This window comes from Amaranthus tricolor, chromosome 13, assembly GCF_026212465.1.
Source record: "Amaranthus tricolor cultivar Red isolate AtriRed21 chromosome 13, ASM2621246v1, whole genome shotgun sequence".
Taxonomy (NCBI): Eukaryota; Viridiplantae; Streptophyta; class Magnoliopsida; order Caryophyllales; family Amaranthaceae; genus Amaranthus; species Amaranthus tricolor.
Window position 1 is genome coordinate 3,393,762 of NC_080059.1, and position 144,179 is coordinate 3,537,940.

The 144,179-nt window shown below is 31.3% G+C and overlaps 17 protein-coding genes and 1 non-coding gene across 24 annotated transcripts in view; 7 read left to right on the plus strand and 11 right to left on the minus strand.

Moving 5' to 3' along the window:
* The first annotated feature begins 2,622 nt into the window (after positions 1-2,622).
* LOC130798460 (bZIP transcription factor 53-like) lies at positions 2,623-3,827 on the plus strand. The gene has a single exon (XM_057661452.1). The coding sequence runs from the start codon at positions 3,066-3,068 to the stop codon at positions 3,489-3,491; it is 426 nt and encodes a 141-aa protein (XP_057517435.1). The 5' UTR covers positions 2,623-3,065; the 3' UTR covers positions 3,492-3,827.
* Positions 3,828-6,109: 2,282 nt separating this feature from the next.
* LOC130797614 (sm-like protein LSM2) lies at positions 6,110-16,747 on the plus strand. The gene is made up of 4 exons (XM_057660271.1): positions 6,110-6,341; positions 8,546-8,587; positions 8,690-8,848; positions 16,428-16,747. The coding sequence occupies exons 2-4, from the start codon at positions 8,585-8,587 to the stop codon at positions 16,545-16,547; spliced, it is 282 nt and encodes a 93-aa protein (XP_057516254.1). The 5' UTR covers positions 6,110-6,341; positions 8,546-8,584; the 3' UTR covers positions 16,548-16,747.
* A 342-nt stretch (positions 16,748-17,089) lies between these two features.
* Positions 17,090-17,731, minus strand: LOC130797613 (calvin cycle protein CP12-2, chloroplastic-like). Its single transcript, XM_057660270.1, has one exon. It carries the CDS (start codon positions 17,654-17,656, stop codon positions 17,291-17,293), a length of 366 nt encoding a protein of 121 aa, XP_057516253.1. The 5' UTR covers positions 17,657-17,731; the 3' UTR covers positions 17,090-17,290.
* A 3,810-nt stretch (positions 17,732-21,541) lies between these two features.
* On the minus strand, positions 21,542-23,365 carry LOC130798728 (exopolygalacturonase). The gene is made up of 6 exons (XM_057661831.1): positions 23,216-23,365; positions 22,988-23,128; positions 22,702-22,878; positions 22,323-22,612; positions 22,012-22,240; positions 21,542-21,902 (listed from the first exon to the last, which is right to left on the minus strand). Exons 1-6 carry the CDS (start codon positions 23,363-23,365, stop codon positions 21,675-21,677), a joined length of 1,215 nt encoding a protein of 404 aa, XP_057517814.1. The 3' UTR covers positions 21,542-21,674.
* Positions 23,366-28,314: 4,949 nt separating this feature from the next.
* Positions 28,315-31,826, plus strand: LOC130797596 (uncharacterized). Its single transcript, XM_057660237.1, has 2 exons — positions 28,315-28,900; positions 31,151-31,826. The coding sequence occupies exons 1-2, from the start codon at positions 28,453-28,455 to the stop codon at positions 31,696-31,698; spliced, it is 996 nt and encodes a 331-aa protein (XP_057516220.1). The 5' UTR covers positions 28,315-28,452; the 3' UTR covers positions 31,699-31,826.
* A 179-nt stretch (positions 31,827-32,005) lies between these two features.
* On the minus strand, positions 32,006-42,440 carry LOC130797594 (histone-lysine N-methyltransferase EZ3). 2 transcript variants are annotated; one of them, XM_057660236.1, is made up of 18 exons: positions 42,238-42,440; positions 39,587-40,130; positions 38,452-38,553; positions 38,013-38,284; positions 37,701-37,862; positions 37,198-37,282; positions 36,932-37,060; positions 36,783-36,830; positions 36,627-36,695; positions 35,153-35,652; positions 34,829-34,976; positions 34,344-34,567; positions 34,141-34,272; positions 33,605-33,692; positions 33,472-33,519; positions 33,270-33,398; positions 32,709-32,786; positions 32,006-32,624 (listed from the first exon to the last, which is right to left on the minus strand). In XM_057660236.1, the coding sequence occupies exons 2-18, from the start codon at positions 39,623-39,625 to the stop codon at positions 32,451-32,453; spliced, it is 2,427 nt and encodes an 808-aa protein (XP_057516219.1). In that variant the 5' UTR covers positions 39,626-40,130; positions 42,238-42,440; the 3' UTR covers positions 32,006-32,450. The 2 variants fall into 2 exon arrangements, with proteins under 2 accessions (XP_057516219.1, XP_057516218.1); XM_057660235.1 differs by having other exon boundaries at positions 33,195-33,398.
* A 1,573-nt stretch (positions 42,441-44,013) lies between these two features.
* Positions 44,014-45,024, minus strand: LOC130798213 (uncharacterized). The gene has a single exon (XM_057661103.1). It carries the CDS (start codon positions 45,011-45,013, stop codon positions 44,171-44,173), a length of 843 nt encoding a protein of 280 aa, XP_057517086.1. The 5' UTR covers positions 45,014-45,024; the 3' UTR covers positions 44,014-44,170.
* Positions 45,025-47,545: 2,521 nt separating this feature from the next.
* LOC130798281 (uncharacterized) lies at positions 47,546-52,472 on the minus strand. 2 transcript variants are annotated; one of them, XM_057661204.1, is made up of 7 exons: positions 52,020-52,472; positions 50,365-51,088; positions 49,248-49,881; positions 49,043-49,143; positions 48,873-48,962; positions 48,659-48,780; positions 47,547-48,162 (listed from the first exon to the last, which is right to left on the minus strand). In XM_057661204.1, exons 2-7 carry the CDS (start codon positions 50,998-51,000, stop codon positions 48,015-48,017), a joined length of 1,731 nt encoding a protein of 576 aa, XP_057517187.1. In that variant the 5' UTR covers positions 51,001-51,088; positions 52,020-52,472; the 3' UTR covers positions 47,547-48,014. The 2 variants fall into 2 exon arrangements, with proteins under 2 accessions (XP_057517188.1, XP_057517187.1); XM_057661205.1 differs by lacking the exon at positions 52,020-52,472 and having other exon boundaries at positions 47,546-48,162.
* A 1,526-nt stretch (positions 52,473-53,998) lies between these two features.
* Positions 53,999-55,997, minus strand: LOC130797902 (membrane protein PM19L). The gene is made up of 4 exons (XM_057660691.1): positions 55,771-55,997; positions 55,076-55,295; positions 54,619-54,664; positions 53,999-54,298 (listed from the first exon to the last, which is right to left on the minus strand). Exons 1-4 carry the CDS (start codon positions 55,895-55,897, stop codon positions 54,176-54,178), a joined length of 516 nt encoding a protein of 171 aa, XP_057516674.1. The 5' UTR covers positions 55,898-55,997; the 3' UTR covers positions 53,999-54,175.
* Positions 55,998-56,756: 759 nt separating this feature from the next.
* LOC130797901 (serine/threonine-protein kinase CDG1) lies at positions 56,757-64,086 on the minus strand. The gene is made up of 8 exons (XM_057660690.1): positions 63,642-64,086; positions 61,386-61,781; positions 60,307-60,681; positions 59,839-60,051; positions 58,457-58,840; positions 58,118-58,361; positions 57,879-58,026; positions 56,757-57,773 (listed from the first exon to the last, which is right to left on the minus strand). Exons 1-8 carry the CDS (start codon positions 63,664-63,666, stop codon positions 57,399-57,401), a joined length of 2,160 nt encoding a protein of 719 aa, XP_057516673.1. The 5' UTR covers positions 63,667-64,086; the 3' UTR covers positions 56,757-57,398.
* A 4,916-nt stretch (positions 64,087-69,002) lies between these two features.
* Positions 69,003-71,183, minus strand: LOC130798629 (uncharacterized). The gene is made up of 2 exons (XM_057661691.1): positions 70,362-71,183; positions 69,003-69,289 (listed from the first exon to the last, which is right to left on the minus strand). Exons 1-2 carry the CDS (start codon positions 70,917-70,919, stop codon positions 69,251-69,253), a joined length of 597 nt encoding a protein of 198 aa, XP_057517674.1. The 5' UTR covers positions 70,920-71,183; the 3' UTR covers positions 69,003-69,250.
* A 3,470-nt stretch (positions 71,184-74,653) lies between these two features.
* On the minus strand, positions 74,654-79,609 carry LOC130798328 (beta-carotene isomerase D27, chloroplastic). Of its 3 annotated transcripts, XR_009039041.1 has the most exons (9): positions 79,332-79,573; positions 79,159-79,254; positions 78,165-78,266; positions 77,818-77,917; positions 76,870-76,961; positions 75,828-75,908; positions 75,653-75,721; positions 75,049-75,199; positions 74,814-74,950 (listed from the first exon to the last, which is right to left on the minus strand). XR_009039041.1 is itself a non-coding variant. In XM_057661265.1 (8 exons), exons 1-8 carry the CDS (start codon positions 79,476-79,478, stop codon positions 74,807-74,809), a joined length of 828 nt encoding a protein of 275 aa, XP_057517248.1. In that variant the 5' UTR covers positions 79,479-79,609; the 3' UTR covers positions 74,654-74,806. The 3 variants fall into 3 exon arrangements, 2 of the variants coding, with proteins under 2 accessions (XP_057517248.1, XP_057517247.1); XM_057661265.1 differs by lacking the exon at positions 75,049-75,199 and having other exon boundaries at positions 74,654-74,950; positions 79,159-79,251; positions 79,332-79,609; XM_057661264.1 differs by lacking the exon at positions 75,049-75,199 and having other exon boundaries at positions 74,654-74,950; positions 79,332-79,567.
* TRNAK-UUU (transfer RNA lysine (anticodon UUU)) lies at positions 77,964-78,035 on the plus strand. Its single transcript has one exon. It is a non-coding gene; the product is annotated as a tRNA-Lys (tRNA).
* A 2,124-nt stretch (positions 79,610-81,733) lies between the features above and the next one.
* On the minus strand, positions 81,734-86,585 carry LOC130798272 (zinc transporter 6, chloroplastic). Its single transcript, XM_057661196.1, has 2 exons — positions 85,684-86,585; positions 81,734-82,244 (listed from the first exon to the last, which is right to left on the minus strand). Exons 1-2 carry the CDS (start codon positions 86,416-86,418, stop codon positions 81,930-81,932), a joined length of 1,050 nt encoding a protein of 349 aa, XP_057517179.1. The 5' UTR covers positions 86,419-86,585; the 3' UTR covers positions 81,734-81,929.
* A 3,595-nt stretch (positions 86,586-90,180) lies between these two features.
* LOC130798361 (G-type lectin S-receptor-like serine/threonine-protein kinase SD1-13) lies at positions 90,181-93,707 on the plus strand. 3 transcript variants are annotated; one of them, XM_057661302.1, is made up of 6 exons: positions 90,181-91,536; positions 91,696-91,943; positions 92,030-92,240; positions 92,335-92,572; positions 92,672-92,822; positions 92,919-93,707. In XM_057661302.1, exons 1-6 carry the CDS (start codon positions 90,201-90,203, stop codon positions 93,225-93,227), a joined length of 2,493 nt encoding a protein of 830 aa, XP_057517285.1. In that variant the 5' UTR covers positions 90,181-90,200; the 3' UTR covers positions 93,228-93,707. The 3 variants fall into 3 exon arrangements, with proteins under 3 accessions (XP_057517285.1, XP_057517284.1, XP_057517286.1); XM_057661301.1 differs by having other exon boundaries at positions 91,648-91,943; positions 92,919-93,706; XM_057661303.1 differs by lacking the exon at positions 92,919-93,707 and having other exon boundaries at positions 91,648-91,943; positions 92,689-92,815.
* A 1,315-nt stretch (positions 93,708-95,022) lies between these two features.
* Positions 95,023-99,515, minus strand: LOC130798161 (peptidyl-prolyl cis-trans isomerase CYP21-4-like). Its single transcript, XM_057661044.1, has 9 exons — positions 99,134-99,515; positions 98,804-98,990; positions 97,679-97,721; positions 97,467-97,508; positions 96,499-96,584; positions 96,148-96,285; positions 95,921-96,071; positions 95,564-95,686; positions 95,023-95,448 (listed from the first exon to the last, which is right to left on the minus strand). Exons 2-8 carry the CDS (start codon positions 98,953-98,955, stop codon positions 95,600-95,602), a joined length of 699 nt encoding a protein of 232 aa, XP_057517027.1. The 5' UTR covers positions 98,956-98,990; positions 99,134-99,515; the 3' UTR covers positions 95,023-95,448; positions 95,564-95,599.
* Positions 99,516-116,460: 16,945 nt separating this feature from the next.
* On the plus strand, positions 116,461-118,753 carry LOC130798729 (transcription factor MYB108-like). The gene is made up of 3 exons (XM_057661832.1): positions 116,461-116,671; positions 117,085-117,214; positions 118,225-118,753. The coding sequence occupies exons 1-3, from the start codon at positions 116,461-116,463 to the stop codon at positions 118,751-118,753; spliced, it is 870 nt and encodes a 289-aa protein (XP_057517815.1).
* A 23,562-nt stretch (positions 118,754-142,315) lies between these two features.
* LOC130798335 (gibberellin 2-beta-dioxygenase 2-like) overlaps positions 142,316-144,179 on the plus strand; it is a 6,497-nt gene continuing 4,633 nt past the window's right edge. Inside the window, exon 1 of the mRNA XM_057661273.1 lies at positions 142,316-142,794. Within this exon, the coding sequence (XP_057517256.1) occupies positions 142,421-142,794 (374 nt within the window). The 5' untranslated portion in view covers positions 142,316-142,420. The remainder of the gene's footprint in view (positions 142,795-144,179) is intronic.

A 144,179-nucleotide genomic window follows, 5' to 3' on the forward strand; every position in this document is an offset into this window, starting at 1 on the left:
GTTGGAGCACTTCAAAACAATTTTCCAACGCAATATTAAGCTTTAATCCCAATTCCCAAGCTTTGACACTTCAAGCCTCACCCATCTCCTTCAGAGTTGCTTGTCTTCGATATTTTAAGGCTCCGAACGGATACATAAAGTATTCACTCTTAAGAAAAATATGTCAATTTGACCCATTTTTTCACTGATGATTGACTACATATTAATTTTCTTTAACAAAAATAATTTTTCACTCAATAATCCAAAATAACTAATAAAAAAATACAAATACTTAACAATATCTATTATCTAGAAATATATAAAATTATCAAATGATAACAAAAATTGAAATTGAATTAAATAAGTTAAGTAAAACTATCTTGTGTTATTGAAATCTAAAAAAAAACATTATTTTTTTAATATCATAAACAAAGAAAACTAATGACTTCGCTAAAATTAAAACTCTAAGTAATTGCTCGTGTGCACAACCGATTCTGATCTCCCAATTCCTATAACACTCTTTTTTCATGCTGAACAGTGAACATACGTCTATTATTTCGAGCAAAACCTTAACTACAATTAGATACGTTAATGACTCAACTCACAATTCCCTACATTTTTATGTAATAGACAAATATTTTTTTCTCCATGGTGACTTTAAGCTTATAATTATTTCTCTTGGTAAACAAAAAGTTAAGTTTTTATTAAATTTATGTTATTATTATTTATCATAACGGCTTTTTTTATTAAATCAAACGTTGCAATCACTTTTATGGGGCACACACATTTTTCAAAATCTATTTGAAATGAGTATTTAAGTTGAAAGTTTGGGGTCACCTCACGGATTAAAAAATATTTGTTTGTTACGTGATAAAGTTGAAAATTCAAGATTTCCACATAAAATTTCTCTAATTTTTATATAATAACCATTTAACTTATTTTGTTATGTTTTTTTTTAAAAAATTTATATTTATGATCAAAATGTTGAAAAATAAATTACATTGGGGAGTACTATTAAATCTCCAACACTACACTTGTCCCTATAATTTAACAATATTTATATTTTGTGTCGTTCATATATCTTTTTAAAAAAAAATTTTTTTTTTACTTTTTAATTATATCTATATAATTTTAATATTCTCAATCATTTATTTTTAATTTTTATGTCATTTTTTATCGCGTGGCATCAATTTGTTAAGGACATAAGAGTACATCCCAAGTTGTCATTTAGTTTCTAAGCATTTCCCAAATCCATTAGCGTGCTGAAATGTCTTCCAATACCAACCCTAAAATATGAGAAAAGTAAACAAAAATAAAAAAAAAAAGTTAAATAAATAACATTTACGGTTGAGGTGGCACGAAATCTTATTAGCGGTGAGATTTGAGAGCGACTACAATTTCAATCCATAGACCATAGTACTCCTTTGTCCTTTAAAAGCTGGGACAACTATAATTTTTAAAAGATTGAGATTGAAAAATATATTATTTTTTAAAATGAAAATAATGTGTAAATTAGAAGTAAATACAAGTTCAAATGCAAATAAGATGAAAATAAATTAATTATATTAATAAAATTTATAATAAAAAGTGAAAATAATAAATACGGATAAAAATATAACTATTTTAAAAACATATTAAAATAGAAAATATACAAATTCAAATAAGACAAAAATTGTATTAAGAAATAAGCTGGCGTTAGACGACATGCCAACCAAAAGTTGCAAGGGTTGTAGGATTTCTTATCCACCTACCACCTCCACCCAATGTGCTGTATCTTTTCCCAACAAATAGTTTTTTACATTAATAAAAAAATTATTCCACTAATCCAATCAAACATTCATTTTATTTGACCAAGCAACAGATATTTTTTTCCTCTATATGTAATATAATAATGCTACAAAAATCAAATTTTCTAAAAAGATAAATTGTTAAATTACTACTATTAGAAACTAACTAGAATGTTTTTTTAAACAACTACTAATATATTACTTATAAATATTAACATTTTATCATTTTATCTTCAAATAATACCTACTACTTATTTGGTTTTGTTTGATTGAAAAAAACTGGATTTGAGGGGTTGAATCAAAAGATACATTCATTTTTGGTGTTTTCTTGTGCAAATCAAAAGCTTGAATTTATCATTTTATTTTATTACTCACTCATATTCACCTTAAATTCTTACTAGTCTCATTTGACTGAACGCATTTGTCAATTTAATAAATTTATCATTATTATCTCTAATTATGCATAATTAAAAATCATTAAAAATTAATATTAATAATCTTTACATTAAAACAAACCAAATAAAAATTTATTTTATTATATTATATTTATAAATTATTAAGAATAATTGCTATTAAAAAATACGCACGCCTTATCAAGCCCTTAAAAATAAAGAATTACAGTCAAAACTCAGTCAAATACATGAAGTAAAAAGGAACAAAGCGACAACCGAAACTCCAGAAGTAATAAAAAATTTACTTCTTTCGTTTCATAATACTTGATACTTGTTATTGAATGTGACATGTTATGTATATCACTTATAGTATTATGGAATAATAAGCAACTTCCAAGAAACAATGACCAACCAGCCATCCCAGCCCCTTATTTTTTCTATAAAACCCCTGATTTTCAATAGGCAAAACCTTCTTTTCTTCATTCTTTCAAAGGCCAGTGCATTATCGTGTTCTTATTTTCCTCTCTTTTCAGTTAAGTCTTAAATCTTTATCCTCTGTTTTTCTGTTTTCTCTCTTTAATTTCTCTTTGATTCCCCAAATTTCTTGTTTGATTTTTAAGATCTAGGGTTTCATTTCATCTTGTATGTTTTGACATTCATTTCAATGTTCATAGAGCCTATATGAGCTATCAAATCCAGATGCGGAGAATCCGAATTCTCCACTCTTTTTCTGTTGTTTTCCTCTACTGGTTTTACGTTTTCTCATGAACTATTCGTCTCAGATTTCATAGATTTAGTTAATTTCAGTTTTAGATTCAATCAAATCCTAATCCTAATCCCCAAAATTTCCCCCAAACCCTAATTTTAGCGAGAAAACAACGAAATTCCGGCTCTAGAATCAATTATCATGCAGCAACCGCAACAGGTTAGTTCCGATTCGGATTCCGACCCGAGGTATGCAAACATGGATGAAAGGAAACGGAAGCGGATGATATCGAATCGCGAATCGGCTCGTCGATCGAGGATGAAAAAGCAACAGCACTTGGATGAACTGATTAAAGAAGCTAGTGAACTGAAATCTCAGAATGTGGAGATCTCGAAGAAGATTGATGCTGTTTCTCAACTTTATATTGGATTTCAATCCGAAAACAATGTATTGAAAGCTCAAATTATGGAGTTGACTGATAGATTGAGGTCTTTAAACTCAGTGCTTCAGTTTATGCAGGATACCAGTGGACTTGCTATGGATATTCCTGAAATTCCTGGTACTTTGCTTGAGCCATGGCAGCTTCCTTGCGCCTTGCACGCGATTCCCAATGTGTTTCAATGCTGAACATCATTTGTGGCTATTCTAATGCGTAATGGTGGTTAACAATGACCTTAAAGATGAGAAAAATTATGTCCGTCATTCAATTTCGATTGAGAAATCAACGGTGATGAAGATTGTTGCTGTTGTAGCCTGTATGTGTATTGATTGTTGTATCATTGAAGTACTATCATATCATTTGTGCTTTTGGTTTGTTTGGTTTTTTCATATACCTAATGCCATGCCTAGATCCTAATTACTGTCAAATTTGTATTATTGTTGGCATTATGATTGATTGTATTTTGCATTGGAATAATTATTATTTTGATTTTGTAATATGAATTTTTGTTTGGTTTTGTTAAATTTGGTACCCTATTTGGTATAATTGCAAGATTTATATTCGCATTGCAAACAGAATTGTCTTTTTGAATCATAAGGATTGAACATCAAATGTGTATAATAATCAATTAAAAATTAATCATGATCAATATTACTTTGAATTGATCGATAAATATCTGATGCAACCATCAAAGTAACAACAGCCTTTTCATTGACTAATTGACTCAAACATGTTCTTGTCAACTTATTTTAGTTTTAGTAACATACAAATCTGTTCATTTCAATTTTGCTATCCATTGTCATGTTTGCACTTTCATTTTGAATCACTCGAATGATTTTGGCTTGTATTTGATGATACAAGGTTACCTGTTAGCTGTTATTATCTCAAAAATCTATATTTGCAATATTAGGCAGTGATATTGTGAAGCTGATTGCATATGAGAAGCTTGCATGACATTACTATGGTTGATGCTTGCCCTAAATTATGATTCCTATATACAATAGAGTTCCACAAGTTTCTTAGTAAAGGGTTTTTTTTTTTTTTTTTTTTTTTTTGTAAAAGTAAATTCTTCTTTAGCTTTGTATTTGATTGGTGGACTGGTGTGGTGACTGGTGACTACTCCCATGGTGTGTTAAAAGGAAAAAGGAAGAGATTTGTAAAGTAAGATTACCAGATGGAGTAGCTTTCTTAATGTATAAGACTTTGTGGATTGGCCTTTAAAGCAAATCAATGGGGTAGGAAAGAATATTCCTTATGATGCTATATAGTAAGAGTATGTAGTATATTAAATAATCAAGGGAAGGAAGAAAATACTTATTCATCTTGTAAATTGCTACAGCTCGAATAGCCCGAATAGCCTTGTAATTTGAGTTAAAGTAGTGAGATATTTAAAAGTAAAAGAAACATATAGAAAGTTGTTTGGCGTTTGGCATTTTGTATCTAATTTTGATTTATACTTTAAATCTAGTTGTTTGCGATTAGACATGATAATTAAGTTTGCTTCATAATGCCTTTCAGTTTTCCTTATCCTATTATCTATGTTTTGTTACTCATTTTGATCTTTCAAGTGAGTTGAACACCTTGCTATTTTGTTTTGTAGAAAATTACTTTTCTAATTACTAACTTGTTTAGTTTCTTCTTGCTTGTATTTAGTTGTGTTCAACTCAGTCGACTAATTTGAGTTGGAGACACTCAATTCAATTAACATTGTATATTTATAGTGTTGTTTATATGTCACTCTCAAGAGTAAATTAAAAATATGATTTAGAACAACAAAAAGTAACTAGAGTTTTATAATTATCGGACAATAAAAAAATTATTAATTAATAATACGTTAAAATCGGATATGATGATGGTGTCGCTAACATCATTGTTAAACTAGGAGGAAATAGACAATTTTTTGCAAGGTTTATGTTAGAAGTAGGTTTTATGATTTTATTTTGTGAAATAGAAAAATAAAAAATGATGGTATTAAACTAAGCTTATAATGATTAAATGTATAGTTTAGTCCAAAAAATTTGACTTTTTTCCACATGAGGCCGATGTGACACGTATTGCTTAAGTAGATTTGTCAGTAACTGAATGTTTTATTTTTCACATTTGTAAGACATGTTTAATTTTCATCACCTATGGTAAGATGAGAATCGTAATGAAAAATTAGTGTAAATGTATAAGTTTAGCATGAAAATCTCTTAACAAATTTAATGGTTATGTTTGTTTAACTTTAATTAATTAATTTTTTTTTGCAAAAACAATCTCAATGCATTACTATTTGCAGAAATTATATTAGGTCATAATGAAAAATAATGAATAAAAAAAACTCATGTATGATCATAGTTTCATGATAATGGAACTACTCCATTTCATAGAAATTTACACACAAATTATTGTAAAAATCTTGTATAAACTTACTCAAAATTTAAATAACGTGTATTGTCGTTCAAAATATATAATCAAGTAATTTAAAAATTAAATGAAAGAACAATAAAATTTGTTCACATTATTTAACGTGGATTAAGTCTATTGGGAGCCCCTTAGCTAAGAACACCACAGTTAAACATGTTTGGTGAGAAGCAATCTTAGGATGAGTGACTTTCTGGAAGTTTTTCCTAGGTGCACATCAGCAAGGCCAAAATACACTAGAAAGACTTATATTAATCTGTAAGATCAGGCTACAGTCTTCATAAGTAATCACCTATGATGTATGACATACAAAATTTACCCAAATCATTTTCATTACCATAGCAAGACCAACAATCAGACGGACAATCAGCTACTTCTAGACTAGTAATCTCCACTCCAGTATTTATTCGGAAAATGTAAATTATGAATAAGAATTAAATTATTTCCAGAAAACGAAAAGGCTCTTTATTTTCGACCTGGCGGTAAGAGGGCGGATTTTTGAAGTTTTAGGTTAAATAAATATAAACCCTTGTGCTTTTTCTAGATTGAGCAAATTTCACTCAAATTGCAGTACATCCTCATATCTTCTGTGTAATCCCAATCTCGTATTCGCGGCGCACTCTGCTCTCCTCAATGTTAGTATCTTTCATTTGTTAATTTTGTTGCTAATTAGGTTTACAATTTATTCTGATGTTTCGAATTCATTTACAATCTGTTAATTTGGTCGATTTCCGCATTTGTTTGATCATTCCCATCATATGATTATTGTTATGGTATAGCCAAGTTAGTTTCGAAAATTTTTCCGTAAATTGGGATTAAATTGTGTGTTGATCGAAAACAATAAAGATTCAATGCAATGCAGACAATAAAGAAAATCACACTGAGAAATATACGTTGTCCACTATCAATGAGATAGCTACGTCTACGTGGCACCTAAAATCAAACTTTCACTGCAATCTGGAAGATTACAAGATAAATTTTAGAAACCCTAATAATGGCTCACTTTTGCTTTTCACTCTATTTAGTTTTTCACTCTGTAACCCTTATAAAACCTAATAGTGGCTCACTTTTGCTTTTTTCACACTTTGCAACCCTTATTCTAAGTAATGTGTCTTTTATATAGTACACCACATAAAACAAGGAAATTAGGGCAAAAAGAAATAGAAAACCATGAATATTAGAAATCCTAATAATGGCATATAGTACACCACACAAAACAAGGAAATTAGGGCAAAAAGAAATAGAAAACCATGAATATTAGAATCCCTAATAATGGCTCACTTTTGCTTTTCTCTCTATTTAGTTTTTCACACTTTCCAACCTTGATTCTTAGTAATGTGGCTTTTATATAGTACACCACATAAAACAAGGAAATTAGGGCAAAAAAATAGAAAACGACCAACAAACCCACGAGAAAAGCTCCCTGCACGCTAACAAAGTCGAGTTAGTTTTGGCTCACCAACCATGGCCGCCGACTCGGTGTTAACTTCTGCCTCTAATCCCAGATGCCAGCAACAAAGGCCGACTTGGCGTTGCATCCAACCACCTCTCCGCCGGCTCGTCTTCATCTTCTGGAAAAAGCCATGATTTGCAACGAGTGCAACCGACTTGTTTGTTATCAAACCCTAAGCGAAGTCGACTCGGCTTTGGCTCTTGGAACCCATTCACCTTTATCCATGTTTGAGTCACATATCAACATTGTGGGTTTTTAATCTCAGTTGTTGATGCAGTGAAGCAATCTCTAATTTAGCAATCCCTAATTTAGTTCATATAGGTAACCGTAACATATTGATTTGCCTATATTTTATTTGTTGTTTTAGTATGAAATTTCTTGTCCGAGTCTTAGAAAGTTGATAAAGAGTGTGGGAGCTCACTTGCTTGGTTGAGTTAAGATCATAAATTCATAATTCATATCTATTACTCTTCTAATGTTATTTATGCTAAGATTTTGGTACCTATTCTAATAAACAAAAAAAAAAAAGCCAAAATATCCTCGAATTTTCTCCATCAAGTAATTTCAACCATTTAATTTTATTATTGATTACTCAAGGTTTACTCAGCATGTGAAGGGTTGCATTTGTTTTGAGGTTGCCATTCAGTTCAATAATGTTGTTTATATGTTGTAGTAGTAGCCGAGTTGAGCAAAAATTGTTCAATGTTTAGTGGCCATCTTCGATTACGGAAACTATCAAGGCTATAATATCAAAATCTTAACTAACAAGTGTTAGGTGTAGTGGTGGAGGTTGGGTGCTTCTGTGCCGATGAAGGTGGGCTAATGGTGGTGGTGCGGAACTTGAGGAGAGCGCCAAGTGAGGCTGTGAGACTATTTAGAAGAATTAGCGGGCTAGTTAGGTGTTTATAGGATTGGGGGAAGCAAGATTCGATTGTTTGTGCGAAGAGCTAGCTTTGGCATATCATAGAGCCATAAGGGATTTTAAGTTAGTTTGTTTAACCCTCTCTTACTTTATGTCGTGAGTAGTACCTTTACTTAGTGGCGGTTTTGGGTTTTTTTGTAAATGATTCCCACTAGACAATAAAGGAAAACAAAGCTTATTGTTTTTTGTGCATTGATCGTGGTTTTTAGTTTTTTTTCTAAGTTGAATATTTCAGGCTTATCAATATTTTTTGTTGTTTTTGAATATCTTTATTATTTTAACCTTTTTTGTCTAGGAATAATATGGGAAATTGTTTCTTTGAGTTTGATGTGTTACAATTCAATAGAAAAGGTTTTTTGTGCACATTAATTTTACCGATGACGTACAACTTGCCCCTTGCTTAATAATTTAGATTCAACACTTGTTGTTTCTGAATGTTTGACCTTGTTTATAATTTACTACAGATATATCATATAACTAGTGCTCCAAGGAAGCTTTAGAAAATGGTAACTCTTTTCCTAAGGGCATATTACTGGTCCTAGCATATAATTTTGTAATTTGTATACAGTTTCAATCAAGTTTTGCTTTATTTTTTTTTGTCTTGGTAGCTATTCTTTTCATATTTCAAGGAAATCGTGGGGCGTGAAGTGGTTGTGGAACTAAAGAACGATCTTGCTATAAGAGGGACCCTTCGTTCAGTTGATCAATACCTAAATATTAAGCTGGAGAACACTCGGGTTGTTGATCAAGACAGATATCCTCACATGGTATTTCTCACGTTGCTGTTTTTGAATTTGCTTTCCAGTTTCCTCATCTTTTAATTTGTTGATTGATGGAATGTGTTGAGAGTTGATACCTCATTTGCCAATGACTAATAGGATGACTTTGAACATTTTGCTTATTGCTTATGCTCTTCTTATTGCTGTAAGCATGTAACTACTAACTATAAACTATTTGTGTGGGAAATGGGTTTTGATCAGGGATGAATTAGTGGTTTTGTTTTCATGTGTGCTTTGGTGTTTCATGTTTGTATCATAAGGGTATAAATGCTGCATGCTACAACTTCCAGGGAACTTTTTTTCTGTCATACATTGTTTGTGGAGGCTACTCATTTGATGTTTTGGGGTGTTTGGACAAAATTTATGCGTCTATTGCAGCAGATTTTGTCTTTGATGTTGCTTTAGGAACACAATTAAATCAATTTTGTTTGGATGGGAGATATCTTAGTCGCATGAAGCTCGCGTGCACTATGTCAAGGTTCTTTTACCTAGATGGGTGTTGTTTTATGGGAGATTGAGTTATGTGGATAACCCACTTAAATTCGTTTTGTTTTGTTTTGATGTAAGCCTATGTCTGCATACTGATTTCTTTTGGATAAAAATTGAATTTTGTAGATTGTTTGTCTGCTTGTTGTGCTTGATGGTTTTGATAGACTGTTGTATGTAGGTTTAGAGTTCACACTTGATTGCTCATCCTTCTAAGGACACTATTATTCTTCTCAAGTTTTAGGGTTTAACTTTGCATGCCTGATGATTAATGAATTTCTATTTTTTTATTTGCTCTATTCTATTCTAAATTCCATTTGTCTAGGCAATATAGATTACCTATTCCTCTTCCTCTTTCTTTACCTTTTAAACTATCTCGAGCACCCTCTTATATGTTTTATATACTTACAAATCTGCACTTTTCTCTAAATATAGGACAACAGACCTACGTACTTTTACTATCTTAACTCGTAATAATTATATGATGATTGAACTTGTTAATCTCCCTTGCCGTACTTGTTTTGTGTTAGCACATGGGTAAACGTGATTGATCTTGAGATATTCAAAAACTAAAAATGTATGACTTATGATCATATTTAATAGTATTGACTACCTATTATGTTTTGGGGAAAAGTGACCCATTTCTTGCTGATGGAATTGAACCATGCGTTTTCAATGATTTATATTAAGACTTTAACTCATTGGAGGGACGTAACCCTTTTGTGATGCTGACATTCTGTTATGTTTGCACAGCAATAAAGAGAGAATTAGAGTAGACAGAGAGTAGAATAGAAGAAGGGAAGAATAAAGAATTACAGACTAAAGAAGAGAGCAAATGGAATGCTTGTATTCAGTAGCTAGGGCAGAATACCCCTGAGCTCTTTGAGTGGCTCAGTAACTCCAATGCATACAGCACTATTGATTAGACTACCAGCATACATCATCATTATTCTATAGCTCTATATATAGCCTATAGGCCTTCTAGAATATTTCCTCATAACAAACTATCCAGCTCATCATTTCCCCATAACAACCTTTTGACAAAATAGAAAGGAAAATAACAATACTGAAATGAAAATCTAACTTGGATTCCCTTCTTTCCCTTCTTTGCCCTTCTTGGCCCTTCTAGAATAGACGTGCTTGATTTGTGGTAATTCCCCCTTCATGACAATACCTGCCCCAATGAGACACACCTTGTCCTCAAGGTGGAATTGCGAAAAGTGAAGAGCAATGTTGTGAAATTGTTCCCAAGTAGCCTCAGAAGCATGTAACCCAGAGCGACGAATCAAGACTTCAGTGAGGATATCCTGAGTGGACGGGTTATTGCGAACACCCAGTAACTCGGCCGGTTCAGTGTCAAGCTCAAGTGTATCGGTTAGCTGATGTGGAATATCCATAGGGATAGAAGTACTGCCATGAGCTCGTTTTAATTGAGACACATGAAACACTAGGTGAATTTTGCTAGTGGAAGGGAGTTGCAAACGGTAAGCCATGTTCCCCACCTTAGCTTCTACCAAATAAGGACCATAAAAACGTGCTGCTAGTTTATCCACGGGTCGCCTTGCCATAGGCATCTGTCGATAAGGCTGTAATTTTAAGAAAACCCAATCACCAACCTCAAAGGATACCTCCTTACGTTTCATATCCGCCCATTTCTTCATGCGTTGCTGTGATTTTAGAAATTGAAAGCGTAATTCATCCAGAATGAAATTGAAAGCGTAATTCATCCAGAATGGCATCCTTCTCCTTAAGGATATACTCCAAATAATCAACCGGAGTAATATTATTTCCAAAACGTGGAATCGTAGGTGGTAAACGACCATACAAAGCCATAAAAGGAGGCATATTAATGGACATGTGTAGAGAGGTGTTATAGTAATATTCAGCCCAAGGAAGCCATTTTACCCATTGTTTCGGCTGCCCATTGATGAAGCAACTGAGATATGTCTTTAAGGTTTGATTGGCAATTTCTGTTTGACCATCCGTCTGGGGGTGATAGGCGGTGCTATGTAAAAGGGAGGTGTTATGCATACGAAACAATTGGGACCAAAAAGTGCTAAGGAAGATTTTGTCCCGATCAGAGACTATGGAAGAAGGAAAGCCATGTAAACGAACGATTTCCTTAACAAATACTGCTGCAACAGACTGAGCCGTGAAGGGGTGACGTAAAGCTATGAAATGGGCATATTTCGTCAATTGATCAACCACGACCAACACAGTGTCAAAGCCATTAGACTTGGGCAAAACCTCAACAAAGTCCATAGTGACCTTATTCCACACATGATTGGGAATGGGAAGGGGTTGTAGCATGTCCGAAGGTTGTTGATGAGAGGCCTTTTGACGTTGACATGTGAGACATTCACGAACATATTGTGACACCTGCTTCCTCGTACCCTCCCAAAACTACTCCTCGGCCAAACGCAAATACGTTTTATACTCACCATTATGACCACCCAATGGAGAATCATGATACATATGTAAGAGCTTGGAAATATGAGACGAAAGACGAGGAAGTACCGTACGTCCTTTGTAGAGGATAAGATCATTAGCAAGTGTGTAATGGGACAACGTTCCACCAGCCTTTAAAATACTGTTGTAACTGGCACAAGGTAGGATCAGTACGAATTTCCTCATATAACTGTGTCCAATTACTCCCCTGCTGCAGAGCACTCACTAAGATGCTAGCAAAATCTGGATGACGTGATAAGGAATCATCGACGTTATTAGTTTTGCCAGTCCGAAATCTTATCTCAAAGTCATACCCCATCTGCTTACTAGCCCATTTCTGATACTCCAAGCCCACCTCACGTTGCTCCAAAATGAACTTCAAGCTGCGTTGATCTGTCCAAACGAGGAAACGTCACCAATCAAATAGTGTCTTTATTTTTGCACGGCCATCACAATCGCCATTAATTCTTTTTCATGAATCGACTTGGTCTGCCCTCTAACTCCCAAAGGTTTACTAAAGAATGCTAGAGGGTGTTGTTGGGATAAGACAACTCTTACTCCTTTTCCTGATGCATCGGTTTCGATCTCAAAGAGAAGAGCGAAATTGGGCATTTGTAACACAGGAACCGTCAACATGGCGGATTTGAGAGCAGTGAAAGCAGATTCAACTGCTACATCCCACATAAACCCCTCTTTCTTCAATTGTTTTGTAAGTGGCATAGCGATGGAAGTATACCCCCGAACAAACTTGGATAATATCCAGTCAACCCCAGAAAAACCCCTAAGCTCCTTCAGATTACGAGGTGATGGCCAATCCTGCATAACCTTCACCTTGTCTGGATCCACCGCCACACCTCTCTGGGAAACAATGTGCCCTAAATATGCCATCTACGAACGATCAAACTCACATTTTAAGTTGGCATAGAGCTGATGAGTTTGCAACAAATGTAAAACTGCCTCCAAATGTTGTATGTGACCCTCTAATGAAGAGCTATACACCAGGATATCGTCAAAAAATACAAGCACAAATCATCTCAAAAACGATTTAAAAAACCTCATTCATGACGGACTGAAACGTGGCCGGAGCATTTGTTAAAGCAAACGGCATAACAAGGAATTCATAATGCCCTTCGTGCGTATGAATGCTGTTTTGTGGACATCGGCCTCTTGAACACGAATTTGGTGGTAGCCGGATTTCAAATCCAACTTGGAAAAGAATCGAGCTCCTTTTAATTCATCAAGCAACTCATCTATCACGGAATAGGATACTTATTGGCCACCGTAGCTTTGTTAAGGGCACGATAATCAACACAAAAACGCCATAATCCGTCCTTTTTGACCAACAAAACGGGATTGGAGAAGGGACTCTGGGATGGCTGGATTATTCCTGCTTGTAGCATCTCATCAACCAACTTTTCGATTTCCTCCTTTTGTATTTGAGGATAACGATATGGCCTTACGCTCACTGGTTCAGAATTTTCCTTAAGAACAATCTGACGTTGTTTGTTTCGCAGTGGAGGTAGACTATTGGGCATTTCAAAAACACCAGAGTATTGTGTAAGGACCACCTTTACTGCCAGATCTGGTTCTACCACATTCTTCTGCTCATCAACTACTATTTTCGGCCTACGGACCCCAAGCAGTACTCCCCCTCCTTCCCTACGAATTTCCTTCATCATTGCCTTTAAGGTGATTCGACTCCCCTCGAAGGTCGGATCGCCTCTAAGCATCACCTTGCCCCCTTGCCATTGAAACTGCATCATTGGTGAACGCCAATTAGTAGTGATTGTACCCTATTTCGCTAACCAGTCAATACCCAAAATAATTTCCGAGTGGCCAAGATCTAGAGAAAGAAAATTTTTAGTAATACAAATCGGACCTAAGTCCAAGTCAACCTCTTTATAAACGCCACATCCTTTGGTAGCCTCCCCATTCCCCAAGGTCACCTCGAACGTCTCTGTGGAAGTCACTGGCAGACTCAAAAGTTGTACGGTGCCTGGAGAGATGAAGTTATGGGTGGCCCCGGGATCAATCATCACAATCACCTTCTTCCCGTTAATCTTGCCCGTCAACTTCATCGTTTTAGGGTTTTCACTTCCAACCACAGAACTCAACGAAATACTAACCGGATATTCGATTTTCTCCACTTCCACGTCCGATTCAACCTCCGAAGCCTCCTCCTCTTCATCATTCTCGCCTACTATCAAGACATTGAGTTCGCGCCTCTTACAAACATGCCCTATCCGCCATTTTTCGTCACATCGAAAACAAAGACCCTTTCCTTTCGGTCTTGGAATCCACAATTAAAGAGTCGCCTGGTTTTTTGGTGGTCATATTTTGGGAAAGAAGAAGGTGAGATATGGGAAGTAGTGGGTTGGTTTTTCTGATTTGGGTAGGGAAGGTTATTTTTGGGGACATGTGGGTAATTTTGGTGGCCATGTGTCATAGTAAATGTACGGGTGGGGTGAGGGTTGTTTTGTGGGTTAGGTTTGTATTTAGGCTCATTAAAGTCTCTTCTAGCCGTCTCCATTTCTCCTCTGTCCATATGGCCCACTCAAAGGCTTCATCAACTGAATCAGGCTTAAGAAGCCTTAACTCAGTACGTATCCTTTTCCTCAGTCCTTTCATAAAATTCGCCAACAAAAAATCTTCCGACACGTTCTCTAATGGTGAAACATACTGTATGAAGTGATATAGTATTCCACATCACTAACTTGTCTGATCGACATCTATTGTTCGATTAACGAACCTTCCTTCAGCTCCTTAAATTGGCGCAACAACTTCTCCTTCAATTTCTTCCAACGAGTGATAGGATTCCTCTTGTTTTCCCACTGAAACCACAACAATGCTTTCCCTTCCAACCCAACGACGGCAGCTCCTACCTTCTCCGATTCAGTCAACTGATAAAACTCAAAGCATCTTTCCGTTTTCACAATCGAAGCATCAGGATCCACCCCAGTGAACACTGGAAACTCGAGTCGCCTGAATTTCCAATTTGGGCCTTCAGTCACCTCCCCAGTTTCTCCGGTCTTCTAACCTACATCCGTTCCATTTTGGTTGCGGAATCCGAACCCACCGCCTTCGAGAAACAACCCATCATTAGGGCGTCTATCCGGACTACGATTCCCTTCCAATTGATCTTGCCCCGTGGACCCGGTAGATGTTCTCATCGCCTTAATTTCTGCCGTCAAGACCGCCAGAGAAACCCTAATTTCCTCTTGATTCCTGGTAAGTACCTCATTAGTTTTGCCTTGCCAGAGACTATTTGAGCCTGTGAGCTATCATAATTGGCTGCCATATCCTGTAAACGCAATTCCATGGAATTTTTGAGTTCCAAAATTGATTCCTGGAGGGCTCTAACATTTTCCTCCTAGGCATCAAGTCGATTAGTTTGAGATGGAGCCATTTATCGAATGCTTTGATACCACTGTTATGTTTGCACAGCAATACGGAGAGAATTAGAGTAGATAGAGAGTAGAATAGAAGAAGGGAAGAATAAAGAATTACAGACGGAAGAGAAGAGAGCAAATGGAATGCTTGTATTCAATAGCTAGGGCAGAATACCCCTGAGCTCTTTGAGTGGCTCAGTAACTCCAATGCATACAGCACTATTGATTTTACTACCAGCATACATCATCATTATTCTATAGCTCTATATATAGCCTATAGGCCTTCTAGAATAGTTCCTCATAACAAACTATCCAGCTAATCATTTCCCCATAACAACCTTCTGACAAAAACAGAAAGGAAAATAGCAATACTGAAATGAAAATCTAACTTGGATTCCCTTCTTTCCCTTCTTGGTCCTTCTAGAATAGACGTGCTTGATTTATGGTAATTCCCCCTCATGACTCATTCCCTCTGGGTGGATAATTGGGCAATGTTTCTCGAGAGCTTGTAATGTTTTTCTAAAAGATGTACCAATGAAGAGGGTTACGTTTCCCTGGGAGTCTGGGAGGGCTGATTACCTGTTTACCATAGGCTTATCCTAGAATTTGAATCCTTTCCTTTTGTTCCATTTCTTTTCTTCTAGTATATGTGCTTTTACACTTTTTCTCTAATAAGATAAGATAAGAAGCAACCAATAATCATTATCTGTTGAAGCATTGGAGCTGTATCCATTTAGGCCTTTAGGGTAAGCCTGATGAGTGAGAGAGCATGGGCCTTGCTGTGTTTTTACAAGTTAATTTTGTGTGCAAATTATTCAAGTGTCTATTTTGATGCTTCTGCAATTTCATGCATCTTGGCTCCAATGGACTAGGTTCTGACCTACTAGTAGCTAATTGTTTTGACAATTGCTGTTTCATATGAAATGCTGGATTTACTTTTGCTCTTGAATTTTCTTCCTTTTTTCTTTTTGTTTCTTTTTTAGAGCTTGGACTATCAGTGATTCTGGAAATACTTATTTGTTAGTGCGTCTTGCATTAGTCAAGTACAAAACTAATAAGTTTATCTAACATAGATACATAGTAGTTCTATAACTATTACCTTGAACATAAATTAGGTTATTGAAACTCACGAGGAAGTTTTTTGTTCTACAAATTTTTCAGCTGGCTACCTGATATAGTCTTCTATCAATTTTTACGCCATCTGGCAACAGACGATTCACAATTCTAGTTATTTACTATTTCAGTTATCTGTGAGGAACTGCTTCATAAGAGGATCAGTTGTGAGATATGTCCAATTACCACCAGATGGAGTTGATGTTGAGTTGCTGCATGATGCTACAAGAAGAGAAGCTCGAGGCGGTTAAACATGGCGCGTAAAATGTGTTACAAGCATTGTCTTGAATGTAGTGTGCACCAACTTACCTGTAAGAGCTTTATTTTTGGGCTGGTGGGTTAATAGCAAGTGCCTTGATTTGTTTTGGTGGCTTACCAATTGTAATGATACAACAATGCGACATTTTACATTTGTGATGAACATCAAGAAACACTGGGATTTGCTGGCATAGAGCCAATACGTCTAGTTTTACGCACAATTTTCTAGCCGAAATGGCATGCTTTTGCTTGTCTTTGTGTTCACACATAGGAGTGCTCCAAATAATTATCTTAAGCAGCAGAGGTTTGTGATAATATGGCATATTTGAACTTTGTGCTCATACCAAAAGCTTATCTTGAGAGTTTGAGTTGCACCGACAAGACGTGGACTATCCGAGCTTAATCTTACCCAGTAGTTTCAGTTTTTTGCTGTGGTTGGATGATCTTATCTGCTGATCATTCATAGATTGATGAAATCTAGGTTTTCAGTGCTATGATGCTCTAGCAATTTATATGTTTTAGATTCAAGAACAAAGAAAGAAAAAGAAAATAGCATTGATTTGTTACAAAAAAGCATCTACATAACCAATACTTATTATAAATTTATGATTGATTTTTTTTTATCTTCAAAAGGTCATATATAACATAAAATAAAGTTCCATAATAGTTTCTGAAGCCAACAAACTTCCTATAATCATCAAAACAACTAAACAAATTATAACACCAGTACAAAACTTCAATTATCATAAGTTCTGCATTCTTCATCCTCAGGATTATCCTTGCAGAATTCCTCAAGAGGATTGGTTGCCTTGGCTTTGTCCCTAGCATGGCTAGCTGCGGCACTAACTTCCTCAACCACATCCCAAGCTGCGGCACACTCGCTGCTAACCGGGTCATCCGAGCATGCCTCTTGAGCCTCCTTGATACTCTTCTCCACGTTATCCGATAGCTTATCCGGTGCAGCGCGAACCGCCACCAACCGGCTACACCTACCTCTCCTCATGAACATGACCATGTTACCCAACATTGGGGTTTCCATATTGGTAGTTGGGTTGTTTGCTACCAATATTTTTGGGGTCATTGAAAGACTCATGCTAGCCATTTTTCTTTGGTTTTGATGATTGAGTTTGTTTAGATGATTTTGAGATGGGTTTTGTAGAGTAACAATAAATGCAGTTGTAAGATGTCATGTTTGATATTTATTTAGTTTAAGGAATGAATGTGGTGCACATATTTCTTATCATGATTTGGCCACTAGTATTCCTCCACGTAAGGATTATGTTGATATTTATTTTTGTTGATCTTGTTGTTTTTTCTTTTTGCCTTTTAATTTGGATGTATTATTCACTTTTTTCTTTGGCTTTAATTTGAGATATAAGATGGGGCTAACTTCGATTACGTATTATAATGGATTTCTTTAGATTTTTTCGAATCTTCTTGATTTTTCTAGATATTTCAAATAATTGTGGCCTGTGGGGTGAGAAGTTGCTTGAAGAAATTAAACAAAAATACTCTTACATCTAAAACATAAGTGGTTTTTTACTAAAAAAACATAGTTGGTTTTTGACCAATTATATAATCATTTAAAATTACAACACCTACAAAGACGTTTGTAATTTTATAGTACTCTTAAAGGAACAAAGAAAATATACCATAAATTATATATATATATATATATATATATATATATATATATATATATATATATATATATATATATATATATATATATATATATATATATATATATATACACCTTATTATCATTTTTTACATCTTTTTAATTCGTCTCATTTATTTTATTAAACTTTTTACATTTCACAATATTAATTTTGTTTACAACTTTATTCTTTTCTTTATTTTATCTAAACATTTCTTCTCTTAATTTTGTTTCTTTTAAATGGTTTTCTCTTCATATAGTACATGATTGCATGTTATGTCATCTTTTATTTTTATTCACATCACTAGTAGCATGTTAAGTCTTGTAACTTAGCTTTTCATCTCTGATAGTTACTCCAATGACTATTAACTTGTTCTAAAAACTATGACCGTACAATTAGATTTGTTTAAACACAACAAACCATTTGCCTAATGATTAGTCATAAGAAAATGACTAATTTTACGACTAAAAATTCCTAATTAATTATCGTGATTTGTAAATCACTACAAAAAAATAAAATAAATACCAATAATATAAACAAAACAAAAAAATTAAATTAAAATCTTAAAAACTTCATCATATTAATTTTTTCCAAATAAAAGTGAACTGTTAATATCACAAATTTTCATTATTTACCTCATTTTACAACTATTGTTGCTAAACACACTAGTAAATCAATTTTGGACAATTACTCTTATCATATGCCCAATCAATTAACAAAATTATAATTTCACATCCGACAATATTATTAAGTTTACATTTGAGACAATTTCATGAAATAAATATAATTTGTAACGTACTCCGTTAAGTTGAATCTAGGATTGAAAAGTCAAACTCAAACCACGAAATTAATGATTAAAATCAACCCCAAACTTTTTATATCCATCTCATTGAATTCTTTCAATAACTTATTAAGCTTCTAGCCACTAAACCGGTAGTGCAAATTCTTAAGCCGTTCTTGTGGCATAATGTAGATAGTTTGACATCATTCCATACATTTCAGCACCTAAGAATCAGTCCAACAACTATGGTGTCAGTCTCAGAATATCACTCTATCACTCTAGTAGTGAAAACATGAGTATGAGTCATGATTACAACATCATACACAAAAGTATAGGGTAATTGTACAACTTGAGCAATTTTCCAATCTCTAACCATCGTCTTTCTTCTTTTCCTTCTTCTCCTCATCGTTTTGCTCTTTCTTCACCTTCATTACTCTCCTTTTCTCCCTTCGAATTTCCAGGACTTAGAACTTCCCAACATTTAAGGACTGTTTCTGGGAAGAATTTGAGCTCTACATTGAGTAGAATTCAAGCAGTTGCTGGAGAAAATGTTTCCGCTGGTGGGTTTAATGGGTCTGCTTCTATATCACAATATGATGGTATTTTCTACAATTTTTTAAAAATCTTTTGTTTGGGTTTTGTTTCTTGTGTCTTGCATTGAATTGTGTTTGTTTTGTGAATTGTGTTGAGTTGGTAAAGATGTTTTTTTTTTTTGAATTGAGGGTGTTTTTGGTTTAGGTTGCTGGTGGGTGTAATGGGTCTGCTTCAATATCCCAATATTATGGTATTTCTTCAATTTTATGTAATTCTTTTATTGTATGGGTTTTATTTCTTTTGTATTGTATTGAATTTGACATGTTTTGTGAATTGGATTGAGTTAGGAAAGATGGGTTTTTGAAATGGGGATTTTTTGGTTTAGTAGATGAATTGGGAAGCTTTAGGTGTGGGATAGTGATGGCTTAAAGACGGAAACTTTAATTGAATTGAAGAGAATGGTATGAATTATTGAGTTGGAAAAACCTGATTGAACTTTGGTTGCTAATTTACTAATTGCCCATGTACAGTTGGTGTTTGAATTGGATATAATATTTACATATTGAAATTTTGAAAGTTTTTTTTTTTTAATCTTTGTATCATTTATTCATTTACATGGTAATCGGATGATAAGTATCTATATGCACGAGTAGGCACGTGCCCCATAGGCAATGGATAGAAAAAAGATATTTGAGTCTTCTTAGACTTCCCCAAACCCGTTCCCATTTCCTCTTCAATTCTCATTTGACAAAACGTGACAAACCCTGAACGCCACAAACCCGTTTCCCTTTCCTTTTCATTTCTTATTTTGAAGCGTAATAAGTTTCCAAGTCTAGGCCCTGTTTACATAGTTATATACGGAGCTCCTGATATAACATCAATTAGGGGGTCAAGAAATGATATACTCATTATTTTTCTATGTTAGGAGATGATTAGGATATGAGATGAGAAGCATGTGCGCTATGGTTTATTGTCAAGTTTCTAGGCAATTTCTTTAAATTCGATACACCTTCATCACAAGAAAATTGGGAAGCTATAACATAATGGCATATAGCCAGGTGTATAATGAAACTTTGCTGAAATATCCGCAAAATCTTTTTCCGTATGTTGGTGCCACCAGGGAGTTTGAACTTTGAACCTTGGATCCGTCCTTGTCTATATGTAATATGCTTGCTTTGAGACTCCCTTTCTTTTTTTTTTTTTTTTTTTTTTTTTTTGATTTACTGAACAATCAAAGCTTGGGATTAAGTATTGGCTATTTCAGTTATTGAAGAAGTACGTCAAATAGGCATTATGCTTACTGTGACAAATAAAGGCTAATTAAGTTTTCTGTATAATCTAACAAGACCTAATACTCCAAATGCCGAAAGTTCACCGGAGAATGTTCAGCCATGCTTTTGGTTGGCATCAATAACTAATACATAATGTTCCTTGCATAACATTGAGCCTTTTTGGGATCACATTGCACCATGCACCGTGCACCAAGACATATTTAAACTGAGGGGACATTAAAATGCCTTCGTAGCTCATTCTCAAGACCCAATGCAAAACTTGCTTAAAAATGTGGCATACAGGCAGTTGTCATGTAGTAATTGTGAAGATCATTTCTTTCACTATTTCCCAGAATGCATTCGGAGCTTTTGCTCAATTTAGCTATGTGGGATCGATTTCCTTGAAGTGAAAGACAATGATCCATAATTTCAAACAAACGACGACCATTGAAGATGCCAAGAAAGACTATGTCGACAGAATTTCACTTTGCTACATTGCTTCAATGGGTAAAAGCTACCATGGTACGTTACGATCTTGATACTGACTCAGCCTTCTTGTCGAAAAATCTACGTTACATTGCTTCATTAGCATTGTTTTACTCATTTTAAAAATATTGCAAAAATACCACTTAACTTGCTCCATTTTTAGATTTCATAGTCTATGAATATTAGAAATTTCATTGCAAAATAAACAAATGAAATTAACCCAAATGAAAGGTTCCGAAATTAAAGATGTCATTGTCCAAAATTACAAAAATCAACTCAACCAAAGGAGAGCACATCAAAGTGCTCACCCATTTCACATAACATACTTCTACTATCCTACAAATATCAGCACAAAACTGATACAATCAAATTCCCTCTGTTAAATTATCATGAACATGGAGGAGGCATCTGAATACCAATGTATCTAGCTTTTACATTTTCGCACGTTGAAATTGGTAGCCTTTCACCGGATGTCAAATTCAAATGAACATTTTGTAGAAAAATGTTCTTGCATGGAATCTTCTTACTGCAAGAAAGTGTAACTGCAACTTCAGATGGTGTAGTCCCCCTGATATCCTTGAAATAGATGTTGCTAAGTTTCACCCTTGATGCCACCTGAAGAATACATGTTAAACATGTGCACAGTGTTATCTGATTGTCCGATAAAACGACAATAACAATGTCAAAGCCTTAATTTTAACGATACGGGGTTGTTAGTTGTCACCTCGGATGAACAAGAGTCGAAAGGACAATAAGCTTGATCGATAATTATTGGGTTTCGAACGTGTTTCATCACAATGTTCTCGAAATTCATGTTAGTAGCCATACTTGCACCAGGTGAATCAGCCCATGTTTTGATCCTAATCCCATTTGTAGTTCCATTCATAGTGCAGTTTTTAACAAAAAGTCCATTTATATCTTGCTCATTTGGGTATTTTCCCAAGCTTCCAACACTAAACAAGTACACAACCAGCAACAATATTTAATCTTGAATCTGAAAGAAAAACAAACAAGAAATCAGATTGTAGGTTATACCTTATACCATGACCTGGTCCACAAGTGATGTTTGTGACAGTTATTTGGGAATTTCCTTGGCCTATAGAGATACAATCATCCCCAGAGCCGATGTTTGAACTAGATAAACGAACGATAGAGCTTCGTTCGATGTGGATTCCATCCGTGTTAGGACTGTTTTCCGGTGCTGAAATATAAAGTCTACTGCCATTGAAATCTCTGCACTCTACAAGAGCTATATGAAAAAACTTGCTGTTTAATGAAGTAATTTGATCAATAACTGTTCTGTTCATCCCCACAAACTTCAAATTCTGACAGAAAAAGAACACAAACAATTGAAAAACATACAAGATCAAGACTTCTCCTTTCTATAAAGCAAAAATTGAGGGATTTGACATACAGTAGGTAGGAGATCACAATTAGAATTTGTAGGGCAGTTATTGTAAGGCCAAGATTTGGCACCTTGCCCATCAAAAACCCCACCACCTTTCAAGATCAGCCCATTAATCCATGCAAACTCAACCCACCCGGATCCAAATTCGTATTCGGATAGCTCCGGTTTCGCCTTCATATAACCCTGTAAAATGAATCAATAGATCAAGTTTGCATACATCTTATCTTTCAAATCCAGGTGGTTGGACGTCACTTAATGGCATTGGAGTAACGAGAAGTTTCTGTAACTTTACCTTGATAAGAATTGTAAGAGATGATACTTTTTGACAAGGACCTCTAAACCTAAGAGGGCCCACAAGGTAAATTCCTTTAGGTATCAGAAAAGTAACATTGCCTTGAGAGTTACAAGCTCTTTCCCAAGCTGCATTGAAAGCCTAATTCCACAAAATTAGTTGGTAAACAATACTAAGAGGAAAGTAGTTCAAAATGATCAGTTATTGAGAAAATCATAGAATTGTTACTTGGGTATCATCTGTTCTACCATCAGCCCGAACCCGAAAACTCCTTACATTAATGGTGATACCATTAATGGCTGTTGGTAAATTTCTTGAGTATCCTTGACAGAATGTGTTAGCAAAGATTACAAAGAGTAGAGAATAGAAGTTTGGCATGTTGATTCTGCTCAATGTTTTGGCGGGTCTTTGTTTGTAAGTTTGAAGGAGTAATAACTTCTAAATAAACAACCGTTTTGCTTAAAACTTGTCTGCGTGGTTCGTTCCTGCTAGGTGGTTATTTTTTGCCTTTGTTAGTGGGGTTTTACCACTTTGAACCCAACTTCCCTTGCTCAACTTTTTTTTTTTTTTTTTTCCTTTTTTAATTAATTTTTTTTATTATAGGGTAGGCCGAGAATTAGGTGGGAATCGAACATTTAACGTTTTTTGTAAAGTGGTATTTGCTATTCAATTGAGACAATATCCGATTCTCATGTAATATATATTTCGAAGTTACAAAAAATATACTTATACTTTCATACTTGATACATAACATTTCATAGTTCATATCAGAAAAATTGAATAAAGTAATTTTTTTTTCAAAAAATTCTCTAAACAAGCTTCAGAAAATTTTAATTCTCAAAATAAACGTCTTCAAGTTCAAGTTTGGTACGTTCGTTGTTATTAACACCGAACAAGAAAAAAAAAATTACCACCACTTTGTTCGCTGTTAGTAATAGTGAACAAAGAATTTTGACTTATTTTGACCATTTATTTTGTTCGCTATTAATAACAATGAACAAATACATGACATTAGCTTTGGTATGAAAACACTTATTTTTTGTATCAAAATTCCCGCAACTTATTTTGGAAATTATTTTTTAAATTAAGTTTATTATTTTTAAATTTTCACTCATATAAAGTACTATAAAAGTATATTACTTTTGGGGAAATTTTGAAATGGATAAGTCAAATTATTAAAAAAAAAATCATAGAATAAGATTTAAATCAACTTATTTCCAAATGTAAATGCCTCCAGCCCCAGACCTCAGGTTCGGTGAACAGAGGCAAACTGGTCAAAAAAAATCAACAGCTCTGCTCGCAGTTAGTAAGTGCGAACAACTTCTTTGGCTTTTTTTTTGAATCAAACCCTTTGTTCGCAGTTAGTAAGTGCGAGTAGACCCATACCTCAGGTTTGGGAATTAGACGCTTACTTTTAAAAATAAGTTGATTTTAATCTTATTTTATGATTTTTTTTTAATAATTTGGCTTATCTATTTCAAAATTTCACTTTTGAGTTTGGGTTTTAAACCATCAAACGCGGACCTAGACTCTAAATACGAGCCTCAAGTGAATTTATTCTCTATATTTTCTAAACAACTATTAATTACAAATTCTTATGAGAGAAGATCTATTTGAGAGACCATCTCTAACTGGGCAAATCTATTTTATATTTTTTAAAATATTATTAGTAGGTATTAAGAATGATCTAAGTAGATATTTAAGATATTGAAAGTAGGCATTAAGGATACGAAAAATAAGCATTAAATATAATGTAAATAGGCATTAAAAATACGATATGTAGGCATTAATCTTTAATGAGTTGTGTTTGATATATGTCTCTTAAAAAGACGATCTGTCAAGAAACTAGGTGACTATTTATTCAATGATAGTATTATCTTTTGTGCTTAATTTACAATCTAGCTCAAAATTCCGGTATGTCATTATACATTTTTTAATTTGAAATGTATCAGTGTTATCTTTTTAATTTTTAATCAATTTCTAATTTATTTTTATAATTTGCTAAATAAAAAATAGACATTTATTTATTCATAATGCATTGTTACCACGGTATCACAATCTCCAATGGGCTACCGAAGAGAAATGTCTAAGGAGAGAGAATAAGGTGTTCAAATTCAAAGATGTTACTTACGTGCCTAAGATTTTGAAAATAACGATAGATGTCCAATATATCCATAAAAGCATCGATGCCCAAGCAAATAAAGAAGAAATAAATTAATTATTAATTTTTTTAATTCCACTCACATGATCGATGACACATGATCATTAAAATATTAAAAAATTAATTGGGTATCCAATAAATATAGATGGTATCATTAGACTATAGGACGTCTGCCTAGTGTAATGCTCAAATATCATTTATAATGAAATAAGGGTATATTGAAAATTTAAACAATTTTTGAAAATTCTATGTAATTTTAAAAATTATAATATTTTTCTAATAATTTTGTATTTTTAAACGCTAAATGTATATTACGTAATTTAATATTGAGATTTCTAATTTATTAGAGTTCTGTATAGTGAAACATATTGAATATGCTTAAAATCTCTCATAATTAAATCTTAATAAAAAAAAATGGCACAATTGTAGTTGCCCTAAGAGTGTAGTAAACAAGGCCCAAGATTATTGTTAATTAATTCCACTAAATTGATTTTGTAGGTGCACGAGTTACTCGAGACCTTGATCATTTGTCCTTTCACTAGCATTTTTTGCATTTTTATTATTTAAATCAAGTGAGTACAATTGTACAAGTTTTTGTATACTTTAAATTGTATGATGATTGATAATGACAGTTTTTATTCAATTGTATAAGCTTTAAAAAAAGCAACTAATTAAAATTGTGTTTTACATTATTTTATAGTATTTATTTTTCTTTAATTTAATCAACTTTTATGTAATTAATAAGCAAGCCTTAAAAGAATATTTGTGCATTTTACCCCAATTCTATTGCAGAACTAAAAGTTGATGATGAAAATATAAAATATTAACTACAACTATTAATATTAATATATAATTTAGTTATCAATTTCTAATTTAATACTACTATAGTCTAAGATAATATAATTATGTTATAGTATTAAATAATTTTTAAAAATCTAAATCTAAATCTAAATATTTATATATAATAAAAGTGATTAAAATCTACTTGACATTTCCAAAAATGTCACACGAGTTTGCTTAGTTCAGACTTCAGAGTTCAGCAAACTAAATTCCTAAAATACATATATAGTGTAATAATACTTTCTCCTATTCACCGTCCCATTTGACTTTTTACGGATTTTAAGGAGAGTCAAAAATGGGACCGTAAGGGTAGGAAAGAGAGTGATATTATGGGTTTTTAATGTAAGGGAAGAAAATTAGTATGGGTAATGGAGGGTATAATTGAAAATAAAGTAAAGCTATTAAGGGCATAAAAGTCAAAAACCTATACCAAAAATAGAAATGGAACAATTAAAGTGACTTGACCATAAAGAAAAATGGGACACATAAGCTGAATAGAAGGGAATATCATTATTCATAGTCCATGGAGGAAGCTAAGATTGCTGGAATCTGGCTATAACTTTGGAATGTCCCTTTTTTGTATTAATTGCTGTATTCCTTTTGTACAAATACAAATACGACATATTATTTTTTAAAATATGCTTTCTATTTACCTCTCATAATGCAAAGAAAAATTAAGCTGAAGAATAAATATATAATTAAAATGATTTTTTAAGATATACGACAATAAATTATTAATAAGATTAAAAATAAACACCGAAAACATTACTAAACATTAAAAATATTAAAATCGATAAGACAAATTAAAATAGAAAATTATGCAAATTTAACAGAAACAAAGTGAATAATATGTAACAAAAACAAGTAAAGCATTTTGTTGACTAATTAATCCCTCAGTGGAAATACATGTACAAATTAATCTAATTTTTTTCCTACTTTAACAAATCCCACCAAATCACACTTACTAATAAGTAATTTGTAACATGATTAATAGTATAATTTCCTTTAAATAAATTAAATACCTATCAACATTAGAGATCCAATCTTGACCTTCAAATTGAAAATTGACAAAGTTATGGCACGTCACTTTTCAATTTTTTTAATTTTTTTTTAATTTTTTTTTAAGTATACTTAGTTGTCCCTCTAATATAGTACTTCCTCCACTCTGTTTACTCTGTACACAATACTTTGTATTAGAATTAAGAAATAAGTATATTTGCGTTTAAAAGATATTATAATTCCTAATAAAAGAAAGTGTACATTTTGACCAGGAAAAAAGCAGAGATAAAATAAATTTTTACATAGTTATTTTTTGACAAAAATAACAATATAATAAGTAATTGAAAATAATTAAATAAGAAAAGCAAAAATTAAATATTTAATTTAACAATAAATAAAGGGAGAAAATGGATTGGATAGATAAATTCAAAAATATTTAAATATATGGATTAGATTAAAAAAATAATGAGCTTATTGTTTAAAAAATAATAATAAGGGAAATTCCACGTGATAATCCTAAGTTTTTGAATTTTTCACGTAGTAACCAAAACTTTTAAAAAATTCACACTGCAACACTGAGGTTTGCCAAATTGTTCCACCATGACCTTTTTTGGTAAAACGTTAGCAAATGTTAATTTCGAAGCTTAAAGGCTGTTGTACTCGTATTTATGTGACTCACCATTTTAAATTCCATCAATTTCAACTTTTTCCGCCAAAATATAAACCCTTGAAATAGTGACTTAGATGAAAGATGGTAGAGTTAGGGTTTATATTTTGGGGGAAAAAATTTAAATTGATGGAATTTGAAATGGTAAGTCGCATAAATAAGCGTACAACAACCTTTCAGATTCGAAATTAACGTTTGCTAACGTTTTATGTGCAAAAAGATCACGGTGGAACAATTTGGTAAACCTCAGAGTTATCGCATGGATTTTGTAAAAAATTTTGGATACCACCTTAAATACACAAGACCTTATAATTACCACGTGGAATTTTCTTAAAAACAATTAAAAAATAGAAATACTAGAGATAAAAAAAGTGAATCAACCCAATAGTAAGAAGTTTGTCAAAATATCAATTTCACTCTGTCTTTTCTGGTACGGTAGTACCCAAATGAAACTAGTGCAAAATATGTCTTCAATCTATTTCAATTTGTATTATTTTTTATTTTAGATTGTCCAATTTATTTGCATTTCAATATTTCTCAATTTAAAAATAAATTTATTACTTTTTTTTTTCAATTTTATTCTACATTTAAAGAGACAATATCGTAAAAAGAAACTAAAATAAAATATTGAAAAACTTCTTATTTACAAAGAATTTGGTGTGAATTTCGATTTTACCCCACAAATCTTAAGTTGGTGAATTAATCCCAAATCCCACCTACAAATACAAAAATCTCACATACTACCGAAAACTACCATCCTTTTATTTTCTCCACCTTTCCTCTTCTCCAAACACAACAATGGCTTGTAGATGTATCTCCTTCATCTTCTCCACCAAATTCCTTCTCATTCTTCTCCTTCTCTCAGCCATTCCAATAGGTATTCTCATCGCTCTTGAGAGGACCCCACCTTCAACACACGTGTACCAATACCATAGCAACAGCTGGTTCAGAGAATCTGCCACATGGGACGATGCTAACCGTCGATTTATCGTCTCTGGCTTAGAAGGTAGTGTAGGAGTAATCAATGTCCCTGATGATCATCGTGATGATCAAGTGCTGGATGAAATCAGAGTCGTTAAAGATGTTGATTTGGCTGGAAATGCTTCTGTGGGTATTTCTATCGACCGGTCCAGAAATCGTCTCCTTGTTGTTGTTACTGACTTGATTGGAAATCGTTACAGTGGACTCGCTGCATACGATCTTTCCTCTTGGCAGCGTTTGTTTCTCACTCACCTCACCAGACCCGGTAACTGTTTTTCCTCTATTTTTTTCTTTGAAATATGCTGTTTTAAATTATACGTCTAATACTATTGAAGTATTTATGTGATACAATGTAAACTCGATTAAAGTCCAAATGGATATGTATGTTCCGTCTTTTTTCCTTCGGTGATATTTGTCTTGATATAGACCGATTTGTTTTTCGACTTAAAAGTTTCACTCAGTTAATTAATTGAGCAACTATTTTGAGTATTTAGATTTCTACATTCCCAGTTTCATATTGTTGATTATTTTAAGAATATCAATTCAAAGAGAAAGAAACTAAACATAGTTTTTGTGAATATATAAAAGTTTGAAAACTTATAAATTTTTGTTAAATTTATTTATATAGATATTAAAATTCGAATTATGATTAAAAATTGTGAAAAAACAAATATAATAAATAATATAAAATGGTCCGGGTATGATGCTGTAAAAAATCAACATCATGAACGTATATATGCAACGGGCTGGAGCTCATATAAAAACGGACCGCGTGGGCTGGACTCATTAACCCATCTTAACTAGTTTATACCATTGGAATTAGAATGTCAAGAGTAAAATGTCTTAGAATTAGTTAATTGCTTTTGTTAATTATAATTAGATTATTCATTATAATTAGATTATTGACTATTATAAATCTATACAAATTTATCATAATTCACCCTTCAAAACACTATTATCATAAGACAAGCATAAAAATACTATAATGAAGGCCCATACGAGGCTTGTATAGAGCCTGTTTTTAGTCTGTGTCATTTTTTTTAAATAAAAGGCGCATTTAAACCCCAACCTATTTAAGTCTCGGTCTATTTAAAACTGCATATTTAAGCGTCAAATCCGATCCCCAATAGCTTCCGGCCCATTGTACAACTTTAGTCATGAGAGATCATTCCAAAAGCAAAAAGCCAAAAGCAATAGTCTAAAAATGGAGGTCATTACGGTCAAATCTATGCCTATGGCCCCCAATGGGTTATGTTGTTGGTGCTCAGTCAGCTGCAGTCAAATCTCTGCCTTTGAACTGTTCTAGGAGTAGCAGTGTTCTTGGTGCTCAACCATCATCGAAGACAACAACATTGATTACTCTTCAATTAATTAATGTGTTTAGTTACTTGTTTTGTATTTGGATTATTGTGATTGTGCTTAAATGCTTTCACTGTTTCATAGATTTGGAAGATAGAAAATAATTGGTAGTCATTATTTGGAGTTTAGTCTTTATACTTTATATTAAGATTAAATCATTTAGTCCACTTGCTTAATTGACTCTTCTCTTCTCAAGTTGTTCAAACTGCAACTACCAAACTTTATTAGACTTTATAATTCATGACAAAGATTCAAATCACTCAATTTAGTTGATTAATATCATTTTCTAAGTAGATATGTGTGTTTTTAAAATTTAATAGCCTAAAACAAGTCTAATATAACAGCTGGTCTCCTGAGAGACGTCTCTTAAAGAGACGGTATCCTTAATGTACACTTACTGTATCCTTGATACCTATTTACATTATCTTAATGCCTACTTACAATATACTTGATGCTCATCAAAAAAGTACTTAAAATGTCTACTTACAATATTTTTAATGCCTACCGAGAAAATTAGCCTAGTAGCCAGTCTGCTTACCATATTCATAATGTCTACTTACAATATTTTTAATGCCTACCTACAATATAATTAATGCCCACCGAGTAAGTACTTAAGTACTTGCTATATTCTAAATGCCTTTTTACAATATTTTTAATGCCTACCGAGAAACTTACTCTATATTTTCTTTTTCGGACCAACCCAATTAGTGATGGTCTATCAAAAAGACCGTTTCTCACAAGAATTTGTGATTTACAAATGCACCCTATATATAGTTTGAATAGCTTAATCGTCTCACCGAGACATCATCTCTCGCAAAATTAGCTTATAGTAATTTTCTTTAATATTACATTAAGAAAGGGGTTTAAATTGACTCATTGACATGGTATTAGAAGCTAACTCGACAAAAAAGTTACAGGTTTAAACATCATACACTCATTTTATATGAGAAATCATGTATTGAATTCACAATTTTATTCCGAAAACTCTTATGATATAGGGCGTGATAGAGTTTATATAACATTCTATGAGACTTCAACTATTAGTTAGTTAATGTTTAATTTTGTGACAAATTAAAATTCTAATGAAAATATAAAATACATAATATATCAATATGATCGTCCCCCTCGTCTTACCCTATTATTACTTTGTGTTTAGGTGATGAAAAATCCATGGCGGATGATGTAGCAATTGATGAAGAAGGCAACGCATACGTAACCGACGCGAAAGGCAGCAAGCTTTGGAAGGTGGATGAAAATGGAAAGTTATCATCAATCATAAAACGTCCACTTTTCACCTCAAAAGAATGGTACAAAAATTTGGTTGCACTCAATGGAATTGTGTACCACCCAGATGGTTACTTATTAGTAGTTCACACATTTTCCGGAAATTTATACAAGATTGACTTAAAAAATGGGGAAGAAGTCAAGTTAGTTAAGATAGTGAAGGGATCACTTAGATTTGCTGATGGGTTAGAGCTTGTATCTCCCTCTAAACTCGTGGCTGCCGGAAACCCGGCAGGACGGTTGGTGGAGAGCACGGATGGATGGGAGACTGCTTCGGTTGTCGGAAGTTTTTCCGGTATAATGCATAGATTGGCCACCTCTGCAATGGTGAAGGATGGGAAGGTGTATTTGAGTCATTTGATTGGGTTGGGTTATCCTAAGAGAAAACACGTTATTGTAGAAGCTCAGTTTAGCTCTTAGAGTAAAAAATAGTGGATTTTGAACTCATTTTGAGTTATGAATTGTAATTGGCTTTTGGCATAGATTATTTTGGCAATGGAGTTTGATTTGTTTGTTATTAATAGCAAGTTTCTATTATTCCGCTTCTATCAAGCAACTTCCATCGAGACATTCTCTCTAGGCAGGATTTAGGAGATCTACTATCAAAAATAACTAGTATTTCTAGAGTATACAAAACAAACTCATCGAGACAAGGTAGTAATTGTAGCAACATATAACGAAAGAATAAGACATTTTGAATCATGACAACCATATAACGACAAATTTAGAAAAGAGAATGCACCCGAAGTATAACTTTATAATGTCGATCATTCTCTTTTCATATCTCATAAGGGTTGCGTTTTACATGTTCCAATTTCCAAACCCAATTATTATTCCATGAACTTTATAATCACAAATTTTTTCTTGTGTAGTTGTGTATTAAACTATCTAGGACTTTCCCAGAAATGGTATACATAAAGTCGTTCCTGTAGTATAGGGAAATATACAAGACATCCTTCCATTATTGTGCTATTATCTGCCTTACTATATATAGTTAAGGCTGTATACATCACAGACAAGAGCTGTCTGATAGAGCAAAGCCCATCACTGGATCTGACCAGGATCACTAATCGCTGGATCTGACCCGGATTGCTGTGTGTCTGTAACGGGGTTACCTATAGTAAATAATCATAAATCATAGCATAAAATCTTGAAAGCAGTACGACATAAGCTCAGCGAGATTGATGCTTCCTCGGACGACCTTGGGATGGAAGATTATCATCCTTCTTGGCCCACGCGGGCTTTTGACCATCAGTGTAACAATAGTCATAAAAGAGTTCCTCTTCGGCTTCAATGCGTTCCTTGGCAAAAATGCCAACGCGATGGTCTCCAGCAACCAACATTACCTGAGAAAAGTAGCACCGTTAGTAAAACACCATGGAACTCCAAGAAATGGAAGGCAAAGAAATCACAAGTATTAGATCACACACCTTGCAAAAGCAGTTCGGGTTTTCTGAATGATTGGCGAACTTCAGTTTGTCTCCTTGACGGAAGGCATCAAGAACATACTGTTATAAGCGAAGTCAACACATTACTATACAGATCTTCCCTTACAATATACCAACTAATAGGCTACAATACTATTTATCATTCCGATAAATTTAGGTCATTTGGATAAAAAAGGAAATGAAGGGAATGGCTGGGGTGAGAAATGGATGGGAACCGGAATGGAACGAGAGGGAAATCAAGCGATTAACATTAATTTTCCTCTATTTTATTAAAAAATGAGGGAATAGAGATAGTGGAGAGGAATTTGAAGGGACGAGTTCTTTCGTGATTATTTGAAAAATCATCTCCCAAGAAAATTCTACACTCGATTATGCACTTTGTGTAACAGCATGATAAAAAAATCAAGCAAAAAGCTAGTGATGATTAACAAGGTAACAAATTTTCGCGCATTTATCATCTTCTCTTACCTGATCATTCAAGTTGAAAAGGTATGCTGAGTTAGCGAGGTCAAAAATTTTCCCGCGTTTATCAGCTCCTCTTACCTGATCATTCAAGTCGAAAAGGTATGATGAATTAGCAAGGTCATAAATTTTCCCGCGTTTATCAGCTTCTCGGTGTGATACCAATTCACCTGTATATTCTCCAAGATAATCATTTTTATTCACAGCGTTCTGCAACCACGAGACATTTAGTAAGGTCCAAACAGCCAAATCTAAAGATTACACTGTACCGTTGATTCCTAACCTTGATAAAAGCTCCCCAACCAGCAACATCCGACCTTCCTAATAGAACCTGACCAAACATCGTACGAAACAATTCAAAAAAAAATCGAATCTTAATGACAACATTTGCTACTCAAGCAGTCCAAGTAGTCTACCCTCTGTCGTTGCCTCAAGAGTAGATTCATGTTTCCACATTGTCCTTCGCCTCTTTTTGGTGGTTCACCCAAGGACCCTCCACCACAACTGAAATAGACGAAAAAGAAGTATTTAAATGAAATATATATATTTTTTTTTGCCTTTTTCAGGGAACAAAGGCACAATGGGGCCTATGTTTCTATATGATACGGCAGTCAATGCGGCCTATATTTTGGTTGTGGTAAACTCAATAACTATACAATACAGTCGCGACGCGGTGATGCGGCCTTGTATTTGCTCTATGATGAGGAGTTAACCTAATCTGAAACCAGATTGCATACGAATGGATAATACCAAGGAAGATCATAATTGATAGTTCTTCAAGCACTTGGAACTAGAGCATTGACATTTTCTATGTCCTATGATGCACTTCTGAGACTCAGCATAGCACAAACACTTCTGAGACTCGACACAACACAGGTACAACCTTCACCAGGCTTTAGTGTTGTTGAAACACCGACACAAAGATGACCTGAAAGTCGACACATATAATTACCTAACCCAGCAATTGCGGCAAACATCTGGATCACATTCACGATCAGCAGCAAAGCATGGGCACTGCCTAGTTCGACACTGACTTTTTGCGCAGTGACACCCTCGAAATCTGTTTTTGCAGCTCTTTGAACATCTGCAATTTAATCACCATTATCATTAATTCTGACCTTATCCAGTTGCAAGGAGTGTATACAGTGTACTTACCCACAGTACTTTTCACAGCATGTTCCGATTTTCAGGCAGAAGCAGTCCTTCCCACACATGAATTGACATGTACATGGTATGTACTGTTTGCACAGCTTTTTTTCATCGTCGACTCTTTTCCAGCTAGAGGGATGACCATTGGACTTTGAAGAATATTTAAGTCTTCGTGTTCTTCCCCTTTTGCGAAATAATTTTGATCTTAATCTCGTTTTTGTATCCAGCTCCTGGACAAATGCATTTATTAGAATACAGTAGCTTTAATCAAGTTAAAACAGATAGCTTAAAAGCCACATACATAAACATATGCACCTTCCATAGTCATTTTTACAAATCTAGGATGTTTGGAAGTTCACAATTGAACCGACACCCTCAAGGCCCAAAAAATAACTTTGTGGGAAAATGTCTAATACAAGTAAAACGTTCATGGACAGTTTGAAGGAAACTGGAGTTTGAAGAGAAAGGAGGGAATATAAACAAAAGCATACCACATCAGCTGACTCAGCTCCCGCCTTGTCTTTTGAAGAACATACGATATCCGTTCCGTGACCCATCAAAGCTCTATTATTATGCATATAAATGGAAACTTCACTGCATGTCTTCAAACCCGACAACAAGTTTCTGGCTATCAGGCAACTGCAAAAACGTATGGATATTTAGAAAATATAAAAACATACAACCTCAATGTCAGTTGAGAAAACTATGATCAGGGTCTGGAGACAGTCTCATTTGATGGGAACCAAGATAATAATTTTCTGAAAAGGAAATATTTCAAGCTATTTATTATAAAGCCAATGTAAACAAAAACATACCTGTTTCTGCCAAAAATCTCTATTCCTTTCAAATATAGGTCTTTCTCCAGGGTCTTCCACTCGCAGCTGCTAGACAATAATTTCGTACAATTGTCAACAACTCTACCTTGAACGCTATCATTAGCCTGAGATTTCGAAGAACTAAAAGCATTTAAAAGGCTTCTAGTGGGCCTCTCCACCGGAAATTCTAGAGCTTGAACTTTCTTCAGCTTCTTGTCACCAATTTTTTCGAAACCATCAAAACCTTCTAATACTCTATCATTCTCATCGGTGATCCTGCGCTTCGCCACATTTGCATGCTGAGCTACAGGAAGAATACTTGCTCTACTAGGACCTTCCCCGGCAGCAGATTCCAAATTATGGCCTTTACCAACATTGTCATTGCTTAATTTATCTTTAAAACTGGAAACTTTTGAACCCTTGTTTTCCCCTTTCTGGTTCATCTGATGTAGTGCGCGATTATCTGCGCTTTCCATCATTCCATCAGTGGTTTGTCTAACCTAACAGATTTAACAACCTATAATTACATTGTAGTAGTTTTTGTACGAACAGATACATCATAAAATAAAGGCATATCCAAGTCTGACAAATACATAATTTGTAAATGCCGACCAGTTAATACACAAAAAATCTTACTTGAAAAATAGGTCATCATTTTGTTGTTTAGAGTTCCAAATATTTTGAACTGTTGATTATATGATCGTCACTCAAAAGCCTCTCACAAGACCTTCACAAGGTGTCAAAATAGGCGGCTCAAGCTCATCTCAGAAAATTCAGATGCCAAAAAGAAATCCCATCATCCCTAGGGGAGTTATTCCATCTAAAGGGTGTCAGGGTGAGTGATTGAAGGCCCTGTTCCTCCTATCAAATATCCCTCAAACGACGCAAAAGTGTTACTAGAGGGCTCAAAACCCAGGACAACTCTCTTATGGCTTCACCTAGGCTTCAACATTGGTGTATAAAATATCATTTGGGTATGACTTATAGGCTTTGTTGAGTTTGATGAATCTATGTATACTAACATGTTGTTATAGAAAGCCTCAATGTGTCTCTTCCCAATTTCAACTGATTTGCTATAACTTATTGGCTTTCTTGACTTATAGGCTTATCACCAGCCTGCCAAAACCAACTCGCTATAACTTCAAACAAATAGCTAGTATGATCAACATACAAGCTACTACTTCATTCTAGAATAGAACATTCCTTAATCATATTCAAAGGAAAACCCATGATTCTAATCACGGAGGGGACATAGTAGTCATCCTACATACAGAGAGAGTGACTGTTGAGTACTTTCGGCTCCTATATAGTACTGTAAATATAGTTGAGAGTTTTTTGGTGGGGCCTCTTCATATTTGATTTTTTCCTTTTTACCGCAAGATATTACAAAAGCAACTTTCAAAGAGTAGGAGGCACAACTCGCCACACATGATAAGAACTTGAAAAAGCATGTCAGTTCAAGCATTTGACATACCAGGAGATAACACTGGTCGCTGCAAGGTGACCTGACCTCGGATTCAGACAAACCTAATGGTTTGTCACTCTGTAAAACTCAATTGTCAACAAAAATTAAACAATTTATGATTTCAGAAAGAGCAATATGGAGTGAGGTGAAGAAAAATAAGCTCACAGGGTATATAAGATTTTGAGAGCAGCCATGCAAACGACAGTCAAAAACCTGTTTGTAAAAAACAAAAAAGGGAACCAAAACAAAAAGAAACTTATCCAAGGATGCAAGGAGACAAATCATAATGGATATATACAAAGGTTGATACATACCAAACATCGGCGACAAAAGAGGTTGTCAAAAGAATCTAAAGCAGCACTAAGACTCTTCTCTAGAAACATATTCCTTCCAGAATGTTCCTGTGATGTATTGGCCTTCTGTTTTAGCTCATTGTACCTCTCCTGGAAAAATCAAAATGGAATAACTTTACACTTATTAGATATATTGGCGTCAAGTACAAAGTACTCGGCCAGCAGTACTGTTACCATGCAGGATCAAAATACAATACAAAGCAGGACCTTGCACAGCATCGAGTTACCTGGATTTCAGCAGAATTTCCTCCGATAAAATGACTTATCACATTAGTAACATCATCATTTAATCCATGCTCCTGAAAAGCCATCCTAAGGAAAGGAGAAAGAAGAGGTACCTTAGGTATAAAGGCATATAGATATAGCAATCAATCTAGCTCAATTCTTGGTGAAGAATCTCATGATGATCACCAGAATCATCTCTTCAATTGAGGTATAAATGGGTGGAAATAAGTTGTTTGTGAATGCCTATAAAAGGATCATTCTAGCTCAATTTTCCGTAGACCATTTTACACAAAATTTGTACTCACTGTACACACACTATAAGTGTAGGGGTGAGTGTGTTAACCTTAGAGAAGATTTCGGTTGTATGTGGTGCTTTTGATGCTCAGGAAATCTCTTTCTTAAGGAAGAGATATTTTTCCCGGTGCACGAATCCATAACTACAAAGTATTATGTTTCGAAAAAACTAAAAGCATTTCACTGAAGCTAATAAACCAACTGTGCTTACCAAAGAATTCGGTCTTCACCTTCAGAAAAATCATGTTTCTCCTCCTCAACTTCAACAATATCATCGTCACTTTCACTACAAACCAGAGCTTCATTATCAGATTGATCATAGTAAATGCGTCTTCTTCCAATAATAGACTGATCTTCTGCCATTCTCTGATTTCTACATCACATAGCAAACGACAATCAACATGGAAATGAGAATTCGGCAAGTTTACAAAAACTGAAGCCAGAAAAAAGTAGTAAATGAAGTTGAAAGTATTTATTTCCTTCGTTTGCAAAAGTAGAAGATAAGTTGTCATGGAATTCTTACTTTGCCAGAAAAATCCAAGTTGTGTATGGGGGTATGCTTTGAATTCTAGGTAGCTTGGTGCTTTTCAGAAAAGGGACTTCAAGGATATAAGTAATGTCCTTGTCGGCTGAACCAGAACAAAATCCGTTCATTAAGCAGAGCGAGTTTTTAGATTCTAACCGAGGAACGTCACACGACATGTTTTCCATTGAAGAAGGATCCAATGCAAATGTTTTTTGCAGCATCTCTTGAGTATGACTCCACAATTTTCTCTGATTTGTACCTAGTTTTTCCTTCAGAAAGACAAGTACTTTTAGAATCAAAATTCAAAAACCCTGCCTTTAGTTATACAGTATAATGAAGCTACATCAAGAAGAAAATTGTTGCATCGGTCTGTATGGAACAACCAAAAGGTTTAGATATATCTGCAGAACATATTTTTGAACAACTGAAAGCTCACCTTAATTTTCAATAGTTGGTCTGCTTCGATTTCCTCCTTCAGCTGATTGATCTTGGAAATTAACTTTTCATGGCCCCTCTCCATCAGATCTTTCAAAGATCTCTGAAATTTAGTAAAAGCAAGTTAGCCTGACATAAGAAAGTACTGCCTTTGCACATATTAGTTTTCCCCTGTCCACAATATAATGTGAGGGGATATGCCGCTTTTCAGGGGCAAACTCACATGAATAAAAGAGTATTATTAATACAATCCAGGGTATGTTACCATGAGAGGCCTTTACACTTTCCAAGATGCAAATAAGTTTAGTATATCTACTAATCCTAATGCATGTTCATCTCCATCTCATGCCAATCATGACAATAAATTCAAATTACAAATTAAAATGGACTAATTGGGCGTAAACATTCTTAATTTAAGGATCATATCAGATACTATGCCATCTGCCTTTCTAGTAGAAAACATCTTTGTTTTCCATTTTGCAAGTGAAATCAGTGTCACTGTATTGAAGAAATTGATTCAGCATAGAAGGAATGCTACAATATCTCTGGACAGTATATATTCACGTTAAATGGCTATAAAGATTAGATACCATGTAAGTATTTAAGGCTGTATACAGGGAAGTGATCAAATCCAAGTCGGCAAATCTTTGGCCAAAAGTAACTGGTCTGCAGATGAATGACACAATAACAATCAAATTCCATTACCCCAATGCCAATTAAGTGACTCCAACCTAGGCAAGTAGGCAGTGTTTGGGGGTCAGATGTACACAACCTTGCCTTTGTTATCGATGTTGTCTCAAGTCAACTCTTGGTAGCGAACACCATCTCCAAATTCACATAAGTAGAAGGGCACGTGATTTAATGGATCATTTTGGGATTTTCTATTGCTATGAATGAAAGCACAAACATACGAAATGCTATGATTTTCTATTGATATTGATTTAATAAGAAATTCTAGATTCGGTAATTTTCATGACATCCATGATCCCACAAAACCAGAAATGCTATGATTCTCCATTGCTTTTGATATTTAAAGCAATTCTAGATTCGTATTTTTGCAACCAACGGGTCATGTGTCATCAAAATCTAAACTAAAAACTGGGGAAAGGGGCAAAAGAAGGCAAGGAAACACTTACTTTGGGAACGAACAAAGAATTGGCCGCCGTTGACACCATCGCTGTCTTCCCACTCCTCAATTCATGTCCATCAAGAAATGAGTATTTCAAAGAGTGAACTAGGGTTCCAACTCTGAAAAGGGGGGAGTCTCTGATTCGTTCAGTGACAGAAAAAATCAGAGCAATGATTGGTTAAGAGCCATGGATCAAAATTTGATGACTGGTTCATTTCATGACATGGATCAAAATCAGAAGTTTCATTGGTTCAATGACGTAGCTCAGAATCAGAGGATTGATCGGTATCTTGACGTGGCTCAAAATAAGAAAACTGATTGGTTCAGTACACAGCTCAAAATCAGAGGACTGATTGGTTTCTTGACATGGCACGTAACAGATTAATTTCTTGAGGCAGCTCAAAATAAGAGAAATGATTGGTTTAGTGACGTGGATTAAAATTAAACGATAACTAAAGTCTTAACATAGAAAGATTTGATGGAACATTCAGATACTAAACACTACAGAATGTCAGGTTCGAGATTCAGCAGTTTTACTATCAAGTCGCAACCTGCAATAAAACGAGCAAATAAACTCCTCAATCCAGTCTGTTATCCACAAAGCATTGTTATACTCAATCATTAGTCAATATATGATCATTTGCAATTCTTGCAGATCTAGTATGCACTATGCAATACATATTGAACAAAGTATACGAGTTCTTTGTGAGGATCAATTGAAATTGGCACGACTGCACGAGCATTTAATGATGGGGAAAATTATTTGACTCTGGCGTGACAATCTGCTTTCAAGTTGTTTGTACCAAAAATAATTTACAACTTCACATAAACATCAACTACATATAATTTAATAACTCATTTATAGCCCATCATAATCCAAAAATAGTGTCACATAATTTGTTAATTTCCTCGTGAATCTTAAATCTAAAAAAGCGAATTATGGTCGGTTATGGGCTATTTTTGAGTCATTTAAGTAAATCGCGAATTCAAAAGGTGAATTAGCTAGTAAATGATGTTACACCGTCCAGAACCAAAAAACTACAAATTAAATATACGAGCAGAATCAAATGAATGATCCATAAAATTGGAATTCATAAGAGTTCTACTCTTCTACTATTTGAAGCACCATAAATCCCACAAAAGTGTAAAGGTGATTACATGATTTGTTATGTGGTGCACTTGACTCCAATGATGAACTGGCTACAATATATAGTTTTCTATTACATTATTTCATATGCGATCTTTTATAATTGGAAAAAATATCCTTCGAGGGAGAAATAACTTTCACCGGCCAACCCCTAACCAATCACTCTATTTGTTGCTAAATGCCTAAATTTTTGTTAAAATTAATGGAATCTCTAGCAGATAAGGAATATCATTGATGTTAAAGGAAGGAATTTTCCCTTGAACTAATAAACTCATGATTTCAGAAAGAACTTACACACACTATAAGTATTGAAAGGAAAGGCATTTGGACCCAATAATAGCAACAAAAGATGTAGAGGAAAGTAGAAAAACTGAGTATGAACATGCAACAAAAAAAAGATTAAACTTTGAAAGAAAAAGCACAAACAAGTTCAATAGTGTGTTGGACAACTCCTTTCAAAAGTGAATATATTTCATAAAAGATTCAACAATACATTAATGAGATCACTCAGCATTGTATAGTTGAGTTCAAACATGCACCTACAATATAATTTTAAGTCCCTTATTGAGCAAGAACTCCCTCACGTGTTTGCACTCGCCCAACGACTCCATACTTAAACCCTAATACAATTTTAAGGCCCTTATATAGCCCACAAAATCTGTGATAGGAATCTCATGAAAGGACATTATGTGTCTCCAATACATAGCAAATGAAAAAACAAATCAGAATGTCATTGATGGTGATCGTTCAAGTACTATGGTGCCTAGTTCGAGCACCTTGTATCACATTTGGCTTCTTTCGATGCTTCATCACAATGCTTACCTAATTCCCTTTGCATTCCATCTTGTTCATCAACAATACATGCTATGAATGAGCTATAAGTTTGTCAAAATCACCTCCAAGCACGAGTGATAGACTCTTACTCTAACAAGTATAATTGTTTCTTAATAAACCAAATTTTTGACATCAAGCTTGTGATTATGGACACCCAAATATGAAACAAAGGCTACAATTCCATCATAAATTTGAAATATTTGATACCCTTTTAAAGCTCAATCAAGATGTCACTAAAAACTTCCCAAGTCACAAATTTTCCCCTCCAAACATCAAATAAAATTCCTTGATATAAATAAATACCCACAAAAATATTGATATAATTCCATAAGAACAAGCTCACAAAGCGATCATATACAATCAAAACACACCAAATTAGAAATATTTATTATTCTTGCTAAAAAGGTTCTCAAGTTACAAACTTCTCCCCTCCAAACATAAAAAAAAAAAAAAAAAAGAAAACCCTTTATACAAAAACCCACACAAAATTTCCATAAGAACAAGCTCAGCAAGTGATCATATGCAATCAAAACATACCAAAATAATAAGTCAATCATATTAGTAAGTTACAATTCATGAAAAAGGTAGGTTCTTTAACAAGAGAACTGAATAATCGTATAAAGCAAATTAAGAAAAAGCAGAGAGAAAGAATGAAAAGGAAAGGGAAAGAGACTAACTTTGGGTTTGGAGATGTTGTAGTCACCTCAAATGAAGGTATTGAAAGAAGAGAAAAGAAAGAAAGAAAGTGGGGGAAAAGAAAGTGTGATTTGAGAAAGTGGGTTGAAGAAATTTTGGAAAAATGTGATCATGGTAGTGGCAATTGCAATTTGCAGGGGTTTTGATGATATTACTCTTTAAGAGAGAACTGTAGAAGTGCCTGAAGAGAGTGATGGCTTGCCTATGTGGCCCTTTTTCAAAGGAGGAAATATTGGTTGACTATCATCATCTTTTTGTGCTAAATGCCATGTAGGCTGTTGTTTTCTTTTAGATGGGATTCATTAGGAGTTAATTGCCTTGCATTGCCTTTAATTTGATCAATGTAGGATGGGATAGACATGTTTAAGTCAGGTTATCGGATCGATTATAATTTAGGCTTGTTGTGTTAGTTTGAAATTGAGTTTTATGACAATAGTTTTTACATGATTATGAACTCATATTGAAATCGGGTTAAAGTCAAATTCGATAATAAAATCTGTTAAATATCGAATCATTTGGTCTAGTTTAAAGATGAATCATAGTATTATTGGATGGAATTGACTCACTTGAAAAACTTGTTAATAGAGCAAAAAGAGTTGTATTTGAATACCGATGGAGGAATCATAGTATTAAAATATTTCTCTTTTATTTTAGATTAAATGTTTCCTTTATTTTTCACAAATTCGATGATGTAAGTTAGCGGATAAAATTATATGTTGAAGAATCTTGTGGGGCTCAAACAAATATGAATCATAATAATTTTATAAAAAAAAGAATATTTATAGTGAAAATTACCGAAAAAATGAGAAAAGAATTTATATATTTACTTATTTGAAATGTTTGTTATCCGGAGCGAAGCAAAAACTACCTCTTTGCTTTTACAAAGAGGTATACCTAATTAACCCAAACCTTAATATCCATATATGATACCTCAAATTCTATTTATATTTATATATGTTGTACTAATTTAACTCCTCAAATTCTATTTATATATAAAAGATTAGGTGGGAATTGGGAAGATTATAGTAATATTTGACACATAGAGTATACGAAATATAATGAAAACTACATAAACAAATAATAATAGAAGTTTATGAATAGGCAATGAAGAATCTTAAATAATTTTTTTAGGGTCATTTATCATAAAACTAAATGATTAAATTATTTTAAAATAGCTAAGTACAAATTTTTTATCTGTAAAAATGATTTTAGAGGGTTGAGCCCTGGCCGGCCAAAATCAAAGCCTGCCACGTGAATAAAAATATTCATATATCAACTATAAATTAATATTTACACTTTTTAATAGAAGTGAAAATTAAATATAAGGGGCAAATATGATAGCAAAACTTTATAAAGACAAATAGCATAAAGGGCAGTACTATACAATTACCATATCATCCTTTATATTGAAGTGTTGATAATCCATTCTCCAATAGAATAGAAGTGCACTAATGATGGTTTACCAACTTAATTCATTGCTTACCAATAACACTATCTATAATTGCCAAACAATTACCCTGTGAGCATTGTCAATTTTCAGGTCACAGATTACATTTGATACAACAATTCCACGCATGTGGTCACATATTCAACTATCAGCAATCAATTAACTATTCGCCAAATATCATATTATCAGTCGAATTATAATTGCATCTACATTATTTCATAAACCATCTACATAGTGAAATTCTTCCAAACCCAAATGCATGAAATAATTTGTTTAATTAGAAAATTCCCATTTGCGTCAATTAATAAGTACATTTACAATTTCTCAAAAAGTGTAATAATAGAGATATAAAGTAAAAATTTTCTCATAATTGCTATGAACACAGAAAATTAATTTCCCATTTTCTTACCTTAGAAAATTATCCTTATATTAAAATTAAAAAAAAAATGAAATACAATTGAATTACATCATACTTTACTATCCTCATCTTTAATAAGCTCAACATTATAATCATGATTTTCAATTACCCTCCTACTAAAAACATTCATACATACCCACATAATGACTTTGATAATCCTAGCCATCCCAATTGCAACCGTCAAATAATACAACCATAATCCAAGATAATCACCCAAGCCAACATTCATCATCATTTGCCTCTTAACCTCCACCACCACCACCAATGACTCCACCTCATCTCTCAACCTCCACAACGACAACGCCCCGAAACAACCGGCGAGGGCCCACCTCTCGGTCAACCGCTCTTCTCGGGCCCCACCAAAGATAGTGTCATCCACTACGGGCCTTACTATGGTCCTAGCCCAATGGATCATAGTCTCATGTAGGCCCAAAAAGAAAACCAACTTACTCAACATGGACCTACCATCACCAAAACCGGCTCCATCAACCCCTGCCTTAATAGTAACCTCAATACCTAAACCTACGCACACTTGTAATGTGCATAGGAAGATCCATGCTGCGTGCACCCGGGGCCTAAAAATTGGTCCCGGGTGCTCAATTATCAGGCTAATTCGACCAATTAAGGCTTGAATTAAAGCCGCGAAACTAACCATAAACACAAGGGCGTGTAGCAGATTCGGATTTGTATTCAAAAAAACAGTGAAAAGAAAAGATTTAGGAGGAGAAATTGAGGCTAATGACAACAAATAATGAGCACTTGATAATCTAGCCAGAAGTAGAAATGATAAAGGTAAAAGAAGACTAAGAAGAGTAATGGAAATAACATAGAATGGTTGTACCAATGTTGGGTAATCAACAAATTTGTTCATTTTCCATTGCTTCCAACTCATTTTCTTTATAGTTTTTGATCAAAAAAAAAATGAATGAATATGACAAACAAAACTTGCCAAGAATTTTATTGAAATTTTGGATCAAAATGAAGAAAATTTGAAAGTTTATATACGAAATGAAGTTTGGTACGGTTGTTGGTGAAGGTGGTTGTCACGATTAGATGTTAGTTGACTTGAAATCATTAATCATATAATGTGAATGTAATTAGTTAACTGAGCAGGTTCTTAACATGTGTAAGGTATTTGATTGTATATGACCCTCTAACTTAAGATGCTTTAATATTAATTTATATTATATTTACTTTAATTTAAGACGTTAAATTTTTTATAAAAAAATATAAAATAAAATAGTGTATTTTTATTCGGCACCTATTAGTTAACTATATAATACTATTAGTTAAATATATAATACTCTGATGTATGTTAAAAGTTGTAAGTTGTAGTTTGGATACATGAATCATAATGTCTATCTGTAAGGATATCCATAATAGTCAATATCATAATTAATGTTTTGATTAATTTGGATCATGTGACGGGTTACCAACATTGTTGTCAACAATTTCCTACAAGGAAGAGTTAATTAATTATTATTATGTAAGAAAAAAATGATATATGGTTTGATTATGAGTTATGATTTGGTGTATAATGTCAATTATTTCTTGTATTAAGATATCTAACTGGAGCAATTATAGTAGGTTTAATGACATTGTACAATATAAAAGTGATTAGATATTTAGATTATATTGATAAATTTAAATTTTGTGGTCCAATCGGGTTGATCTCAGTTTAGGGTCGGATAAGTAGACATTGTCATGAAACGGGTTTAGTTAAGATTCGGGCTGGTTGATATTGGATTGAATCGGGTATATGACCGCGTTGATATTATTTGGGTCGGTTGATGTTCGGTAGCGATTTCGAATCGGATAAAATTTGATTACGGGTTGTCTTCAATTTTGATGAAAATCAATTATGATTGATAAAAATATTAAATCGGGTAATTTCAATACAAATAAATCTTAGGTTTATTACTTCAATAAAATTTGATTACGGATTATATTCAATTTGAATGTTTATCGTATTAGATAGTAGGGCCGAAAAAATATATCTTATTGATGATTCATATATGTTCATGTACTCGAATGTTAAAATTCTATATAATTAAGATTAACATTTTGATATTGGTATTGTTATATTAGTGATGATGAACTAATAAAGTTGGATTATATTTTAAGATAGATTAGATAAGGCATTCATAACTTGAGCAATACTTTAAAGTGAAAATCTAACCTTTACTTGTTTATTTAACCAAGTCAAAATCTTAAAATATTGGTTAATTATTTTTATCCTTTTATGTTATGACAAGAAATGATAATTATAATGGATTGAAAATTACATCAAACTTATGATTGGAGTATAATTATAATTTGTTGTTTATGTAATAATATGTTGGTAGCTGGACTATTTTAATAATTATTTAAATTATGAGTGCATGAAAGGTTGTATTTAATGATAATTGTTTTATAGTTTGATGTCCTAATTGTAGTTGTAGTAGTAATGCAAGATTCCTTTCAATTATTATTCGTTCTCTGCAACCTTGCATGTTTGTTTTGGGCATGCATGAAACAGGGAGTTCCAAACATAACCGAATTGTACTATTTACAACTGATAGTAGTAGTATCTAACAACCCTACAACTACAGGTCTACAGGTATTGTTAGAACATAACAATACACTTTTTTTTCATAAATTTTGTTTTGCCCAATTTACTTTTGGCAAGAAGATTAAATAATTGAATATAATGGATTAAATTAGTAAATCATTTAGAAATAAGAAACAACATATAAAAGGTAAAAATGCGAAAATCATATTAAAAAATTTAAAAATAGGGCAAATTTATTGAGACTGACTAAAATGAAAAGTTAAGGCAAATTATCAACATTTGATTATTCCCGTTATTACAAGTATTGTTGTATTAACCCATTCTACTACTTTTGTTCTGTCTTTTGGGGGTTATTAGTCGTTATACTTGTATTGCATTTTGTTTATGATGAAATTTAAAATTTTATTTTCATTTGTAAGTTTTCTTGAGTTGATGACCTTTTTTATTATAGCCCTATTAGCTCCTCCTCCTATTAATGTAGGGTTTGTCGTCTTCTTTTCTCCTATTATCTTGATTATAGTTTTTATGATCAAAATATATTGAGTATGATGATAATGATGATGAGAAGGTGAGTATTTGGTTAATGTTCAGATTTGTTTGGTTTAATTCAATTTAATCAAAAGAATCTAACAATTACTTACAAGTTAGAAAAAAAAAATTGGTGATGAATCCAAAAAAAATCTCACTACAACGTACGAAATATGAGATGATTTAAACCAAAATACTCTAATTTATTACTAAGAAAGCAGTTAAAAGTAAGAGGAAGTACGTATCTTCAATCTTCATAGTTAGTTACTCTTAACAAGTAACAAATACTACTATGTTTCCTTGAAGTATCATTAAAAGAAAAAATAAGTTGTTTTAATAAAAAAGAAGGCAGATATTTAATAATATATATAAAAAAAAGTAAATTATTTAGATAAAAATAAAAAAGAGAATAATTTATAAATGAGATTGAAAAATAAGTAAGACAACCCAAAATAACAAGTAACGTTAATTGAGTGAAAGGAGCAACAAATTGGTAAAAGATAGTTAATAGAAATAAAAGAGAGAATAATGTATAGATTAGAATAATCCATGTTGCATACAAAGCAACATCAAAAACTAATAGCAATTTGGGTATACTAAGCAAGCAGCACCTAAGTCAGTGCTGTATGGACCCATTAAAGAATGACTGTCCAATTGGCTAACAAGTTAAGGTGGAACAATCTATGGGCAGGGCGACTAGTGAGACTCAAACTCAATATTACCCACAATACAAGGTTAAACCCCAGGTAGGGGACGTACTAAGAAATGAATTGAAAGATGTATGTACTTCTACTCGTATATCTTCTACTTCATATCAATAGCTTGCCGGTTTACTTTGCTCATTAGCCTGAACTGCCTTGTAGCACTCGAGGCTGCAAATTGGCAACTTTGTCTTTGAATCTCTGTACTTGTATGGATTATTACACGATGCCACTACACATTTTTCCCGTGGTGGCGGATAACTGAAATCCATTCCAAATAAATGAAATCATTATCATTATTATCACATATAACAACAAACATTATCAATATCATTATCACAAAGCTAATCTATGCTATCAAATAAATAGGTAACCTCATCATCATCATCATCATCTCAACATCGTACCTAGTATAACCCGCCCATAAGAATTAAGATCCGAGTCTGGAAGGGAAGGAAAAAAAGTGGCAACTCATACCCATATAGAAGGATGCGGCCAAAAAGTCCCTCAGATAGAGAAAGATCCACATAAAGAAAGATTACTATCAATTTGACATTCAAGAGTCACATGTAACTTGGTTGTTTTACATCCATTAAAAAACAGAGAAAAATATGAATGAATCAATTCAAGCAAGACAATGCATGGCAAAAAATATAGCAGAAAACCAGTTCAAAAGGGCAAAAAGCAATGAACCTTCACTACTTAGAAAGAGTATTAAAAATATTGAAGAAAATGAAGATGGCAGTGAAATATTTACCTGTGAGGTTTAGAGTCAAAAATACTGGGCAAGCCTTCAGGAAAGGTAACAGTTGTGACATCAGGACCCATGGAAACTCGGATGCAATGTGTTGCACGCCAAATTTCATCAGCGGCCTTTTCCTGCATCATACAATATTATCAATAATCTCTCACAAGTTAGAGTACTCTTCAATACAGAAGTAACAAGAGCACATACTGTCTAGTACTAGTACCTTGGCAAGCTCTTCTACTCTTTTCTTCTTGTTATCTTCCCGCTTTTTCCTAGTGGAGTCTTGACCGAGAATTTTTCGAATTGCCTCAGCCTATTACAAAATACCCATACTAAGCCCACTTTTTAATGTACACAGAATATTAAAAAGAGCAAGAGAGGTGGTAAAAGAACCTCTAATTCCCTAGCCGCCTTCTCATTTTGCACTTTACGTCTCTGAGCAGCCTCAGCTTTCTGCATCTGTTGATCCACTTCGGACAGCTGTTTTTTTTTCTCTGTGAAGGGGAATATATCAAAAGATTTGATATAAAAGTCAAAAACTTGCAGAAAAAAAATCACCAGACAACGGTGATGACCAGAATAAAGTCAAAATCCATACTTTTAGATAGCACCGGAGGCAGTCCATTTGGAAATTCGATTACACTACCACCAGTTGCAGACGCATTTCTTCCGGCTTGAAGTGCCCTTTGACGAGTTGTCAGAGTAATTTCCTGTGGGGGCTCAACAAGTGCATCAACAGGTTCCTTTCTTGATTTCTTCTTAATTTTGCCCACAGGCTCACCATTAGATGCAGGTTCTTCCTCTTCCTCATAGTCAGTACCCTCAGATGGAGATCTCGTTTTTCCACCTTTACCCAACGGTAATGGAGCATCAGCTCCTGTGTTTAGCGGAATATTTCCTGACGACCTTGGATGCTTCCGGCTAGGATCTCCATCATCCTTTCCAAATCCAGCATAACATTTAGCAATTTTTAGCTTTTTCATGTATCTAACCTCATCGTCATCTTCATAATCATCAAAACCATCAGATACACGCTTCTTGGATATTTGTTTGCTCTTTTGCACTGAATCAAACTTGTCGCTTTTCTTTACAAAGCCATTCTTTCTAACCCCCTTCATTGTGGATTCGTCCCTTCCAAAAGTAAGCCCTGATTTCGAGAAATCCTTCCAAGGAATTCCTTGTAATCCACCCTTTTTGTCTCGAGACGGTGAGCTGTTTGATTCTGAATTATCCTGAAAACCAAAAGTTATAGTTCCAATCAACCCTAGACTATAGGTACTATTCACTGCCAAAATTGAATGACAATTACAATAGATATATAATGGCAATTAGCACAGGAACAGGACTGAAAGGAAAACATAGTACTTCAAAATGACAACACATAAAGTGTAGTTTTCAGGTTATTCAATCACCAAATGAAATGTAAGCCTCCCAAATCGAGCAAATGACATGTCATAATTACAGAAAAGCCAATTCAAACATGGAATGCTTCACATAAGTACAAGAAAAATCGTATATCAAATGATTCATCTCCGAACCCATGGATTAAAGCTGCAAAACACGAGATACTCATTATCAAGCACAAAGTTAGAAAATCAAATATATGGAGTGGGGACATGACTTGGCTAATACTACAATGAACCACATATAAATACAAGGAACGATAAACATATCAATTCGAATATCGATAAAACAGCTACATAAGAATCATTTACCTTATGAGCAGACTTTTCTCGTGTTACAGTAGCAACTTCAACATAAGAACTTTTTGAATTGCCATCAATAGTGCGCATGGCACCTCCAACTTTCAACTTAAGTCTTTTTAACTTGGTATTGTTTCCCAACACATCAGGGGATGGTCCTGTAATTTCACCTTTCTTTCTATTCAATTTCATGGTCTTTTGTGGTTCCAAACTTTCTTTTGCCCTATTTGTAATTTTCCAATCTTCGAGGGCAAGAACACACTCACGGCTTCTTATATGATTCGAGCCACTATGTCCCTGCTCTGAACTATATCTAGGTCCACTATTACTGTATAATTCATTAAGTCTTATATCTTCTTTATAGTTTTTTCGATGTTTTTCACCATCCAACACACTGGCTGCTGGAAAACTTGATACACATGGACTAAGACTAAGCTCTTTCCCCCTTAAAATGTGATCACCACCACTAATCTCATCACTGGAGCCAGCCTTTACGTAATTAGATGAAGGTGAGGAAGACAAAGGCGAGATGTCACGCTCATTGGATAATGGTTGAGATTCAGGTCGAGGCGGCCTGGGGATATGACTCCGCTTCTTTTTGAAAATGGTCCCAATTCTATCAGACCGAGAAGAACTACAGCCTTCCATTTGAAGTATAAAGCATTCAAAACAACTTCGAGTACTGCTACTACTACTAAATGTAGAATGTACGGATTCCCAAAAAATCAATGGAGCACTGCAAATGCAAACACAAATATAATACATCAGTTTCAACCAAACATACGGTTAAACCGTACTGAAACCATCATTTTGACAGAAGAAAAAAAAAAAGAAAAAAATTCTAGTAACCAACACATTTCAGATTTCATAATGCAAACTTAAACCCTAATAATCCAGATATAAAAAACAGCCTAACCTCAAAATTTCACGAAAAATAACAATGCAAGAGCCTTAATTCTAATTGACAACAAATTATTTTTTCAAAAACGACAAAAAAAAAAAAAGCATCACCATATAACAACAAACAAACCCCCAATTTACATAAAATCAAAACAAAACCCAAAATAACACAAAAACAAAACAAAGCCCATTAGAACTAACACAACCCAGATTCTATAATGCAAACTTAAACTCAAAATCCAGATATTCAGATTCAAAAACAACCTAACCCCAAATGATAACAGCAACAATGACAGAGCTTAATCTCAATTGACAACAAATTTGTTTAAAAAGAACAGCAAAAAAACATCACCACATAATTAACAACAAATAAAACCCTAATTAACACAATCAAAACAAAAACCCTGATTGACACAAAATCAAAACATAAACCTAATTGACACCAAATGAAAACAAAACCCTAATCAAAACAAAATCAAAATACAAAACCCTAATTAACGCTGAATCAAAACGAAACCCTAATTAACGCAATATCAAACAAAACTTTAATTAATCAACACAAAATCAAAACAATACCCATTAAAAACTCTACCAATCAACACAATCCAGGACATATAACGCAAACTTAAAATCAAATGCCAAATACAAAAGAAGCCAAACCCCAATAGGAAAACCCACAAAAAAATTTCATCACATAACATCAACAAAAATACAAGAAAAACCAAAAAAATAAATACGCAAATGAGAGAAGTAACAAGAAACATTACCCAAAGAACGAAATTTCGAAGGAGACGAAGAACGAGAGAAAAGGGTTAAAGAAAAGACGAGAGAAAAGGGGAGTGACAAGGAAAGATAGAGAATTGAACAAGGGGGTAATGGGTAAATGGGAGAAACAAGGTCAAGGGTTTTTCAGGGCAAAGAGAAAAGAACAATAATAAGAAGAGTAGTAATATGAAAGTTGTAGTACTAATTTTGTTATTTGTGGAAGAAGAGGAAGGATGAGGTATAATAATCTTCACCATTTTTTGCTGCTTAAAAGTTGAATTTCGAAAAAAATACCCTTTCCGCAAGGAATGGATTGACAGATCCCTAATTTTTCTCGAATGCTGCTCAACAAACCAGAAAGTTTTAGGTTTTTCCTTGCAATTCTCTCTGTTATTTTGCCCAACAAAAGGTGTACTATTTCATTTGTTTGTGACTAAAAGGCTGACCATGAAGTGTGAAAGACTGCAACTCCAAGTATTTGCGCGGGCTAACTTCATTAGTCATTGCATACGCCTAAGTCGGTTCATTCTGGTTATTAGATCGATTTTAAATCTAAATTTAAATGTTTTAAGTCAGGTCAAAATTAAATTTTGTATCTATGTTTATTTTTGCATCATTGTAAATCTAAGTTTATATTCAGATTTAGTTACACAAGGTCGATAATTGTTAGAATTACATTTTGAATATTGATTTAACCAAAATTAAATTGAAACATGACCAAAATCTAGTGGGTCATAACTTTAAAGTTCGACGAATCACCCGATAATACCGGAAAAAACTTGTTCATATCTAACTGTAACTCAAGCTTACAATTTTACATTATTCCAAATCAGGACTCACTATAGTTCTAGTGAATTTTTATATTTTGAGTCAACATTTCTTTATTTCAACTTTAAAATCAGTTTTTTAGTTCTATTTCATAAGAAATTATTTTGTTAAAAAATAGAAAATGTTTTATATATTTTCTTCGAAAAGAATTAATGATAATTAATATCCTTGACCCTTGGGCGACCTTAACAAGACTCAAATCTTGCAAAACTCGACCCGACTTAAAACTGACTCAACATGAAAATGACCCAATCTTAAATTGATTTGGTCAAAATTGATCCAACTCAAAACCTAAACGACCAACCGTTCATTATTTACATCCTTGGCTTGCTAAGTTACTATTGCCTAACATAATTTTTTTTTTTACTTCGACCATTATTATTCTTAATAACTCAATTTTGGTTGACTCGTTAATTAACTTTCGGCTTTCAATTTACCCGGTTAGATAAATAGTCCAAACTTATGTTTAATAAATAAATTTTTTCTATTTAGGGTAAAGAAGAATATTCGCATGACGAAAAGAGGAATAAATCTTCTCATAGCTGGTGAGACAAACTCATATTATAAGGATGGAAGAAAAGGATACAACGTGTATGACCCATAATTCTTGTATAGTTGATGGTTTTGGATTTTATAAAAGGAAATACTATTAACTGAAAACTATAAATAGTTTTTTATTAGCTTTTAATCTGTTGGTCCATAATTTCTTTAATATATTAGTTATTATTCCCTCGGGTTCAATATGTTTTTAACACTTGACCTAATAGTTCTCACAATTTCACAATTTTTGTCAAAGTCTAAGTGATTAACCGATACGGAGGAAATAGCCGACAACTAACTAATTTTATCAAATAATTATCCCGACATCCCGTTGTTTTGTAATATATCCCCATTTTTGAATTATAATGCACTAAAATAAGAGAAAATGATTCAATAAATTATATGCATTTTTTAGTTATGTGAAGTTGTACATAATGTTTACTAATTTTATTAGTTTTATAATTAACAAAGGTAAGGTTGTATAGATTCGTCCCTTTCAAACTACATTCTAAATAGGAGCCACTTTATGATATTAAAGTAATGAAATATTGTTGTTTTGTATTTTAATTTTACATGTAAAAAATATTGATAAAAGAAGTCAACACCAATAATAATACATTAATAATTGATATAGATTTCTTGTGGCAAATACTCTTGTATAAAACCCATTTTCATTACAATAATCCTCATAAGTTTAAGAAGCAATTTATGCTTACTTTAAAGTAAGCTTATTTTTTAAAATTATACAATCCAAAAAGAAAAAATACACATTCAAACTTGAAGTATTATTTTATACTCTGCCTGTAAACATCCTCCTTGCATTTGAAGCAATATTCTGAGCACTAGCATGGATTGCACCAGTACACACCAATTGTGTCCCACTCACAATTATCATAATCACTTCCAAAGTTCTCTGTTTTCACACCAAATCAATCATATATGGTAAAGTAATTGATTAATTAAAAAAATAAAATACACTTTTCATTAATTGATTAAATAGTAAGTATTTTTTTTAAGTAGTTACGGACCTATATTAGACTTAGAGATGATCAGATTCCATCATAAAGTGTAAATTATATTATTTTTATTAGGAAGATTCGAAAAATAAAAAAAATATCATGACCTCAATATTTTTTTGTTTATGTTAAATTTTGAGGACCATATAATTTAAATTAAGGGTTTTGTTCAAGACTAAGATCAATTTGAAAAGCATACGAATATAAAAGTACTCACCAAGTTAGAATCAACGTGTCCCAAATGAATTTCCTTACAAGCCAAACTGAAAAGAAAATCATAATTCAATTTTCGAAAAAGACTATACACTTTGTAGACCGTGGCAGAATATGTTACGGTTTACGAAGTAAACATGTTTTAGCGAATAGAGAGTAATATTTGTTGAAAATATTTTATATGTGAGATAAGATTTGGCATTGATAAAATAAAGGGTTGTAGACTTGCATACATATTGGATGAGCTGATCCTCCTACAACCATATGGTTTTAGAAAACAATAAAACTCACCAAGTGTATGTGCAAGTCAACGCTCTTAACCCGTGGATTTGTGGGTCCAAGCAGACGAATATCCCTCACATGTGAGGGCCACGGTGAAATTATGTGACAAATTGTCACAGCCTAAAAATATTAATTAGAAATACATGGTTAAAAAATATATATAAATATAAAAGATGTACCCCATGGCAAGAAGTGTGAGAGCCCAAGTGGCAAAAGAAGAGGAAGCAGCAGCATACAAACTAGCAACAGACCATTCCATAACATTAAACATTCCAAGAAGAGAAGTTGTCATCCCAACAACTCCAATAAGTAGAGATAATATTATGAAGAATCCTGTTGCCATGTTTCCAAATGGGAAGTAGATTGGAAATATTTTTGCAGGCAGTCTTAGTACTGAAGCTGTCATTAATTGTAAACACCATTTAATCATTAGTCTCAAAACAAATATTTCATTATTTCAATTTCATTAATTGATTATCACTGTGTCATATATGTGAATTTAAAGTAAAATCATTATTTAATTCAAAATGAGGAGTAATTGAGATTCGAATTCATGACGTCTTGTCATGCTGGCTCTGATACCATGTTAAGAAATTAACTCAACTTAAAATTTAAAATTTAAACTGATAGTTAAGATGTAAGAATATATTATATACTCTAACAGATAATAAAGCTTGAACCTAAAACAATTTGACACACAGTATTTTAACTAACTTAACCAATACATTTACTAATATGTTTAAATGGTGTTAGTTGATAACATTGAATAATGTTACAATTTGCAGTTATTTTACTCTAATTCACTATGGTCATTCGAGATTGTAAAAGATAAAGAAAAGACGAGAAATTCAAGATGGAGGGAAGTAATTGAAACCTTGTTCATGTGATTTTTCAATTCCATGATTAACAGCCCAAGAAGACATAAGCACAATAATGAAATACAGGATTAGATTAACTATTAAGAGCAGTGCAGCTGCTGATCTTGAGGCTTCTGAAGCCATTAGTGTTAATTACTACTACACTAATCAACAACCTAACAAGAATAAATTAAATACAGGATTTCTTTTTTTAAATGGAGATTTACACACTATGAAAGGAGATACAGAAGAAAATATTCATATATATATATGGGTGAATTTGAAGCAGTGGTTCCTTGCTTGAGGGATTAGCCATGCAAAGAAGGAAACAAAAACTGGAATCAGAATATAATAAATTGAATTAAATGAGAATGTTTGATGTTTGGGGGTTCCACTTCGAATAAGATGATTAAATTGTTGGGTTAAAGCTTTTCTTCTGGTTAAAGAAAAGGTTCAAGACTTCCAACCTGTTGGTTTTCAGCTTTTCCTGATCATTTGGCAAAGAATTTTAGTCTTTAATTACTTCTATGATTGATGATAGATGATTACCTATTTTATACAACTTTCTTTCTTTAATAATTTGTTAATTTTATGATACGCGCCTGTTAGACTCTTATAAGGAGAGAAGCTAGCGAGAATCGAATTAGACTCTAACTGAGACATCATCGGATTTTCAATATTTTGTGAGTTAACCTAGTTATAGACTTGCCACAATTTTTTCCCTCAATCTTTAGTTGTGATTTGTGAAATCACTGAAATGTACATTGAAAATAATGTATTATATATGAGTAAGAATTATAAAATGTTAGAAATTAACAATCAATAAAATTTGACTTGATCATATTTTAACTCGTAAAAAGAGCAAAATACAAATTAAAAATAATTGATGAATATTGTTAAAAAGGAGAGAAAAATAGACCGAGACGGAAGGAATATTATATAATATTCATTCACTTCAATTTAGTCATAGTATTCAATCATTCTAGTCAATAGATCAAGAGGTCAAATCCAGCAATAATATAGCTAAAAGAAAAAAATAAAATAAAAATTCCCAAGTCAATTGCTTTCTTAAAGTTCACAGATTCACACCAAATCTCAAACGAATATATGTAAACAAAATTTGAGATGATAAAGCAGTAGCATATTCTAAAACTAAGAACTTTCTGGTAATTCAGCAAGAAATTTCAACCTGCACATTTGACTTTAATAGATGAACTCCGACAATACAAAGATAAATGTACAAGGATTTTATATTTTAAACAAACAGGCTAAAATAGTAATCCCAGAAAACATAATGAGGATGATTTAGGTGAGGGAAAAAAAAAGAAAGGAATTCCCATTTAACCCAGATTTTTTGGTAGGTCCTTAACCTGTATAAGATGAAAGAACCGAGTCCACCGATACACATATCTACATCATTTTGCGCTTCAAAGTGATGCAGTAACACCAAGGAGCTTCATCGCCTCATAGAAATTTGTCGACGGCTCTCCGTAGTATACAAGGAAATTCATTTCTTACTACACAAACCTCACCAATGATAGATCATCTTCAGAAAGCAATCAAACCTGTCCGGCCGACTAACATGAGCTGTTTCTTTCTTCTCTCTGAGTGAGCAAGCGAATGGAATGTACAATTCAAATCTACTTCATCTGCCTTCATGAAGATCCTCAGAGAAAATTGCTGTTCGAGATATATTTTCATCAAAGGTACTCAAACCGGAGTAAGGGCCTGATGAGAAGATAGAAGAAGTCCCATCAGATTCGAAGGTAGTCGAGGACTGTCTAAGGTTCGCTCTCATATTAGCAGATCCTGTGCCAGTGTCTTGATACTCGGTAACCCGTTGCACCATTTTAAGAGACTGCACCACCTCACCCATTGTGGGCCGTTGATTCGCCTCGGGAGCAACACAAGCAGCTGCAATGGTGCAAACCCGTATAAAATCTTCCTTTGGGTAATTTCCCTGAAGCTTCTGATCCACAAGCTCTTCCAGACGATCCTTATCTCTCAGAATTGGCCTTGCCTGCAGAACAGTAAAATCTAGTCATCCCATCTTTTCAACAGAAAAAAGGTTTTAAATTAGAACACAGTGCGAGAGAGAGCATGTATGTACAAGTATAAAACTAACCCAGGTAACAAGGTTCTCCTGCCCAGCTGCCTGCGACATATCCACAGGCTTTTTTCCAGTCAGTAACTCCAGCAAGACAACCCCATAGCTATAGACATCACTTTTTACGAGTAAATGACCGGTCATGGCATATTCTGGAGCTACATACCTGTTTGCATCAATTAAAAAAATTTTAGAAACAAAAATCATACAAAATAGGAAATGATGTGGTGAGTGGACGAAAAAAGATGGGGGCTGACCCAAATGTTCCCATAACTCGAGTTGACAGATAATTTTGCCTGCCTTCAGGCGCCTGTTTAGCAAGACCAAAATCTGCAACCTTCGCATTAAAATTGTTCTCAAGCAATATATTTGACGCCTTAAAGTCTCTGTGGATGACACACGGTTGCGAGTCTTCATGCAAGTATGCAAGTCCTCTAGCAGCATCCAGCGCAATCTTCATTCTTGTGTCCCAATCTAATGGACAATTCACCCCCAGAGGACCTGACAGTGTTTTTATTCAACATTTAATGTCAGATGACACATAACATAAAATTAGGCAGGAACTTCAATTGGTATTTTAAATAATTTTCAAATACCATGAAGCCAGGCCTCCAGACTTCCATTAGGAACAAGTTCATAACAAAGCAGATTTTGAGAGAATTCGCGGCTGCTATAGTAGCCCACAAGTTTCACGAGGTTACGATGATGTAGCCTGCTAAGCATTTCAACCTCAACCAAGAACTCCTTGTCACCTTGAGGCCCACCGTTTGTTAGTCTCTTGATTGCAACAGCTGTTCCATCACTTAAGACACCTTTGAAAACTTTGCCAAAGCCACCCTCACCAAGTATGCTGGCTTTTTCAAAATTATTTGTAGCCTTCTTCAATTCTTCAAATGGCAAAAACCTCGTACTACTAGGGTGTGGAAGAGATCCTCCAGTTGGCGCAGCCTCAGAAGTACGTGACTTTGATACAGAATTTTCTGGAAAATCGAAAAGAAACCAAATATCAATTAAAAAGCAAAATTTGCAATAGAAGGGGAAAAAACAGTGTGTTGGCACAAGCAAATTGTGATCCAATAATTTCATAAAAAGAAAAGTTCAAGTATTTCTAACACAATTCTTAGAAAGAAATAAATCAATGGACTGCAAACTGCAATAAACAGCGAAACTATCTATTCTCTCTAGAAAACTAAGATGCTCTTCATCAATCAATCAATATAAAAATGTTGGAAATCTTGTAACGAGCAAGAAAAAGGAAAGAAAATGACGAGCAGCAGCCAAGATTCTACTATTTTTCAAACTCCAAATTTTACAGCTATTATTGACTCTTACAGCCAGATGATTGTTGGTCTTAATCATTGAGAATGGTAATGAAAATTTAATGTAAATTAGCTAGAAAAATACTTATAAGTCTTTATGATCATGCTTGTCCCACTTCTAGTTATTCTTTTTCTTCATAGAATTTATTTTCATTCACATCAATTGGGAAGATGGTATTAGGGGTAATCAAAAATTGGGAGAAAAACACATGTTTGAAGATGAGGGCTTCGTCATCATGAGAATCACAGCCCAACCATGAAAATTAACACAATACTCATTCATAGAACCACCATTTGATACTAAATGGATCGTTAAAGAAAAACACTTTAATTAGTACTTGATCCAGTGGTATCCAAAGAGACAATAATGGTTCAGATTTAATGATAAATATGAATACTCTGCAATGAAATAACATGAAGAATACCAAAGCCATGAACCCAAAAGATGGATCAAGTACATGAACCAAATCAACTTAATATATTGTCTACGGTGAAAGAAGTAACGAAAAATACAAGTTTGCAGCAAAAAAGATTATTTGGTCCATAGCCCTACCATTTGCTTTAATTTTTTTATAATTTAATAAAAGTTTGATATGCATCATAAAGATAATAACGGGATTTGTTGCATATGTTCATATATTTATTGCTGAAACTCATACCTGGATCTTTCATAGATGGTTTAGGTTTCTGATAGGATGAACAAGAACATATGACTAGCAAAAATATAATGCCAATGATCACGACTCCAGCCCCAATGCTGAGAGCAATTACAGCGATTGAGTTGCTCCCTTTGCTAGGGGTGCCTGATTTTGAAGCTGAAGCTGAAGCCTGATGATAAGGTGCTTTTGTTGGTCCAGCAGCAGATAGAGGAGCTGTGTACACAAGAAAAGGACCACTGTCATAAGAAATTCATACAGAATCTTGTGATAAATACACACAAAATTCTAATTTTAACCAGGTAACAAAATTTGGACAGCTGCTCAATTATATATTATGTTTACGAGCAAGCATCTATAGCTTGCAAGAACAAGTGTAACACAGCACAATAGGGAAGAAAATACAGGCCTCAAGGAAGAAAGCTATCTCAACAATTACAGAACCAGTACAAGTACTTGCAGTAGAATTACCTGGTGATGGAGCAGGGGGCTGATACCATGTCACGTTTAGAAGCTTGTAATCTCCCACACCTACTAATCTCGGTATGGAGACTTTATGCAACAAAAGTGAGGAATTTATAGCAGATGCAGCACCAGGTGAGAAACTGATCCCAGTATGTGGAGTAATATCCAATGAAATATTTAAACTTGTCAGGGTAAGCCAATAAAAATTATTCATTTGCATCTGAGGAGCACGAAGACCCAGTCCTGAAGAAAACTCATCAAGGAAAAGACTCCAATTTGGATTTTGAGACACATTCAGAAGCAGAAGATCAACCTTGATTGGATAAACACAATGGCAGCTTGGGGTCTGTCGTTTCTGTACCATATCAGGTCCACAACAATCTGAAAAAAAAAACACCAAGGTCACAACTGATGAAGGTATTAATATGAAACCGATAAAGACTCCTAGGTTAATTTGCACATTAACAGAGTTCCAGACTACAAATGATCTTGAACAGATGCACATATTCATTAATAAATGATTACAAATAGTCATAATCATCTAAAGGCTATCTATAAAAAGAAAAAGAAAGGAAAACCAGGTAAGAAAGAGGGAGGTGAGTACATGACCACTGAAAAAATGTTAATAAAAATCATCAAGTGAAGTTCCACAAAAAACATGAACCATAAAAATTGAAATGAAAATTTTTTTTTACTTATAAGCCGATAACTGGCTCAACCTTCCATAAAAACACCCCAAATTGTAGTTCAACTGAAAGCAATCTCAAGAAAAAGAACCAATATCAGAAACTATCCCCAAACTTGGAGGCATTCCTAATTCATTGATAAGTGAAATTGTTCATAGAACAGAAAAAGGTATGATTATTGGAATAAGTTCTTCCCAAAAGGGGAGCAAATTATGGTCAACATGAAAGACCACAAATATACAATGGAACAGAAAAGGGAAATACAAAAAAGTATTTAAGAGCCCTGTTTTGCACCTCAGAAAGGCAAAGCATCTATTTTTGCAACAGGAAATGTCTCAAAGATGCCACAATATACAAGATGCTATAGTGTAATGACGTTATAATGAAAAGTACTCTTACTTGAGACTTTAGGAGGAAAGGGTGGCTCAGGTAATCTAGACTCTGCTGGAGCTGCTCCAGCCAAGAGAGGTGGCATAAGGCCTTCAACTGGTGAAGCTAATGTGTCATTTTTATTCACGTTTTGAGACAATATAGAACCAACAGGTGGATGGCTGAACGTTAGTGGTCCATCTGGAGCTTGAACTGGTGCTGATGCAAGATACCGCCTCGAGTGTCGCAATATGTGATGTTCCTTTGATTCGACTAGTAATGGATTGCCATTCGCAACACGGTTGGGAACAGTCGATGGTGTTTTAGCAGATGATTCCAATAATTGTGCACTATAAGATTCCCCGCAAGCGGGAAATGCCATGTAACATGATACAAGCAGCCATATCAAAATTTTACTTGGTAATTCTGCAATAAACAACAAAACGTAAAGATGATAAATGAAGGAATTAAGTCAAGAAGACCAGAAAATGAACTAGAACCACTGGAACATAATAGAAGTGGTCAGAAGGGGAAATGCTACTCATAAAAATGCAAGAGCAACGTATAACCACAGAAAAAAATTTTGATGTCTTCACGATCGAGGTAACGGTCTTGATGTCGTGGACGCAGCGCAATGTGAATTGTTGACTTTAAAGAATTCATTTTATCACACTAATTCAAGGTTTCTAGAGCATATATAGACCTTTAAAAACCTAATACACTTTGAAAAAAGATAATAGTGGGCAGTGGCTAATATGGTAGAATAATAGTTATAGTAGTTATTACTCTATGATTTTATATCATGGGTTACATAAGGGATTATGTGTTTCGGTAAGCTCAAAATTCATTATAAAGCGGTCATTATGTAACAAAATATCCTCATTTTCATTCCATTAAATACCCAATTGAAATTGCATCTTCAAGCAATATGAATTTATCAATAGAAAAAATAATTCAGTGTATATTGCAAGACAAGTGCTGTAAAACTAAGGTCATATTTTTTGGAAACCCATGAAGGTATTACATACATGAACTGTTGCACAAAATTCTAGGGTCTTGGCTAGTGAGAACTCAAAAATATGTGAGACCAAATGACACATATATCAACTAAACGATAAAATGAAAAGAAGTCTAATGATGGCAAAACAAATGCCGTATCATACAAGCTCTAGATGATACAGGCGAGTGGCATCTGAAATTCTTTTAACTATAAATCACAAACAAATTTTGCAACTATTTTCAATCTTCAAGAAATATTCATTAATCTTTTTATAATACAGAATAAACACTTGGCTAATAATCATTCCCTTTAAATGTAATCATCAATCAAATGCAGCCTGAGTTTTGAACTCGAAAAACTAGCACATTGTTTTCATTTAAAAACTTTAGAAGATAGAATTTAGCAGTTAAACTAAGCTTCCTTTAATAATATCAATTTTTTTTTTACTTATTTCCTCTCTTCTCCTAACCAACCGAAAAACTGCCATCCCAAAAGGGGAGCAAGCACAAAAATACTCAAACTCCAGATGTTCTAACACATCACAAACAAAACACCAAAAAGCCTTGCACTCAGAAAACTAATACTAGATGGATCAATCCACATTATTAGACCTTAAGTGACTACATCAGAAACAAAATCAGCAGTAGCATCAGCCATCAACCTCAAAACTAAAAGTTCTTACACATAGTGCAAACACAAGGCCGCATCAGCATATCCCAACTATTACCTAACTCAGATCATTCACCTAACAAGCCACAACAGCATCGGACCGTGCTGCACCCATATCAAACAGAAGCTTCATCTCTCAAAAATTGAATGATTGAAAAACTTAACTTACCCATATCCAACACTGTATCGCCTTGACACATTTGAAGAATCCAAGTAACACAATTATATGTTCTTCCTCCGAACTTCAATACGAAATATAAAAGTTTTTCAGAAATTCAACATTCCTAAGCTCATTCGTACCATGTTCCAAAATTAACTGAATAAGGTTTTAATTCTGGCATTAATGCCTTAAAAAAAACACACCAACCACAAGACAAATAAACACAAACTACTAATTGAGGGAAAATAATTCAAATAAACCCTTAATCGCAAACCCTTAGTTAAGCTAAGTAAAGCAGGAAATTGAACACCAATAAAGCTAATTTCAGCTGAATCACAATCAACATTTCATAAACCACCGACATATAATTTTCAACTAAAATTACAACATGAATCAATCTAAGAAAAAAAATAGAATGAAAATTAAAACTCAAATAAACAAACAGATAAAAAATTACCGGGAGTCAGCGAAAGTGGTTTCATGACCGACACAAAGAAGAAAAAGCTAAGAGTGTGTTTGGATCTGAGAAGATGGGGTAATAGAGGAAGAGCAAAGCATCAAAGGAAGCTTGGTAGTAAAGTAAAGCAAAACAAACAAGGTGGTAAGTCAGAAGTAGTCGTAGCAGTAATACAAAGAGGAAGAACACCAACCACCATTGGTTAGAAACAGTGCACCAAATGAATAGAAAGATGAAATTGGTGCAACGCCATGATTAATTGATTAGAGAATGGAGTTAATTTTCGAAACTCAAACGCCATTTTTATGGGTTTTTGAAATCAAAGAAAGGTACAAATGAAATCTGAGAAATTAAGGAGAGAGAAAAAGATGGTGAGGTCTCCTCGTGGAGAGAGAAAGGCCGGTGGGTACACTGTTTTAGTTGCAAGTACTCTCAAGTCTCACCTTAGTTGGATTACTACCTTTTATACGGGGAATTTTATTGGATTTTTTTTTTTGAAAAAACAAATACTTGTATAGTTGTATTTTACTCTTTTATTTTCTGTGATTATCACATTTGATTTTTTTTTTTGTTATTTTTAAAGTATTTTTTTTATTTTAAGTTAGTATATAGTTGAGTGAGATTTTTTTTTATTTCAATATAAATTTTAATAATATCATTTTTTTATACTCTAATAATTAATTATGCATTTTCTTTATTTTCGTAAACTTTTATATTTTAGAGTTGAAAACCCTAAATATCATCTTAATTTTTCTATTTTTCCTCTATAAAATTAGACTAATTTTGAAATATTTGGTCCTATTAATTAAACTTTTGAGTCCTTTGTATTATCAACCATGGAGTAGATGATTTTAGATTGTCCTCTATTCTTTGTTCTTTGTACTTGTTTTTTATTTTTTGTTCTTGATTAGTTGATTTTATTTTTCATGGTGTAAAAATCTTAGATTTCATTTGGTCAGTTGCTTCGGTTTGTTGGAGTATTAAACCCTAGATATCATTTTCTTTGATTTTGTGACTCACTTAATCTAAGTTCTTTATTCTTCCATTTACGGATCTTATTTGGTCTGTTGCATAGCTTTGTCGAAGTATAAAACCCTAAATTTCATCTCTTTTGATTTTTTTTGGCATACTATGGTGATTCCAAACACACCACAAGACCCATTGGAATCAAATTTTTCAATCAAGGTTTTGAAATAAATAAAACTTTATTTTTCAGACATAAATGAAAAAAATTTAAAAGAGTTCTATTATATCCGAAATAACCCTAATTAGGTTATTAAGTATACTAGTATTGATCTAAATTAAATAGGAAGGTTAAAGATAAATGAGTCAGCTATGAACTATTGTTAACCCCTAAGAAGAGACAGGCAATTTGTCACTTTCCTCCATAGATTTCAAATTATAAGTACCAAACTAAAATAGACTACTTGGTTGGGAGTAAATTCTAAATTCTATAGGATGACCTTTCATTTGATTCCTAGTCTACCACGTAGCTCATTTGACCGTTGAAATAGACTTGCCTTTATTTCTTTCATTTTATTGGTAGATTCTCATACAATTTGCTAAATAATTAATACTCCCTCCTATTCAGCTGAACTGTCCCATTTGACTTTTCACACTTGCCGAGGCAACATTTTAACTCTTAATATCTCAAATTATGCTTAATTAAAAATTATAAAAAGTTGATATTAATAATCCTTGTATTGAGACGAATCAAACAAGATCCCATATGACTATGTTTTAACTTATAGATTAAGAGTAAAATACAAATTAAGAGTGATAAGTGAATAGTGCCAAAAAAAAATGGGACAATTCAGCTGAATAGGAGGTAGTATTAAATAATTCATTTTTATATTAAGAATACTTATTTTTAGTTGTTTACTTAATACTCCACCTCATTATAGTGTTGTGAATAATAAAATTGACACTTTTGAAAACACATACACTTTCATTGTTTAAAAAGTTAATTTAAAAATATCTCAGAAGTACTTATCTAACGTGAGACATTCTCATACTTCTTCCGATATGAAATATTTGCTACTTTATTGATATTGATATTATTATTTTCAAAATAATTTTATATATTGCGATTAATACGTATGAAAAAATATAATTAAATGAAAATGTTTAATCGTCTTATAGCATATTTTAATGATATTAATTTTTTTATTATATTTAATTATTATTAATTAAAAATATAAATTATTAAAATACCGTCTTAATTTGCGTAAAAAATAAAATGTAGCAAGTATAATAAAAGACTAAATTTTGTTGTTATTTGGTTTGGCAACATGGGTGAAATTTCATTCTTTTTGCAACGATTTTCTTAAAAATAGAACTCGATTATCTTATGCTCTTTCATTCTCAATATTTACTTTTTCTTTAATATTGTGTTTGAAATTCATGATTTAATTTAAATTTTGAAACCGATTCAAATTTAGTGTTTGATAAAATTCAAATTTAGATATGAATTTGTACTGCCATTACATTTAAGAAGTAGTTTAGTTAAAGTTGAAAATTTGAGAATAATTATCCAAATCCTATTATTTTTGAATTCTTTATTTACGGTTTCATAATTGAAATGATCTATAATTTAAAACGAATTACTTGTTCTCAAGAATAACCCAAGAGTATTTCGTCAAACCAAAGACTACAAAACTAATTGTCATTTGTATTTTTCATGAAAAACTAGTATTTCATGAAAAATTATTTTTGGAAGTTATACCAAATAATGAGTTTTTCGTTTTTAATTTGACTTGACGTATCGAGACGACCTTAAAAGTGAATTTGATGATAATAATAATAATAATAATAATAAAATTATTTAGAATAATCGAACATATTATTAAATTTTTTAAGATAATTCTACTTATTAATTAATCATAAATTATCTGAACTTATGGGAGTATATTTGCCAAACATATACCTATCAAATTATGACCTCTTATAACAATCTAATTACATAAATAAAAGAGAAAGTTTAAAATATAAACTAAAAAAAAATTTAAAAAAAATCCTACCCAGCGCTTATACCTTCCCACCATTTCTTAATTATATGTAAATATAATTAAATATTTACCTTGCATTTGAGAATTTAAACCCAAAACTATAAACGCAGAAACTATAAACTATAAGCAAAGAATCAAAAAAAGAACCCTATTAAATTCCCAAATAAAAAAAATAAATTAATAAGGTTACCTTGCGTTTGAGATTGTAATGGTGCCATTAAAATCTATAGTGCAGTTTTTGGTCAGAATTATTGGAAAATTCTTTGAGTTTTTCTTAGTTCATTCAAAAATTCATTTCAATTTAATTTATGATTAAAAACTCATAAAGAAGGAAGAAAATTAAAGGATGAAAATGTTCTTATTTTCACCTGGGCTGGTTTGTTTCTCATTCCTTTTTTTTTTAAACAGAATGCAACAAAGTTAAAGTATTTATTTTTCTCACTCAAGAATGACCAAAATCATAAAAAATGACAAAAGTTAAACACAGAGGAGAGAGAAAATGGAAGACAAGGTGGTTTAGTTGAAGAAGAAAGCTGATTTAGCTGGTTAAAAGTAATTTGAACTTTTAAAAGCGGATGCATTCTAAAGTTCGAGCCTTTAATAAATAAACGCAAGTTCAAACCTGTAAAAGTAAATGAGCTAAAATTCATACCTTTAAAATCAAACAAAACCACAAAAAATTCGGTACAATTCTAAATAATAAAAAGTTAAAAAATATTGTTAATGCAAATCTAGTGTGATATGTTGTGAAGATTGGAGTTAGAAGCTAAAGATATGAATACCCTTAAAGTGCAACCTAATTTGTGCAGAGCCGTTAAAATTTAGAGTTCTTTGCAAAATTTATATTTTACGTCTTATTTATAGTAAATATATTTTTTTTATTAATAAACTTAATATATTTTTTTAATAAACTTTTTTATATACGGGAGAAAAAAAAAGTATGCATAGTCAATCAACTCCACGTTCTTAAAGATCCCCTTGGATTTGTGTATTAAAAGAGATCAAAGGTACCATTAAGCATAGTATTATATGGCCAACAATTTTACAAGTAGTTTGATATGGTACGGTCGGTGGGACTTTCTTCTTTCTCTCATAGGACTCAAGTTAATATGGTTACCCACTTATAGGCCCATACCTCCTCAATATCTTAGCTAAATATGGGGTACCCTCATAATCAAATTTTGGGTAGGTGCCATAAAATTAGGGACACTAATTTATTATTCCAAAGGAATTTAATTCTTTTTCAGCTTAGAGTGAGTAGAGTCTAAAGGCCATTGTATACAACGTGAGTAGAGATGATAAAATTTCACAAAGAATGCCATCGTGTCTTAGAGACTCATACATTTAATCATGTCCCTATGAATTAATATTAAATATATAAATAGAAGATTAAATTGAGCGGTTAATATAAAGAGAAAATTAGTTTTTGGATAAAATTAGAAAAAGAGTTAAACCATTGCTAAAATAATGGTGAAAATTAAGGGATAAACTAAAATAGAAAATAGGGCTAATTTATAGAGAAAGATGAAGGATTCATCTAAAAATAGTATATCAACAAGTTACCCAATATTCGTGAATAACATTACACAAATTCTCATATGAGACTGTCTCATGGTGAGACGGTCTCATATAAGACGTGCTGATAACATATGGTTATATTTCAAGGTCGTCTCTTTCATTTTTGGGATTCAGAGTGAAAGATGGACCCCTAAAACTTAAGGCGCAATAAATAATATCACAATTTTTTTGTTATATATTGATATTTAAACTAATTTACGAAAAACACTAATAACTCATTACTTGACAACAATTAAGTTATATTTAAATTTGATTGAAGTTAAAATATCAACCTTGTATTTGACAATAAATTTTTTTAGACCCTAAAAAATTAGTCCATTTTACCCTTACTAATCAAAGTTCATATTATTTTCCTTATGTATACCTAAAAAATTAAAAATCAATTGCTAAACAATGCCTAAAAAACAACTATTGTAAAATGTTAGGAACTAATGGACTATACATTTTGTAGAATTTTTTTTAGTCAATGTGTTAAAAATAATGAGTATTGTATTGTATCCAATTCAATCGTGTAATGGGCCAATGGGAATTTTGACTTATTATGGACCATGAATTAAGTGGGAATCTTTTCATGGACTGCGCATACTGCCCCTTTATTTCAATTCTCTAGGCACAACAAAGTCACGCACATTAGTACTAACTTAACTTGCATCAAAATATATGCATTAATTAGAATTAATGTTTAACCTACATCAAAATATATGCATTCACAATTTGCTATTACTAGCTTTCTTCTCTCTTATTAATCTCAAATAAAATTTTAAATTTTAAAGTAATTTTGGCTACAAATCCTCTAACAATTCATATAAATAAACATATTAATTTGAAATTTTATAATTGTGTTATTTTAAATTTACATTGAAACTCACAAAAAAATAAATGAGAAAACAAAAGTAATACTCCTATTCAGAATTCATTACTAATCTACATCAAATATAGGAGTATGTATTATTGATCATGGTTATGATCATCAACCCAACATTCTGCACAAAGTTAGATTTAAGGGAAAAGATAGTGGACAAATCATATCCGTATCCACTCGAGGGAGAAGGCTAATAAAACCTGCGAGTGAAAGAGTCCTACGACATCAGATAAAAGCACCAAAATAAATAGGCAAGACTGCAAATGCAAAAGCTGGAATAAGAGAATGCATTACTATTACTTAATATACAATATATAGTACGATGAGAAAGTGATCCAACATTCAAAAAACATCACTACTCATTGTTCATTGGGCTTAACTATTCATTATTGATCAAATACTTTTAAGCATCCCATCTATTGAAAAAACAACTATTTTTTGTATAATTTTCTCCTGAATTATGGCTTTTGGGCAAATAATAACTTTCTACATTTTGTTTTTTATACATATTTTTAAAAACCAATATTTTTTTACGGATTTATCAAGCCAACAGAAAATAAGAACTTTATAAAATAGGCAAATGAGAGATTTTCATCACTCGAATAGCCTAATACTTTTTTCAAGAATGAAGATGATAGTAAGGCTGGTCGTAGCTCAGTCAAAGGCGAGTGTAAACGAGGGCCGACGTCCGTTTAGTTTCGTTACGTGGAAATACTTCTCATTACGTCAATAAAATAACAGGGTGTGAACTTACATATATATTTGATGGGCTAATTCACCTACAATCATATGATTTGGGAAACAATAAACATCACCAAAAGTGTGTATGCAAGTTAAGGCTCTTAACCCGTGGGTTTGTAGACCCGAGCCCACGGATGTGCCGTGTCCACACAAATGGACCATAGATTATGTTATGAATAGTCACGGCTAGAGGGCATCCACTTCGAAAGAAGAAGACTGCTATGCGTTAATGATCAAAGCTGATGTCTACATCTTATCCCTTTCCTAAAGGCTAATTACCAAAACAGCCGAAAAACTAATTCATGAACTATTTAACTAAAATTTGTCCTTCACAAAACAATGCAAGAATGTGGTACAATTTATTCCCAAAAAAGGTTAATTATTCAACTAAATCATGAATAACCAAAAAGACATCGGATCAAAGAATCAACAAGGTAGCTTGAATCGGCAAACAGGGCAAAAAGGGGTCCTTTCAAGCCACTCTTTAATACAATGAATATGATATACATGGAAACAGGGTAGCTTAATCACCTCTATTCCTTTTAGAAACTTCTCCAAACAAATCGAACATTCTGAATCATCGTCATCATCAATCACCATTGCTTCTCGCTCCAATTTCTCAACCACTTCCCTTTTGGTTGCTAAAGGCGGCACCACCTCCACCTCCCTATCCATCGACATCAATAAATTGATCTCTCTATCCCTCTCTATCCTCCTCAATTCCATCCTTCTTGAAATCGCCGCAACTCTTTGCGACGAATTTTCCGTCACTTCCAGCCGCACCAACACATTAATCAATCCATTAACCCGATTTCTGCGAGATAATCTGTTCATTCGATCGATTTGGAAGGTGAAATGCGCAGCCATATCGTTGCGAACAGGTTCTGGAACATTGAACTCTTGCAATAAATCTGACATTAAAGAGCTTTGATTTTGGCCAATGAAAGGGATATTGAGCGATGTCCGTTGCTCCGATTGCGATTTCTTATGAACAAATTCAACTTTAAACCCTTCACCGTCGGACGATGCGGCTCCAATATTCTGCGAAACCGTGAAATCGTACGAAGTGTTTCCGTGAAAGATCTTCATGGTTTTGAAGACGGCGGCGGACAGAAGGTGATTTAGATGGTAAGAAAGATTGATTGCTGCTAAATCATTGTGATTAGGGTTTATATTTCGAGAGAAGGAAAGAACATAAACTGATGGGGAAAGCCTAAGAGTAGTTATTTTGTGATGAAAACTAGAGGAAGAAAGAATTTATACTCAGGTTGTATTAAGGTTATTTAATAATTAATACATTTTAATTTATTTTATAAAAGAAATATGAGGCCACCACTGTTATCGAGTAAACCCTACTTTTTGTTCACAAAAATTCTTTTGGTAAAAGAAATTATAGGAATCTTTTCTTTTAACTAATTTGATTGATAGAGTTTTTGGTTAAGATTATTTTTTTAATAATAAGATTTGATTTTCAATTTGATTGAGTCATAAAGAAAATCTCTATAGTTTAATTCAATTTAATATTTACATTAATTAGATTAATATATTTTATTAATTAAGCATGGTGACCTCACGAATTAATATATTGTATTGATTTTATAAATTATTCGTCATAAAATCTATTTTTATATTAGGATTTGCTAAGGGACGTCTTAAGATATTTGTTAACAAGGATAAAATTTATATAAAGTAGAATAATTTTTTAAATATTCAATCATATGAGTATTAATTAAATTACCTAATATAATGTAGAATTTAGAAATTATAACTAAATTATATGTTAATATGTATTATATTATTTTTATCTTTTGTTTAATTTCCTAATTTAATCTTTCAAATATATTATTATTATTATTCTAATACGTTATAACGTTTGTTAGCATTTTCATTTATATTAAGATTGGTTTTAATAATAGTTCTAAAAATAATCTTCAAAGTTTTTTTATTCAAAGTTTTGTTGACTTTGTCAAAGGCATTAAAATTGAGGAAACAACTAAGTGCTATGATAACCTAGAACTTGGTGTGCAAGTAAACATGAAGTTTCTTATGATTCCAGTGTTTTGAATGCAAAATATTTGGAATATTAGCCGATTCATGCTTTTGAAATGGCAAAAGTGCTAAAGAATACTTTTTTTTTTTTTTTTGAAATACTAAAGAATACTTTATTTTGTAAGTGGTAAAGATTACTAAAACCTTAATTTTCAAGTATTCATTTTTTTTAATGAATTTCCCAATTGCTAGTTGACTTTCACTATAAATATAGAATTGATCGTTAATAACTTATTGAATAATTTTAGCTTATTAAACGAGTCATTTACCAGGTATCTGGTTTACTTTAAAATCGACCCATGATTCGATTCGATTAAGACGAGTCGGGTAACCGAACCGTCTCGAATGTTTCAATTTTTTTTGAAAATTGACCCGCCATTTATGTTGCAGGTCAGCGGGTCGAGTTTTTTGGAACACCCCTAGTAACAGCGGGTCATATACAAACAATATAGAAAAATAATCGTCCGCTGTACTAACAATGAATCATTAACATCCAAAGTCAATAACAGTCAAAAAAATCAACCCAATTGCCCCCTATTAGTAAGAGCAGGTGATTACTTGATGAAACAATTACTAGGATTGATATGATACGAAGTACTTTGATGAACAATAACGTTTACATTAGACTAACAAACGTTTGACGAAAAAAAAATTTCAAAGTGACACAATGATTTAAGGAGGTTCATCCAATGATGGCTACGTCCTCCGTGGTGAGTAGTTGCTTGTTTGTATTATTTCAAAAGAGTAAAACACTCTTACAAATGAAGTATTACAATTGAGTAAGAGAATAACAAAGGCTATGTGTTTAAGTTTATAGGTTTGTGTTTGATATATGTTTAGATGAACAAATGAGCTCTCTGTTTATAGGGGAGATCACACTAAGCAACATTCAATACATTAAATCCATGAATTAGTAACATTGAAACAGCTCCAAGGACTTCAAGAGTCAAAAACAGCATCCTAGGAACGTCAGAGAAACCGCTCAACAAAAATAGAGGCTCGCTCGATCGAGCAGCCTAGTCGAACGGGCTACAGCAAGCTAATGGAAGTATTTTGTTTGTTCACTCGACCCACCAAGGAGTTCGCTCGGTCGAGCGGCCCGATCAAGCGACCTTTAGGAGACATTCTGACAGCCTTGCTCGACTAAGCATAGTAGAGAATCTTTTCCACTTCTTTATTAAGACTCATCATGAGCCATAACCCCCATGATTACTTTAGTATTAATTCACACTTTAAACACCAACATCAATTACAAACATTAAGTTACCAACTTAATTCACCCACATTAACACACTCATAGGATTCCTTCCCAAAAAGTCACTCATGAATGCACATATCAAATGTGCACTCAAGTCGCACCATTCATAACACTTGACTTTTTTAACTTAGTTTTTCCAAAGCTTATTTTGAGAAACTTTTTTCCAAATAAGCTTATTTCTTCAAATTTTCAAGTTTTGATGCCTTGAATTAAGGCCTCTTGGGAATATGGGTGTGCAAAGAGTATTTGAACTAAATAAGCTAAATAATGTAAAAAAGTCGAACAATAAGCAATGTTTTAAAATATTTTCCAAGGTAAATATTTTTTTCTCAAATATGAGATTTGGGAGTAACAGCGAATAAATAAGGCGAGTCAAAAAAAAGTCAAGTTCTTTGTTCGCTGTTAATGACAACGAACAAAGGTTTTACCAAGTTAAACGGGGTCAAACCTTTGTTCGCTGTTACTAATAGCGAACAAAGAACTTGACTTTTTTTTACCTGCTCTCTTTGTTCGCTGTTAATAACAACGAACAACCCAAACGTTAACTCTGGGAGAAATGCTTACTTTGAGAAATATTTTAAAACATTGTTTATTTTTTATTTTTTTATAATTTTTTTTTTAATTCATTTAAATTTTCTAAGAATGATACCCCCTCTGTCCAAATGGATTTGGAGCAAAGAAAAAATGTGGTATTTTTAAGAATAAAGTGGATATTAATAATAAATGAAGAGAGAAAATAAATTGTGTGAATAAAATTGAAAGAGAATTAGAGTTTATAAATGAGATTAAAAGAAAGTTGAGCATTATCCAAAAATAAAAATGATGCAAAATAAATTGGATGAATCAAAATGACAATTAATACAAACTAAGAGCGATAAAGGAATTATTGTTTGGAAATCAATTAAGTGACGTTTGATAAAAAGAGAAAACGTTAAGATTTTGTCACAAAGGGTAAAGTTAAGTCAAAATTAATCTTCAAACCGACCAAATTCGAATTAGAGTGCATTTGTTCCTTACTCTGTTTTGGTTCTTTACTCATATAGCTTGCAACTTGCAACTTGCAACTTGCAACTTGCAAGTATTAGTGAGTATGCAATATAAATACCTGCATTACACCAAATTAGAAAGCTTAATCTCTTAATTTTTGTCCCTCAATATGTAATCCTCTCTTATCTTGTATGATGTGGACATTATTGCAAATAACTTTTTATTTTTCTTAACATTTAATTATTGTCCTTTAAATCATGAATAATTTGCAAATTATAGTTTTATAGATGTTTATTTTTTGTGAATTACAGCCACTAAAGTATCAAAGTTTACAAATTTAGGCCAAAACACAAAATTCCAATTATTTTTGTGGTCGAAATTTTAGATTAAGTGGTCGGAATTCTGTATTTTTGGTTCGAATGTGTAAACTTTAACACTTTAGTAGCTGTAATTCGCAAAAAAGAAACATTAAAGTTATAATTCACAAAAGTACTAACTTTAATGTTGTAATTCGTAAATTAATCTTAAATAACAAATCAAAAAATTGAAAGTATGATATAACTTAGTTGTACAAACTACAATCTCTATGTCAAAGGTTAAAAACATATAACATACAATGATATAAAAAGAAAGAAGAGTGCTTAGGATCACAAGATGACTAGTATATCACATGATTACAGTCTCATGACCTTGGGCATTGTTTGGCATTTAACATTCTTGTAAGACTTTCCGACCTTCCGCGAGAAGCGTATGGACAACAATCCAAACATGGCTCTTTTAAGGCACTGTCATTCTCAGGTAGAGGAGGAGCGATCCCAAATTTAAACTACCACATTTAGAAAATCATCAGATATAAAATCATAAATTAAATCATTTTGCTTTGTTCATAAAATTAAAACCTTTTAACTAAGAAAGATTACTCACATCCACTATTTTTTAAATTTTACTATGCCACAAAAATATTGTGAAATGCTTTTCTCAGGCTCTCAACCTTTCCATTTACTTCAACCATAATGATGGGCAAAATAAATTCCACATCAAATTAAAAGTTATATTGATAAATTTGTTTTTAAACCTGTACACAACAAAACCTGTATAAGCGCGATGAAGTTTTATTCAAAAACCAATTGATGATAGAAGTAGCTCACCAAGCTTATATGTTAATCAATCTATCTCAAATTTTTCGACATGGAATTACATGTGGGTTATTTCCAACAGTCCCTGTTATGAGAGTTGTATACAAGACCCACACAAGATAAGAGTTGACTGCATACAAATCCAATGAAGTTCCATCCCAAAACCAATTAATGATAGATTGAGTAACCCATATACGTTAGTTAGTCTATCTCTAATTTTTCAATGTTTTCCGAGAATATTGCTTTCAATAGGAACAATAAGCATTACTATAGTCACAATATAAATTTAGATTCAAACCAATAAACTTCTAATTATATTTAGGGGCAACAAAAAATGTTAATTAACTCCATAATTAATTTTCAGGAATTAAGGAGATATTTAATGGAATTACCTGACAACTATAATCAGTAAAGTTAGGTTCCATAAGAAGGGGAATTCCCATATGATTCTTAAAGAAAGTCTAGGCCAAGCACCAATCACCACCATGCATAGCACAAGAACGAATTATTAGTTAGATGAGAGGTTTTGTATATCCAATTTGCTTAGCTAACTTTCTTGTTTCTTACCTGAGTTGGAATTTTACAAGTATTAACACAAATTCCTACACATTTGCTTTCTTCCAAGTACTTGCATCTCTCTACCAAAACCTACAGATATGTAAAATCACACAACATATCAACAACAATTCAACAACTATACAAGTGTAATATTACTCGCTATCGAAAAATAATCCGTCTCTTTGAAAATTTCCCCCAAGTTAGTATCGTTTCTAATATTTTATGGGCCCTAGGCAAAATAAAATAAATGAGCTCTCTCTATCTTGGCAAAATAACTAAAGTCGAACCCCTATATATTACAATTATCATTATAAATATATCAGTTACTTTTTTAATTGACAAATAAATAATCTAATTAAAAAATGCATGCTAAAGTTGAGGTATTAGGTAGAAGTGAAGTTATAATTTTATAAATGGTGTTCTACGTCCTGCGTGATAATATTGTTGACTTGAGATATTAGTCTCTTTCTAGCTCTGGGCCCTGGCAAATGCCTATCTTACCTCAAGTCAGAAACAGCTTTGCTATTCGCTTTGAAGGGAATTGATGGATAGTCACTAAGAAACAAATACTTCATCCGTTCCGTAATACCCGCTACATTTTCTATTTTTGGCAATTTCATATTACTTGCTACATTTCCGTTTTTAGTAATAAAACAATCATTTAAAGTTCTACCTACCCCTATTTTTATCCTACTCTATATTCTATACTTTATAATAAAATATTATACTATACTCTATAAAGTAACCTAACAACCTATTTTTCCTTTTTCTTTTTCAATTAACAATAATAAAATACTACACTCTATAAAGTAAACAATCAGCTACAGTGTAGGTCAATCACTTTTCTTAATCCCCGTGCCCATGCAAATGTAGCGACTAAAACGGAACGGAGGAAGTATAATAGATGGCATGTAGCAATGTAGCAATTTTTTAAAAATATTTTTAGTAGAGGTGACCATTGAGACGATCTAAACATTATAACAAGAACTAAACTGGTCTTTTTAATTGTGATGTAAATGTAAGTAATACATGATGCTTCTAACAAACGTACCCCACTTTGGCATGAAGATCCGTCAGGAAGATCAATAGAGTTGATTGAGCATGATCCCATGAGCCATTGACATGTGAATACTGTTACCCTAGCTTTAAAGTCAAGATTAGAACATCATATTTAGTTTTTATGCTGATGGTTGCACAAAATTAAAAAATTTACCTTTTTAAAGAAGAAAAGAGCACATTTAACTAGTGTAAATTACATACATTGGTTACAAACTATGTAATTGAAAGGGAATGAAATCTGAAAAGATGGAGTAAGGGAAACAATAAAGATTACGTTTCTAACTTGTTTGGTTTAGATAAGTAAGGAAATTGGTTACAAAGTACGTACAACTGCTTCTTTAAACTTTCACCCATACAAATAAAAGAAAAAAACTGCTGCTAATTCTGGTGTTACAGAACAACTGCATTATTCATCAGTTGTGCAGTGCTTTCATTTGTTGATAGAATTAGTTGGTCTTCCATAAAAAATAGTTGCAGATGATGATGGCAAAGAAAAAATAGGAAAAATAATTATAGGAGTCACATAAGATCAAACAGATCAGTGAAGTAAATTTTAGTTTTGGTTAAAAGTATTATAACTGATTATGTTACGAGTGAGTTATAAGTGGAAATAAAATAGGGGTAAGGGTTAACTCTTGGTAACACTAATGGTTACCAAAATCGCAAAATAAATATTAGGTAATGGAATAGGTTAATCGTTATCGTTTCCAACTCCTAAATTTTACAAACCAAGCACCCTATTAGGGTGTTTTGGTTCGGAGAAAAATCTTTTTTCAATTTTTATTGAAGTTTTATTGATTAATTTGATACAATTTTAAAATATATAAGTAATAACTAGTGTATGGAAGTGTTTTTTTTACATTCAAACATTTTCCTATAAAGTTATGTATAACAAAATATTTTTCGTCAAAACAAACAGTTGATAACAATGTTTACATACCGACCATCATAGCAGCGACTCTACCGCCTCCAATTGGGGTTATAAGCATGCGATAAAGTTCCAACAGAAAAGGAGGAAATAGAGACCTCAGTATCCGAACCTATAATTACGAACATTAATGCAATGAGATAACTGTATGTCATATTGCCGTCTTAGCTCAGTGGTAGAGCGCGTGGCTTTTAACCACGTGGTCGTGGGTTCGATCCCCACAGACGGCGCTTTCAAAATTTTTTTATTTTATATTTTTAATCAAAAAGATCGAGTTTCGACTCAATTAGTACGCATGGATTCTCCCAGTAAAATTTTAAGTTTGATTTTCATATCTTATAATTCAACAAAAATCATACCGCGGCTTGATTAGTCTGGCGAGTAGTTCTACCAATCATGAGTCCATTTACAAGTTCCATCATGCCATCATAACCTTCTTTCTTTGATTCCCATCCAACCTCCTATTTTATCCATCACAAACCACATTAATATGTCTTAAGTTTGTAAAATTTTTTAGCCTTATCTCAAATTATTACAAATAATAAATTGCTTAATATATATATATATTAAGAAAAAAAGAATTTCTAACCCATTCTATACACGTATACAAGTATGGTTGATTAGCTCACAACTAATTAAAAAAATTGAGTCTAGACAATGAGAAGAGTAAACCACAAATAAATTTGTCGTGAAACTTCACATGAGAAGCAAGATATAAGATTTCATGTCAATAAAATAGTGGGTTATATACTTGTATATATATCGTGTGAGCTAATAATCCTCTTACCACCATATGATTTTGAGAAACAATGAACCTCATCAAATGTATGTGCAAGTCAATGCTCTTGGCTCGTGGGGTTATGAGCTCGAGCCCACAGGTATCCCGTGTCCACACGAATGGGACACGGTAAGATATGTAACGAATTATCACGACCTAATATGTGTCTCACGTGTGTGGGTGAGTGTTGGAAATACGTGAAACAAGATCCCACGTAGTGAGTTGTGGACTTTGATGTATGTTGAGTGAGCTAATCTTCCTACTACCATATGATTTTAAAGTGTATGAGGAAATACTCTTGACCCGTGATTCCGTGTCCACACGAGTGAGCCACGTTAAAATCATTTGACAAATTGTCGCATCTAATAAAATTCAACAAAAATTCACTAGTAGAGTCAATTGGTTGTAATAACTCCGGTACTTTATAGGGTGATTTACACTCTTCTCCTCCTTCGACGTGGAAAGATTCACCATTAAAATTGATTGTTAGTAATACGAGTTACTGCAATCTTTATTTGGAGGTGGGATAACTCAAATATGAATAATAATTGTGAACTTTAAACCTAATAATTTACCTCAACTAATTTCTTCCTAAATGAATTGAGAAAAAAATCATCTAGCCAAGTGGGTTTGTATTGAGATCTAGCCACCAATTCTCCATCTTTTACCTGCTACAGAGAAATCAATGAGATGAATTAAAAAACACTAGCACTTATTTTTTCTGAGAGTTTGGAAATTCAGAACTTACCGATGTAGATGATGATGACGACGATGAAGAACACGAAACCCTAAAATGCGGGGTTTTACAGAAATATTTTATATTTTGAAATTGGTTTGTGGTGGGAGAAGATAATAGAGGTTTTTGTAAATGGAGGGGATGATAAAGGTTCTGCATAATTCCACCAGCTTCACAAACTTTTGTGAACCGGAAAAAAAAAAAGAAATTTACAAGGAAAAAAATTATGAATGTGGACAAATGAGTAGTGAGAAAGACCGCTTTTGCTTTGTTGGCCTTGTACTATAAATTGTGGAGAATTATCGGATATTACTATTATCCCTCCCTCTAACACCAACAACTAATACAAATATTAAAAAATTATTAAATTATTGAAAAAATATTCAGAATAATTTTTTGATTTTTCTACAATTATTTAAATTTTTAATTAATTATAAATAATTCTCTCTTATTCAGTTTATGTGTTTCATTTCTTTTTATGGTTAAGTCACCTTAATTGTCCCATTTCTATTTTTGGTATGGGTTTTTGACTTTTATGCCTTTAGTAGCTTTATCATATTTTCAATTATACCCTCCATTACCCATACTAATTTTCCTTCCTTACATTAAAAAACCCATAATACCACCCTCTTTCCTATCATTAGGGTCCCACTTTTAACTCTCCTTAAAATCCGTAAAAAGTCAAATGGTACTCCTAAGGGGAATAGCGGGGAGTACGAATTAATAAGAGTATTTTTCTGTCACATCCAAGTAGGTAAATTACCTACTAATACTATTATAGGTAAATTGAAAGAAAAAAAAAAAGCAAACAAAACCCAGCCCCTTCCCTACTACCACCAACCCACCACCATCAACATCCCTGCTCTTCCTTCCTGCGACTGACACCAACCCCTTCCCCTATTGCCAGTTTGCCACCAATCCCCTCTTCATCATTAATTTCAACCTTTGTAACCTTTTAATGGCGGCTTCTTCACCATTTTCTCTTTCCTATTCATCTTCAACCTAATAACACCACCATTTTAATGGCTTCATCTTTATCTTCAACCTTCATAATCTTTAATGGCTTCATTTTCATTTTCTTTCTCCTCTTCATCTTCAACCTAACAACAACACCACTTTATCTTCAACCTCCACTTCATCTTTCTTCCCTACTACTATATTTTTGTGGCAGGTTTTGAGTTGCAATGTAACTATATAAGAAGTGTACGGAATTCCGTTAGTGATTTGTGTGAATGCAATGAACTTAATTGATAGGTTATCTTGTTGTTTAATTGAATCGTGCTATGTAAATAGTTGATGCAAAAGGTTCTTATAGATGAGATTTAGAGACTTTGAAGAAAATGCAGAATTTTACTTTGTTTCACTTGGATAGTTGGATTGTCTTGAAAGTAACAGAGATCATATTGCTGTTTATTGCTCTATGAATCTCTACATTGCTTCTTTATCACTTGAATTGAGTGATTCTATATTTGTTGGTCACTATGTATATGGAAGTATAAAATTATTTTCAGGTAGTTGGATAATTGCAAGGATTTTTTTGGTCACTTGCAATTGCAATCTATCCCGGGGGGTGCCGGTGGATGAAAAGGAACCTTTTTTTTTTGATTTTTTTTCCTAAATGACCTATTAAACAATTTGTAATTTCGGATGTTACTAAAAAACATCTAATTTAATTGGTATTATTGATGGTTAATTAAAAGCTAGTGATTATTGTAGCGAAATTGAGAAAAGGTTAAATTATTGTGGGCAATTTTCCTAAATCATTTTGCTAAGATAAAAAGCAAGAGAAAACGTATGAATTAGAATAAAAGAAATGATAAGAATATTCTTTAAAATAAAAATATCACAATATTAAAGAGATGGATTAAAATAAAAATTGTAGTAATTTATTAAGACAAAGAGAGTAATAGTTAGTAATAGTTATGGGTGAAAATGTTTTTCAAGAAACTTATGTAATTGTTTGACTACAAAAGATCAAAAATCAAAACTTAATACACAATCTAAACAAAAAAGTCATTTATTAATTAAGGTTGTTGTAATGTTTAGACTTGACGTTTGAGTTAAAATAATAAACAATTATATAAACAATACGTCAAATGTCAATCTAAATATTCATCCACAAGCATCAAATTGATCTAAAGAACAAATACATGCCTAAGTGCCTCATTTAAGAATTTGTAATGTATTTGTTCATCAAAATATACACATACTCCAATAGGGAGTATGTAGTGAGTGATATTATCAAGTTGGTCTAAGAACTTGACTTCAAATTACGTCGAATCAACCTTGTTATCAATGAATTTAAACCTAACTCAATTTCGTCGTATTAACCAAGTATAAACTCAGAGATAAAATAAACCCAGGATTAAAACTTTATATTAACTCAACATGATTCAACTTATTCAATACTAGTATAATTTAAACTTGACCAAGTAATCGAATTTATTGCTCTACAATCTAGATGTTATAATTTAAAATAGTAAAGTACCACTAAATTTAGATAGGCTATGGGAGAGCTTGAGGAGTTAGTATGAAATTTGGGATTGCCTTGTCTAGAGGCTCAGAAGTACAACCAATTTCTATCATAAGTTGCATATATGTACAAAAATTTTAAGCCCAAAGGGCAAGTATTGACATTGACACAGAACCCAGAACCAGAGCAATATAGCAGCCCTTCTTAATCTTTGCCTCGGAGCTCATCATTTTATTATGAAAGAAATCTGCGGATATTAGATCGACCAGAGCCATGTATATGAGTATACCCGAAGACAAAGAACCTAACAAACCTTCGGAAATCAATGCATTAGCGCTGCTGTCATCGTACCCTGTTACTGAGAATATGATCATCCCTAATATAATCCCCATCGGTGTTGTCACTGCAAACATGAAACACATGTAGGCTGTCGTCTTGAAGCTGAATCCTGCCTGAGAAAACGAAAGTAAACACAGTCACATTCACATATACTATTTGGAATGAACAAAGACGGTAAACACAGGGAAAGAATAACGTCGAGCATCTTGTCTGCTCAACAATCACGCAACCTAAACCGATGTAAACTACAAGTCATATTCTCCTCGGCTCAGCTAGAATTATACAACGCACTGAAATTAAATTAGACCAACCAAAACATGCTTCTTCCGACAAAGAAACAGAAGTGAAACCATCGACCATTCTTAATGCTAACGTTGAGCAATACTCCTACAGACAAGCGGCAAAGCCACAGGGCCCTCAAGGCCGCCTACTCTCAGCCCATTTTTTGAGTTTGGCCCTGCAGGCTACAACAACTCTTTGATTATATGGAGTTAATATTGTTAGTAAAGTTTTAATATCATATTATGTTTTTCAATTCTTTTAATAATTGGAAGTTAAAGTAGTACCAATAACCCTAATGGAAAAAGCATTTCAGAACGTTTAAAGTACTAGAATATTAATATATTATGCATTTTACAATTATGTTAGAACTTTATTAATGATATATTGCAAGTAAAAAGAAATAGAAATATTATATTATGTGCTTCTAGAAACTTTCTTTTAAATTAATGAAATCATTATATGCTCTTTCCATTTATTATATTGCAACAGCTACAAATGTGGATGTGACTCACCATGGCGTTAGAATGTCACATATATGTGTGTGTGGGGTGGAAGAAGTACACTTGTGCGTGCGACTTACGATGGAATTGTGAATTGTGACAATAAAAGTGCTACCACTAGCTACATGAAATAAGACTTAATACTCCATAGTATTGTGATTTATAACAAAAGGAAATGATGTAACCCCACTCAAGAGCTTAGATACATGGACTTAGGCAAGACACATACAAAATTCCATATTAACAAAGACTTAGCCAAGACCAAAAAACTACTAATTACTTTCTTCGTCCCCATTGAATTTACAGCATTTTCTATTTCGGTCCGTTCCACTTAATTCACATCATTTCTATTTTTTTGACAATAACCCCCAACTTTCTTTTCATCTCATCCATACATTTTAATTCTCTTTTACTTTCATCCATACAATTCATTTTCTCTCTTCATTTATTACTAATTTTTTAAAAATTATTATTTTTATTTTTGATGCAAATCGAATAGGGCTGATGGGTCATAGTGAAAGGACTCTTCATGCTCCACAAAGCGATTAAGAAAATAGAAGTAGACATACATTGAGGGGTTAGGGACAAAGGAGTAGATACTATATTAGTGATATAACCCTATCACTTTTACTCTATATTTTCTCTAAATTCTAAATACCCTACGATTTTAATCTACTATATTAAATTTCTTAGTTTCCACACCAAAAACAAAAGTGACAAAATAATTGGAACGAAAGAGTATATTACTAGATTAGTGATAGGAAGTAGAATAACTATAACCACTGGTCACATTAACAATGTTTAGACGGAATTTGCATTACTTAAATATAGACCCCACAATGAGCACAAAGATGTACCAAAGTTTCTCGTCAAAGTGACTTGATGAATCACGGCACTTTTAGCTTACAAGTTACGAGCAGTGACACAAAGTCAATCCAGCATTACACTATGAACATTACTCCAAAGATGCATAGTGAAGTTATGACTCGGCATTTGTTGTCATGATATACTTATATTTGCCTATGTTTGCTTGAGTGCTAAACATAATTAAACAAGCTATTCTAATACAGTAGCATCTCATTACCCAATGCAAACAATGGCTTCCAAGCAGGGGCAAATCTAGAATATATTTATTACCTGAGTCAATATTATATGATCTTATTGTATGAGAGAAAATAAATAAAAATCCATAAATTGGCATGGTGTAATTAGCTGCAAATGCCTTAGTCAAAACACATAGAAGGTCGTGTGTTTGAACCAATGGTGGATCCAGACCTCAAGTTCAATGAGAGCACAAACTAGTATATAAATAATTCATTAAAAACATTTCAAACATACCTAAATTAAAGATATATCAAAAATAATAATATTTTAGATTCAAAATTATCAATTGCAAAATTGGCATATACTTTTATACTGCTAATAAATTTATTGTGTTTGGAATGTATATATGTACCGGTTAAGTATGATATATATCAATTAACTATAATCCGCGTCTCACTAGTCTTATTAATCCAGCACGCGTTTGCATTTTAGATATAATTAGTTAGTATTAAGATAATCAATAGTAATGTTTAGCTCAGTTGGTAAGATGCACAGATCAACAATCTTTGATGTTAGGTTGTGGGATCAATCCTTGCTAACTACAATTTTTTAAAAATTAAGTGAGTACCCTCAAGTGTGGACGGGTGAGCCCCCGGGCTCCGCCCATGGTTCGAACAATAAACATCAGTTTAACATACTACTTTATTTTTCAAGACCTGGGCAATAGCCCATGCCAGCCAGGGTCTAAATACGCCCAAGCTTCCAAGTGAGTTCCATCTAAGCGGGATTTGAAAGTTCAATGCAATTAACGTCATAGATGTAAAAAAACAAAAATTTTATGCCAATTGATATGTAATGGTAAACAGTAAACACCATTAGATTGCGAATACTATAAGTCTACAACAACTCATTTGGCCATTTTACAACCGTCTAGTCTAATTCAAAAACTAAGAATGGAAATTCTCTGATATACCTGAGTTTTTTTTGCCTTTTTTACAAATATTTTTGAAATTCGCATGGTGACATTGAGATTCCAATTTTTCTATATGGCAGACAAAATAATATGTTTAGGTTAAATTAAGTAATTATTTCGACTTCATTTCAATATAGGGTAATTATGATGTTTTTTCTTTTTTAAAAAAATGTCATTGGGTAAAAGTTAACAAAAAAATTTTTTCCTTTCTATCACATGAAAATGTTGAAAGGTCAAGTACACCGCATGAATTAAAATTATATTTGTCAACCACGTGAAAAAGTCGAAAGTTCAGCATTAACAACGTAGAATTTTTCCCAACTAAGAACTATAATTCTCTATTTTCATGAGAATGAACACATAAACTAGCTATTTAATTGATTATCCGAAACCAATCTGACAGCATAATTTTTCTTAATTTGTAGAAAATCATGGGTTGCTAAGGTTTTACATTGCAATTGATTGTATTCTCATCGAAGATCAATTTTTCCCTCCTCTAGCTATCCTTACCTCATAGTTTAAAAAAAAAAAAAAACTAACTAAAACTTGTAATTTGATAGGAAAATTTTAGCCTAAGGATGGAAAATTACCCTGTAATCCATCTTATATAAGATTAATACACATTACCAATCTAAATGAACCCCAATTTAACATACTAGCAAAATTGCAAATCATTAATTAATAATAAATTTAAGTTTGGAAAAATTAAGTATTCATTAAATTGGAAAAGATTAAGGGTTTATTAAAGATTACCTGAGCAATACAACCACCGAGACCCATGCCTTCAAAAATCTGATGGAAAGAAAGAGCAGCCACAAGGGGTTTAATAGTGCAAACATTTTGTGACATCCCCAAAGTCACTCCTATTATCACCGAATGAAATATAATTCCAATTTCCAACACTTGTGACACCATCCTCTGCCTCAATTTCTCCCTCATTTCTTCAACCTCAGCAGTATCCGCCGCCGTAACCGCTACCTTCTCACATACATCACCGCTTTCCTTCACTACCACCACCATCTCCACCTTTCCTTCACCTTCCCCTCCGCCATGACAGTGAGGAGCATCAAGCCGAGCGTAACCTTCGCTCGTCGAATGAAGTTCAGCATGTGAGGAATTTGCAGTGAGGTCGACGAGTAAGGCGAGCAGGGAACCAATTAGGGTAACCAATCCGGCGAATGGAAAATCCTTCCACGGGTGGCGCGTGGAGACAGAACAATCATTAAGCGCGTCGAAGGCGTCAGGTAAGACGTGAACTAGGGAAGTAGACAGAATTACCCCAGCGGCGTAACATTTAATCACTAAAGTAGCCTTATCGTAAACCGGTTTTCCGGCGAAGGATTTGGAAAGGATGACCGGAAAAGAGATTCCGATAACGCTTGTAAGGAAGATTACAAAAGTTGAGACTAGTTTCAAGTGGGTGGCCGACGTGCTGTTACGACACGTGAGTACACGCGCTGCTGCGTCAACGTCGCTGCACGTCGGCATGAGGGAATCACGTGATGAGAGAGAAGGGAGTGATGGGAAGCAATTGGGAGTTGAGAAGTGAGAGAAAGGGGGGAATTGGGAAATGGTGGAGGTGGTGGAATTGGAAGAAGACTAGTCAGTGAGTAAACTAAAGACTAACGAAAGACGAGTAAAATAGTGGTGGTGGTGGAACAGACTTGTAAATGAGGGAAAGTATGGAGCGTAGTACATTAAAGGAGTGGGGCCTACAAGGTTTTTTTATTGGAAAATTAAACATGGTAACATCCAATTTTCATAAAATGTCAACGGTAGCATTTTTTAAGAAAATTCCACGTGGTAGCATCTAGTTTATGCACAAGCTAATTGACATAGCATTTTTCTTTAAGTTCTTATTAAATTCCGTTTAATTCATCATTTTGTAAGTTATTTCCACATGGTAGCATCCAGTTTTTGTTTAATTCACAATTTTAACGTTTAATTCACCAATTTAATGTTTAATTCACCGTTTAATTTATTAACGCCAATAAATATTGTAATAATTTTGTTTTCATTCAAATTGTTGGCATTATAAAGTTCAAAAGGTAAGTAGCCAAGCACTAATACTAATACATATTTACTTCAAACAAAATTAGAGATAATTCTAATAATAATAAAATGATGCACAAGTGGATACAACAAAAGGCTAAGATTTTGTTAGAGATTATGAACACTGGTTCCCCATCATCTCCATCAACACCAAATCCTACTTGTCATCTTTCTATTTGTTAACGACGTTAATCATTAGCTTTTTGTAATATTAGTTTACACATTTTTTTTTTCATAAATTGTAAAGAAAAGATAAATAAATAGGTAATTTTTTTGTAGCAAATCTTTTTTAGCGGTAAAATACTTGCTTTTATTATTAGAATTATTTCTAATTTTGCTTGAAGTAAATATGTATTAGTATTAGCGCTTGGCTAGTTACCTTTTGAACTTTATAATATCAACAATTTGAATGAAAACAAAATTATTACAACATTTATGGGCGTTAATAAATTAAACAGTAAGTTAAATATTAAATTGGTGAATTAAACGTTAAAATTGTGAATTAAACAAAAACTGGATGCTACCATGTGGAAAAAACTTACAAAATGATGAATTAAACGGAATTTAATAAGAATTTAACGGAAAATGCTACGACAATTAGTTTGTGCATAAACTGGATGCTACCGCCTACCATGTGAAATTTTCTTAAAAAAGTGCTACCACTGGCATTTCATGAAAATTGAATGTTACCATGTGAAATTTTTTTTTTATTTTGGAATTGCAAAGTAAAATAAATATTTTCAGAAAAATGGGTAGTCAAACTTTTAGTTCCATTCTTAATTTATTTCAAACTTTTATTTTGCCAATTCTTTAAAAAAATAAAAAAAACGCTCAATTACAATTAAAAATTGAAATAATTGAAGTAATATGAATGATAAATTTAATCCCCCACATGATTTGTAAGCATCAATTTCGAATTTTTAGTTGAACTTTCATTCGTAAATTTATCGAGAGAAAAAATAAATTTTTTTTATGCGACTGTACTGAATAGTTTGATCGCGCGTTTTATGCGATTGAATCTATTTTTTTTATGCTCCTTTTTTATATAAGACAAATATTCGATTAGAATATTGTTCAAATTATCGTTTATGTATTTCTTGTTCCTTAGCTTTAATCCACAAATTTCAAACGTTTTTATGATTTGTAGAGAGAAGTATTGTAGAGTGTTATAAGGCTATTTATAGAAAAAATAAATTTATAAGCATTTTTATAATTTCGTTAAAAAAGCAACGACATTAAAAGGGCAAAAACTTTTGTGTTGTTATACTTATACATAAAAAACAAAATCTATTAATTTTGAATTTTGACGTATTCTATTAGAATTCCGTTCAAAGTCAAAACATAATAGCAAAATCCATATTGCACATGAGTATACAAGTCTAGATGCACCGATTTTGCTCTCTAAAAATGTCAAACATAAACAACTCAAAAAACAAGCAGATCTTGTTCTTGGTTTCAATACTTAAAAGTCACAACTCATAACATCTCACATGGTTCTAGTTAGCCCAAGACAAAGAGCTTAACATGCACAACTTACATATATACTGAACGAAACCAAGTAAAACCAAAAATAGTTCGCATAAAACTTCACCATACGCTTTATAAAATAACACATTATGCCGCATAATACATTTCCATAATTTCTCAAGTGATGTACATCGAAGAAGATGAAAGTTCTCACAAATCAACACCGATATACTTGACAATCTTAATCAAACGAGACGCAAGAACGGAATGTTGCTCTTGAAAAGCACATAGAAGTGAATTACAATAGGGAAAACTTCCATCGCTGCAATAACTCTTAACAAAACGTTAAGTTGACTAAGTTTCGGATTAGGGCAAGAAACCGGCACAGAAAAATCCTAATACTACAACGATTTCGCTGCAGGCTGCAAGTAAAGAAAACAAAATCAAGGACTATGTCATTAGTTTCCCCATTTTGCGCTGTTTTGACTTCCTTTGCAAGGTGTCGGAGAAACTTCAGTAGGCTTTAGCGAAGCTGGAAAAGAATATACAAGTTACAACAGGCTATAATTCCTCGAACATACCGATTCGACTGATTGATGTATAAGAAGTACACAGTATTAGCATTTTGTAAACTCTGCTATTAGTACCTCAGATGGAATTTCTGCACTTTAGTAGAGCTTTGTTTATAGCTTATGTTACTATTACTACTTTGACAGCTTGGTAGTGTATCTCTTTATCAAACATAGAATGAACTTCATCGTTTTCCTTCGTATTGGATGAATAACCAAAAATGTGAATGTTTTCATCCTTTGATAGGAATATATTCCAAGTATTAAGTTAGATTCGTACTCATTTTCTGATGTCTCCTATATTGACTATATTAATTCGAGAAATTTTATGAATAATAAAAGCTCTTGGCTGATGGATTTTTTGTGCCTATATAGATGTAAAGCTCATTTCTGTCTTAATAGATTCATTTCAACAGATATACATCCATTCTAGCAAAATTAAAGTAATGAGCAAAACCCTAACAATAACATCAGCCTTTTAATGAAACTTTTGGTAACATGAATCTGGATTTGTGACTCTAACTGTAACCAAAAAAATTAATGCAATGATCATGTACTTTTTAAAAATCTTACACACTAACATTCTTCAATTAACAGTCTCTGGTTGTATCAATATAATCAAAGTGATGATACACAGTAACATATGAATGATCTCTTGTAACTACATCATCATCAACCACAACGACAACTAACAAACACACAAACGAAAGAGTTAAATTAAACATTCATTAGTTAGTGCTATTAGTTCATAGTCATTACTCCCTTTGTCCCATTGAGTTTCCAAAATGGCAAAAATTTTACTATTTTAAGGTTTGTGAGAGTAGAATTGATGAGAAAGAAAATAAGTAGAACCAAAATTTAGTTTTTGTGAGAGAAAAGTGGTGGTCTCATATACCATATTTGAAACGTTACAATGTTTTTGGGATATACCAGAAAAGAAAACATGGCAATCTACATGGGACGGAGGTAGCCATCATGACTCAATCAATGAGTCTGTGTGTCCATTTTTTCTACGGAGTAAACATTACGCTCCTCGTAATGCTTAATTTATTAAAGCAAGAGTCAACTCTCAATTGACTTTCAGGTCAACGCTCACCTAACATAACTGTGTTTGACCGTATGTTTCACTTCACTATTATTAATGTAATTCGCATTGAAACAATCAGCCATGATCAAAGCTTTATGACAATTATCAGGCAATCAAATTCAATAAAAATGGTTCCAGTTTATGCCTTTATTCTTTGCATTTTCATATTTCAACTTGGTTCCCAATTCTGTCTAGCAATAAACAGCATAACACCAACACATTTCCTAAAAGACCCTGAAGCAATAGTTTCCAATAATAGCCTATTTAAACTAGGATTTTTCAGCCCTCCTAACTCGAAAAATCGCTATGTCGGAATCTGGTACAATCACCCTACTGTCATGGACGTCGTATGGGTAGCTAACAGGAATAATCCTCTCTTAGATTCTGGTGGATTGCTTTCATTATCAGCTGATGGGAATCTTAAAGTCTCAAATGCAAGGAATGAGACACTATGGTCATCTAATGTCACATATCCTGCTGCGTATCTCTCTGTTGCAGCTCAGCTTTTGGATTCCGGAAACCTTGTTGTTCAAGGTTCCACATCCAAAGATGATCCTGGAAATGATACAAATATTTGGCAGAGTTTTGAGCACCCTACAGACACAATTTTACCAAATATGAGATTCGTTTTCACCCAGAATTTTAGTTCGAAGTCTGGTCCACGTGCTTGGAATAGCTCATCTGATCCCTCAGACGGAAGATTCTCTATAGGTACTAGTTCTTTAGGTCTGTTCCAGGTGTTAATAAGGGATGGAGATCAGTTACACTGGCGAAGTGGTCCTTGGAATGGTAACATTTTCATTGGGACGAGGTACCACAACACTGGAAATGGTAACATCTTGGTGAATACTGGGTCATTCTCACAGGAAGGGGCAGGAGGGATGCTTTCTGTGGTATTTGCTGGTGCAAATGAGACTTCAATGTCACATTATGCATTGAATTATCAAGGAACAATGACTCAAACATGGTGGGATGATAGAAATAAGAATTGGGGGCTCTTATGGAAGGCACCAGATAATGACTGTGATATATATGGAAAATGTGGAGAATTTGGCAGCTGCAGTCCTAATAATCCGCCAATTTGCAGCTGTTTAAAAGGTTTTGAACCTAAAAACAAGGAGGAATGGAGGAGAGGAAATTGGACAAGTGGGTGTGTAAGAAGAAAGCAACTGCAATGCAATGTTACAGGGAGTAGCAAACAAGACGGATTTCTGAGGTTGCAGATGATGAAAGTGCCGGACAATGCTGAGTTATATACGGGTCTGGGTATAGATCAGTGCAGAAACACATGTTTAACAAACTGCTCCTGTTTGGCTTATGCATATGATACTCAACTCACTTGTTTGAGGTGGAGTCGGAACTTGATCGACGTTGCAGACCTTTCCCCTACAGGGATCGATCTCTACCTCCGGCTTGCACAATCAGAGCTAGGTATGGCAACATTCCCACATCAGCTGGCACTGCTTAACAGGTTTAGGATTTATATACCAGAATGTTATTTGATTTTAATATGCATAATGACTAGTTTCTTCTAGTTTTCAGGTAACTTTAAAAAAAACAGGACAATCATTGAACTCACTGTAATTTTAGGAACAGCAGTAATTGCTGCCATTGTATGGTTTTTGTGGAGAAGATCTCGGTCAAAAAGTCTATTGCCATCTTTATCGTTCATGAACACTGTAAAGAAAAAAGCAACACAACCCTTTGCGTTTGGAGACAAAAACCAAGCTATGATTGATGAATTGGAAATGCTGAAATTCGAAAAACTGGACGAAGCAACAGACGGCTTCCATGAGAGGAATTTACTCGGGAGAGGTGGATTTGGTCAAGTATACAAGGTAAGGAGTTTTTTGGAGAATTATTAATAGTCCAACCTTAATGGAGCTAATTTATGTTAATAGATGAAGAGGTCTTGTTATCACAGGGAATACTGGAAGACGGAAAAGAAATAGCAGTAAAAAGGCTATCAAGAGCATCAGGGCAGGGCATTGAAGAATTTATGAATGAAGTTGCACTGATTTCGAAGCTTCAACACCGGAATCTCGTCAAGCTATTGGGATGTTGTATTGAAGGGGAAGAGAAGATGCTGATATATGAATACATGCCAAATAAAAGCTTGGATGCCTTCCTTTTTGGTTAATATCTAATCTATTTTACACCACCTTATCTTCAAATAACTATTGAGACTTCACCTTCATTTTATCTTATGCTTTCCTACTCCTTGAGCAGATCCAGAAAAGGGTGAACACTTAGACTGGCAGAAACGCTTTAACATCATTGAAGGGGTGTGCCGAGGCCTGCTTTACCTTCACAGGGACTCGAGGTTAAAGATTATCCATAGAGACCTTAAACCAAGTAATATTTTGCTGGATAAAGACCACAATCCAAAAATTTCAGACTTCGGCATGGCTAGAATTTTTGGGGGTAATAAGGATCAAGCTAGTACTCAAAGAGTTGTCGGAACATAGTAAGTACCCTGCATCTTTACTTTCAGATAGACCAAATCAGATCAAAAGTTATGTTTTTTTGATTAAATTGACAGCATTATGTTATGACATGTAAACAGTGGCTACATGTCTCCAGAATATGCAATGGAAGGACACTTCTCTGAAAAATCAGACGTTTTCAGCTTAGGGACACTACTGATTGAGATGGTAACCGGAAAAAAGAACAACAATTTCTGGCATCACGAAGACTCCCTGAGTCTCTTAGGCTATGTAAGTTAATCTTAGATTTGAGCTTTTAACTTCTAGTTAAACCTACAACAGGTTTCTCAGTAACTTCATTCTGATTTCTGAAATGATCATTTACAGGCTTGGAAATTATGGAACGAAAACAACGTTGTTTCACTGATCGATCCATCAATTTCCGCTGTACACCTTCAAGCTGATATTGTTAGATGCATGCAAGTAGGGCTGTTGTGTGTGCAAGAATTCGCCAAAGATAGGCCAAATGTCTCAACAGTCATCTCCATGCTCGTAAGAGATATAATGGATCTTCCTGATCCTAAACAACCAAGATTCAGTCAACGACAGATACATTCTAATACAGAGTCATCTCCGACCTCAGAACAAACAGCTTCTACAAACTATGTTACTACTACATGTTTGACAGCCCGATAACATATGAAATGAACTTCAATGTGGTTCCCCAATATTGGATGAATAGCTAAAAATGTGAATACTGTCAATATTCTCATCCTTAGTACTTTGATTTTCCTACTTTTTACTCATCGCAAAGACTTACATGTCATGAAACAGAGTGTCATTGCTGATGGTTATCATAAGACTATTGATCTGTTGTAGTAGAAAAATTGAACTTCTACACTAACAACCAAAAACAGGTGTGACTAGTGAAAGCAAAAAGGAAGTTTGAGTTGGTCAAATTTGCCACAGTTTTTGATTATTCTAAGTCCTTGTATAAACAATATCATCAATTTCTACTAATACTTAATTACCACCAAAAAGAGTCTAAAACTCAACTATCTCCAACCTAAATTAAAAAAAGGGTTTTTTATCATTGCTAGACCTCAACTTTTACGGTTTATCATTAGTAGCCTTGAGTTTTTTAAAATTAACTCCTTCCTATTCATATTAAATGTTCCATTTACTTTATACATTCTATCCAATGCACTTATTCAATTCTTAATATATCGAGTTATGTATCATTAAAAATTATAAAAAGTTGATATTAATAATCTTTACATCAAAACAAATCAAATAAGATCTCACATGACTGTATTTTTAACTTATAGATTAATAATAAAATGCAATTTAAGAGTGATAAATAAATAGTGTCTCAAAAGTAAATGAGACACCTAAGATAAATAGGAAGGATAAATAGGAAGGAGTATAAAATAGCGACCAATTTTGCACTATTAATTAAACATAACCATTTTACCCAAAAAAAACTACTTAAATTTACTGATATAACCTTATTAAAAATAAAAAATAAAAATAAATTCCTAATCTAATATTTAACTTAATTAATCTCTCTATTCAAACCCTCCCTTCCCCTGCCATCTCCATCCCCCCTCCCCCCTGCCACCCCTACCACCGCCATCCACCCTCCCCCATTAGACAACCGAACCCACCCACGTACAGCCCCACTGCACCACAGTGCCAGAAATTGGACACCCTGCTGCTACTAATACATATTTACTTCAAACAAAATTAGAGATAATTCTAATAATAATAAAATGATGTACAAATGGATAGAATAAAAGGCTAAGGTTTTGTTAGAGATTATGAACACTGGTTCCCCATCATCTCCATTAACACCAAATCCTACTTGTCATCTTCCTATTTGTTAACGGCCTCAATCATTAGCTTTTTGTAATATTCGTTTACACTTTTTTTTTTTACATAAATTGTAAAGAAAAAGATAAATAAATAGGTAACTTTTTTATAGCAAATTTTTTTTAGCAGGAAAATACTTGCTTTTATTATTATAATTATTTCTAATTTTGCTTGAAGTAAATATGTATTTTATTGTTTGGCTACTTACCTTTTGAACTTTATAATGCCAACAATTTGAATGAAAACAAAATTATTACAACATTTATGGGCGTTAATAAATTAAACGGTGAATTAAACATTAAATTGGTGAATTAACGTCAAAATTGTGAATTAAACAAAAATCTATTAATTTTGACGTATTCTATAAGAATTCCATTCAAAGTCAAAACATAATAGCAAAATCCATATTGCACACGAGTATACAAGTCTAGGTCAAACATAAATAACTCAAAAAACAAGCAGATCTTGTTCTTGATTTCAATACTCAAAAGTCACAACTCATAACATCTCCTCTTATGATGTCAAAATTCGAGTCACATGATTCTAGTTAGCCCAAGACAAAGAGCTTAACATGCACAACTTACATATACTGAACGTAACCAAGTAAAAACAAAAATAGTTCGCATAAAACTTCACCATACGCTTTATAAAATAACACATTATGCCGCATAATACATTTCCATAGTTTCTCAAGTGATGTACATCGAAGAAGATGAAAGTTCTCACAAATCAACACCGATATACTTGACAATCTTAATCAAACGAGACGCAAGAACGGAATGTTGCTCTTGAAAAGCATATAGAAGTGAATTACAATAGGGAAAACTTCCATCGCTGCAATAACTCTTAACAAAAACGTTAAGTTGACTAAGTTTCGGATTAGGGCAAGAAACCGGCACAGAAAAATCCTAATACTACAACGATTTCGCTGCAGGCTGCAAGTAAAGAAAACAAAATCAAGGACTATGTCATTAGTTTCCCCATTTTGCGCTGTTTTGACTTCCTTTGCAAGGTGTCGGAGAAACTTCAGTAGGCTTTAGCGAAGCTGGAAAAGAATATACAAGTTACAACAGGCTATAATTCCTCAAACATACCGATTCGACTGATTGATGTATAAGAAGTACACAGTATTAGCATTTTGTAAACTCTGCTATTAGTACCTCAGATGGAATTTCTGCACTTTAGTAGAGCTTTGTTTATAGCTTATGTTCAAGGGTCACATCCATGATGCCAATGGCTGACTTTGGGACGTAATGATCATCGGTATCCACCTCCTCGATTTCCTAAAGATAGTCGAAATCCATTACCAATTTTCATTAGCTAGCAAAAACATCATCATTATTATCATCAACCCAATATCCCGCTCGAAAACGGGATTTGGTTGAGGGAAGGTGACGGACATTTCATATCGTACTCCCTTCAAAGATAGGACTAGAGGAATGTGACAATGTACAAAAAAAAACAATTGGATTTGCGTCAAGTAAATGCACTGCAAAAATGAAGGCAGCGTTTTTTACCTGAACGACCTCCTCTCCCTTGATAACTCTTCCAAAAACAGTAATCTTCTCGTTAAGATCGGGAATAGGTGCAGTTGTTATATATAGCTCAAATCCTTTATTGTCGTGCTTTGCCTTAGAAGTTCCAAGCATAAAAGCCTCATGCTTTACACTGCAGAACAATGGTATCATCAATATTTGTGCAACCGAAAAAAATGCAAAGAACACTAAACTTCTAAGCTATTGACCTTCTATCAAGATTGGTGTAGTGCTTCCCCTTGAGAGTCCATTCTTCAGCCGGTCCAATACTGTGGACATCCCCTGCCTGTATCACGTAGTGCTTTATCACACGGTGGAATTGCATCCCTTTGAAATGCCCTTTCTGACTGCAAAAGAAATTCATTTACTTATTGATCTACATTCATACCAGCATTACTCCAAAAGCTGATAAAACATTAGAAAAACGACGATTTGAATCATCAGAACAATTGAAACAAGAACCTCAGTCTTAAAGAACTTAGTTGCTATCATATGCATATCATCGCATGGAGTCACTTAAATAAGGGATCCAACATAAGAATGAAAAGTTATGTACTCACCACAACTCAATAAATTCATCAACAATTCCAGGAGATCCATCCTTGAATAGCTCCACACCGATTGTGCCTTTTGAAGTACGGATGATCTGGCATACGACAAGTTGAGATATAGCTATTGAAAGGGGAAATATAGTTTTATGAGGCTAAACATAATAAGGTTGAGAATTTCAAGGGCCGGCAAAATCACAAGAATTGAAAGGTACTCTTACCATCTAACACACATGTTTTAAGGATATCAGGAAAAGGTGTAAACTTTCAATAGTAATGGCTTATGGTTAAGTTTCCCAATGTCAATACTTAAACTTGTTAGTGTCATGTTAGGATAAGATGTTTGGAAGGAAGGAAAGGGTAGGAGAGATTTGTGAGTTTTACTTCCAAATCTTTACAATGTTGAAAGGATTTGTTTTGTTAAAAAAGTAAAGGTCTTCTTTCCAATTCCCTTCCTTCCCTCCCCTCCCTTTTGCCTATTGATATCCAAATGAGCGAAATGCAATCCCTCTATTCCCCAACCTTGGTTCCTCCTATCCAAACATAGTGTGAGAGTATATTAACAATATGTTTGGATAAAAAATTTGGAGAGAAACAAAAAGAAGGGAACGAGAAGGGAGGTAATGATAAGAATATTTTCCCTTTGTTTAAGAGGGAAAAGAACGGAAAGGAAGAGAAAATCCATTTTCCCAAATCTTTCATTTGTAGAGATTTTGTCTTAACAAAATTAAGGGAATTAATCCCTTTAAAAACCTTCTTTTCAAATCTCCCCTCCAAATTTGTTATCCATTTCCAAACAAAGAAAATTGTATCATTCTAATCCCTCTTTCCTTCTAATTCCTTCTACCCAAACAAAGTGTAAAGGCCCAACTTTTGCACATTTTGGGGGAAAAATTACTGTTATATTTTTATATTTAGAGTTGTGACAGCAGAGAACTGATTCCAGAAGAGATAGTTATAACAAAAAAAAGTGTACATACCACATATTTCGGAACTTCAACATTCTTTGGATCACTAAGACCCTGATGCACAAGATACAAGATCATAAGAAATCGAGCTAGTAAAAAATGCAATTGCCATGAGTCATCAATTAACTGATGGCTTGCTTTATCAACAAGAGCTGGAAGACAATGATCAATAACATTTAGGTAAACAGCATTGAAAATTTTCAAACTAATACCAACATTTTTACCTTACGACCTCCAAAACGAATCTGCTCCTCTGTATTCACTGACCTGCAGAAATCGGAAACCAAAAAAAATATTGTCTACTAACAAGAAACGTTCCTCAAAATAGGCTCTATCCTCATAATAATCCTGAACTCTGAAACTTAAACTGATGCAGTAAATTACAAAAAGAATTAATATAGAAACAACCCCTTCTCCTCCAGATTCCAAGTGCTCATGAAGCTCAAGCATGTACACTAGACATACCAAAAAGATGAAAACGGATTGCCCAACAAAAATCAAGTTGCTTAATGCTATGTCACTCAAGAAAATTTCCCATGTTTTGATCTAAATAAAGTGTCAATGTCAACTTTCCATAATCCATGCCCATGTCAAGGGTCGCGAATCACACAAAGGTATTTCGAGTACAATGAAGATATATAAGTAACATAGGTTGTCCTATAGGGCACAGGCAACAGAAACCCATATTATTCTCAAAAACTGTTCTAAGAAATGCAAATCAAGCAAAATTCGGCTATAATTAGATCAAATATTGTCCAACAACAAACATATTGGCTCTCTCCCAGCTTAGCCCACTTCAAATATCAACTAGTCTAGAGCCCATATCAGCAATGCAAGCAATCCTGATCAAAATGTGTTTAGGAAAATACAAATTTCAAGCTGAAAGCTCCTACAGTCAAGAGGGAATCACTGAGAAAACCCTCACATTTTCAGCTACAAATTACATTTAGCAGAAAGATTCCAAAATGCAGCCACAATCAGACAATAGTCATTCAACACATAAAGCAAATTCTATACCCCTTCCAAACTCAAATAAAATTTCTCATCCAAAATAGTGCACTAATATAAAGCCAAATAAAATAAAAGCTACTCTTTTAGCAATCAAATTGAGGCAATAACAAAAAAAATGAAACACATCAAATGATCCTGGCTAAGACTTGGGAGCCCAAATGGCATTGGGGGTTTTTGTTCCCAATTATTCACCAAATTCACTCAAACCTATTCACCCAAACCCAAATCAAGTTCCTATCATTTTTTTTGATCTGAAAGTCCATAAACTACTTTCCAAAACAAAAATATCATAAATTTCTCCAAATTAAATTAACAAATTGAACGCAAAAGTTACCCACCTGTGTGAAAAATGTTTGTAAGCAGAGCAAATGAAGAAAACAACAATGAAAACAACCAAGCTGAATAAAAGTATGGTTGTAAGACTGATCCTACTTGGTGCCTTCTTCTTCTTGCTTTGCTGCAACAAAGCTTGTGGCTTTATTCTTGCCATCTAAACCTTCTTCAAAAACCAAATTTCAACTCTTTCTAAACGCCCAAAAAAGAAAGGGATCAAGTTAATCAATCAGAATGTTGATTTATATTTATTTCCATAATTAGGGAGTAGGGAAGATATTAATTTTAGAAAATCAAAAGAAAAAAATCGAAAAGACAGAGATTTGAAGACATACCCAAGTTGAAATTCAACAAGAATTTGGGAGTTTTGCAATCTAACAAAGCTGTTCCTACAGATTTGAATCTGCCCACTACAAATAATCGGTTGAAACTTCTCTTTCCTGAATAAAGAACACTTTTTGTTTTATATTTCTACAGAAGATATTAGTTGGCGTAATAGCTTAAAATATTAATTGATAAAATGGATTCATTTGATTTGTCTGATTGGGAGGATTCCGATTTCCGACTTCGATTGGTTTGATTAGGGTGTATTTTTCGGTTTTCAAATTATCTGAATTTTGAAGGTTACTAACAATGTTGAAACTTCAAAGGGTGATGATGAAAAGTCTCACAAACTACAGCACATCCAATTGGTTACCTGTCGTGATTGTGTTGTGTCTTTTTGGGCTATGAAGAGAACAATTAATATTTTCTGAAAGTTGAAGAGAATGCCTTTAAGATTTACAATAGATATGAATTACTGGGGAGGTCTGACTTGCTTTTCCGACTGTTTTACTTCGTATTCTTGCACGAGGTAGCAAACGAAGGCCGGAGAGGGGTCCACCTCCAATGATTAAGTCAATAAGGGTTATGAAAGAATTGCTGGTAAAACTTGTATGAAATTTTTAGCTTTCTTTTTATGAGAGAGTAATGCTCGAATTTGAGTGTCAAAACTTATGTTATCTTTGGTGATGCATGACATCGTATATTTATAGTGGTGATGAGCCTTAGGAGAGGTCTTCCAAAACCCTAATGGCATTTTAGGCTTTTATCTTAAATGAAATCCTTTTCGAGATTGGTGAAGAGAGAAATAGAATATTTTGTAAGCCTACGTGGCGCTTGGTGGTTTGAGATTGTGCCTTACACCATGGTCCCCCCTCCTTGTCTTTTAGTACACCTATATGGGTAGGGTACCAGGTAGGTGTGGTGTCTTGCCTTATACAAGTATTGACAGCTTTTATGCGCATAACTGCAGTTGTCTCCTGCCACATCATCGTTTTCGTTGCCACTATTTTGCAGGATCAACCATCCTGCAGGTATTTATGTTCTTTTTTCTCTGTCAGGGTCTTTTTGATATGACCATGCTGCTTCTGTGAGTCATATTGTTCAGAATCTTAGTTGAGGAGTAAGTTTAGTCCTCCAAGGAACTAAGTCGTCCTGAAGGGGTCCTGGTTGTTTCGTCCTGTCCTTCATTCATGTTGGTGATTGAGGTTTCTCCTCTTTCAGGGTCTTGGGACTAAGGGTCATTTTCCAGCACATACAATGTCTAAGGTCTATTCTAATGCTCGAGCAAGTCTCGAACAAATGGGTATTACTCTAATTAAGTTAATTTTGGTTTTTAAGTATATGTGAATATTTGATAATTTGATTTGATTTTTATAATACATTATCCGTTTTATATTATTGGTATCAAACTAACTTTTGCACTATTTATCATTCTATGGTAATTTGCATATTTCGGCAATTATACGAGAAAATAAAGTCATATGGGATCTTGTTTTATTCATCGCGTTGCATATTTTCTTAATATCAAATTTTTATAATTTTTAGTTATGTATAACTCTAGATATAAACGATCCTACAAACACATCGGATTGCGCAAATGTATGTTTGGCGCAAGTATTTTGGAACGGAGGAAATATATGTTATTTTAAATCGGATTATATCATACTCAAATTCAGTTAATCAGATCATAATATACTAAATTTTAATTAATCTGATCAATTTGATAACTCTACCTTATTGAACAAGTGAAATATTTTTGTCGATTGAAATGTTATTAATTTTTTTGATTGAAGTGAACTTGGACCGAAGGAAATTGAATGTAGCTTAACTATATTAAATTAATCTTCAAAAAGAAAAACTATATTAAATAAAAAATAAGTTGGAAACAACAAGCCTTAACTGAATATAACTAAATAATAATAAAGTGAAAGTATTAAAAATTAAATAAAATAAATTTATATCAATGGAATGTAAGAAAATTGCTTTAATTTTATTTAAAACGGTTTTAAATTCCATTGACAAATAAATAAATTTATCCTTTTTTAAATGCTGATAACCGAATCCTGTCATAAGGATACTAAGAAAAACTATTTCAGCTAATTCATGATTATGTACTTCAAAGTTAATTAAGGACTCTCAGATTTAGTTTTCCTCAATCCCTTTGAAATTAGTACATTTTTCTATTTTGGTTTATCATATTTTCAATTTGGCTAGCGTCTCCACTATTTTTCTTTAATTTTTATTCTAAATCTTCTCTTATTTTATCTCGTATTTATTATACACATATAATTTACTTATCCTTATTTTTTAGTATACTTGTGTTATATCGATCGATGTTGCTGTTGGAAAAAATAACCCATGATTTCATATCGAACAATTAGAGGGAGATTAACTAACATATAAATTTGATGAGTCACTCTTTCTATAACCAATTGATTTTAAGATCGAATTTATATTATAGATAATTAATTCTGCTTATATAGAGATCTTGTTGTGTACAAGCTGATTAACAAATTTATCAATTGCAATATCAAAGCGATTGAGGAACAAATAAAGTCAACCATTAGAATACAGAGAATTTCGAGTCCTATCAAAACTTTTGATATTGTTGCATCATTTTCCGGAAACTATCACTTTGTTTGTTGTTTGTCGTATTAAATTTAAAGAGACAAATAAGAGTAGTTATCACCATAGTTTGCATATTCGTGTTTTAGGAGACATATCATAGAGTTTGGCTAACGATGTAAAATATATTAAAATGCTTAAAGATGTGAAATTTGAAATGTAATTAGATAAGCTATTCTTTTTATTACCAATTGCTTTGGTCGGAGAGATTTTCAGGACAAAATGGTGAAGCCTATCGGCCACCAATTGGCTATGAATAAAGTGGTGTTTTTAACAAACTCGATAATTTGAAATTTACTCGATCATGTAACTGATTCTGATTTTACCCTACTTCATAAATTTTTTCGATTACGCAAAAAATAATAAATACGGAAAACTCAATTTCAAACCAACCTAAAACACTTAGCCGAAATTAACTCAATGACCCGAATAAACACTTTTCTTGCTCACATAACATAGAATTTGTAAAATTAAAGAGATCTACAAAATATGCTGAATTAATAAGGCTTTAAGGTCAAATGTTTGATGATGATGCAAAATGATGACGTAAATGATGACGATGCCCCAGGCTATACCAAAACCCCAAATTAAAAATCAAAGAGAGATGAAGAAGGGAAGTAGGTGGTGGGTGAGGGTACCGTGTGATGATGAAAGGATGGTGATGTCAGGTGATTATAGTGAATGATTTAAGAATGAAGGGTGATGAATCTAATCAATTTGAGAAATTCCCTCCCAAAAATACTCTTAATTTAAGAGTGGAATCAAAATGAGAAAAACATGAGACCCCAAATCTCTTTTAGCATTCTTTCTTCCCAAACCCCTTTTGCTTATTTTTTATTTTCTTAAATTTCAATTATCACCACCATTAATTTTTTTTCTTGAGACCGTCTAACTATAAACATGTTTATACATAAATTAACATGAATTAGGAGATTATGTACTTATTTTTTTAATTGTCTTACCGTGAGACGATTTTTAACAAGAGTAACTTCTATTAGTTACTATTTTTTGAAGTATTAGTTAAATTTATGGCCCATAACTTTGAGTATCTAACAAACCACCCAACAATTATGATTTTATATCAAGCCCAATACTACGTCGTCTGTTATATAAATAAATAAAATTTAATTTTTTGAGTTTTGACTTGATAACTATTAACGATTCTTGAATTTTCAATATTACAATCATCTTGAATCACTCTAAAAGAGATACAAAACAAACATACTTTGAATGAGAAATTAAAAGAGTAATGACACACAATTATTTAAAAGAATTCAAGGTAATAAAGGTAGCTAATCTCTCATAGAACTAGAGAGAAATTCTAAACAATCAATATTTGACCGCTTAGAGGATGAACTGTATTTCTATTATTATTTATACTGTTAATAACTTTATGTTCCTGTATCAGTTTTGCAGAATAATTAATCAAAAAGATTTAAGCTCTTGATCAGTGATTGGTAAGAAGCTTAAATGCTGGTGGAGACTTGTCTTTGCAATCTTGTCTGAGAAGTTAATAATTCCTACAAAAAGCAACAAGGGGTTAGCTGGATCCGAAATGTTTTTCCGCGAATCCACTCGATGCCCAAGTCAGTATCAATATAAAACAGGTTTGCCTAATAGGTCCTTCCAGGAGCATTATGGCTGCCAGATGGATTATTACTTAGGACTTATTTAGACGTGAGGTCTTTTGTATTTGATTCTGAATGTTTGCTATACTAAGTATCAATCAAGATAATTATTCTCGCTTTAGATTTAACACAATAGTATTAATATCCTTCTGAAAATCAGTGTGGGTCCTTCAAATTTAGTCATAATAACTCTTTAGTAATAAATTACTTTGAATTCTTTTTGTTTCTCTCTTAATAGTAGAAACTAGTTACCTCATTTATGTGCTCCTTGATATGTATTTATAGCTTATGATTGTGCCCGTAAAACATTTCTTTGATACTTTACTGATCCCCAAAATTCTCTGCATATCACTGTGTCAATCCTCCTATTATTCTATTGAATTTTCCTTTATTTTCTATTACATTCTTTTCCTCTCCTTTGAACATGTGTCCCACCATCTCATAATGCTCTTTTATAATGGACAAGTGTCCTCTAGCCGCATGTGAGCCTCCCATGCACTAATATTATTATATACGTATAATGTCATCAATTGTTTCTCCCAGATGAATGTTGCCAGATGACTATTTAACCTTAACAATTCTTCCCAGATAATCTTCTATCATAATTACTCATGATTAATCTTGTACACACTTTCATAAACTAATAATCTAATGACCTATTTAGTAATTGATAATAAAGTAATATGAATCGAAATTAATTCAAATAACTCCCTTTATTTCATAATAATAATTACGTAAATTTTTTTTTTATGATTGAAGTTGATAGATATCGAGCTTTGGTTAGGAGGGAGAAGATCAGATTAATTAATAATTAAAGAGAAGGAATAATACAAGTTGATCAATACTTTACAAAGAGGTATTTGTAATCTATGGCCAATGGGTAGCATGAAGAATAAAAAACATTAGGCATAAAAAATCATAAATATTACAGAATTAATTTTTGCTGTTGATTTATTATTTATTATAGATCTACTTGGTTATTAATTATGGCCCACCTATTTATTAGGCCAGTTAAGACATAACTTTGTTCAAGCTACATAATTAATTAAAGCTTGACTCAACACTAATTAAAAAAACTCATTATTTCTTCCGTTTTGTTTTGTTAGTATATATTTGCAATATTTCATATGATCGAGAAATATAGATATGAAATTTTATGGATTTTGAAAAGATAAAGTATTTTATGTAGAATTTTGTGAAACTTAATTCTATTATTACAAATTTAATATATAATTTTGTTGACATTTGCCACCACCAACGGGTAGTCATCGGATTAGTTGTCAATATTATTTATCGACCAACTGATTCATTAGTACGTGTTGAGAAACATGATTATCATCTCAATATTATTATAAATTAATCATATTCATTACTCTCAAGTCTAAATCAATCTAAAGAACTTATAAATTAAATCTACACTTAAATATTAATTAAGATTTCTAAAATATAAAATATTGAATAAATGATAATCCACGCGTGATGGTCTTTCTCGAGCTGAGAAATTTTTTGGTTACATTTTTCTTTATAGGTATGAATTGTTGTGTTCTTACCCTTTTCGAACTCTGACCATAGTTTTTATGGGCGTAATATACTCATACACTAAATACGATGATGATAATGATATATAAATAATGGGTGAATGAGACTCGAACTCATATTTTTTGTATCACATTTACTAATGGTATTTTATATATCTAATAAAAAAGGTAAACAAACCGTTGTAGAGCCATGGTATTTTATATATCTAATAAAAAAGTAAATTTAATAAAACCAAGTTGCGTATGCTTTCACTTGATTCCTTAATCCATTGATATATTCGTCTGCAGTAAACTAGAGCTGCTACTTGTACATGCAGTCATGCAGTACGGACGTCCGAGAATCTGGACTACATATAAATAATCTTATCTGCCCAATCTCAGCTACTACTCTAAGCCCTTCACCTTGGACGTAATTAGCTTGTCTAACCCTAAATTATACAAGTTTTTATTTGTCATTAATTCTTCTCCCCCATCAATAATCATAATTAATTAATGGATCATCAGAATTCATTAAGTTATAATAATTATGAATATACATCTGAAGGATTGGAAAAGACAATGAATGGATTGCGAAAAGGTCCATGGATGATGGACTGAAGAAGAAGACTCTAAACTCATCTCTTCTGTTAATATCCATGGTGAAGGCAGATGGAACACTCTTGCAATTCTAGCTGGTAATTTTATTTGTTTTACTGATACAATTAAATCAATATTCCATCTGTCTTTTTAACGTTTGACGATAAAATAAAATTTACACAAAATTAAAAAGTTTTGAAAATTTTTGAATTGTTTAGATTGTACTCCAATAAAAAGAGCAATTAAATATATTATTGAGAATTAAAAAAAACTGCTGGGACATGCATTTGCATATTGCCGGCCCTGAAAAATTTTTGGGGCCGGGGTAAAAATTGAATAATGAGCCCTAGACCTCTAATTATATATAAAATATAGATTAACAAATACAAAATTAATAATATCGAAAAAATTGTTACAAACAAATACATCTTAAGTAGACAATCAATAAGGAATAAAAGGAGTAGAAGTATCATAATAGTAAGTACACTATTTAATTAATTACAGAAGGTCTCAAATTCGATACATATAAAAGTACTTTTTATCTAATTTTTTTCGTATGCCTTGAATGCAGACCCTTCTTACGGCCCTTGCCCAAAGCCGACCCTGCATTTTCATAAAATTAATTGTAACAAGGTAGATAACACAAATAAACTTTAAAAAGTGCCGCAATTGAATTTCAAACATATTAGAAAGTATATGTCAATAGCATATATATAATTGTACGCTTATATATATGACCTAAATTAATTCTTTTAATTAAAGTAATAATTGAAAAGATAAAATACTGCGGAAATTAGGGTTTAAGACAAGAGTTTATGTTTTGGAATACTGGTTTGTATTGAATGATAAACATTACAGAGGCCTATACTTATACATAATAGAATGATCCAAATAAGGAAATAAAAATTAGAAAGAATAATTACAATTAATACTAATATTCTCAATAGACATTCCTACACTCCCCCTCAAGTTAGGTTGTCAGGTCTCTAATACCTAACTTGCACAAAGTTTGTTCGAAAACTTCTGAACTTACTGCCTTGGTAAGAATATTAGCCAATTGATCTTTTGATTTGACGAAGGGAAGACTTATAACCTTTTTCTCCAACTTCTCTTTTATGAAGTGCCTATCAATCTCAACATGTTTGGTGCGGTCATGTTGAACTGGATTTTCAGAGATACTAATACCTGCTTTGTTGTCACAGAACAAGTTACAAGCCCTCTTTTGTGGGAAGTGTAGTTCACTTAGGAGTTTTTTTTATCCATATGACTTTTGTTATTCCTTTTGCAATTCCTTTAAATTCTGCCTCTACACTTGATAAAGCAACCACATTCTGCTTCTTACTTTTCCATGTAACAAGATTCCCTCAAACCAGTGTGAAATATTCGGAAGTAGATTTCCTATCATCTCAATCTCCAGCCCAATCAGCATCTATGTAGGCTACAAGATCCAAATGTTCATTTTTCTTGTAAAATATTCCTCTGCTACTTGTACCTTTCAAATACATCAAGATCCTTATCACGGTTGTCATATGTTGTACTTGTGGTTGATGCAAGAACCTACTCACGACTCCAACTGCGTATGCAATATCTGGCTGAGTGTAAGCTAGGTAGATGAGTTTTCCAACCATCCTTTGATATTGTCCCCTATCTACTAACTTTTCTCCTTCGATCATCTGGAGACCATGGTGGACTATGATAGGTGTCTCAGCAGGCTTAGAGTCAACCATACCAGTTTCTACTAATAGGTCAAGAATATACTTCCTTTGACTAATAAAGATACCTCTTTGTGACCTCAGAACTTCAATGTCAAGGAAGTATTTTAGTTGACCCAAATCCTTCATCTCAAATTCACACGACAACTGTTTTTTGAGGGCATAAATTTCTTCTCTATCATCTCCGGCAATAATCATATCATCTACATAAATGATTAGACATGTGATACGATTATTCTGTCTCTTTAGGAATAATGCGTGATCTGAGTTGCTCAGTTTATACCCACATTTTGTCATTGCAGAAGTGAATCTTCCAAACCATGCTCTTGGAGACTGCTTCAAACCATAAAGAACCTTTTTCAATCTACACTCTTCAATTTGTTTATAGTCACTTGAGAAACCTGGAGGAGCTTTCATGTAAACCTCTTCTTCTATCTTCCCATGAAAATTTAAAGTGCATCGTTAAACTTTTGCATGCATAGGTTTAAATATTTGATTTTATTTTTATTTATTATTAAGGGCCACCGTATAAATAGAAGAGCATTAATTAACAACATTAGGAATTTAGGATCGATAATAGAATGTCGTATTTTTATACAATCTTATAGTAAGTTTGTCGATAGACCACTAAAATCTCGGATACATGTCTAACTAATCTTACACTACAAAAAAAAGACAACTTACCGACTAAAACCCATCGATTAATCCCAAATAGTCGGAAATTTCCGACTGAATTTCCGACTAACAGGCGTTAGTCGGAATTCCCGACCACTTTGCTACTGAATCAGTATTTGGTCAGAAATTTTAATTAAAAAAAAGAAAAATTTTAAATCAAAAATTTCCGACTAATTTCCAAATGAATTTTTGTCGGAAAGAATTCCGACTGAATTTTAGTCGGAATTTAATTTCACAATTTTGTACACATTGGTTTGGAAATTTTAGCGGTATAATTCTTCCTCGGAACAATTTAATATAAATTTCATGAAATCGTATATGCTAATACTACATATATACTAATATGAGTAATACAAAATAAACAACTAATAATATATAATAATATTACATTAACCGTAAGCAGCTCTCAAAATCGAATCGTGAAACCGTATCGTAATAATGTACTAATACGAGTAATAATATACTAATCAACTAATAATATAATAATAACATAATAATACAACTAATAAAAAACTCATAAGACTAATTATATACTAATATATCATAATACTACTTATATAATAATACACTAAAACAACTAATAATAAAACAATAATATACTAATACAACTAATAAAATATTAATACTTGACTAATAGGATTAATAATACATTAATACGACTAATTATATACTAATACAATTAATAAAATACTAAGACTCCACTAATACAACTAATAATATGATAAGAATACACTAATACAACTAATAGAAGTTATAATATATTAATACAACTAATAATATACTAGTACAACTAATAATAATACTAATACTACACTAATACGAAATACTAATACAACTAATAATACATTAATACGATTAATTACATACTAATACTACACTAAGACGACTAATCATACTAATACTATTAACAATACACTAATATGACTAATTATGGACTAATAGTTTTGACTAATTATATACTAATACAACTAATTAATTATATTATACTAATGATGTACTACTAATACGACTAATAATACACAAATACGATGATGATGATAATAATAATAATAATAATAATAATAATAATAATAATAATAATTGGTAGGAGTGTTATGTTATAATTTCAATAACATAGCATAAAATATTACTAATCAACAGATAGCCTATTGGTTATAGTGTGGATAAAATATCCATAAGGTCTTGGATTCAAACCTTCCTCAAAACATTTGTGTACAGCTGATTGTTGAGGTGTTGGGCGTGATGTGGTTGCCTTGTGTGGGTATGATGTGGCACATTCTTTTATCTAATTTTTTTTCCTGACCAACCAGGTGGTTGGAATCTAGTCGGTAAAGTGGTCGGAAATTTTTTAAAAAAAAACTTTTTTCTTGTCATTTTGGGATAAATTCTGAAATAGTGTTTTTCGACTAATTTCCGACTATTTATTAGTAGTCGGAAATTTCGACTGTTTTCCTTCTAAAATGAAATTTCGACCATGCTGAACCGACTATCCTTAAAATAGTCGAAAATCAGTCGGTATAGCTCTATACCGACTGATTTCCGACTGTTTTGGGTGGTCGGAATTGTATCTTTTTTATAGTGTTAGTTGTGTGCACTTTTAGAAGAGCGTTTACGACATTAGGATCAATAATAGAATGTCGTATGAGAAGGTCTTTGTAAATAACGGTTATTTGTGATATTAACAAATCACCCTTATATGGTAGGATTTGATAGGGTGAGAGCTTTGTTGTTTCAATTTATCTTTTTTTTGTTTTGTTTATTTTATTATTATTATTTTTGTGTTTTTGTGATAATTTATAAATCACGGTGATTAATTAAAATTTTTGATATCGTATTTGTCATCAATTCGAGATTAGGGAGGAAAATAAATATTATGAAAAAGTGAGAAAAATACAGAGATGAAACAAAAAGATTAGTCATATGTACGAATAAGAATTAAGTTAGAAGTCTTAGTCAGAGCAAATAAGAAAATTTATCAATATCCATATGACAAAGAGAGTTACAAAGAACATTTTGTTTATTTTATATCACTAGTAATATAATATGATAATCTTTACAATATATAGGTAAGGAAACATTTTACTTTTTCTTGAGGTAATATGGCCTAATGGTTTAGTGAATCGATTCGTTAATTTAATTTATTATTATTGTTACATTTGACAATTTTGAAATTTTATGTGAATTGACTTAAATGCTATGTTTAGAACTGTAAAACTAGATCAATTTTTCATAGGATTTCATCAACAATATAAAGTAAGTCACAAATCAAATATTTAAAATTCTATATAAATAATTAAATTGGTGTCATTTACTTTAGAATTTGCCGACCGCTTTCTAATCTTTATGTCAATTACTTTTATTGTAATTTATTTTAAAGAGACAACAGAATATGTAGAAGGAGAGATCTCTATGAAATAGCATTACTTGACTAAAATATATTTTATTTGATTTTTAATAGTTGCTTTACTTCTGTTTTTCACACTATTCAATGCACGATTTTAATCTTTAATATCTTTAATTCACATAATAAAAAATTTTAAAAAGTTAATATTATGAAAATATGCATTAAAGACGAATCAAACTAGATTCCACTTGACTCTGTTTTACATTATTATACATGAAGAAATATACACCAAATAAGATTAATTAATAAACAATAGTTATTAAAGAAATTCTAGCAACTATTAAAATTAAAACATGTTAATAGATACCTTGCACTCAACTGATAACACTTTTCTCAAATGTCAATATTAAATTGACAATAAAACACAAACGCACGTGAAATGTAGGACATTCTCTACACATCAAACTAAAAAAGAAACAAAGGAAGATCTTTATTCTAATTATGTTACTTGAATATCAAGATCATTTGTAATTTGTTTATCAAATGTCTATATTTGATGATAATCATATCTCGTCTTGTTATCGTGATCATCATTATTATATTTTCTATATCGCACTCATAAAATATCTCCTCTTATTATACTTGGGATAATGTATTTGTAATTATTTATGTTAATTAAGATAGAAATTTTTATATTTAAACAATGAGAGGCTAGGTTGAATTAAGCATAAAAGATATTTAATGATATGGTAGCGGTAAAAAGTTTTGAGGTTTTGAAATGATATTATAAATTACATTAAAAATTATTATATTATAGATATAATGCAAAATAATATTTTAGAGGTTTTTAAAACGTCTTTGAATACTACATTCGCAATTAAATGACACATTTTATCATACATGATACAAAATAATTTATTTTTATATTTACCGCTAAATAATTATTTAAAATAAAAAATAAATAAAATGGGTACATATAAATTTATGACAGATGGGCTTCAAATATCATACAAAATGAAAATTTAATGGAATAATTAAGTTCATGATTAAAGTTCCAAAACACTAAATTTTGAACACTTGTAAAAGACAAGAAAAGGATTACATTAATTTGTAGTAAGTGCGAAACAAGCAGAAGGGTCAAAAGAAGGATAGTTGAAAATGTGCAATGCTAATCTTATGTGTTGGCTTTTTTTTGGATGGTCTCTTATAAGGTGGTAACGAATCTGGACTACTATTTATTATGCAAGAATCTTCAAGACTTCCAAAACTTTTATTAAATTTGACCAAAATACATCTGCTTTTGAATCAAGGTCTAATTTTGACAATCACCCTTTTGCCAATTCTTTCTTTATAATCCTGTTTGTCTCTAAGACATTGCATTACTACTATTGACACAATAACATTTGTGAATATTACTTATTTCTTAATAATTAAATGTTGTATGGGTATAATTAAAAGTTAGAGAATATTAAAGATTTGTGAATAAAAATTTTTAAAAATAGTAGAGATGCTCTGATATGTAGCATCATTTGTGTTAGAAGTGAAAGCAAACCATTTATACTACCTTTACTAAATTAAGTATAACTTTATTATTGTTTTAATATATCATAATTCATAAGTTTAAATTTCTCTATTGAGAAATTAATATGATCATCCCATATGTTTTGAAAAATTTGTGTGATGGATGGGTCACAATTGGAAAATAAGTTGTTTGGTGAAAAATCAAAAATCATATCAAATTATACTAATTGGAATTGATAATTTGGTTTGATATTAAATTCAATTTAGTTAAAAAAAATTTTAACTTTCATTTTCAGTTTTCCTTTTTCTCTTTTCTGACAAAGCTACTCATCTTTCTCTCTCAAACTCCATTTGTGGTTTTCAATTTTCATCTTCCTTTCTCAAACTCCATTGTTGTTTATTCTCTATTTATCTTCTTTAACATTTGCAAAATCATCAAAGTTATGTATTTATACTTCATCATTTTTGTTTTTAAAGCTTTCATTTTCATTTTTTTGGGTCGATTGTGTTATATATTAGTTGGATTTACAATTTTTTGATTTTTTCTTTTAAAATTAAGCTTCATCAATGGTGTAAATAGTGATGTTGAAGAAGACAACAATGTCTACTGCGTGGGGGAAATTAATAAAAGCAATTGTGGTTATAACATAATATATTGGGAGTTATAACATAATATATTTATAATTATAACATAATATATTTGGGGTTATAACCATAATATATATTATGGTTATAACATAATATAGTTGGGGTTATAACAAAATATATAATTGCGGTTATAACGTAATAAATTTGGCTTCATAACAATATATATTTGTGATATAATACTAAAAAATTGATACTATAATAATACAAGCAAATATATTATGTTATAAAAACCTCAAATATATTAAGTTTTAATTTCAAATATATTGAGTTATAATCCCAAATATATTATGTTATAACTATAAATATATTCTGTTATAACCCAAATATATTACTCCTATGTTATAACTCTAAATATATTATTTTAACCCCAAATCATAAAAATTAGTCATAATTATCATCTTCAACATCAATGTTTTTCACCATTGATGAACCTTAATTTTTTTAAAAGTGAAAAAATCTGATTTGTTACTAAATGATGTTTTATTTTGCTTGGGAATATGCGGTTAATCAGAAAACTTTTCATCTTTAAAAAAAAAGCAGTTTTCCACAGTTTTTTTTAAAACAACGGTTTTTTTTTTTAAACAACATTTTTTTTAAATTAAGATATTTACTAAAGAAGGAAAGTGGACTGGGCTCTTGAGAGTCGTCTTTAGAAAAGACGGTCTCTCAAGAGAGCCTGTTATTTTTTTTGTTTTCCAATGTAAACTTAAAAATTCTCTCAAATTTAAATGTTTTTTTTATTTACTTTCTGTGTAGATCCCAATATAAATTTTAAAAGTTAAATAATTTTAACTGTAAATTTTTTAAAATTCTAAAAAAGTTGATATTTAGAAAATATATATTGAGACGAATCTATCAAGATCTTGCATGAATATATTTTTTCATATATGTATATCGATGATAAATCATTATCAAATTTTGACATTAAAATTCGTAAAAAATATTTGAGAAGAACATATGAAACGGATCCAGAAGTTTTAGTTATGTGTAAGCATAAAAACCTTGGGATTCCTGCAAAGCATCACCAAGAACGCCAAGAGAGGCCCTTGAGACGGTGCTTCCGATGCCCAAATCAGTTACCAAATAGAGTAAATTGCTAGGCGTCGTGTTATATATTTTATAAAGAGAAAATTTTGATATTGGCTTTGGGAGGCACATTTCAGTTACTTTATCTTATTTCTAAGAGGGTGTGCAGTCAGTGAGACATATATTTGACCCTAATGGCTTTTAAAGTGGACCTAATCTATATAAAATATAGGAAAATTTGCAAAGAAACACCTTTTAAAACCCCTTTTTTTGTAAAGAAACACCTTTTATATTTTTTTTGTAAAAAAACACCTTTTAAGAGACTTTTTTTAAAAAAAAACACCTTAAATCAGTTTCCGGTGACTTTTGTCAACTTTCCGGCATTGACTATGCCAGTCAACGCCGGAAAGTTGACAAAAGTCACCGGCATCTGATTTAAGGTGTTTTTTTTAAAAAAAAAGTCTCTTAAAAGGTGTTTTTTTACAAAAAAAATTATAAAAGGTGTTTCTTTACAAAAAAAAATTTTTTTTAAAATTATTATTTTTTTTATTTTGTTATTATTATTATTATTATTATTATTATTATTATTATTGTTAATTTTTTTTTAAATTTTTTTAAAATTATTTTTTATATAATAATAAAAATAAAAATTTTTTTAAAAAATAATATTAATAATAAAAAGAAAAATAAAAATAAAAATAAAAACAAAAATTTTAAAAATAGTTAAAAAAAATTTAAAAAAATTAATAATAATAAAAAAATAAAAAGTATAAAAAAATATAAAATAACAATAATAATAATTAAAAAAAATAATAATAATAATAAAATTAAAAATAAATATAAAATTTAAAAAATATTTTTTTTAAAAAAAAGAATAATAATAATAATAATAATAATAATAATAATTATTATTATTATTATTATTATTATTATTATTATTATTATTATTATTATTATTATTATTATTCTTTTTTAAAAAAAAAAATTTAATTTTATTTTTATTTTTAATTTTATTATTATTATTATTATTTTTAATTATTATTATTGTTATTTTATATTTTTTTATACTTTTTATTTTTTTTATTATTATTAAATTTTTTAAAATTTTTTTTAACTTTTTTTAAAATTTTTGTTTTTATTTTTCTTTTTATTTTTATCATTAATATTATTTTTTGAAAAAAATTTTTATTTTTATTATTATATAAAAAAAATTTTTTTTTAAAAATTAATAATAATAATAATAATATTAATAATAATAATAATAAAAACAAAAATAAAAAAAATAATAATTTTTTTAAAATTTTTTTTTATTATTATTTAAAAGAAACACCTTTTAAAACCCATTTTTTGTAAAGAAACACCTTTTATAATTTTTTTTGTAAAAAAACATCTTTTAAGAGACTTTTTTTAAAAAAAACACCTTAAATCAGTTTCCGGTGACTTTTATCAACTTTCCGGCGTTGACTATGCCAGTCAACGCCGGAAAGTTGACAAAAGTCACCTGAAACTGATTTAAGGTGTTTTTTTTTTAAAAAAAGTCTCTTAAAAGGTGTTTTTTTACAAAAAAAATTATAAAAGGTGTTTATTTACAAAAAAGTGGTTTTAAAAGGTGTTTCTTTACAAATTTCCCTAAAATATATGACATATTTTGTGTGCAAACAGAAGGTTTCAAAGTTTGTTCGTATGAAAAATTACACATACTTGTTTAAGCACACACAAAAAAAATACTATTTATTTTCTAAAAAAATAAACAATCAAATATCGCAACTTTTAATGAAATAAATTCAGTAAATAAAAAAGATAGGAATATATGATGATTTAAGGTGTTTAGCGGGCCGAGTTGGGGCGGGTCAGGTTAAAATTTAAATGGGCCAAGTCGGGATGGGTCGTGTCAAATGTTAAACGGGCCGGGCGGGTTAAAGTTCGTTTAAATGCGATCCACTTTGACCCGCTTTTTTAAAAGTTCATAAAATAGTTTTTTTTATTATACTTTATGGCCCGTTGGGTCAATTCTACAAAAAAGTGGTAAAATATTTTGTACAACCAATTCCTATAATTTTCCGACCTGGCCTGACCTAACACTTACACAAAGTCCCGTTATTGACCCGCCTCGCTAATGACCCATTAAAATATGACTTGACCCGTTGGGTCGACCCGCCCTGTTGAACACCTCTAATGATGATAAATTTAAACTCAAGCTGAAATGCTTGTTTATCGGTTCAATTTATTTATTGTCTATTTACTATTAATAATTCTTACTATTTGTTATTTCCCATTTGTACTTCTATATAATTAAGTTGTTTTTGATAATAAGAGTTCTCTTTTATCGAAAAACAAATAAAAACATTTGATTAACTTGCAATTTGTAAATAACTTAAACTAGTGAAAGGCTTGAAACTTTATGACCACTACTATTTGTATAATTTGTAAAATCTGACTGAATTTTTATTTTTGTAAAATTTGACTAGAGTCATGAAGTGTTGGGTTTTATTTAGACAATAGTATTATTCTTCCAATTAATTTGTACACCTGTTTTATATACTTGCTAAGCATATGATACTTATATTCTCTAATTAATAAAACTAGTGATACAGTCAGAAAAGTAGTGATTCTAGTCAATCTTCTATCTCAAACAATAGTCCTATGCTTTAGTTTTTCCATGATTCTTTCTTTTACCAAATGCTACATTATTGTGCGTCCGTCCGTACAAGAGCTATTTATTCATCGGCTCGATTTACAGTCAGGTATTTCGGGTCAGATCAAAATCAAATCTTGCTTTCACATCGGTAGTTACATAATTTTAAATTCATTTTAAAATAGAGTAAAAATTAGATTTAATATTGATTATAAAGTCGAAAATGTCAGATCATCATATCTATTTTGAACACTACAATCTGTACGCCGTAATAAATGCAAATACTAGTAGGTTCTTCACTATATAAACCCTATTTCATTCTTGTACTTGTACAAGTTATTCAACAATCCAATCTTTCTATTCTTCCTAGTATCTTATTATTATTTTTCATATATATATTGATATCCTTAATGGATAATCTGAAGAATTTATCCAGCAATTATGCAAATGAAATCATTTATGAAAGTTGGGAAACAATAATTAGGGTTTGTAATGAGGAAGATGATGAACTCAAGACGGAATTACGAAAAGGTCCTTGGACTTCTGATGAGGACTCTAAGCTTACTTCCTCCGTAGCTATCCATGGTGAAGGACGTTGGGATTGTCTTGCTAGTCTTGCTGGTAAACTTCTAATTATAATTAGTAGTATGCTTAACTTCGATAATTTGTTCATGATGATTAGACGTGACTTAGTTCTACTTACTTGGTTTTCAGTGTTTTCACAAACCTACTACTCACCCTTATTCTTATCGAGGCTTGGATCTAACAATAAGCGACAAATACTAACAGAAAGAATTTTCAGTATTTTGAAATTAAGACGCTTAAATTCTTGTACAGATTTCAAGCCTCTTAGTTTAATAATCTTTCTCGACATAAAAATAATAATTAAGCAAATTAATTAGAACAATAAAAAATAAGGCAATTATATTCTTGCATAGTTTTCAAGTCTCTAAGTACTATGTAATTTATTTTGATACCTTGATTTAAAATAATTTTCTGGTGGATGGTTAGTTAATAATTTAATTGTGACGCAGGGCTGAAACGATCAGGGAAAAGTTGTAGGTTAAGATGGCTAAACTATTTACGTCCAAATCTGCGACGTGGTACTTTCACCCTAGAAGAACAACTTCTCATCCTTGAACTTCAGTTTCGTTGGGGAAACAGGTACTTATTCCAGCTATATGTATGTGTTAGAGTATATAACATATTATTGGATATTAATTATCAATTTTAAGCTTTTAATTGAGTTGATTTTTTAACATGGTATCGAAAGCCAACATGAAAAAAAAAACAAGGGTTTGAATCTCACTTGCCCCTACTTTAACATGGAATATATTTATTTCGCACCAAAAATAAAAAGAGTCTGTGTTGCATCCTTACTTCTAACCCAAACGAATTCGTATACATTAGTACATAATGTGTCACGCAGTCTCAATCCTATACATTAACTTTTGGCTAAATTAATTGCTTGATAATATGACCACCTCATTTTCTTCTCATACTATATTAATTTAGTAGTATATATCAAGATTATCTCATAAAATGTTTTTAAAAAAATTACTTCTAAAGAATAAGAAGTAAATAAACAGTTATATATCATATCCAAAAGATTTCGGCATATAATTAATGACATAACTATATTCGTAATGCAATCTCTAAGAGATCATGCATGCATGTCCTTTTTGACTCTTCTTGACCAATATTATAATAGTAATAATATAAAAACTTTTTTGCGACTAACTTTTCTCAACCTATAATTTTTTATGCAACTATTTATTAATACAATTTGTTAAATTACTAAAGTTGTGGGGTTAATTGTTATACTTATACATAAATACGAGAAGATGAGATAATATAACATATATATGATTATAAGACTTTAATTGACACATTAATTTTTATTTTTGTTGAATTAATTTATCAACGTATTGGTCAATAATAAAGTCTTAAATCGAATTATAGTCTTAAATCGAATTATAACGCTTGATTAGCTAGTGAAGTGGAGACTTGGAGTACACTAAGTTTAAAGTATCCAACTTTCATGTAATTTTCAAAAATTAATTCACCCCTTTATAGAATTAGGTTTTAGAAAATAAATAAGAAAAAATCGTACAAATTATTTTTTTTGGGAAAATAACAAATACCCAATTTATTTTTATTATTTTATAATATAGATGGTCTAAAATAGCTGAAAGTCTACCGGGAAGAACAGATAACGAAATCAAAAACTATTGGAGGACCAAGGTACAAAAGCTAGCAAGACAATTCCGATGCAACGTAAATAGCCCAGAGTTTAGGGATGCTTTACGAAATATATGGATCCCAAGGTTGGTTGAACAAATTCAAGCTAATGCAATATCAAATCACAAGGAAGCACAAAATGAAAGCCCAACGTATGACTCCGGAATTGCGTTGCATCATAATATTTATACTACCAATAACAATATTAATAATAATAACTCAGAAAATTGTTGCTTCGTTGATGGTCCCACATTTTGGGCTTCAACATGTTTGGACCAATCTGTGGTTGGGCCTAATTATGTGGGTTCTCAGCCCATTATCTCTTATGATGAGGCCCATATTTTTTCTGAGTCCAATTCATCGGCTGAATTGGATCCAAACTGGGAGGAGATCCATGAGATCTTAATGGATAGTGTTAATGATGTGGATTATATCTGGTTTTGGCAACCACAAATAGATTAGTCTTAATGGTAAGGCTAATTAATTAGCATAATTGACTGAAATCTTTGTAAAGAATTAAGTATTATGGCCTATAAGGAAAGGATCATGTGAAAAAATAAACTAAAATTGTGAAAAATGATTTTAATTCAGGGCGTATATATTCAGTTAAAGAGTACATCTTTAACTAAAGCAGATTGTATTTTTCTCGGCTACAGTAGTTTTTTATATTGTTGGAATTCTATGAAAATATTATAGCCGATAAAAATGCAAATTATTCTAATTAAATATGTAAACTTTTTAGGTGAATACGTACATCATGAAATTAATTTTTAGCTTTCACTAATTAAGTAGTTTTCACGTGATCTAAAACCATGGCCTAACCAACTATAGATTTCGACAATAAACTTGAATGTAATATGTAAATATAATTAATCATTAATCATGCATTGTCTAGATCAAAATGAGTTACAAGATCTTGTTTATACTTCACTCGTTGAATGCAACCCAACAAAATACTGAGTTTTTTTTCAATAATAACAATATATAGCTAAATTATCTAGTTCAAATCATGCCCCATGCACAATAGCCGGCTAGTAATGTCTAATGTGAACGCAACACAATATGCACAAGTCATTCTTGTCATTTTTACATTCCGTTAGATATAACACTTAAAATAAAGGGTGTATGGAATTTGAACTTGTAACTGCTCGTCATATTGACTTCTTAAACCATGTTAATAAATAATCAAAACCAAAAACTCAAGTTTATGTTGAAACCTCAAAATATTTTATTTTCTCTAATCTGTTACTCTAATAAATGATAATTGAATTGTTCTAACAAATAAATGACAATATTGTTAATTGTTGTATAGATGTTATAGTACTATTGATATTCATTTTTTATTCATATATGTTTTACATTTACAATTCGTAAGGGAACATTTTACATGATGTAGTGGGCGTAGATCCAACAAGACAAGGAGAGTTAATTGGGCTCATGTCCTGACAATTCAAGAGGTGGACCATTTTGCACAAATTATTGTATGAGGCGGATTTATTGTGCACCGGATCTTATAAATAAGTTAAATAGTCTGCTATAACATATTATAAGGATATGAGCTCTTTATTTATGAGTCCATCAATATAAAAAATTTACGAAAATAACAAAAATATGTATGTGCGACAGTATGAACAACCTAATAAAATAAGTTTTAACCCACCAACTTTAAGACTTAAATACCTATTTCAAGACTTAAATGTCAATTCAAACACATAAAACCCTACTTCAAGTCTTAATCTTTCTTATCTAAAGGTTTAACTTTATTTACTACCTATTTCAACTCTTAAAACACTTATTTTATGACTAAAATGTCAACTCCAACTCTTAAAATCCTTACTCTAAGTATTAATCTTCTTTCTCTAAAAAATTAACTTTTTTTTACATATCTATTCTAACTATTAACCTAATACCTGAAAGCTTTTATTTTACATTTTATAACAAAGGTCTATTTTCAACACTTATTAAATGAACTAAAATTCGTCCACGTCTTGCCCTTACAAATTTTTTTTGCCTATCCCAAATAATAAAAAAACTAAAAACCTATTACAAGAATTACCACAACGATTATCTGCCGCAACCCCAATCCCTAGGGAAGTTTTAGTATTACTAATACTATATGCAATCTCAAACCTTCATGTATTAAATCATTTTCTTCAGCAAGATAGTAATTTATATGATCTCAACTTGTAAACAGCTTCTCCTAATACAATAAATGACTTAAACATTATGAACTAAATTTTGATCGAATTGACATTTGTATTTTAATATATAAAACCCACAATTCTTAATTAGGTTAGTGATTAAAGACTTTTATTTTTACCTTTATAATAGAGATTTATTTGTTACCACCTGCTAAAATAATTAATTTTCTCATTCTCTAACCTTATTAGGAATTTACCAGCTTACCCTAATTATTAATAATTCGCTCTTAAAGTAAACCTACCATTACTCTATAACATTACTCTATAAAATTTGTGAAGCTACAACCGGCAACCGGCAACCGGATCAAACCAAATGCTACAAGGTGCTTGATAGTTTCTCCATTCTGAAATACTCGCTACATTACTGTTATTGACATTATTCATCGTTTTAGCTTATTTTATATATTGCGATTAAATATAAAAAAAATATAGTCAAGCGAAATCTTGTTTGAATCGTCTAATTACATACTTTCATAAGATTAACTTTTTATAATTTTTTAAATGTGTATAGTTCAATATATAAATGATCAAAATAACATATTGAATTATGTAAAAAATCAAATGTAATAAGTATAGTAAAACGGTGAAAATATAAACCGAAAACAAGTATTAGTTTAAATTTTTAGTTTGGTGAAATTTTTTGACAACCCATTTCTTGCAAGCTAAAATTGACTTTTAATTTTCATTTTGTGATTTGTACAGAACAAGTACTTACCAGTGATAATATGTTCCCATCATGTGGCTTAAAAAGTCTTCAGAGTGCAATCTATATCCTGCTTATACACTCACAAAAAGGGGATTATTACATTTGATATGACATGACATAGTTGCTGTTTTAAGCTCAGCATCATTAGCTGTGTCTTTGTTTATTTGCTCATTCCTGTGAGCTCATCGCTTTAAACATCCCTCTAATTATACCTAACTTTCTATCACATTTAACTCATAATTAGCATAATTATGCTATGCTAAATTTGGATATTTAGTAGAATTGGTTTGCAACTAAACACAGGAAATTAGATTTTGCTCGATGGAATACCATTCATTTTTAGTCGAATACTGTTAGACTATATAACATATCTATGAGCCTCAACTAAATTTGCTCGATGGTTGAGGCCCCAAGATATGTTATATACTCTAACACGCTGTCAAATAACCAACTCAACTAAAAGCTTAAACTGATGGTTGAGGTCCCGGTATATGTTACATACTTTAACACGCCCTCTCACACGATAGTTCATTAGACTAGGAGTGTGGATGCGCATATGCGCTGAATATTCCACTTTCAATGAGGGGTGATTGAGATTCGAATCTGTAACCTCTTGTCACGTTGGTTTCTGATACCATGTTAAGGAACCAACTCAACCAAAAGGTTAAGCTATGTAACTCTAACAAATACAACCTTTAGGCTTTTTATGAGTCCGAGCCCTGGCAACATTTTTATTTGGTCTAGGACTATTGTGCTCAATTGAGCACCGTTCATGTTCGATTTTCGTGTGTTTGGCTAATGTATATGTCGCTTGAAGTAATGTGTGATAATTTCTAATCCATTAGAAGTTATGTTAAATACTCAATATTCTATAAATAGAGATTTTGATGATCATTTTAATTTAAGAATATATGAGTCTCTAGCTAATTTTTGTTATATGATATCGATTTCTCATTTAATCTTAAACCTTTTAATCATTTTGTAACATCATTAATACTTGAGATGTAGTTGTGAATGATTATACATCTTTGTGTATTTCTTATTTTATTTACCAAAGCACTAAAGTGAGGAGAAATACGCTTAAGGGTTTGCCTTCATTCTAATCAAGATTTTCGATAATATTTTCGTTCACCTCATCTTTCGATTACATCTTTTATGGTTTTCTACAGAATTTATTGTTTAATTTTTGTGAAGACAAAGACGATTATGCTACCAATTACTTTATTCAATTATATTAGTATTGTATTCTATGTAATACTCGAAAGGATTAATTAACAGTCTAATGCCGCTCTGATTAGTCTCGAGTCATTACTCTTTAGTATCGAATTATCAGAATCGTCTCAGATATTTTAATAGTCCAACCGAATATTTAGAGCATTTAAATACAAGAAATAATAGCAGACCAAAGTTGTGAAAAAAGAGTACTAAAAGCAGAAAATTGAGGCGCGGGCAGAGCGCAAAAGAGTGTCTCCGTACGCAAGCCTCAAATGAGTTGTACAAATCAAGCAGGGGATGAAGACCATAGGCTAAATTTGAAGCTGTAGTCACTAATTAATGTGTACTCATAACTGTACATCAATCGGGAAATGGGGCTTTCTAAAGCTTACAAATAGTGAAGCCCTTAGCAAACAACTGAATAACCATGCTCCGATCACTTTTTACATTAGCAAGTATTCTATGTAGGGATGGTGATTGGTTCGGTCCTTATCGAGTTCAATCAAACTCAAACTCATACTTATCGATGGATTTAGACTCTAGTTCAAACTCAAATTCAAATTTTTACGGCCCCTTTTGGTAAGTGTTAATAAATGGTGGTAATGAAAATAAAGATTAGAGTAATTTGGTTGAAAAATCTTTTGACTACCTTGATGGTCATATTTGTCCAACTTCAATCATCTCATTTTCTTTTTAAAATTCATTCCAATGCATTTCTATTGAGAGGTGGTATTAGATGGTAATGAAAATTTATAAATAAATAATTTTTTTTTATCAAAAGCTTCATTACTATGAAAATGACATGAAAGTTTTGATAAAATTTGTATACTAGTTTAAATTGAATGTAAATAAATATAAGTAGGGTTAAAACGAGTTTAAATTTTATTTTGGTTTGTGGAATAGGCTAGGTCTAAAACAAATCTGACGAGTCTATCTCTTAAATGGCTAGAGAGTATATCTAGTCTGAAAATCATATACCCAAACCCTATAAATAGAATGGAATTAAGGGTGAGTCCAATGTAGTCTTGGACCTATAACCATCTCTACTCTTATTGCATATAGTGATAGAATCATGGCATGATTTGAATTTGAACTGAATTTTATTAGGATTGTTCTGGTAGATAATCTTGTTATCAATGTTTTGGTTGATTTTTGGATTCTAAAAAGCTAAAAAATATTTGGTAAATAACTTTACATAAGCTAAAAAATAGACTTTTAAGCTAAAATCAAAATAAACTATTAGGAGTAATTCTTCATTGGTTTTTGGCTTTTTACTAAAGTTTTCTCTAGAAAATATACAATAATCAATAATTAATTTTACAAAATACCTCTATAATAACTAATTTGAACAGCTATCTAATCAATTAAGACTTTCAACTGGTCAAACCAATCAACAACTTAACAAGCGGCCTATTTTCAAACTAAAAATCGAAATCTAGATTTGAATTACAAGTTTTTCTTTTTGACTTATAATCAAATTCAAATCCCTAGTCCCTAGAATTTAAAAAAGGAAAAAGGGAGATATTATTATTAAGGTTATAGGAGTAATAAACAAAATTAGTTTTTCTTAAAGCATACATGTATTAATATCTAGAGCTAAAGAGGACATGACCTAAGCTTTGACTCAATCAAAACTTAAAAAATAAAAAGTAGGAGGAAAGTTGGAATATAATTAATAATTATATATTCTCCAATGACAAGGAATGTTCGTAAGAGACGCATTGCCATGCCAATTAGCATTAGTTATCAATATATAAATATCAAAGTAAGGCCTAATCACTAATAATTTGCTCACCATACGTGCACCTAATTACTTCTTGTCTAATGCGTCATTTTCCAATGACTTTAATTATCAAATAGTATACTCAATTTTTATGATCCCCACCAAAAAACAAAATTATGCCTAGCTATTGAATCATCCTTTGTGTTAATTTTTTTATTTAAAAAGTTATACTCAAAATGTATTTTAGGAGAGTCTTACAAATACTTAAAATTTAAAATATAATTATTAATTAATCGTATAGGATCGATTACACAAAGACTGATTGCTAATATAGACGCCTAAACAATCAACAACTTTCTTTAACGGACACCTAACAATCAACATACATATCATCTAAATATGTGCCTGAAGAATAGGATCTAACAAGTCCATTCCGAAGGCAATGTATCACTATAAGCAGACCATTACTCTCGAGGAAAGAACTTTTGGACTTTTGACTTATTGCTTATTTGCTATTTTATTAAGATGGGAGAAAAGCTATCTTGAATACTCTAGGAAAACTCTAGCAAACTGCTTGGTCACAACTTCTTGTGAGAGACGGTCTTTTTGAGGGACTACTCTAATTGGACCAATCCATTATATATTTTTTAAAATATTATTAGTAGATATTAAGAATAATGTAAGTATATATTTACGATATTAGAAGTAGGCATTAAGGATACCGTAAGTAACTATTAAGGATAATGTAAGTAGGCATTAAAAATATGGTAATTAGATATTAATCTTTAATGAATTAAATTTGAGATACGTCTCTCAAAAAGACGATCTCACAAGAGACTAGCTATGCTTGATTGAATCTCCTTAATTCATAGGATCATTCCATAAAAGAAACCCACATAGTCATGTACCAAAGCTTGTTCTTTTTGAAATATATAGGTTTTTTTTTTTTTTGTGATACTATCATACTAGTACCTTATTTAATTCAACATTAACAAATAAAAAATAAGTTAGGTTCAATAAATATAGGTTTACTTCAACATCAAAAAAAAAGTTATTTTTTCCCAAACCAAGTAAAATAAGTAATTTAGCACCTAGTAATGCTAAGTCTATTTTAATTATACTCAGAGTAAATTTAATATTGATGTGTGAATTGATACAAACTGAACTAAATTACAAGCTACACTTAATATGTGTTTCAACAAAGATAATAGAAGTTTTTTTATTCGGTGTAGGGCAAGGAGATCTCTAAAGGAAAAAAAGAAAATTATTTGTTTTTAAAGATGGTAAAAATTAAATCCTTAACACAAGAGTAAAAGTCGGATGGTGTGCTTGAACAAATAAAAAGGAGTATATTTAAAATTAGAATGAAGTTATTAATGAAAAACATTAAATGCCAATATTGAAAATTGAAATCTAAATCTAAAGAACTGAAAATGTGACAATTACATTAATTTAATTAAGTAATTGATAATGTGTGCATTTTTAATTCAGGACTTAGTTGAATGATATGGCAATGATCATGACTCCTTAACCTCCTTTTTTTTTTTTTAAGAGTTATTAAACTTCGCCATCCTTTTTATTTTATCACTACCCCTTCTTCAAATAAAATTACAAATTTACCCTTAAATTTTTTAAAAAATTACAACTTTACCATCCCCTTAAAATTTCTTATTTATAATAATAATAATAATAATAATAATAATAATAATAATAATAATAATAATAATAACAATCACAATAATAATAATAATAATAATAATAATAATAACAACAACATCAACAATAATAATAATAATAATAATAATAATAATATAGATAAAATTAATAATAATATAGATAAAATAATTAATAATATTTAAAAAAAAACCTAGTCGCACAAAAAACCGCAAGCCAACCGGGGTTCAGTTGCGTAAAAAACCGCAGGTGGACCACGGTTCAGTCGCACAATTTCGTGCGACTGAACCCCGGTTGGCTCGCGGTTTTTCCTGCAACTGGTTTTTTTTAAAAAAAATTATTATTAATTTCATTTATATTATTATTGTTATTATTATTATTATTATTATTGTTGTTGTTGTTGTTGTTGTTGTTGTTGTTATTATTATTATTATTGTTATTGTTATTATTATTAAATTTTTATGTTTAATTTATTTTTTTAAATATTATTATTATTATTATTATTATTATTATTATTATTATTAACTTTTTTATATTCTTTAAATTTAATGTTTTTAAATTGATAATTGTGTTATCAAGTGCGATTGGCTCGCGGTTTTTCCTGCGATTGTCTTCTTTTTTTTATTTGAATTTCGAAATATAAAATTTCTTTTGTTTAATTAATTTCTTTTTTAAGTTATTTTAATTTAATAAATATTGTAATAAATTATTTTATATTAATATATTATTATATTATGATAATGTTATTATAATAATTAGTTTTGAATTTAAATAATTTATTTGAATGTTTAATTATTTTTTAATATAATAATAATATACTCCTTCCGTTCTTTTTTTATCTTCCACATTACTATAATGGATAGTTTCAAAGTTCTTCACTTTAGAATACTTTCTATTTTTAGAACGTTTTTATCCGACTTTTACCCCTTAAATCCTCCTTTTTCTTTTAATGTACTTCTTTTCTTTTATTTATAATTAGTTTCTCTCTCATACTTTCAATACAATCATTACTTCACACTACTATTTAATTAAAATAATACCCACTACAACCTCATACTTCCAATACAATCATTACTTCACACCACTATTTAATTAAAATAATACCCACTACAACCCAAAGATTCTATCTTCCTTAATATGTGTGAAAAACCCAAAGTGGAAGATCAAAAAAGAACGGAGGGAGTATTAATTAAAATTTAGTTGTTAATTAATAATTTAAATAAAAAATAATAATAATAACTATTACAATAATAATAATAATAATAATAGCAATAATAATAATAATAATAATAATAATAATAATAATAATAATAATAATAATAATAATAATAATAACAACAACAACAAAAAAAATAATAATAATAATAACAACAATAATAATAATATAAATAAAATTAATAATAATTTAAAAAAAAATAAAATAAAATCCAGTCGCTGGAAAAACCGCGAGCCAACCGGGGCTCAATCGCGGAAAAAACCGCGACTGGACCACGGTTCAGTCGCACGAAATTGTGCGACTGAACCGTGTTCCAGCCGCGGTTTTTTCCGCGACTGAACCCCGGTTGGCTTGCGGTTTTTTGTGCGACTGGGTTTTATTTTATTTTTTTTTAAATTATTATTAATTTTATTTATATTATTATTGTTGTTATTATTATTATTATTATTATTAGTAGTATTATTATTATTATTATTGTTGTTGTTGTTGTTATTATTATTATTATTATTATTATTATTATTATTATTATTATTATTATTGTGATTGTGATTGTGATTGTGATTGTGATTGTTATTATTATTATTATTATTATTATTATTATTATTATTATTATTATTAAATTTTCATTTTTGTTTAAATTATTATATTTAATTTATTTTTTTAAATATTATTATTATTATTATAAATAAGAAATTTTAAGGGGATGGCTAAGTTGTAAATTTTTTTAATTTAGGGGCAAATTTGTAATTTTATTTGGAGGGGGGATAGCGATAAAATGAAAAGGATCACGATGTTTAAGAATTTGGTTTTTTTATTTTCTGATATATCATGATCATTAAGGTAATTGGTAGTGACTTGACATCAAGGTTAAGGTAATTGGTAGTGACTTGACATCAAGGTTACGTAAGGTGAAAACATTAATTAATCATTGTCCTAGGTTACCAACTCACCTACATATTTAAGCCTACACAAACTAGTAAAATACGAAAAAGTCTTAGTGAATAATGGTTATTTATAAAGTTAATAAATTACTCTTATGTAGTAACATATGATAGAATGAGAGTTTTTTTTTAATTTATCTTTTTTGATTTTGTTTATTTTAATATTATTCTTTTTGACTTTTTGTGGTGATTTATAAATTACGGTTATTGAATAGAAATTTTTTATTAAAACACACAATTTTGAATCTTTCCTCAAAATAATGCTAAATCATAATTTTATTATCACTTTAACTTAGACCAAAAGTTTATTTTACCTCTATTATTCACATATGGTGGCATTTCTTTTAAAAATTTTATATTATAAATCGTTGTGTTACATAGTGATTTTTAATTTTCCTTAAAATCGTAAGTGACATTGCGAAGAATTTTTTATAAAAAAATATTGTTAAAATTGTTAGTTATAGTCATAGTCAACAGCTCAATATTCCGCACAAAATAAGATTTGGGAAAAAAAATATAACTGACATACCATACTCGTAGTGGGACATGGAAAAATGGGCGCACTCCAACCTCCTATATGCTAATAGAAAGCCTTAATCAACTAAGCTATAAAAAAGTCATACATTAGCCAAAATTGGAGTCGGGGGTTTTAAACTTATGACCTTCGACTCATCGTATAGTAAATTATACCAATTAAGCCACCAGATTTTATTGTTAAGAAACTCACTTAACTCTTTATAACTTACATTTTTTAGTTATTTATTTAAAGCGAAATACTCACTGATAAATTGCTAAGTGACCTAGAGATTTACATTTATTTTAAAAGACCACAAAGTTTTGAAAATATAATTTATTTTGAAAACATATTATATTAGTAAATTGTATGTTTATTTATGATTTACTGATATGAAAAAATGATTCATTATGTTATGGTATTTTAATTAGACAAGACTAACAAAGAGAGGGTTAGTTTTATGGTTAGGGTATGCAAAATGATTCGTTAATGTAAAAATTTTTAATTAAAAAGATAACGATAGTCCTTATCGACGTATGGAATATAGACGGTTTTTAATAAAAATTATTTTTTAGATTAAGTGAAACTATTTATATCAGAATAGTTATTGAGCAATATTTATTACAAGGATTTTAGTTGAACACTATTTTTATTATAGGGATTTTTCAATTTAAATTAGAAAATTAACATGTACACCTAAAAGTATGATACAATGTTACATTTTGTAAAACTCTCACCATTAAGTGATTTGGTTAGTTAAGTCACCGAAGAGAATTAGGATTTAGGATGTTTGAAGTAATTATGTTAGTGTTATATCTATTATGTATATTTAAAATGTATTTATATACAAAACTTTATATATTTAAATAAAAACACGTCTTATAGATTTGTGGATTTAAATTTGAATATTTCTATGAGACTCAAACTCGTCAATTTGATATAAATCAAAATCATAAAAATACATTTTTACAAATCCAATAGATAGAATTCAGATCCGTCAAAACAGAGTCGATCTACATATTTGGGTTGGGTCTAATATCCTCTCCCGTACCTATTTGCATATTATCAGTGTCAATTAGAAGTACAATAAGCCCCCATCAATGAGTCATGAACTCATGGTAGCCGACCTTGTTACAAAGATGTGATAGGTAAATGAAATTTGATCCCACGTTCTTATAAATTCCTTTTAGAATAAAGAAAGCATTATTTTTTTGAAAAGTGGTCCGACAGAACAGTAAAAGACAGAGGTACCCTATAGTCCTATATTAGCACTTGACATGTCAATTGTTTTATTACTCCCTCTCTTCCGTTGTCTAATAAAGTTTCCAAAAATAATATTTACAAAAATTTAAAAAAATAAAATATTTTAAATAGTTAATATATTATTTAATTGAATAATAAATTTAATTGGAGAAAAGTAGAAATCAAAAGCATTAAAAAAATATTTAAAAAAAATTAGTGGAAAAAATATGGGGTACATAAGCATTATAAAAATATTAAAGTGAGTATAAATAAGGTTATTTTTGTCCAAAATTTATGACATAAATGGAAATATTTTCTATGAAAACAACAAATGAAACACCTAAAATGGCAAATGAAAACTTCTTTAAGGAACGGAGGGAGTAATTATCTGTAGGAAAAAATTTCCTCTATAATCTATTATCTAATGTGAACAATCTCTACTATTAATTATTTTTATATTATTTAATTTATATATATATATATTTTTATTGACATCACCTCTTGTGATCGGTAGGGATGGGCATGAGTCTTGAAACCAAAGCGTCTAGACTCAACCTAATCCTAATTTAAGGGTTAGGATCCACCAATTTTTGAACCCTATAAGTCGCTTTGACCAACTAATTTTGAACATGTTAATAAAAGCAGCTTGTTTGAATTAGCTTATTTATAATAACAATAAGTTGTTTTAACTTGTTAATTTATCAAACACTAGAATTTAATAATTTGACTACTTAATCATCTATTTATGTCAAAATAAACTAAAATTATTCAATAAACTCTTTTAATTATTGGTATGAAGATTCAAAATAATTTTTAATTATTTTTCCGTTTCATTTTAAAAATGAATAGAATAAAACTTTAATACATAAACTTAATTTTTGAGATGAAAGTATTATGACTAAATATCAAATTTAGATTTATTATAGAATCTTATAATCTTACAATTCGATTCTACTGATTTCAATTTTAACAACTTTATCACCTTATAAATCAAATATTTAAGAGTTTTTAAATTGATATAGTGTTTCCTTAAGAATAAGAATGAATAGTTAAAATTAGGAGAGAAATAGTAATGTTTTGCAATAAAGTAGTGCAAAATTGCAAAAGAAGCGAGTGGTGGATCCATGTATGAATGTACATGAATAAATTCTTCAAAGATGGATAAAAGGTTTTGCAACTTGCTTTTATTTTTTAAAAAATAAATTCTATAAAAATAAGTAATTAAAATCTTATCACATTCATTTTAGCATTCCTTTGCTGACTAATGATACAACTTTTCATTATGACTAACCCGTTCTACTTGTTACTACTCAGCTCCTAACTTATACAAGTTAAAAAAAGTAAATTAAAATAACAAAATTATAAAAAAAACAGTAATATTTGAAAAGAAAGTATACTTCATAAAATATAAATAATTATGGTAGAAACTAAGACAGATGAGATTATAAGCTGCTAGTTTCTTGAGAGACATATTTCAAGTCCAGCTCACTAAAAATTAATGTCTATTTATCATATTCTTAGTGTCTATTTACATTATCCTTAATTCTTACTTACCGTATCCTTAATACCTACTTATAATATTTTGAAAAATATATAATGGGCTGGGTTAGAGATGGTATCTCACAAGAATTTGTAAAATTGTAATTTAATGCTTTCTTATTATATTGTTTATTTCAATTCAATTAAATGAAATTACTTAATCTAGTGTTCGGGAACAAATACTTTATTTTAAATTATAGATTTTAATTATGAATTCATAAATGAAGAATTTGAGAATAACATGGTTTGGGTAGTTATTTTCAAATTCTCAACTTTAACTACTTTAAAAACAATGGTGGAATTTGATCCAAATTTAAATTGAAAAATTTTTTATTTGCTAAACAATAAATTTGAGTCAATTTCAAATTTCCAAATGAAATCATCGTTACCAAATATATATATATATATATATATGTTTGGATAGATGTAAGTGGCTTCACCCTTTCAATTCCTTTCCCTTTAATTATATATATATATATATATATGTATATATATATATATATATGTATATATATATATATATATGTATATATATATATATATATATATATATATATATATATGTATATATATATATATATGTATATATATATATATATGTATATATATATATATATGTATATATATATATATATGTATATATATATATATGATCAAATAAGAAGGATTTTAAAATGAGAAGCATGAGAAGGATTTTTGTTTGATTTTATTTTGTTACTATATATACAAAAAAGAATATTATATTATAAATTAAGAAAATTTTAAAAATTATTTCATAGTTACTTTTCTGTGTAACATAATTACTTTTACAATTATGTGTTTTTGGCTCAGTCGTAACCATAGATCTTTTTTATTTTAGTGAAATTAAGGGTGTAGAGTCCTTTTTACCCTTCTCATTTTCAACCCCTTCTCATTAGATCAAGTCTTTGATTACTTTTATCATGATGTAAATTGTGAAGGTGTTGATAAATAAATAAATATATATATATGTGATGCTTATAATAATTAACAAATGTGTTGGGTGAAATAGGATGGAGAGATAGTAAAAAGTTGTAAGTGTAAATTACACAAATATAAAAAATTAAAGAGGGTGGAATACGAAATACGGAAGTCTAGAACATTGAGAAGCAAAAAAGAAGTTAGATTGGACGCGTCAAAACCGCTGAAAATCAGCGTTTTAAGGAGAGGCCCCAATCTGATGGTTTTCTTTAGATATTAGAGATTCTGGTCAAAAAGCTAGATGTAAATACATTGCATGTTCTGGAACCCAACTTCTCCCATAGAAATTAGTAATTAATGTTTAGAAGTTCGGTTTGGTGGTTGAAATGAATGAAAAGTTAATATGTGTAATTCACATAATTAAATCTCTTAAAAAGTTTGGACAAGTTGTATTAGAACATTTAAAACAAAAAAATTATTATAATCAAAGTTCCATCATTACGAATATGAATGATTGATGCAGTATAGTTCATGAAAAGTTATATTTAAACCTTTTAAATTTTGATTCGATTCGAAATCCGACTGAAAATTAGTTATTTATAATCTAGAAGTTTAATTTGCAACCCGTGACCTAAAATAACCAGCCGAGTCGAAACTAACAAAAAAAATTGGGTCAAACTTGATCAATCTGAATTTGATTGCTTTGACCGTTTTGAGTTTCATGTCAGCGTTTTCAGTTTCATTTTAACATTTTTAGTTTTATATCATTATTTTTGATTGAAATCCGCTATAACTTTTAGTCATTTTAATATATTAAATCAACATTCATTTATTCTAACCATAAAATCTATATATGGTCTTTTTTATTTTAAAATATATTCTATAAAAGCAAAAAAATTATAATATATTATTTAAAGATTTAATGATGAAAAAATAATTATTCCAAACTCTTATCCGTTGAGTTGATCTGAATTCGATCCGACTTGAAACTAACTCAAAATGATATGATTGACCTAATCGAAAATGACCTGATTTGAAATCCGTACGCTGAACCAATTTGACAAACCTAGTTACATCGCAAATTATATTCATTATTTATCGTCATTTAATACTAACAACCAAACACGCTCTTACAATATAATGTTTTTTTAAAAAAATAGTGATCTAATATGGTATGTTCTATTCATCATATTCCCATCATATATAAATAATTGTTACTCGGTCTTCATTATTGTTGTTACTATCATTTGCTTGCGTTGTGCTCTAGTCTAATCTACTGACGACTAGTATCTATCTGCTTTATTATTCATTCCCACGTTGATGTATGATTAATATTAGATGTTGATATTATGTTGAAAATTATACAATTAGACACACACTTAAACAGCAACTCAAATTGACTTTAAACACTATATTCTTTTCTGGCTTTTGATAAGATTTGGAAGAAATATATATAATTGACACTGTTGTTTGTAATATATCTATTTGCTGTATCAATTATCATAATGGATTTCTACGTTGTGTTATATGCTACACTTAAAAATATAAATAATTGTGTTATATTTATCAATACTAGCTATTGTAGAATTAATTTATGGGTTGATATATATAGATATATAATAAAAAATATATTTTTCTTTCTTTATTTGAGTTTATTTTAAAATGTAAGAAATATGATAGGCAAATTGCATACAACCATTATTATACTATAAGGACTTATTTATTATAGTAATTATCATTCTTTTAGATAAAATTTAAGTTCAAATCTCACCTATTTTTTTCCCTCAAACCTATTAAATACTTCATTCATTCTGAAATATTTACTACATTACGGTTATTGTATTATTCATCGTTCAAATTTATTTTATACTTTCATAATATTAATTTTTTAAAATTTTTAGATACACATAGTTAATGTATAAATAAAGAAAATTAGACATTAAATTGCGTAATAATAAATATAATAAAACGAAGAAAACAATTAAAAAAATTAATAAATGAAAGTTGGCCAATTTTAAATTGGTCAAAGTTGATAGTTTTAACTTCTCAATGACCACAAGAAAAACACAAGTACAAGTCCAACCTGTGTAATTTTCCTTTTTCTCTCAAGAGAAAGTCGTGAGTAGCGCGCAAGCTAAGAAGTAGTTGTTATCATACTTGCTTGTCAGTATGACTAATCCACTTGTGTTGGTCCATTAGGATAGGAATTGATTCTTTGGGTCTTGTTGTTTCACTAATTTTCTTATAGATCAATGTTCAAATTTGCAATATAGAGTAATGGGTTGACCAGTGATGGAAGAAATAGAATTATTATAATTTTAAGATTTTATCGAAAATACACGATCAAATTCAAAATATATACGTGTTTTAATTTGGATTAGCGTTCTCATATTCAAATCTACTCAAGGCACAAATCCGTGCTAAATCTGACCCTTACTTGATCCATGCCCTAACCTACAATAATTTTAGACTCATTTTTATAAAGTTATATTTATTTTGACCTAATTAAACTTTTATACGAACTATAAATGCTCGAATTAATTAGATCCATATAATGACTTATTTAAGTTGCTACATGCATCGAGTTTAGGTTTGGATTGATAACCCCATCTTTTATTTACTAGTAATATAAATTATTGAAAAGAATTAACTCCCCATCCTACCTCTTGTTTTGACTTATTGTGCCTCTTATGATCGAGATTATAATAATTAAACTTTGCTATCGTGGAATACTTTACACATGCAAATTACTAGAAACCCTATGATCTTTTGACCACCGTTGTTTAACTGTGTAAGCTAAGTGCACGTGCATGTTTGGTAAATGTACACCCAAGTGTCTTCCATCCACTACTAATTTATTACCAAAAGCCAAAAGCAATATAAACACAACTTTAAATAATTCTCTAACCGCCTCATTAGTCAACACAATTATCAGGTTTTTTGACCATTTTTTGCTTAAAATAAATTAATCGAATCTTTCTTCTAATTATTAAATGAATTTTTAATCAATTAATAATAAATTAGATTAATTAATGAATCTTAAACCCAATTAAGTACCATTTAGGCTTAGGCGGCCGCTTAGCTAGTACTGTATCAGTACTTGCCTAACTTGATTATGCGTTTTTCTAATATTTAGAAGAACGAACTTATTATATATTTATTTAAATTGGGTGGTTAGTTGTTAGATCAACGACTATTTTCTATGTAACATTAATTTGATCAATTTATAATTGAAACGTCATAAAAAAAACTTCAAAATTAAAGAATTGTGTCCGAGAATTAATGTAACATAATATAAATTATACATCTACAATACAAGTGACACTTGCTAGAGAATAACATACGATTTTAGAGTAATAGAATTAGACTAAATAAAATTAAATATACAATCCTAATAGGTTGCAAAAAATAGATTAAGAATCTATTATTAATACATTAAATATATTTAAAATAAAAGATAATTTTACCATTAATAATGTATTAAATTTATTTATAGAGTTTTGAAAATGTTCTTTAAGTGAAGACTTCTTAGTAGTCAAATTGAAGAGTACTGAGGAGAAGTTTGCCCTTAAGCCATGTGGCTACCAAGAGAGCGTCCAAATAATAAAACCCGCTTAATAGTTTATTTAAGATGCTTTGTCTAATTAAAAATCAATTTCTTACAACACCAAATAATTAAAGTGTTAATTAATGTTGTATACATAATTAATTGTTAGGTTATGTTTCTACTTAACCGGCCTTCCGACATGAAACTAAAGGCATATGTTTGAGATGAGAAAGCAACTCAAGCCCTAACTTTAAGGGAGTCTAAAAATTACAAAAACCAAAAGCAAAACAATAATGAATGTCAACATTTTAGGTTTCAAATTTATGCCGGCAATTGATATGTTAAATACTTATTCCTCAATTTGTAGGACAATTCCACTACATATACACATGAAAGAATCAATGTAAACTAATATATTTTTTACAAATTATAGTTTTTTTTTCGTATTACAACCACCAAAGTATTAAAATATACACTATGTAGGCCAAGTCACTGAATTTCGACTAATTAATCTTCCAATAATCATTAATCATCTCTAATTACCTTTAATTTTATATTTTTGATTTTATCCATTAAAAAAAGCAAAAACCTCTCACAACCCTTACACCACCCCACCCTCCCACCACCCTTCAGACCACCCACCCCTGCCCGGCCTCCACCACTTCCCCTGAAGCCCCTTCCCTGGCCACCCCTTTCTCGCAACCCACCCCTCCCCTAAAACCAATGATCCATTTTAGACATTACTCTCACTTTAGATGCTGAAATTCTAAAGATATGATCCATAAGAGTTCTAAGTAAATGTCACAAAATAAGGAAAAGAATTCCCTTTAATATAAATATGCTTATTTTAATTTATCAGATTCCCTCACATGAGACTATTTGGATTTAGAAATACAGATGCAAGACATGTCATTCTCATACATAGAGTTAAATATTTCACTTGAAAGAAGGGGTGAATGAGATTCAAATTCATAACTCTTATGTCATGTTCGCTCTAATACCATATCGAGAGATCAACTTAATCAAAAACTTAAGTTGATGGATAAGACTTCAAGATATGTTATAATTTAGTACTATCTCCGTTTCAATTTGTTTGCTATACCTTAAGAAAAACTATACCAATGGGCTCTCACACTTTTGGTTAAAGTGTAACCAATAAAGTGAATCAGGAGTATCATTCTCATTTTTTAACATTGGTGTGTGCGCTTTAATTTGTATGTATTATCTAAACGGATTTTTATCTATTACATAATTATTGTTTATGCAAAAGCAAGCTAGAGAAATCCTACAGATTACAGGGCAAAAGGAAAGAAAATTAATACTATTTGTATATGGTGAACTCCCTGTTACAAATGAGAACAAAAGAAAAAATCCCTATTATTAGTCAAACTCATGATTCTCAACACTTAATGTTTTATTCTAGAATCCTTAATAAGTCGTTCAACAATTAACATAATAAAGTCTTAATAGAATCTCTTACGCCAATTATGATTGCAATTGTAATATTAGAAAATGATTTCTTAAACAAATGGAATTAGTGAAGATTAGAGAAAAGCAAAGGTAGGTGCAAAGCAGGTAATGTGACAGCTTATTAAAGCAATTATTGGTGATCAACATTTACCTTTACCTTTATTATGAATTAAGGCACTAATAATGAGATTAATAGAGTCAATTTAGGAGCATGTTCAAAATAGGAAGGAAAAAGTCAAACACAAATGTCATTCTCAGTCTCATCTCATAGTCCCGCACCCCCTCCATACATCTCAAACTGGGTTATGCTCTAAGCTCCACACGCACTTACATATGCATTGACAATTCACCTTGAGAATGAAATTTGAAAATTTCATTTTCCTTTTTATTTCATTGTTAGTAATTTTACTATGAATTATGATCTTGAGTTTTCCATCATTTTTATTTTGATCCAAACCTTTCCTTCGCAATCATAGGCCAAGATAAGAATGCCGGTTTGGGCCATGGCCCTTTCTCAATGTTTGAAATTTGATTATCGGCTTAAACTTTTCGTTGAGTTTGTTATTTGACATGTTATCAGAAGCCATAATGAGAAAATATCATAAGTTTAAATTTCAACCATCCCTCATTTAAATTGGAATATACTCCATGTCATGTATGAAGAGGGTGTGTTACATCCACACCTCTAGAGTCTAGCCTAAAGGGCTCTCTTGTGAGAAGTCATGTTAAAGTATATAAAATATTCCGATGCCTTAACCATTCAATTAACAGCAAGTCTTGTACAAGACTATCTCATTGTGAGACGGGCCCATACAAGCAGCCCAATTAATGTCTGTTTTAAAAAAAATTTAAATAGGTAAATGAAAACCAATTTTTTTTCATTTTTTTTAAAAATTAATATTGGGTCAGTTCATATTAAATTGTCTCACGATGAGACGATCTTAATAAAGAATTTGTCTACAATTAATACAAAGTATAAAATTACAAAAATAATCCAACCCAAAACCTACATGAAATGATCAAAATTGCCCAAATCTTAAAAATAGAAATATTAGTGGACGTGTAATATATATTCAAATACAATACCTCCTTTAAGAGAAATTAAAAATACTTCATAATAATAAAATTAAAAATATGAAAAAAAAATTAAAAAAAATGGACAAAGTGCCGCTGGTAGCAGGTTGGATGTCTGAAGGCAAATCCATGGTTGGCCAACTTATTTCCCTCGTCCCCCACTACTAACGTGGCTATTTATCAACCCTTTGATTATCCTTTCATCATCTCTCCATCCATACCCATTCCATCACCATTCATGATCACCTTTACCATACATTACAACATCACCTTTGTTATGTGGCTAATTTATGAAACCAAGATAGGAAGCTAATTAGTTGGGAATTAACATTATTAGACTCATAACTAATTCTTCCTCCTGTCTTTATAAAATACAACACTTATACTTTTTAAACTATTAGTTTGTCCCAAAATTTTCATTGATTTATAATAAATTATAGTTAAGTAAGTAAAATGTTGTTAAGTTTGTTTTAAAATAGTTTTCAAATATTTATAATTTTTAGATATATATAATGGGAGATTTTAAATCTTCAAAATACTCCTATTACATTGGATTGTGAGAAAATTCTAACATTGCATATAAATAAAGACGGATAGTTTTAGAGAAAAATTTTATTACTCATTAAACAAAAATACATACGATCTAGAAGAAATTAAACAGAAGGTCCGATCCGTAAGAGGCTAAGACAAAGGGAGCAAAAACCAAACATGGCCAAAGTCATAACAACAATGAGCTAGACTCATACCTAATCATTGTTCCATTTAAGAATCACAAATTCTCCTATGAGATGGCTACACTCATGCAAGTATGCAACCTTCGGTTCAACCGTTCAACCCATAGAAATTTTTTTACATATTATTTTCAAGTCTTGAAACTTTCATTTCTGTTAAGGAACCAACTCAACTAAAAGCTTAAGCTTATGGATAAGGCCCCTGGATATCTGATATATTTAAACACGCCCCTTCACACGAGAGCCCTTTGGGCTAGAAGTGTGCTTACATGGCGCTATATATTCCACTTTAAATGAGGGGTGATTGAGATTCGAACCCGTGACCTCTTGTCACGTTGACTTCTGATACCATGTTAAGGAACCAACTCAACCAAAAGCTTAAGCTTATGATTAAGGCCCCAGGATATTTTATATACTCTAACAATTTCAAAACTTAAAATGTCAATTCCAAAGCTTACCTACTTCAAGTTACAATCTTCCTTCTCCAAAACTCTAAGTTTATTTTTTAACTAACTACTCCTTCAACCATTTAAATGTTCATTCCAAACCTTATAATTCGTATTCCAACCCTTACCGTCCTTACTAGCTCCAAGCCTAAACCTTTCTTCACCAAGACTCAAATTGACTACTCCAAGACTTCAAATGACTATTCTTTGGTTTTAAAGCTGTCAATTTCAAGGCTAAAATGCAAATTTTAACATTTAAATCACTCCATACAAAACTTAAAATAACAACTTTAAAAACTAATTTTAAATAAAAAATAAATTTTCATAAAAGAATAATTTGTAACACATTGGTTACACATGTTAAGTGGTCTTACAGGAGACTTACTGATTAAGAATTCATCAAATTTTCATTTGTTATTGTTTCTAAATTCTACGTGATCAAAACACATTTTATATCCCATTTTAGTGTGTAATCTAACTAATAACAACACACATAAATGAGCCTCAACTACTACTAATTCCACATCTAACAAGTTATTTAATGTTAAAACACCTTCTTAAATGGTCCTATAAATGTATAATCCTAAGGTACCTTCAATCCCATTACTTATTCTCATGTGTATACTCCATCAATTCTTTAATATATATATATATATATATATATATATATATATATATATATATATATATATATATATATATATATATATATATATATGTATATATATATATATATATATATATATATGTATATATATATATATATATATATATATATATATATATATACATATATATATATATATATATATATATATACATATATATATATATATATACATATATATATATATATATATATATATATATATATATATAAAACTTATAATAATATTCATTAAAAAAATCTTTAAATAGTAAATAAAATGAATTTCACATATTATCCAATAGGAGTAAGTTTTTTTTGAATAAATAGGAGTAAGTCATTTAAAATAAAGAAGATTATAGAAATCAATAATATTAAGTTTATTATTCATTCAAATAAATAATATGTTTATTTTAATTAGTAAAATGAGGAGGATAATACTATTATTTTGCAGACCTTACTTTCTATAAATAATCATAAATTCATTTAATGATCCACGGGTAAATAACATTTCTCCAACATTGAATAAGATGGAATTAGTACTTATTTTTAATGTCGGAAACCATTTATATCTATTTTGCAAACCTCTGTGATCCAACTTTAAGTTTTAAATGTACAAAGAATTTATCTAAGAATATACATACTCCAATAACTAGAATCAAGTTTTGTTTCAAATAAAAATAAAATAGTATATTTTTTAGATAAGATTTAATTTTCACCAAATTCTAGTTCCATCAACATATATCATGTAATAAAAAAAAATAATTTGCAAAGTAACGCTACTTTAAATTTATGGTGATATATATATATATATATATATATATATATATATATATATATATATATATATATATATATATATATATATATATATATATATATATATATATATATATATATATATATATATATATATATATATATATATATATATATATATATATATATATATATATATATATATATATTGGATTTAGTATCATTTATTAGATACTTTAACAACAAGAAAAAATTACTTAAAATATTCCAATCTTTTCATGATTTTCATACAATAATCTCACCTATTAATTAACCATGAATAATGTCAACTTTGAGGAGTATTTTCCTAGAGTAAACTTGGTAACCGGATGGCTTGCTATATATAGCAAGTTTTATTTTTTTAAAAATAAAGAGTAATTAAAAATAAAGTGTCGGAAAAAATGTAAAAAAATGTTTATTTATTTTATTATTCAAAATTTTTTCTGTAAATTTTCAAAATTTACATTAATTTTCATTTTACTTTTTTGGTGAATTACCTACTATAGCAGGTCATCGGATCACCCAAGTTTAGTCGAGTCAAATACCTTCTAAAGTAGGGCTTATTTATGGTTAATCAATAGGTGTGATTATTGTAGGAAAATTATGAAAATATTGGATTATTCTAGGTAATTATTCTTTATGTAAAATCATACTAAAGCTTTTGGTGACATATAATCTAAACACATATCTCATAAATACCACAATAGACTATGATAAAAATTACATATGTCATTAAAGGCCAAATAAAATATTACTAAATTATTTTATATTGAAATTTAAAATAAAAATTAATAATTATTACATTAAAACTATAAATTATTGACTTTTTTTCAATATTAGTAAATCTGAAGTCACAAAAAAATTTATTTTATATAGTGTGACAAAAACAACTATGTTAACCGAAAAATTACACCCATTATATTTATTTTTATCATTTATTATGCAAAATTAGCAAGTTATAATGATCCTATCCAATACTCGTACGAAAAGGCTGAGGTCTTTCACTGTCCAAAAAGTACAAAACAACAATTGAATAAAAATAAATACAAGGGGTAGAATCCCGGGACAAATTTTCCGCTCTATCCTATTTAGAGTCCAATTCACTAATTCTATTATTATTTTAATTGATTAAAATTAAATATTAATATTAATAATTTTAATATTAAGATGATTAAAAAAAATTAGTTAAATAGTATTAAAAGCCCGTAAAAAATACTTATGCTGAATAAAAAATATTACATTATAAAAGAAGAAAAATAAACATAACCCCAAAAGGTCCCACCATCCATCACAAATTCACAACCCCCGTTTCGTCTTCCTTTCATACTTTATTCCCATTATTTTAAGAGTCAATATTCTATATTTGACCATCCTCTTATATATATATACCACTACAACTCTCTTATTTTCTTCACATTCTTCTACAACACACGTAAAATTCCCCACCAAAATAATCTGCACAAATTTAAAATATCAATCGATTGTAATAAATTAATAATATAAAATCATGGTTGTAGCATCTCCAAATCCCCTAAAGTGGACTAAGAAAACAAAAGCAGTAGGAGTTCCAACCATTGATCTTTCTCTAAAACATCAAGATAAGTCCACTTTATCCAAGCTCATTGTTGAAGCTTGTCAAGAGTTCGGCATTTTTAAGGTTATTAATCATGAGATTAACTCCCATGTCGTTAATTCTCTTGAGAAAGACGGCATGGATTTTTTTGCCATGCCGTCTTCAGAGAAACACCGTGCTGTGGGTCCCACCGTCCCTAAACCTTTCGGATACGGATTTCGTAATATCGGTAACAATGGTGACGTCGGTGATCTCGAGTACCTTATTGTTCACGCTAACATCGCCGATACTCGTCCTTCTTCACTCAGGTAACACAAATCTTCCTACAACATTTAATGTTATTTTTTATATTTTTATGATAAATTTAGTTCTAATAAAATAATATAAAATTTTCGTATAAATTTCGAATATATATCGAGTATTTTTATAGTCTGCATGGGCAGGGGATCGGAAGCTCTGTAACAAAGTATTTGGCTAGATAATAAAAAATGTAACTTAAATGCAATTATAAATGAAGCGTTTTCATTGTAAAATCAGTTCAATTAGATTGATATAATGTACATTATAACACTTAAAAAAAACACTACAATGACAATCTTAAAGTTGTCAAGTATATTTTTAAACTAATTACTTATAAAATTATGATTTTAAAATAATTATTTATAAATTTAAAGATGCTTGTTATAAAAAATAAGAGCATTGTCGGCCAAGGAAAATGTGCTATGTAATAAGAGAAAAGTAGCACAGTTGACATGACGTGTTAAGAGTATGGTACAGTGTTACAATTTGATTTCTTCTTCTTAACTTGTCCTAGTTATCAAGTACTTTTAATAATAATTTTAATTATTATGGAGTTAAGGAAATAATCACATTTTTTCAATTTTTTTATTTTTGACATTACGATATATATATTTTTTTTAATTATATTTGATTATTTATGGCTATAATAATAATAATAATTATTATTATTGTTGTTTTGAATTGAAGTACTTAGTAATAAAACATGGGCTTAATTTGTTTAGTAATGTCCTATTTTATAGACATTGACTTTTGTTCTAGATTTTCTTATTTGAATTTCTTGTTAAAGTAATTTTTGATTGGTTGAATTGACCAACAAATGCAGCATGGAAATGGATGCTAAATATATAATGATTTGAATCCTAATGTGGAACATGGAAAGATATGCATGAATTTCTAGATATTATTTTTTTACTCGGTTCAAGGAATCCTAGCTATTTCTTTGAATTTGCAATCTTTAGTTAAAGCTTTTTGCATGCTTATTGGATATTATTTAATTATTCTATTGAATTTATTTTTAGTTTTAAATTCACGCTTTTTTTTTAATTCTTACTATAATTTTTTTGCCTTATTTATTCCTTACTATAAGTCATTAGCTTTTACATGTCTCTTTTAAAAGTTATAATGATAATTTTTTAACATAAAAATAGCAATTTTTAATCCTTATGTAAAACCTTTTGCATAGCTATTAAACAAAACAGAGGAAGTATATTGTAAGAAAATAATAGTGTAACATATTATAGATTAAGTAATTTCCTCTTACATCATTTTGTAAATATTGATAGAATACAATAATTATAGATTTATTTAAAAATTTAACAAGAAATTCATCAAAAAATATACTCATATATTTTTGACAACTCTTCATTTTAAATTTCCATAAAAGGAGTTGAAG

Bases quoted from the DNA above. Each gene is read 5' to 3' on its own strand.
- LOC130797901 (XM_057660690.1), bottom strand. From the start codon at position 63,666: ATGAAACCACTTTCGCTGACTCCCG. The intron at 61,782-63,641 runs GTAATTTTTTAT...TGTTTATTGCAG, and splicing joins ACCACTTTCGCTGACTCCCG to AATTACCAAGTAAAATTTTG. The intron at 60,052-60,306 runs GTAATTCTACTG...TTGTGTACACAG, and splicing joins GCCCCCTGCTCCATCACCAG to CTCCTCTATCTGCTGCTGGA.
- LOC130797613 (XM_057660270.1), bottom strand. From the start codon at position 17,656: ATGGCTAGCATGAGTCTTTCAATGACCCCAAAAATATTGGTAGCAAAC.
- LOC130797902 (XM_057660691.1), bottom strand. From the start codon at position 55,897: ATGGCTTCAGAAGCCTCAAGATCAGCAGCTGCACTGCTCTTAATAGTT. The intron at 54,665-55,075 runs GTACATCTTTTA...TTTTCTTTTCAG, and splicing joins CTCACACTTCTTGCCATGGG to TTTGGCTTGTAAGGAAATTC. The intron at 54,299-54,618 runs GTGAGTACTTTT...GTGTGAAAACAG, and splicing joins GACACGTTGATTCTAACTTG to AGAACTTTGGAAGTGATTAT.
- LOC130797614 (XM_057660271.1), top strand. The intron at 8,849-16,427 runs GTATTTCTCACG...TTACTATTTCAG, and splicing joins AAGACAGATATCCTCACATG to TTATCTGTGAGGAACTGCTT.
- LOC130798361 (XM_057661301.1), top strand. From the start codon at position 90,201: ATGACAATTATCAGGCAATCAAATTCAATAAAAATGGTTCCAGTTTAT. The intron at 91,537-91,647 runs GTATGGCAACAT...TCTAGTTTTCAG, and splicing joins GCTTGCACAATCAGAGCTAG to GTAACTTTAAAAAAAACAGG. The intron at 92,573-92,671 runs GTAAGTACCCTG...ACATGTAAACAG, and splicing joins CAAAGAGTTGTCGGAACATA to TGGCTACATGTCTCCAGAAT.
- LOC130798728 (XM_057661831.1), bottom strand. From the start codon at position 23,365: ATGCCAAACTTCTATTCTCTACTCTTTGTAATCTTTGCTAACACATTC. The intron at 23,129-23,215 runs GTAACAATTCTA...TTGTGGAATTAG, and splicing joins GTAGAACAGATGATACCCAA to GCTTTCAATGCAGCTTGGGA. The intron at 22,241-22,322 runs GTATAACCTACA...GTACTTGTTTAG, and splicing joins GGACCAGGTCATGGTATAAG to TGTTGGAAGCTTGGGAAAAT.
- LOC130797594 (XM_057660235.1), bottom strand. From the start codon at position 39,625: ATGGTGTCAACGGCGGCCAATTCTTTGTTCGTTCCCAAA. The intron at 37,863-38,012 runs GTAAGAATTCCA...TATGTGATGTAG, and splicing joins ACTTGGATTTTTCTGGCAAA to AAATCAGAGAATGGCAGAAG. The intron at 36,831-36,931 runs GTATGTATCAAC...TTTTACAAACAG, and splicing joins TCTTTTGTCGCCGATGTTTG to GTTTTTGACTGTCGTTTGCA.
- LOC130798213 (XM_057661103.1), bottom strand. From the start codon at position 45,013: ATGAGTTGGAAGCAATGGAAAATGAACAAATTTGTTGATTACCCAACA.
- LOC130798328 (XM_057661264.1), bottom strand. From the start codon at position 79,478: ATGCAGAACCTTTATCATCCCCTCCATTTACAAAAACCTCTATTATCT. The intron at 79,255-79,331 runs GTAAGTTCTGAA...ATTTCTCTGTAG, and splicing joins CGTCATCATCATCTACATCG to CAGGTAAAAGATGGAGAATT. The intron at 77,918-78,164 runs GTATGATTTTTG...TCGTAATTATAG, and splicing joins GCCAGACTAATCAAGCCGCG to GTTCGGATACTGAGGTCTCT.
- LOC130798629 (XM_057661691.1), bottom strand. From the start codon at position 70,919: ATGAAGATCTTTCACGGAAACACTTCGTACGATTTCACGGTTTCGCAG. The intron at 69,290-70,361 runs GTGATTAAGCTA...TTTCACTCGCAG, and splicing joins AGTTTCTAAAAGGAATAGAG to GTTTTATTAGCCTTCTCCCT.
- LOC130798460 (XM_057661452.1), top strand. From the start codon at position 3,066: ATGCAGCAACCGCAACAGGTTAGTTCCGATTCGGATTCCGACCCGAGG.
- LOC130798272 (XM_057661196.1), bottom strand. From the start codon at position 86,418: ATGCCGACGTGCAGCGACGTTGACGCAGCAGCGCGTGTACTCACGTGT. The intron at 82,245-85,683 runs GTAATCTTTAAT...TCGTTTTCTCAG, and splicing joins TCGGTGGTTGTATTGCTCAG to GCAGGATTCAGCTTCAAGAC.
- LOC130797596 (XM_057660237.1), top strand. From the start codon at position 28,453: ATGGCTTGTAGATGTATCTCCTTCATCTTCTCCACCAAATTCCTTCTC. The intron at 28,901-31,150 runs GTAACTGTTTTT...CTTTGTGTTTAG, and splicing joins CACTCACCTCACCAGACCCG to GTGATGAAAAATCCATGGCG.
- LOC130798729 (XM_057661832.1), top strand. From the start codon at position 116,461: ATGGATAATCTGAAGAATTTATCCAGCAATTATGCAAATGAAATCATT. The intron at 116,672-117,084 runs GTAAACTTCTAA...ATTGTGACGCAG, and splicing joins TTGTCTTGCTAGTCTTGCTG to GGCTGAAACGATCAGGGAAA. The intron at 117,215-118,224 runs GTACTTATTCCA...TTTATAATATAG, and splicing joins CAGTTTCGTTGGGGAAACAG to ATGGTCTAAAATAGCTGAAA.
- LOC130798161 (XM_057661044.1), bottom strand. From the start codon at position 98,955: ATGGCAAGAATAAAGCCACAAGCTTTGTTGCAGCAAAGCAAGAAGAAG. The intron at 97,722-98,803 runs GTGGGTAACTTT...CGATTTCTGCAG, and splicing joins TACAAACATTTTTCACACAG to GTCAGTGAATACAGAGGAGC. The intron at 96,585-97,466 runs GTATGTACACTT...GTCGTATGCCAG, and splicing joins TTGAAGTTCCGAAATATGTG to ATCATCCGTACTTCAAAAGG.
- LOC130798281 (XM_057661205.1), bottom strand. From the start codon at position 51,000: ATGGAAGGCTGTAGTTCTTCTCGGTCTGATAGAATTGGGACCATTTTC. The intron at 49,882-50,364 runs GTAAATGATTCT...TTTGGTTTTCAG, and splicing joins GAGAAAAGTCTGCTCATAAG to GATAATTCAGAATCAAACAG. The intron at 49,144-49,247 runs GTATGGATTTTG...TCCCCTTCACAG, and splicing joins GCCTCCGGTGCTATCTAAAA to AGAAAAAAAAACAGCTGTCC.